Consider the following 144,179-nt stretch of genomic DNA (forward strand, 5'->3'; position numbering starts at 1 on the left):
TCGGGATTAGGCACGGTAGGGCATCAGACATGTCAGAGCTTCACTAGTGGTGTAAATACATTCCACGTGGATTCATTGTATTCATAGTCGCCTTTTAATGAATATCACGCAAATCGTCATGGTGATAGGTACGTACGGTTTGTCCAGCATGTCCTAGGTGTGTCTATAAATATATATTTTTTAAAAAATAATAAAAAACAGTGGCCGGCCCTGGGGATTGAGGTCAAAAAAATATAATTAGGAGACAGGCCCTGGGTCATGGGGTCATCAGGGCCAATAAATTAGAATAAGAAGGGGAACCACACAGCCCCCCTTCTTAAAAAATTAAAATAAATAAAAGACTGGCATCGTGCCGGAGGCCACACCCCCTCCTTGCAGCACTCTGCAAACGCGCCCCCTGGCGAGTTGTAAGTTGGGGAATTAATTCCTCTTCAATACTGAGGGTCCCTGAGGGCCAACTAGCCCAACAGGCACCTCCAGTATGCGCCAGGGAGCTGCGCTGCAGACAGGTGTTCTGAGGCCAAGCCCCTTTTTACAGCTCTCTACAACACAGCTCTGTGGCGCTTACTGGAGGTACCTAGTGGTCTAGTTTGACCCTAGGGACCCTTAGGATTCAAGGGGACTTAATCTCTCAACTTAGAACAGCCACAGGGCGCGTTTACACAGTGGTAAAGGGAGGGGACGGGGCCTGAGGTGACGTGTGCAAACACGCACTATGGCACGTTTTAAATTGGGGATATAATTTCCCTTCAATACTGAGGGCCCCTGGGGGCTAACTAGCCCACCAAGTGCTTCCAGTAAGCGCCACTGAGCTGCATTGCAGAGAGGTGGTCCAGGTCGTGCCACTTTTTACACCTCTCTGCAATGCAGCTCTGTGGCACTTACTGGAGGTACCTAGTGGGCTAGTTGGACCCTAGGGACCCTCAGGATTCAAATGAACTTAATCTCCCAACTAAAAACGGACACAGGGCGTGTTTACACAGTGGTGAAGGGAGGGGACGGGGCCTGAGTTAACGTGTGCAAAAACGCCCTGTGGCCTGTTTTAAGAGGTAGTTTTAATCCCCCTGCCCTATTATATACTAGGGGCTTACAGAGGAGGTTATGCTCATCACAGGGGGACCCCAACGCATAATGTTCCCTAGTGAATGTAGGTGTTTTCACTGTATTCTAAGTGTCTTTTAACATAGCACTGGCTCTAGGACTGGTTAGTCAGACTCAGTTACCACCAGTATCCGTCTGAAAAAGTTGAGGGTACAGGATGATTTTGCAACAAGGCTTCTTTCTGCTCTTCTTTTTGTATTTTCTGCACGTTATCCTTTTTCCTGCACTTTTCTTAATCTTTGAGGACTTCTGTTGCTTCTTTCTTCACTTCTTTTTTTTCTTTCTGTGCATTTTTTCTTCTTTCTTCACATGTCCTATCTCTGTAGGCATAGTTAGAAATTAGCATTTTAAAAACCTTTGAAATTCACAGAAAAAACCATAGGTTTCAGGCACGTTATAGTTAGGAATTAGCATTTAAAAAACCTCAGAAATTCACTGAAAAAACCATAGGTTTCAGGGGTGTTATAGTTAGCTGGACTTTTCACTTGTACAAAACCATTGAAATTCCCCCGTTATAGTTAGTTCAGCTAACTATAACTCGCGCGCCCGCAATGCACTGCTGATGACGTCCCATATTACATCACTCATGACATGGCCAGAGACATCACTCATGACATCACTGATGACATCTCAAATGACATCACTGATGACATCACTGATGACATCATCCTTGTGATAGAGTGGCAGACCTCCTCTCACCCTAATATAACCTTTGATACACACATTCAAAAATAGAGACTAAAATTTTCAAAACAATAGATATACCAATACCAGTTACAACAACCTCTTCAGTAATTCTAAGATCCACATACACATCCACTCATTCACCAACAGTCCTATACAGTCACTCATACATGTACTCACTCATCATATGTACTCATACACCTATACATCCTGTTACACAATGCCACTCATCCATAGAGTTACTCACACACATAGTCACTCGTGCTAATAAAGAATCAAACATACATTTACTTGCATATACAGTTCTACACACACCACCACACTTACTTCTACGGAAACTTACACATACTTAGTCTTTTAAACAATCACTTATAGAAACACATGCTTATTCATACAGGAACTCTTTCAATCTCTCACTCTCACATATACTCACTTATATACACCAATAGTCACATATACTAGTTTAAAACATATGTAGTTACTCATAAAGACACTATTGAGACAGTCATTCACTCACTAACACACCCATACACACACTCATCCACCCATACAGTCCTGCACACATGCTGTCTTCAACACATACAAACAGTGAGTCACTCATTCATGTACCTATGCACTACGTAATACCCCCCACCGAACCATGCAGACACTCAGACTGATACTCAAAAAACCAACTAATGGGGGAGGAGCCTAGCGTGCAACCAAGATGGACGCGTAGGCACAGGGCTCCCCGGTCCCTTGCCGCTCCTCGCAACTTATCCTGACATTATCCTGGATTTGTGAACGGATTCTGGAAGATGAACCTTGGCTGAATCCATAACTCTTTTCAGAACGAAAATCGGACCAGGGAGACCTGAAATATAGCGTCTTGCATTTTGGAGGCCCACCTGGAAGCTGTGCCCGGTGCTTTGGTGAACTGTGGGGCCGGGGAGTAGTTGAACAACAACGGCATCGGAGCCTTGCCAATGACCGCGCCCCCACTTTCGGTTTCGCTTTTGCACTTCTACATGGCCTGATTGAGGAGCTGCTTCGCGCGACTGGGGCGTCCTCCAGCCTTTGTACTGGACTGATTTGTGCCCTTTTTCTCCACTTTTCCGAGCGGGCTCTCGGACAGTCGGAGTCTGATCTGCTGGCACCCCTTTGCTATCGGTCCTGGCGGACTCCTCCGGTGAGCATCGCTTCACATGGCGGGCAAGGGGGATCCCGAGAAACGGAGGACCAAGACATCCCACCGTGGGGGACCAGTCCAGAGTAACATCATGGATCGTTATACCCAGAGTAAAGGATCCCCCGGGCCAGCAAGTGCCGCCGTGGAGGACTCTGGTGGGGGCCCATCCGTGCCCACGGAGTTGTCGCTGCAGGACGTTATGGGTGCCATCAACGGCATAAGGGAGACCATCGCCCTGCAGTACGAGGCTCTGGCCCGTAAAATTGACACGGTTGCCATTGATGTCACGCTAATTCGGGCGGATCTCTCTAAGACTAACGAGAGGGTTCAATCGCTGGACTTGAGGACATCCACTCTTGTCACGGATGTATCAGACCTCCAGGCAACTCTTGGCGGTCTAAAGTCGGCGAACGACACGATGTCCCGCCGGCTGGAGGATTTCGAGGGTCGGGCACGACGCAATAATATCTGCGTCATAGGTGTGCCGGAGACTCTCGACAATCGTCCGGTGGACCTCCTGGTCGAAGATCTAGTCCTCAATCATCTTGCTCCTTCAGGCCTGAGCAAGTTCTTTGCCGTGGAGCGTGCTCATCGTGTCCAGGAGCTCCCCCGAGGCCTAATATTGCAAAACTTTTTCAATACAGAGACCGGGATGCGATCCTGCAGGCCTCGAGGGTACACGGCCCAGTTAACTATGAGAATGCCTCCGTTAACTTCTTTCCGGACTTCACCCAACTCGTTCAGAAACAGAGAATGGGCTTTCAGGGGGTGAAGCGCCGTCTTCGAGATTTGGAACTTAAATATTCTATGCTTTTCCCTGCCAGGCTTCGTGTGGAATATGAAGATCGGACTATCTTTTTTGAACGCCCTGATATTGTGAGTGACTGGTTAGACTCCCTGCCGGACCGGGGCGAACGATCTGGGCGTACTGGCAGTGCTGAGGGCGGAGGGCCTCCGCAGGAATGATTCTTGGTCCTCTACTTTGACATTTCCTTCTGCGCCCAGCCAGGTTCTACTTCAATTGTATATTTTGTCTATTAATGTGCTGTTTGGATGCGGGCGGGGACGGGTCCCTTCCCTCCTCTAGGGTCTTTTTGTAGCATGGGATTGTTAGGGCGACAGGCACACTGCAAGTTGGGGGGGCTGTATAGTCCGCAGGGGTGCAGGGTGGGGGGAGTTGTAATGGCGTGGGGGTGGGAGGGGGACAGGGGTTGTTGGGTTGTGTGTTTTTTCTTTTCAAGGCGGTGTGTTTGTTTCCTTTCAGTTTTAGGTGTCTGGCTGCGTGCCCGGGGACTCCAGCTTCTTGTATTGGGATGGGGGGGACGGGTTGAAACTCATGTCTTGTAACGTCAACGGATTGGGGGACCGTATCAAACGTGGGGTGGTGTTGCAATTTTTGCGCCGATTGGCCCCTGATGTGGTATTCCTTCAAGAGACGCACTTGGTGGGTAATGTATGTCATGAACAGGGGTGGCTACCGATTGGTTGCGCATTCTGGCTTCACCACTGGATCCAGAGGGGTGGGCATCTTACTGCGATCTTCCCTCCCGCTTGAGATTGACAAAGTTACTCTTGATGATAGAGGGCGCTATGCGTCCTTGACTGGACGGTGGGAGGGTCAGACTCTTTCATTGGTCTCGATCTATGTTCCCCCGGGCCTCCAGACCTCCACTTTCTCTGATGTGGGTCGTATGTTACTTGAACTTCCTGATAGTCTCTTGCTTGTGGGTGGGGATTTTAATTCCGTGATTTCTGGCGAGTTGGATCGTTACCCTCCCAGAGCCCTCTCTGCCGCCCAGGCGTGGCTCAGCGGGTTCTTGGACACTTTTGGCCTAGTGGACTGCTGGAGGTTGATACATCCGACACAGAGTCAGTACACATTTCACTCCGGGGCTCACGGGAGTCTCTCCAGACTAGATTACTTTCTTATGCCAGCGGCCCAGACCACCCGGGTCCGGGAGGTTCAGCACCTGGCCCGGGGCATTTCCGATCATTCCCCATTGTGGCTCCTCTTCGATACTGGGATGCGATCCGCCGGGCGAGTCGCCCCCATTAACCCCTGGTACCTGCGTGACCCCAAGATCCGCAAGGGTCTCATTAAGTTGCTTGACCAGTATTTTCTTGAGAATGAGGGGTCCGTCTTGTCCTCTGTGTCCTTGTGGGAGGCTTTCAAAACGGTTCTCCGAGGACACGCCCTATCCCTGATCGTGGAGGCCAAGAAAGCTAAGAACGGGGAGGTGAATGCGTTGGAGGCCGAGATATCGGGGTTGGAGGCTGCCTTGGAGATGGCTGTCACTCAGGACGGGCTCCACGCTCTCAGCCTGAAGCAATTCGAATATAGATCCCTTGTTACAGAGGCTGCTCGAACAATGTATAGGGAACAGCAGGGTAGACTGTATGATGCTGGGGATAAGGCGGGTAAATTGATTGCTTGGCTTGATAAGAAGGAGAGAGTGAATCGAGTGGTCCCCGTGCTTCAGACGTCGGAGGGAGTGAGTGTGACTGACCCTGGTGAGATTGTGGAGTGTTTCGCTGATTACTTCCATGCTGTGTACTCCCCGGTGTCTGATAGGGATGAGGCTGACTCCCGTCACTTGTTGAAGGATATTGCTTTGCCCTGCCTGTCGGTGGATGAGCGTGAGCAGTTAGATGCCCCGTTGTCGGTCGACGAGATTGCTACCGCGATTCGTTCCCTTCGCTCAGGCAAGGCTATGGGCCCCAACGGACTCCCTATTGAACTTTATAAACTGCAACCGGATAAAATTGCGCCATTTCTCCGTCGTATGTTTTCGGAGTCACTTGAACTTGGTTCTCTCCCTGCTGACCAGCGCTTGGCCACTATAGTCGTGATTCCCAAGGACGGTAAGCCTCGGGACCGTTGCACCTCGTACAGGCCTATTTCTCTGTTGAACGCTGAGCCGAAAATCCTTGCCAAGGTTCTTGCTAATCGCCTGCTTACTGTTATCTGTGACCTGGTGCATCCGGACCAATCCGGTTTTATCCCGCACCGGAATACGGCCCTTAACTTGCGGCGCCTACATGGCGTACTTGCAAGGGCGGAATATCTCTCAGAGCCGGCCATCTTGGTTTCCTTGGACGCCACGATGGCCTTTGATACGATAGAATGGCCGTATCTTTGGGCCGCCCTGGCAAAGTTTGGACTCGGGGCGGGATTTATTAGTTGGGTTAAACTCTTATACGCTGCTCCGTTGGCTCAGGTTGTCGTTAAAGGAAGGGTTTCCCGGCCCTTCGTTCTTGGGAGAGGCACTAGGCAGGGGTGTCCGTTGTCTCCCCTGCTCTTCGCTCTGGCTTTGGAACCGCTCGCTGCTTGGCTTCGTTGGGAACCGTCGATAAGAGGGATCCGGTGGGCCCCTGGCTTCGAGGATCGAGTTTCGTTGTACGCGGATGACATTCTTTTGTACCTCACCTCACCAAGTCAGTCACTCAATGTGCTCTTTGACATCCTTACTTCCTTCGGCAAGAACTCTGGTTTGATTATTAACTGGTCCAAATCTTGTGTCTATGCTATATCCGGTGACTTTCCTCTCTTGCCTTCTCGTTTTCCTATTAAGGCGTCCCACTCCGGCTTTACGTACCTGGGGGTGTACGTCTCATTGGTCCCGGCGATCCTCTACGAGCATAATCTCCTCTCTCCACTTCGGAGATTGAGGTTAGACGTGGCCCGTTGGTGTAAGCTTCCCTTGTCAGGAGGAGTGGACTGGTACATCATACTAAATTGAGGGCAGTGGCAGCACATCAGACCATGCATGGCAGGAGGGAGGAGGCTAGTCTATGGATTCACACAACAGAGGATAGGGAGGAGGGGGATGGGGAAGCAAGCTAACTGTTCAGAGAAGGCGGGTATTAGGAACTTTATTGTTTTTAAAACGTGTGTCTGTGCGAACTACTTAAAATATGAATAAGTATGCAGCATAATCTCACTTTTATTCAGGAAGAAGAGGACGTTTGTGACTGTGACTTCGGGCTCACTTGGCAGAAACACCCCCTGACCCTCCACCCCCTATCGCAAAATGTAATGCCCGTGAAAAGGGTAGGTGAACACAGTGTTATATAGAACATAGTCCTGAGAGCACGATTGAAAATGAAAACTAGATATAGTGGATGGTATAAACTATGCACCAAAAAGTGTGATATAAGATGAACCAGGCGTGAAATATAATATGCAATACATTGTGCGCAATGACAGATTCATTGGAGAGCGCGAGATAGCACAGGCACTAGCGCGTGCTATGCGATATGCGCCTTGGAGTGTAATATGCACAGGACAGTGTTGTGTAACCTAGCTAGTCTCTAAAGTTGTAATATAAAATATGTGCTGGGGAGTGTAACGTTGCATATGCACTGTGACAAAGATATGGATCCCAGATTGTAATATGTATGGCATAGCACTGTGCGTTATAACATAGGCATCGAGGAAGGCACGTTAGATGGGGCAATATAACCCGCGCGAAGACAAGTGTGGCATGACATATTCACGGGGTGGTGTTACAGTGCACATGGGCTAGAGAGTGTCATAGCATATGCACTAGCTAGTGGAATACAACAAAGAGGTGTGTGGCACTCAGCAGGCAATGGTGGGTGTTACACAGCATTGGGCTCTGCCAGGAGCGTGCTGTGACTCTCAAGTGATGTTCGTCCCCTTTCCAGAGAGTAAAATAAAAAGTATTACACATCCGGCAGTGGATGTGTGTTTTATTAACCGTGAGGGGGGTTTCTTGCATAGTTTTGGTCGAATTTTTGTCGAATCCCCTTTGAATGGCTTAGTGTGCATGTGTATTAAATGTGCCCGTCAATAGCTACCCATGTTTGTATAAATAAACGACAAGGGTGTCTATCGGGATTAGGCACGGTAGGGCATCAGACATGTCAGAGCTTCACTAGTGGTGTAAATACATTCCACGTGGATTCATTGTATTCATAGTCGCCTTTTAATGAATATCACGCAAATCGTCATGGTGATAGGTACGTACGGTTTGTCCAGCATGTCCTAGGCGTGTCTATAAATATATATTTTTTAAAAAATAATAAAAAACAGTGGCCGGCCCTGGGGATTGGGGTCAAAAAAATATAATTAGGAGACAGGCCCTGGGTCATGGGGTCATCAGGGCCAATAAATTAGAATAAGAAGGGGAACCACACAGCCCCCCTTCTTAAAAAATTAAAATAAATAAAAGACTGGCATCGTGCCGGAGGCCACACCCCCTCCTTGCAGCACTCTGCAAACGCGCCCCCTGGCGAGTTGTAAGTTGGGGAATTAATTCCTCTTCAATACTGAGGGTCCCTGAGGGCCAACTAGCCCAACAGGCACCTCCAGTATGCGCCAGGGAGCTGCGCTGCAGACAGGTGTTCTGAGGCCAAGCCCCTTTTTACAGCTCTCTACAACACAGCTCTGTGGCGCTTACTGGAGGTACCTAGTGGTCTAGTTTGACCCTAGGGACCCTTAGGATTCAAGGGGACTTAATCTCTCAACTTAGAACAGCCACAGGGCGCGTTTACACAGTGGTGAAGGGAGGGGACGGGGCCTGAGGTGACGTGTGCAAACACGCACTATGGCACGTTTTAAATTGGGGATATAATTTCCCTTCAATACTGAGGGCCCCTGGGGGCTAACTAGCCCACCAAGTGCTTCCAGTAAGCGCCACTGAGCTGCATTGCAGAGAGGTGGTCCAGGTCGTGCCACTTTTTACACCTCTCTGCAATGCAGCTCTGTGGCACTTACTGGAGGTACCTAGTGGGCTAGTTGGACCCTAGGGACCCTCAGGATTCAAATGAACTTAATCTCCCAACTAAAAACGGACACAGGGCGTGTTTACACAGTGGTGAAGGGAGGGGACGGGGCCTGAGTTAACGTGTGCAAAAACGCCCTGTGGCCTGTTTTAAGAGGTAGTTTTAATCCCCCTGCCCTATTATATACTAGGGGCTTACAGAGGAGGTCATGCTCATCACAGGGGGACCCCAACGCATAATGTTCCCTAGTGAATGTAGGTGTTTTCACTGTATTCTAAGTGTCTTTTAACATAGCACTGGCTCTAGGACTGGTTAGTCAGACTCAGTTACCACCAGTATCCGTCTGAAAAAGTTGAGGGTACAGGATGATTTTGCAACAAGGCTTCTTTCTGCTCTTCTTTTTGTTCTTTCTGCACGTTATCCTTTTTCCTGCACTTTTCTTCATCTTTGAGGACTTCTGTTGCTTCTTTCTTCACTTCTTTTTTTTCTTTCTGTGCATTTTTTCTTCTTTCTTCACATGTCCTATCTCTGTAGGCATAGTTAGAAATTAGCATTTTAAAAACCTTTGAAATTCACAGAAAAAACCATAGGTTTCAGGCACGTTATAGTTAGGAATTAGCATTTAAAAAACCTCAGAAATTCACTGAAAAAACCATAGGTTTCAGGGGTGTTATAGTTAGCTGGACTTTTCACTTGTACAAAACCATTGAAATTCCCCCGTTATAGTTAGTTCAGCTAACTATAATTCGCGCGTCCGCAATGCACTGCTGATGACGTCCCATATTACATCACTCATGACATGGCCAGAGACATCACTCATGACATCACTGATGACATCTCAAATGACATCACTGATGACATCACTGATGACATCATCCTTGTGATAGAGTGGCAGACCTCCTCTCACCCTAATATAACCTTTGATACAAACATTCAAAAATAGAGACTAAAATTTTCAAAACAATAGACATACCAATACCAGTTACAACAACCTCTTCAGTAATTCTAAGATCCACATACACATCCACTCATTCACCAACAGTCCTATACAGTCACTCATACATGTACTCACTCATCATATGTACTCATACACCTATACATCCTGTTACACAATGCCACTCATCCATAGAGTTACTCACACACATAGTCACTCGTGCTAATAAAGAATCAAACATACATTTACTTGCATATACAGTTCTACACACACCACCACAATTACTTCTACGGAAACTTACACATACTTAGTCTTTTAAACAATCACTTATAGAAACACATGCTTATTCATACAGGAACTCTTTCAATCTCTCACTCTCACATATACTCACTTATATACACCAATAGTCACATATACTAGTTTAAAACATATGTAGTTACTCATAAAGACACTATTGAGACAGTCATTCACTCACTAACACACCCATACACACACTCATCCACCCATACAGTCCTGCACACATGCTGTCTTCAACACATACAAACAGTGAGTCACTCATTCATGTACCTATGCACTACGTAATACCCCCCACCGAACCATGCAGACACTCAGACTGATACTCAAAAAACCAACTAATGGGGGAGGAGCCTAGCGCGCAACCAAGATGGACGCGTAGGCACAGGGCTCCCCGGTCCCTTGCCGCTCCTCGCAACTTATCCTGACATTATCCTGGATTTGTGAACGGATTCTGGAAGATGAACCTTGGCTGAATCCATAACTCTTTTCAGAACGAAAATCGGACCAGGGAGACCTGAAATATAGCGTCTTGCATTTTGGAGGCCCACCTGGAAGCTGTGCCCGGTGCTTTGGTGAACTGTGGGGCCGGGGAGTAGTTGAACAACAACGGCATCGGAGCCTTGCCAATGACCGCGCCCCCACTTTCGGTTTCGCTTTTGCACTTCTACATGGCCTGATTGAGGAGCTGCTTCGCGCGACTGGGGCGTCCTCCGGCCTTTGTACTGGACTGATTTGTGCCCTTTTTCTCCACTTTTCCGAGCGGGCTCTCGGACAGTCGGAGTCTGATCTGCTGGCACCCCTTTGCTATCGGTCCTGGCGGACTCCTCCGGTGAGCATCGCTTCACATGGCGGGCAAGGGGGATCCCGAGAAACGGAGGACCAAGACATCCCACCGTGGGGGACCAGTCCAGAGTAACATCATGGATCGTTATACCCAGAGTAAAGGATCCCCCGGGCCAGCAAGTGCCGCCGTGGAGGACTCTGGTGGGGGCCCATCCGTGCCCACGGAGTTGTCGCTGCAGGACGTTATGGGTGCCATCAACGGCATAAGGGAGACCATCGCCCTGCAGTACGAGGCTCTGGCCCGTAAAATTGACACGGTTGCCATTGATGTCACGCTAATTCGGGCGGATCTCTCTAAGACTAACGAGAGGGTTCAATCGCTGGACTTGAGGACATCCACTCTTGTCATGGATGTATCAGACCTCCAGGCAACTCTTGGCGGTCTAAAGTCGGCGAACGACACGATGTCCCGCCGGCTGGAGGATTTCGAGGGTCGGGCACGACGCAATAATATCCGCGTCATACGTGTGCCGGAGACTCTCAACAATCGTCCGGTGGACCTCCTGGTCGAAGATCTAGTCCTCAATCATCTTGCTCCTTCAGGCCTGAGCAAGTTCTTTGCCGTGGAGCGTGCTCATCGTGTCCAGGAGCTCCCCCGAGGCCTATTATTGCAAAACTTTTTCACTACAGAGACCGGGATGCGATCCTGCAGGCCTCGAGGGTACACGGCCCAGTTAACTATGAGAATGCCTCCGTTAACTTCTTTCCGGACTTCACCCAACTCGTTCAGAAACAGAGAATGGGCTTTCAGGGGGTGAAGCGCCGTCTTCGAGATTTGGAACTTAAATATTCTATGCTTTTCCCTGCCAGGCTTCGTGTGGAATATGAAGATCGGACTATCTTTTTTGAACGCCCTGATATTGTGAGTGACTGGTTAGACTCCCTGCCGGACCGGGGCGAACGATCTGGGCGTACTGGCAGTGCTGAGGGCGGAGGGCCTCCGCAGGAATGATTCTTGGTCCTCTACTTTGACATTTCCTTCTGCGCCCAGCCAGGTTCTACTTCAATTGTATATTTTGTCTATTAATGTGCTGTTTGGATGCGGGCGGGGACGGGTCCCTTCCCTCCTCTAGGGTCTTTTTGTAGCATGGGATTGTTAGGGCGACAGGCACACTGCAAGTTGGGGGGGCTGTATAGTCCGCAGGGGTGCAGGGTGGGGGGAGTTGTAATGGCGTGGGGGTGGGAGGGGGACAGGGGTTGTTGGGTTGTGTGTTTTTTCTTTTCAAGGCGGTGTGTTTGTTTCCTTTCAGTTTTAGGTGTCTGGCTGCGTGCCCGGGGACTCCAGCTTCTTGTATTGGGATGGGGGGGACGGGTTGAAACTCATGTCTTGTAACGTCAACGGATCGGGGGACCGTATCAAACGTGGGGTGGTGTTGCAATTTTTGCGCCGATTGGCCCCTGATGTGGTATTCCTTCAAGAGACGCACTTGGTGGGTAATGTATGTCATGCCATGAACAGGGGTGGCTACCGATTGGTTGCGCATTCTGGCTTCACCACTGGATCCAGAGGGGTGGGCATCTTACTGCGATCTTCCCTCCCGCTTGAGATTGACAAAGTTACTCTTGATGATAGAGGGCGCTATGCGTCCTTGACTGGACGGTGGGAGGGTCAGACTCTTTCATTGGTCTCGGTCTATGTTCCCCCGGGCCTCCAGACCTCCACTTTCTCTGATGTGGGTCGTATGTTACTTGAACTTCCTGATAGTCTCTTGCTTGTGGGTGGGGATTTTAATTCCGTGATTTCTGGCGAGTTGGATCGTTACCCTCCCAGAGCCCTCTCTGCCGCCCAGGCGTGGCTCAGCGGGTTCTTGGACACTTTTGGCCTAGTGGACTGCTGGAGGTTGATACATCCGACACAGAGTCAGTACACATTTCACTCCGGGGCTCACAGGAGTCTCTCCAGACTAGATTACTTTCTTATGCCAGCGGCCCAGACCACCCGGGTCCGGGAGGTTAAGCACCTGGCCCGGGGCATTTCCGATCATTCCCCATTGTGGCTCCTCTTCGATACTGGGATGCGATCCGCCGGGTGAGTCGCCCCCATTAACCCCTGGTACCTGCGTGACCCCAAGATCCGCAAGGGTCTCATTAAGTTGCTTGACCAGTATTTTCTTGAGAATGAGGGGTCCGTCTTGTCCTCTGTGTCCTTGTGGGAGGCTTTCAAAACGGTTCTCCGAGGACACGCCCTATCCCTGATCGTGGAGGCCAAGAAAGCTAAGAACGGGGAGGTGAATGCGTTGGAGGCCGAGATATCGGGGTTGGAGGCTGCCTTGGAGATGGCTGTCACTCAGGACGGGCTCCACGCTCTCAGCCTGAAGCAATTCGAATATAGATCCCTTGTTACGGAGGCTGCTCGAACAATGTATAGGGAACAGCAGGGTAGACTGTATGATGCTGGGAATAAGGCGGGTAAATTGATTGCTTGGCTTGATAAGAAGGAGAGAGTGAATCGAGTGGTCCCCGTGCTTCAGACGTCGGAGGGAGTGAGTGTGACTGACCCTGGTGAGATTGTGGAGTGTTTCGCTGATTACTTCCATGCTGTGTACTCCCCGGTGTCTGATAGGGATGAGGCTGACTCCCGTCACTTGTTGAAGGATATTGCTTTGCCCTGCCTGTCGGTGGATGAGCGTGAGCAGTTAGATGCCCCGTTGTCGGTCGACGAGATTGCTACCGCGATTCGTTCCCTTCGCTCAGGCAAGGCTATGGGCCCCAACGGACTCCCTATTGAACTTTATAAACTGCAACCGGATAAAATTGCGCCATTTCTCCGTCGTATGTTTTCGGAGTCACTTGAACTTGGTTCTCTCCCTGCTGACCAGCGCTTGGCCACTATAGTCGTGATTCCCAAGGACGGTAAGCCTCGGGACCGTTGCACCTCGTACAGGCCTATTTCTCTGTTGAACGCTGAGCCGAAAATCCTTGCCAAGGTTCTTGCTAATCGCCTGCTTACTGTTATCTGTGACCTGGTGCATCCGGACCAATCCGGTTTTATCCCGCACCGGAATACGGCCCTTAACTTGCGGCGCCTACATGGCGTACTTGCAAGGGCGGAATATCTCTCAGAGCCGGCCATCTTGGTTTCCTTGGACGCCACAATGGCCTTTGATACGATAGAATGGCCGTATCTTTGGGCCGCCCTGGCAAAGTTTGGACTCGGGGCGGGATTTATTAGTTGGGTTAAACTCTTATACGCTGCTCCGTTGGCTCAGGTTGTCGTTAATGGAAGGGTTTCCCGGCCCTTCGTTCTTGGGAGAGGCACTAGGCAGGGGTGTCCGTTGTCTCCCCTGCTCTTCGCTCTGGCTTTGGAGCCGCTCGCTGCTTGGCTTCGTTGGGAACCGTCGATAAGAGGGATCCAGTGGGCCCCTGGCTTCGAGGATCGAGTTTCGTTGTACGCGGATGACATTCTTTTGTACCTCACCTCACCAAGTCAGTCACTCAATGTGCTCTTTGACATCCTTACTTCCTTCGGCAAGAACTCTGGTTTGATTATTAACTGGTCCAAATCTTGTGTCTATGCTATATCCGGTGACTTTCCTCTCTTGCCTTCTCGTTTTCCTATTAAGGCGTCCCACTCCGGCTTTACGTACCTGGGGGTGTACGTCTCATTGGTCCCGGCGATCCTCTACGAGCATAATCTCCTCTCTCCACTTCGGAGATTGAGGTTAGACGTGGCCCGTTGGTGTAAGCTTCCCTTGTCTCCCCTCGGTCGTGCGGCACTTTTTAAAATGATGTCTCTTCCCCGATTCCTTTACGCACTTCAGAACTCCTTTGATATTATTCCGGCGGCCTACTTCCGGGAAGTGGAGAGCTTACAGAGGAGGCTTGTTTGGGATGGTCGTGCACGTATTGCTCTTGCAAAACTGACTATCCCCTGGTATGACGGGGCATTGCGCTCCCGGACATCAGGAGGTACTATTGGGCCTCCCAACTATCTGCTATTAACCATGCAACGTACGCACCTGGTCCGAATCCGGCTTTCGAAATGGATAGACTTTTGTTGCCTGGCGGCAACTTTAACAGAGCGCTTTACTCTCGATCGGCTGGGAGGAACTTAACCGGTCCCACTAAGATTGCGGTTCGTGTGTGGAGGGCTGCGAATGTGGCCATGGGCTGGAATGAGCGTTTGACGGGTGCGACCCCTCTGTTTGCGTCTGAAAGATTGGGAAGCCTCTGGACGACGAAGGGCTTCGAGCGTTGGGACACGATTGGCATCAGTAGAGTAGGTGACCTTTGGGTGAAGGGTGCGGTTAAATCCTTTGCTGCGTTGCAGAGTGAGTACGAATTGAGTGAGCGGGAGTTCTTTCGGTACGTCCAGGTTCGGCACGCCTTGCTCTCGGCCTTCGGGGCGGGGACTACAGTCCCTGTGTCTTCGCCACTCGAGGACCGCATACTTGACGGTCACTTGCCCGACAGTACTATTTCCCTTATCTATAAAAAACTAATAAACGTGCGGGCGGATCTCCTCGTGCGCCTTCGGGAGGCGTGGACCGGGGATGGTGTGGAACTGGACGATGAGGACTGGCAGTCTGCGCTGTCCTCCCCTAAGGAAGTGGCCATACCCGCGCGTCTCCGTCTTGTCCAGCTTAAAATTCTCCACCGTGTCTACGTGACGGGCGCGCGAGTTATAGTTAGCTGAACTATCTATAACGGGGGAATTTCAATGGTTTTGTACAAGTGAAAAGTCCAGCTAACTATAACACCCCTGAAACCTATGGTTTTTTCAGTGAATTTCTGAGGTTTTTTAAATGCTAATTCCTAACTATAACGTGCCTGAAACCTATGGTTTTTTCTGTGAATATATATATATTCACTGAAAAAACCATAGGTTTCAGGGGTGTTATAGTTAGCTGGACTTTTCACTTGTACAAAACCATTGAAATTCCCCCGTTATAGATAGTTCAGCTAACTATAACTCGCGCGCCCGCAATGCACTGCTGATGACGTCACATACTACATCACTCATGACATGGTCAGTGACATCACTCATGACACCACTGATGACATCTCAAATTACATCACTGATGACATCACTGATGACATCATCCAGTGAATGTGTGTTTTTCTGAAAATTAAAATATGTTTTATATATGTATATCTCAAGGTCGATGGAAGAATAAATGGGTATATAAGTGTCTAAATGGATGATTTGTTTTTGAAAAATTGATTGTGTAACTGACTGATTAAGTGTATCATAGTGAATACATGGCTTAGTGAGTAATGTTTCAATATGTAAATATCTGTATCAGTCTCTCACTTTGTGTACAAGTGGCTGCATGGGTTGGTGAGTAGCTACATGGGTATCTATATAGGTTATTAGTTGTTTTTTTTTTTTTGTTTTTTTTGCGGAAACCTTTATTGTACATAAAAATCAATACAAACATGGGCCTACAACCACCAGGGCCGGCCGCTAATATGTACATGATCAACAACATCAGGGCAGCAACAGGCCCCCTGGGGCCCAGCCGAATTAACGAGTTACTGAGTACACCACAGAGATTATCAGGATACATAGATTTTAGAAATACAAACAAAGAAAAAGAAAATAACACCAAAAAACAAGGCGGAAACCATCGAAAAAGGGGGCGTCTAACCACATCCGGGGAACTGCACAATACAAACTCCACCCGCAGGTGGACAATGAGGATGAGCAAGAGGGAGGTGGGGGCGACGGGAGAACCACAACCGTCTACAGGTAAAATGTAATAGTCCGGGAACCTCAGGATCAGGGGGACAAGGCAGCATCAGATGTGTTCACGAGGGGGGGCGTGCAGATGTTCCCTCGGTACACGTTCCACTGACCCCAGATTCTACCCCACGCCCCCGGCTTACCCCGAGACACATACACAGTCTTCTCTCTGCACATGCACCAATCCATGCTCTCCTTCCACACCGACACGGTGGGAGGCCGTCGGGAACCCCAACGCTGTGCGATGTCCCTCTTAGCAATCATGTTCCCAAGGGCCGCCCACCGAGCCTGAGCCGCATTATAGTCATTAGGCTCCCACACGTTCAACAAACATCGGCGAGCCTCGGGCAACAAAGCGACCCCAGTGACGCATTCCATGACAGCATGCACCCGGCGCCAATACTCCGCTACCTCACAGCACTCCCAGAGAACATGGAGAAAAGTGGCGCTGAGCCCACAGCCGCGCCTACAGAGCCCGTCTTCAGAAAAACCCATCAAAACTAAACGAGGGCCCGTCACGTAGACACGGTGGAGAATTTTAAGCTGGACAAGACGGAGACGCGCGGGTATGGCCACTTCCTTAGGGGAGGACAGCGCAGACTGCCAGTCCTCATCGTCCAGTTCCACACCATCCCCGGTCCACGCCTCCCGAAGGCGCACGAGGAGATCCGCCCGCACGTTTATTCGTTTTTTATAGATAAGGGAAATAGTACTGTCGGGCAAGTGACCGTCAAGTATGCGGTCCTCGAGTGGCGAAGACACAGGGACTGTAGTCCCCGCCCCGAAGGCCGAGAGCAAGGCGTGCCGAACCTGGACGTACCGAAAGAACTCCCGCTCACTCAATTCGTACTCACTCTGCAACGCAGCAAAGGATTTAACCGCACCCTTCACCCAAAGGTCACCTACTCTACTGATGCCAATCGTGTCCCAACGCTCGAAGCCCTTCGTCGTCCAGAGGCTTCCCAATCTTTCAGACGCAAACGCTCATTCCAGCCCATGGCCACATTCGCAGCCCTCCACACACATTAGCGGCCGGCCCTGGTGGTTGTAGGCCCATGTTTGTATTGATTTTTATGTACAATAAAGGTTTCCGCAAAAAAAACAAAAAAAAAAAAACAACTAATAACCTATATAGATACCCATGTAGCTACTCACCAACCCATGCAGCCACTTGTACACAAAGTGAGAGACTGATACAGATATTTACATATTGAAACATTACTCACTAAGCCATGTATTCACTATGATACACTTAATCAGTCAGTTACACAATCAATTTTTCAAAAACAAATCATCCATTTAGACACTTATATACCCATTTATTCTTCCATCGACCTTGAGATATACATATATAAAACATATTTTAATTTTCAGAAAAACACACATTCACTGGATGATGTCATCAGTGATGTCATCAGTGATGTAATTTGAGATGTCATCAGTGGTGTCATGAGTGATGTCACTGACCATGTCATGAGTGATGTAGTATGTGACGTCATCAGCAGTGCATTGCGGGCGCGCGAGTTATAGTTAGCTGAACTATCTATAACGGGGGAATTTCAATGGTTTTGTACAAGTGAAAAGTCCAGCTAACTATAACACCCCTGAAACCTATGGTTTTTTCAGTGAATATATATATATTCACAGAAAAAACCATAGGTTTCAGGCACGTTATAGTTAGGAATTAGCATTTAAAAAACCTCAGAAATTCACTGAAAAAACCATAGGTTTCAGGGGTGTTATAGTTAGCTGGACTTTTCACTTGTACAAAACCATTGAAATTCCCCCGTTATAGATAGTTCAGCTAACTATAACTCGCGCGCCCGTCACGTAGACACGGTGGAGAATTTTAAGCTGGACAAGACGGAGACGCGCGGGTATGGCCACTTCCTTAGGGGAGGACAGCGCAGACTGCCAGTCCTCATCGTCCAGTTCCACACCATCCCCGGTCCACGCCTCCCGAAGGCGCACGAGGAGATCCGCCCGCACGTTTATTAGTTTTTTATAGATAAGGGAAATAGTACTGTCGGGCAAGTGACCGTCAAGTATGCGGTCCTCGAGTGGCGAAGACACAGGGACTGTAGTCCCCGCCCCGAAGGCCGAGAGCAAGGCGTGCCGAACCTGGACGTACCGAAAGAACTCCCGCTCACTCAATTCGTACTCACTCTGCAACGCAGCAAAGGATTTAACCGCACCCTTCACCCAAAGGTCACCTACTCTACTGATGCCAATCGTGTCCCAACGCTCGAAGCCCTTCGTCGTCCAGAGGCTTCCCAATCTTTCAGACGCAAACAGAGGGGTCGCACCCGTCAAACGCTCATTCCAGCCCATGGCCACATTCGCAGCCCTCCACACACGAACCGCAATCTTAGTGGGACCGGTTAAGTTCCTCCCAGCCGATCGAGAGTAAAGCGCTCTGTTAAAGTTGCCGCCAGGCAACAAAAGTCTATCCATTTCGAAAGCCGGATTCGGACCAGGTGCGTACGTTGCATGGTTAATAGCAGATAGTTGGGAGGCCCAATAGTACCTCCTGATGTCCGGGAGCGCAATGCCCCCGTCATACCAGGGGAGAGTCAGTTTTGCAAGAGCAATACGTGCACGACCATCCCAAACAAGCCTCCTCTGTAAGCTCTCCACTTCCCGGAAGTAGGCCGCCGGAATAATATCAAAGGAGTTCTGAAGTGCGTAAAGGAATCGGGGAAGAGACATCATTTTAAAAAGCGCCGCACGACCGAGGGGAGACAAGGGAAGCTTACACCAACGGGCCACGTCTAACCTCAATCTCCGAAGTGGAGAGAGGAGATTATGCTCGTAGCGGATCACCGGGACCAATGAGACGTACACCCCCAGGTACGTAAAGCCGGAGTGGGACGCCTTAATAGGAAAACGAGAAGGCAAGAGAGGAAAGTCACCGGATATAGCATAGACACAAGATTTGGACCAGTTAATAATCAAACCAGAGTTCTTGCCGAAGGAAGTAAGGATGTCAAAGAGCACATTGAGTGACTGACGTGGTGAGGTGAGGTACAAAAGAATGTCATCCGCGTACAACGAAACTCGATCCTCGAAGCCAGGGGCCCACCGGATCCCTCTTATCGACGGTTCCCAACGAAGCCAAGCAGCGAGCGGCTCCAAAGCCAGAGCGAAGAGCAGGGGAGACAACGGACACCCCTGCCTAGTGCCTCTCCCAAGAACGAAGGGCCGGGAAACCCTTCCATTAACGACAACCTGAGCCAACGGAGCAGCGTATAAGAGTTTAACCCAACTAATAAATCCCGCCCCGAGTCCAAACTTTGCCAGGGCGGCCCAAAGATACGGCCATTCTATCGTATCAAAGGCCATCGTGGCGTCCAAGGAAACCAAGATGGCCGGCTCTGAGAGATATTCCGCCCTTGCAAGTACGCCATGTAGGCGCCGCAAGTTAAGGGCCGTATTCCGGTGCGGGATAAAACCGGATTGGTCCGGATGCACCAGGTCACAGATAACAGTAAGCAGGCGATTAGCAAGAACCTTGGCAAGGATTTTCGGCTCAGCGTTCAACAGAGAAATAGGCCTGTACAAGGTGCAACGGTCCCGAGGCTTACCGTCCTTGGGAATCACGACTATAGTGGCCAAGCGCTGGTCAGCAGGGAGAGAACCAAGTTCAAGTGACTCCGAAAACATACGACGGAGAAATGGCGCAATTTTATCCGGTTGCAGTTTATAAAGTTCAATAGGGAGTCCGTTGGGGCCCATAGCCTTGCCTGAGCGAAGGGAACGAATCGCGGTAGCAATCTCGTCGACCGACAACGGGGCATCTAACTGCTCACGCTCATCCACCGACAGGCAGGGCAAAGCAATATCCTTCAACAAGTGACGGGAGTCAGCCTCATCCCTATCAGACACCGGGGAGTACACAGCACGGAAGTAATCAGCGAAACACTCCACAATCTCACCAGGGTCAGTCACACTCACTCCCTCCGACGTCTGAAGCACGGGGACCACTCGATTCACTCTCTCCTTCTTATCAAGCCAAGCAATCAATTTACCCGCCTTATCCCCAGCATCATACAGTCTACCCTGCTGTTCCCTATACATTGTTCGAGCAGCCTCCGTAACAAGGGATTTATATTCGAATTGCTTCAGGCTGAGAGCGTGGAGCCCGTCCTGAGTGACAGCCATCTCCAAGGCAGCCTCCAACCCCGATATCTCGGCCTCCAACGCATTCACCTCCCCGTTCTTAGCTTTCTTGGCCTCCACGATCAGGGATAGGGCGTGTCCTCGGAGAACCGTTTTGAAAGCCTCCCACAAGGACACAGAGGACAAGACGGACCCCTCATTCTCAAGAAAATACTGGTCAAGCGACTTAATGAGACCCTTGCGGATCTTGGGGTCACGCAGGTACCAGGGGTTAATGGGGGCGACCCGCCCGGCGGATCGCATCCCAGTATCGAAGAGGAGCCACAATGGGGAATGATCGGAAATGCCCCGGGCCAGGTGCTTAACCTCTCGGACCCGGTTGGTCTGGGCCGCTGGCATAAGAAAGTAATCTAGTCTGGAGAGACTCCCGTGAGCCCCGGAGTGAAATGTGTACTGACTCTGTGTCGGATGTATCAACCTCCAGCAGTCCACTAGGCCAAAAGGGTCCAAGAACCAGCTGAGCCACGCCTGGGCGGCAGAGAGGGCTCTGGGAGGGTAACGATCCAACTCGCCAGAAATCACGGAATTAAAATCCCCACCCACAAGCAAGAGACTATCAGGAAGTTCAAGTAACATACGACCCACATCAGAGAAAGTGGAGGTCTGGAGGCCCGGGGGAACATAGACCGAGACCAATGAAAGAGTCTGACCCTCCCACCGTCCAGTCAAGGACGCATAGCGCCCTCTATCATCAAGAGTAACTTTGTCAATCTCAAGCGGGAGGGAAGATCGCAGTAAGATGCCCACCCCTCTGGATCCAGTGGTGAAGCCAGAATGCGCAACCAATCGGTAGCCACCCCTGTTCATGGCATGACATACATTACCCACCAAGTGCGTCTCTTGAAGGAATACCACATCAGGGGCCAATCGGCGCAAAAATTGCAACACCACCCCACGTTTGATACGGTCCCCCAATCCGTTGACGTTCCAAGACATGAGTTTCAACCCGTCCCCCCCATCCCAATACAAGAAGCTGGAGTCCCCGGGCACGCAGCCAGACACCTAAAACTGAAAGGAAACAAACACACCGCCTTGAAAGAAAAAACACACAACCCAACAACCCCTGTCCCCCTCCCACCCCCACGCCATTACAACTCCCCCCACCCTGCACCCCTGCGGACTATACAGCCCCCCCAACTTGCAGTGTGCCTGTCGCCCTAACAATCCCATGCTACAAAAAGACCCTAGAGGAGGGAAGGGACCCGTCCCCGCCCGCATCCAAACAGCACATTAATAGACAAAATATACAATTGAAGTAGAACCTGGCTGGGCGCAGAAGGAAATGTCAAAGTAGAGGACCAAGAATCATTCCTGCGGAGGCCCTCCGCCCTCAGCACTGCCAGTACGCCCAGATCGTTCGCCCCGGTCCGGCAGGGAGTCTAACCAGTCACTCACAATATCAGGGCGTTCAAAAAAGATAGTCCGATCTTCATATTCCACACGAAGCTTGGCAGGGAAAAGCATAGAATATTTAAGTTCCAAATCTCGAAGACGGCGCTTCACCCCCTGAAAGCCCATTCTCTGTTTCTGAACGAGTTGGGTGAAGTCCGGAAAGAAGTTAACGGAGGCATTCTCATAGTTAACTGGGCCGTGTACCCTCGAGGCCTGCAGGATCGCATCCCGGTCTCTGTAGTGAAAAAGTTTTGCAATAATAGGCCTCGGGGGAGCTCCTGGACACGATGAGCACGCTCCACAGCAAAGAACTTGCTCAGGCCTGAAGGAGCAAGATGATTGAGGACTAGATCTTCGACCAGGAGGTCCACCGGACGATTGTCGAGAGTCTCCGGCACACCTATGACGCGGATATTATTGCGTCGTGCCCGACCCTCGAAATCCTCCAGCCGGCGGGACATCGTGTCGTTCGCCGACTTTAGACCGCCAAGAGTTGCCTGGAGGTCTGATACATCCGTGACAAGAGTGGATGTCCTCAAGTCCAGCGATTGAACCCTCTCGTTAGTCTTAGAGAGATCCGCCCGAATTAGCGTGACATCAATGGCAACCGTGTCAATTTTACGGGCCAGAGCCTCGTACTGCAGGGCGATGGTCTCCCTTATGCCGTTGATGGCACCCATAACGTCCTGCAGCGACAACTCCGTGGGCACGGATGGGCCCCCACCAGAGTCCTCCACGGCGGCACTTGCTGGCCCGGGGGATCCTTTACTCTGGGTATAACGATCCATGATGTTACTCTGGACTGGTCCCCCACGGTGGGATGTCTTGGTCCTCCGTTTCTCGGGATCCCCCTTGCCCGCCATGTGAAGCGATGCTCACCGGAGGGGTCCGCCAGGACCGATAGCAAAGGGGTGCCAGCAGATCAGACTCCGACTGACCGAGAGCCCGCTCGGAAAAGTGGAGAAAAAGGGCACAAATCAGTCCAGTACAAAGGCCGGAGGACGCCCCAGTCGCGCGAAGCAGCTCCTCAATCAGGCCATGTAGAAGTGCAAAAGCGAAACCGAAAGTGGGGGCGCGGTCATTGGCAAGGCTCCGATGCCGTTGTTGTTCAACTACTCCCCGGCCCCACAGTTCACCAAAGCACCGAGCACAGCTTCCAGGTGGGCCTCCAAAATGCAAGACGCTATATTTCAGGTCTCCCTGGTCCGATTTTCGTTCTGAAAAGAGTTATGGATTCAGCCAAGGTTCATCTTCCAGAATCCGTTCACAAATCCAGGATAATGTCAGGATAAGTTGCGAGGAGCGGCAAGGGACCGGGGAGCCCTGTGCCTACGCGTCCATCTTGGTTGCGCGCTAGGCTCCTCCCCCATTAGTTGGTTTTTTGAGTATCAGTCTGAGTGTCTGCATGGTTCGGTGGGGGGTATTACGTAGTGCATAGGTGCATGAATGAGTGACTCACTGTTTGTATGTGTTGAAGACAGCATGTGTGCAGGACTGTATGGGTGGATGAGTGTGTGTATGGGTGTGTTAGTGAGTGAATGACTGTCTCAATAGTGTCTTTATGAGTAACTACATATGTTTTAAACTAGTATATGTGACTATTGGTGTATATAAGTGAGTATATGTGAGAGTGAGAGATTGAAAGAGTTCCTGTATGAATAAGCATGTGTTTCTATAAGTGATTGTTTAAAAGACTAAGTATGTGTAAGTTTCCGTAGAAGTAAGTGTGGTGGTGTGTGTAGAACTGTATATGCAAGTAAATGTATGTTTGATTCTTTATTAGCACGAGTGACTATGTGTGTGAGTAACTCTATGGATGAGTGGCATTGTGTAACAGGATGTATAGGTGTATGAGTACATATGATGAGTGAGTACATGTATGAGTGACTGTATAGGACTGTTGGTGAATGAGTGGATGTGTATGTGGATCTTAGAATTACTGAAGAGGTTGTTGTAACTGGTATTGGTATGTCTATTGTTTTGAAAATTTTAGTCTCTATTTTTGAATGTGTGTATCAAAGGTTATATTAGGGTGAGAGGAGGTCTGCCACTCTATCACAAGGATGATGTCATCAGTGATGTCATCAGTGATGTCATTTGAGATGTCATCAGTGATGTCATGAGAATGTCTCTGGCCATGTCATGAGTGATGTAATATGGGACGTCATCAGCAGTGCATTGCGGGCGCGCGAGTTATAGTTAGCTGAACTAACTATAACGGGGGAATTTCAATGGTTTTGTACAAGTGAAAAGTCCAGCTAACTATAACACCCCTGAAACCTTTGGTTTTTTCAGTGAATTTCTGAGGTTTTTTAAATGCTAATTCCTAACTTTAACGTGCCTGAAACCTATGGTTTTTTCTGTGAATTTCAAAGGTTTTTAAAATGCTAATTTCTAACTATGCCTACAGAGATAGGACATGTGAAGAAAGAAGAAAAAATGCACAGAAAGAAAAAAAAGAAGTGAAGAAAGAAGCAACAGAAGTCCTCAAAGATGAAGAAAAGTGCAGGAAAAAGGATAACGTGCAGAAAGAACAAAAAGAAGAGCAGAAAGAAGCCTTGTTGCAAAATCATCCTGTACCCTCAACTTTTTCAGACGGATACTGGTGGTAACTGAGTCTGACTAACCAGTCCTAGAGCCAGTGCTATGTTAAAAGACACTTAGAATACAGTGAAAACACCTACATTCACTAGGGAACATTATACGTTGGGGTCCCCCTGTGATGAGCATGACCTCCTCTGTAAGCCCCTAGTATACAATAGGGCAGGGGGATTAAAACTACCTCTTAAAACAGGCCACAGGGCGTTTTTGCACACGTTAACTCAGGCCCCGTCCCCTCCCTTCACCACTGTGTAAACACGCCCTGTGTCCGTTTTTAGTTGGGAGATTAAGTTCATTTGAATCCTGAGGGTCCCTAGGGTCCAACTAGCCCACTAGGTACCTCCAGTAAGTGCCACAGAGTTGCATTGCAGAGAGGTGAAAAAAGTGGCACGACCTGGACCACCTCTCTGCAATGCAGCTCAGTGGCGCTTACTGGAAGCACTTGGTGGGCTAGTTAGCCCCCAGGGGCCCTCAGTATTGAAGGGAAATTATATCCCCAATTTAAAACGTGCCATAGTGCGTGTTTGCACACGTCACCTCAGGCCCCGTCCCCTCCCTTCACCACTGTGTAAACGCGCCCTGTGGCTGTTCTAAGTTGAGAGATTAAGTCCCCTTGAATCCTAAGGGTCCCTAGGGTCAAACTAGACCACTAGGTACCTCCAGTAAGCGCCACAGAGCTGTGTTGTAGAGAGCTGTAAAAAGGGGCTTGGCCTCAGAACACCTGTCTGCAGCGCAGCTCCCTGGCGCATACTGGAGGTGCCTGTTGGGCTAGTTGGCCCTCAGGGACCCTCAGTATTGAAGAGGAATTAATTCCCCAACTTACAACTCGCCAGGGGGCGCGTTTGCAGAGTGCTGCAAGGAGTGGGTGTGGCCTCCGGCACGATGCCAGTCTTTTATTTATTTTAATTTTTTAAGAAGGGGGGCTGTGTGGTTCCCCTTCTTATTCTAATTTATTGGCCCTGATGACCCCATGACCCAGGGCCTGTCTCCTAATTATATTTTTTTGACCCCAATCCCCAGGGCCGGCCACTGTTTTTTATTATTTTTTAAAAAATATATATTTATAGACACACCTAGGACATGCTGGACAAACCGTACGTACCTATCACCATGACGATTTGCGTGATATTCATTAAAAGGCGACTATGAATACAATGAATCCACGTGGAATGTATTTACACCACTAGTGAAGCTCTGACATGTCTGATGCCCTACCGTGCCTAATCCCGATAGACACCCTTGTCGTTTATTTATACAAACATGGGTAGCTATTGACGGGCACATTTAATACACATGCACACTAAGCCATTCAAAGGGGATTCGACAAAAATTCGACCAAAACTATGCAAGAAACCCCCCTCACGGTTAATAAAACACACATCCACTGCCGGATGTGTAATACTTTTTATTTTACTCTCTGGAAAGGGGACGAACATCACTTGAGAGTCACAGCACGCTCCTGGCAGAGCCCAATGCTGTGTTACACCCACCATTGCCTGCTGAGTGCCACACACCTCTTTGTTGTATTCCACTAGCTAGTGCATATGCTATGACACTCTCTAGCCCATGTGCACTGTAACACCACCCCGTGAATATGTCATGCCACACTTGTCTTCGCGCGGGTTATATTGCCCCATCTAACGTGCCTTCCTCGATGCCTATGTTATAACGCACAGTGCTATGCCATACATATTACAATCTGGGATCCATATCTTTGTCACAGTGCATATGCAACGTTACACTCCCCAGCACATATTTTATATTACAACTTTAGAGACTAGCTAGGTTACACAACACTGTCCTGTGCATATTACACTCCAAGGCGCATATCGCATAGCACGCGCTAGTGCCTGTGCTATCTCGCGCTCTCCAATGAATCTGTCATTGCGCACAATGTATTGCATATTATATTTCACGCCTGGTTCATCTTATATCACACTTTTTGGTGCATAGTTTATACCATCCACTATATCTAGTTTTCATTTTCAATCGTGCTCTCAGGACTATGTTCTATATAACACTGTGTTCACCTACCCTTTTCACGGGCATTACATTTTGCGATAGGGGGTGGAGGGTCAGGGGGTGTTTCTGCCAAGTGAGCCCGAAGTCACAGTCACAAACGTCCTCTTCTTCCTGAATAAAAGTGAGATTATGCTGCATACTTATTCATATTTTAAGTAGTTCGCACAGACACACGTTTTAAAAACAATAAAGTTCCTAATACCCGCCTTCTCTGAACAGTTAGCTTGCTGCCCCATCCCCCTCCTCCCTATCCTCTGTTGTGTGAATCCATAGACTAGCCTCCTCCCTCCTGCCATGCATGGTCTGATGTGCTGCCACTGCCCTCAATTTAGTATGATGTACCAGTCCACTCCTCCTGCCCTCCATTGCCCAATTTTATGCCCCATCATTGACCTCCTGCTTAAACTCTGTGCTTAGCTTGCTGCCCCTATACTCCTTCCCCCTGCCCTCCGATGTCTTTGTGCATGCCCCTGCTCCATCCTTTTTGCCCACCATGTTCCATGGACCTGCCACTCCTATCTACTCTGAGTGTTCTGTTGAGCTGCCACTCCCCTCCCACCTGCCTAGCATTGTCAGATGACTGTAACCTGTCCCTGCCACCTCCACCCTGCCTGTACACATGCCATGCCCCTATCCTCTTCCTCCTGTCCTACATGGTCCATTGTACTGCCACACCCTTCTGCCCTCCCTGGTCTGTTGTGCTGCAACTGCTCCTCCTGCCTGCCCCGTGCGGTCTGTTGTGAGGCCCCTTCCCCTGAACTTTCTTGTCTGTGCACAGGTCCTGACCCTCCCTTCTATCCTCCATCGTCCTTTGTGCATGCCCCTGCACCCCCCTTCTTGCCCATCATAGCCATTGTGCTGCCACTAACCCTCCCACTTGCCATGCATGGTCTTCTGTGCTGCCATGGCCCCTCCCACCTTCCCTGTGTGGTCAGTTAGCTGCCCCTGACCCCCTCCCACCTTCCCTCCATGGTCTGTGTGTATGCCATCACAGTCTCACTGTTGCTCTTCATGGTGTGTCTTGCTTCTAGTGCCCATCCTGCCTGACCTCCATGGCTATCTTGCTGCTCCTGCCCTGCCCCCTTGCCCCCAGCCCTCTGTTTACATGTGCAGACCCCTACTCCCTCCCTCCTGGCTTGTCTGTTCCATTGTAATGCCCCTGATCCGTCCCTCCTGCCCTTTATGGTCGGTTATGCTGCAGCTTTCTCTCCTGTCTGTCCATTATGGTCAGCTAGCTACCATTGCCTCTTGTCCCTCTGTTCTCTGTTGTCCATGTGCATGGTCCTGTCCCCTCCCTCTTGCTTTCTATGGATTGTTGTGCTGCACTCCCGTCCCGCATGCCCTGTGTGGTGTATTGTGCTGCTGCAAACCTTGAAGCCTGCCCTGCAGGGTCAGGTTGGTGCACCTCTCCATGTCCCTCCTGTCCTCTGTTATCCAAGTCCATGTCCCTACCCCATTTCCTTCCATGATCCAATGTACCATACTTGCGAACATTTTGAACTTGGTAAGAGGGAGATTTTGAAAGAAAACTGGGGTATTGATTTTCCCCTTTGAGTTACATTGAAAAAGAGGAGATTGTAGACAGGAGACAGATCAAATAAAGCCCATTTGAGCTTAAAAACATTGGACGTTTCCTGGCTGAATCGGGTCTGTTGGCATGTATAGTTGTACTACCATTGCCTCTTCCTTCTGCCCACAATGGTCTATTACATTGCCACAGCCTCTCTTGCAAGTCCTGTATTGTTGGTTTGTTGCCCCTGCCCCCCTTTCCACTGCCCTCCATAGTCTGATTTGCTGCCACAGCCCTTCCTGCCTGCTCAGTGTGGTTAAATTGTTGCCTTTGCACCCTCCTACCTGCCTTCAATTTTCAGAGTCCGTGCCCCTGGCCTCTGCCTCTCAACAGTATCCTAATGAACAACTAGATTGCTAACATTCTATATTTATTACAAAAGTGTGGAACGCCTGACGTCATCTTGATGTAATCAAAACTGTAATACCTAGAGCATTTCCTTTAGAAATTACATATATGAGAGGGTCTTATTGGCATCAAAATTATGGTTAGTGCTCTAAAAGACTAAAATAAGGACATATTTTCTGAGTTTTCAAATAGCGACAAAGCACTTTTCAATTATTTGTTATCTTTATGTTTTTTTATCCAGTTGACCACTTGATTAAATGTTGCACTTAGGGGAGAGGATGTGGTGTTACTTCCAGAACTGCAGACTTTGCAACTGGGGAACCAGGTTGGAGTTTCTGCTTCAGCTCGACATTCTGTGATTCTGGTCAAATCACTTAGTCTCCCCATGTCTACAACCAAAATGAATTTGTTCTTGTGTGATGTAACCAATGCTCATGTAAAGCACTCCAATACCTGACAAGTCTGCACTATATAACACTGCAAAAACACAAAATAATAAGTGTTTTGCACACTTCTGTCATTGGGCTATATTTGGGCTACATCTGGGTGATTTGGGGCTACATTTGGGCTCTTTTGTCTCAGGTGGCCATCTTGGGAGATTTATTTGTTATGAAGTTTCCTAATTTCCTCATGTACTGCAGTCTCCTCAGTAGGAAATGCTTTCAGTTTTTTACTCTGATTCCATCATGAAGGTATTCAGATATGTCACACATTTGCCATAAATTCTGAATGTTAGCACTCTAGTTGCTCATTAGATCACTGTAGTAAAACTACTGTTCACCATGGAAGTCTGCTCCTGGTATTAAAAGTGCATCTTTCAGTCTGCATGTCAGAATTTTTTAATGAAATAGAGGAGGATTTGAGAAGTCACTCAAAATGTGCCCTCGTTTTCTTTCTTTAGCATTAATCATAGTTTCTATGGCAAAATGCACCCCCTCATTGTGTTCCTTTTTAAATTAAATGTTTTAAGTGTTACCAGTTTATTCCAATCAAGATGGCTTCAGGTGTGCCATACTTTTGTCATAATGAAGACAGTAAGCGCTCTAGTTGTTTTTAAGAACACTCTGGGACATTCTGTCATTGGGCTATACTCGGGCTACATCTGGGTGATATTTGGGCTACATTTGGGCTCTTTTGTCTCTGGTGGCCATCTTGGGAGACTTATTTGTTATGAAGTTTCCTAATTTCCTCATTTACTGCAGTCTCCTCAGTAGGAAATACTTTCAGTTTTTTACTTTGATTCCATCAAGAAGATATTCAGATGTGTCACACATTTGCCATAAATTCAGAATGTTAGCACTCTTTTTGCTCATTAGATCACTGTAGTAAAGCTACTGCTCACCAGGGAAAACTGCTGCTGGTATTGAAAGTGCATGTTTCAGTCTGCATGTCAGAATTTTTTAATGAAATAGAAGAGGATTTGAGAAGTCACTCAAAATGTGCCCTAATTTTTCTTTCTGCAGCACTAATCATACTTTTTATGGAAAAATGAACCCCCTCATTTTGTTCCTTTTTAAATTAAATGTTTTAAGAGTTACCACTTTAATCCAAGCAAGATGGCTTCAGGTGTGCCATACGTTTATCATAAGTAGGACTGTTAGCACTCTAGTTGTTCTTTGGAACACTCTGGGAAGCTGCAGTAGAACACAAAGGAATCAACTGACAGTCTCTGCCCTTGTTGGATGTACATGTTTTACTGAGAATGTCAGACTTCATTCTCACATGACTGAGAAAGATAATGTGAATTTACAGAAAATAAGCTCTCAGTTTAGCTTATAGATCACCTTCCAAACCTCTGTGGGAAAAGCATGAGAAAATATTTTTCTCTCAATCATGATATCCCAGCAGAAGTCTTTTTCACATGGTGAAATCACCTTAGAACATACCACAATTCCTAAAATGAGTATGGTACCATAAACAAATGATTTATAATGTAACTAAAGTCTTAAAACCTTCTATTAACTGCACTGCTTTTTAATGAGGTGCTATCATGTATATTGGTCCCAAGATGGCTGCCAACACTTCTTGGATGAAGTGCTGACAGCCAATCAGATCTCAGGATGAGATGTGTGGTTAGGCTCCGCCCACATATATATATGATTTTACTTTTGATTTGCTCAGGAACTACTGAACAGATTGAAACCAGACCTGCAAAAGGCACATCCCTGACCTGAGGACTACCTCTCTGCCAAATTTCAAGTAATTCTGTTCAGCCGTTCGGGCTGTAGCTTGGACTAAAGGTCCTATGGAAAAATGCATGGGGAAAACGCGTTTTGGGACCCCCCCTTTTTCTCAGCCCCCGCTTGACGAATCCCCCCGAGACTTTCAGGGTAGGAGCGGAGCGGAGCGCCCCACCTATTTAGAAAATTTCGCGAGGATTCGTCAACCGGCGCCAATGTTATTCCAAATAGAATGTTGCGGATTTCCTATGGAAACACGGTCCTAACTATAACTATCTACTGGCGACCGCCAGTAGATAATATATATATATATATATTCACTGAAAAAACCATAGGTTTCAGGGCTGATATAGTTAGGGATTAGCATTTAAAAAACCTTTGAAATTCACAGAAAAAAGATAGGTTTCAGGCCTGATATAGTAAGGAATTAGCATTTAAAAAACCTTAGAAATTCACTGAAAAAACAATAGGTTTTAGGGGTGTTATAGTTAGCTGGACATTTCACTCGAACAAAACCATTGAAATTCATCCGATATAGTTAGTTGTACTAACTACATCTCGCGCGCCCGCAATCCACTGCTGATGATGTCACATATTACATCATTCATGACATGGTCAGTGACATCACTGATGACATCTCAAATGACATCACTGATGACATCGTATAAATATTCCTCTAAAATAATATTTACACCTCTCTGCAACGCAGCCCCCCTGGCTCATACTGGAGGTTCCTGGTGGGCTAGCTGGCCCGGAGGGACCCCCAGTATTCAAGGAGAATTAGTTTCCCCTCTGCAAAGGCGCAGACCCTGGAGACCCCATCCCCCAGGGCCTGCCCCCAATTTTTATTTTTAAAAAAACAATCCAGAAGGGGGCCGCATGGCCCCCCTCCCAAGGCCATAATTTGCCCCGTGGACACCATCCCACAGGGCATGAGCCTTTTTAATTTTCTTTTTTAATTCTTTATGGAGGGGGGCTACGCCCTCATCTCTCCACATTAAGGCCCCGGGGACCCCATCCCCCGGGGCCGGCCATTGTTTTTTTAATGTTTTATTTTTTAATTTTTTAATGGTGGAGGGGGGCCGCGGGACCCCCCTTCCAGGCCACTTATGGCCCTGGCCTCCGTTGGGGGCCGTGGGGGGGTCCCCAATCCCCCCACGGTCCCAGCCGGCTCCCCGCGTCCTGCAGGAGCCGGCATTGCTTTTCCACATGGGGAGCAGTTAACATGCTGCTCCCCATGTGGAAAAGCAATCAGCTTCGCTTCATTGAAGCGAGAGCAGGTTTCCCTGCTCTCGCTTCAATGAAGCAAAGCAGTTTGCAATGTCGCTGCTCTTGCCCTGTCATTGCAAACTACAGTGTCCCGGGGGTGGGCACCCCAGGACATTGCAGTGTCCCTGGGGGGTGGCGGTCCCCAGGGCCTATAAACGGCTCCAGGAGGGGGGGGCCGCGTGGCTCCCTCCCAAATTGACAAGTTGCCCCAGGGGGTAGCAGTCCCTGGGGCTGGGGGGGCCTGAGAGCCCCCCACCCCAAATTATTTGAAGCCCTGGGGGGTGGCAGTCCTCGGGGCTGGGGTGCTGAGAGCCCCCCACCCATGTTGAAGAACCCCGGGGGTGGCGGTCCCCAGGGCTGCAGGGGGGCCGTGAGCCCCCCCGCATATACTATCTTCGAGCCCCGGGTGGTGGCGGTCCCCGGGACACTTTTTTTTAAATTATGCCCCCGGGATTTGGCCCCGGGGGGCAAATTAGCATATTCAGTGCAGGAGCCCGCGCTGATTTATTTTTTTTTTCGGCCGAAATTCGTACTGGCTGCACGAATCTCGCCGATTTAAAAAAAAAAATAATCTTGTTTTGGCCCTGGGGGTCCATGTGGGACCCCCTGAGCAGGCCTAGGGGGTCAGGGTGTTTCTACCCTGCCCCCTTGTCGCATTTCTCGCGTTTGTCTTTTAGGTTTCTTGTGCCTCGGTTCTACCGAGGCACAAGATGGCTGTCAACACTTCCTGATCTGGAGTGTTGACAGCCAATTAGAATACAGCTCGTGCACAGCAGGGTGTGCGCTGGGTGCGCATAGGGTGCGCCGATCCTCCGAGGCCATAGATATATATGTACTTTTAACTCTAATTTTCTCAGGAACTACTGAACGGATTTACACCATTTAAGCAAAAGGCATGAGTCTGAACTGAGGACTACCTCTTTGCCTCTTTGACCCCCCTTTTCTCGGCCCCCGCTTGACGAATCACCGTGAAATGTTCAGGATAGGAGCGGACCGGAGCTGGCCAAAAGTTTGGAAAATTTTGCGAAGATTCGTCAATCGGCGCCAACGTTATTCCAAATAGAATGTTGCGGATTTCCTATGGAAAATAGGTCCTAACTATATCTACCTACTGGCGACCGCCAGTAGGTAACATATATATCTATATATCTATATATATCTATATATATATGTATACAAAAAAGAAGCAGAGAATGCTGGGTAGTTCCCAAGTTTAGGTAGAGAGCAGCTCCTGTATAGAGCACCCTACAACACCAGTGACACTCTGAATTTGCTTACCTCAAATGTCTGCTTTTCTCGCAAATTTTTTAAGCTTAGGATTAGCATAGTGCCATCAACTCCAAGATAGTGGTGATTGGTCATCCCTGAGGGGATTAGCCAACTGCCTTGATTAGGTGATAAGTGGCCTGGCAAGGCAGAGGCTGTCTGATGGAGAGCTCTTTGAGGCACAGGAATGCTAAAGCAGGGGATTGGGCCATCAAGCATCAGCTTAAAGGAAGAACAGGTCAAGCAAGCCTGTCAGCCGTGGCCACCCTTCTTCCTGCCAGATGGAAGGGTCAATGAAGGAATTCAAAGAAGTGAGTGTGGGGAGTTTATGGAAATGAGCCATACTCTGAGTTTGGTTTAGTTAGCTCTTGCTGCTCTACTGAAAGTTTACCATGATGGATTTTGAGAGAATAGTGCTTTCTGGGATGAGACTATGCCACATTTTGGAGGAAGTTGTCATGGTTTGGAGTGTTTCCCCGCACCTCATTGGCCAGGGGTGCACCCCAACTTGTCTCCAGAGAACACTAGATACATATGTGAGAGGTACAGAGCCTCTCAGTTCTGCTGCCAGAAACTACAAGAAGAAGGAAGATTGTCCTGCTAGACCCTGGTCTGCACCCACGGGCCTGCCTGGTGAAGAATGCACTTGCTGCTCTATCTGTGGCTAAGGAGTAGACTCCCTGCAGCTACCTGCCCTATTAGTCCCAGAGCACATAAATGCTGCACAAGTAGATCCGAAAAGAACTGCAACATCAGTGCTCAGAGGAGCAGTAGGGCACTCTCCAACTAATAAAGAACACCCTCAAGACAATTGCAGAAGTTGCATGGACCTGCAATGCCAATGTTTGGGCAAGCTGACCTGGGATGGATTTCAAGTACAATAAATAATCAAAAAAATTGACAATATTGTGATAAATCACCATCAATCAATGCCAATAGTTCACTACGGATATGCTCATGGGACATAAATGGACTTGCCAGCAAAATGTCACATCCAGATTTTGCCATCTATCAAAGGCAATTTGATATCATAGCATTACAGGAAACCTGGATGACAGACCCTCCGCATCTTCAAGGTTATTTGCGCTTTTTTACCCCAGCACTTAGGGGGGCAAAATTCGGTCATCTCCGCTGAGTCCTTGTCACTACAAGTACATCTATAGCCCGCGCAGTCGGCCCAACTTCTCCAGCAACCATTGCAATAAATTTACTAACTCGATCAATAACATCAGGGAAAAGGAGTAACGATATTATATTAATAAACCCTTATCTCCATCCAAAAAGGAAAACCAAGGTTGCAAAGAATCTGCGCGAATTCCTGGAGGCATGTATAAGTGAAGAGGCAACAACAGACTGGGGATTTAAACCTCAATCTAATAGGCTTCTCTACAGGTGACGAAGTATCCATTCAAAACTCAATCTGGAATATTCCTTAACAAGGAAAAACCCTACCAGGTCGCCAAACCAAAACTGGCAAGCGCTTACTTGAGGAACTTGAACACTTCAATCTTAGAGCATTCAATTCAATTCAATTCAATTCAATTCAGCTTTATTCGGTACAAATTAATGTCCATAAAAGCATACACAATCACAGTCACAAATACAAAGTATGAACAACTTATAGCAGACAAAATCACACATCATTAAACAGTATTATTAGTTAAAAAACAATAATTTACACCTTTAAAATTACATGACTACATCTAAAAACACATGCTTTTCCTCAAATTGATGCATTTGTTTAAAAAAGTAGCAGTATAAAAACAAATGTCAGCAGTTTGTAAGTTAAAAATCAGTTTCATAGCTTGCTCAACCGTACGTGTACCGTGTTTAACAAACATGGGTTTTAGCAGGATAATACGGAAGTTAGAGTAGAGCTTGCAAAATAATATAAAGTGCATTGTGCTCTGCTTAGAAATCCCGTCACAACTACAAGGACCTACAGGGTATTTCCTCATTACAGGTTGTGCCACCAGATGATGCACTGTTCCAAATCTCAATCTGGTCAGCACAAATTTATGTGTCGGCCTGGTGACAAGAGTTAAATAGACAGGAAATCCATCCATGGACAAGTATCTGTTATAAAACATAACAGTGGACAAAGTACCAGCAATAACTGTTCTTTTCCTCTCAACAAAGGCTAGAAAAACCCTTTTTAACTCGATCTTAGGGATCAATAAAACAGCATTCGGATCAGTTACAATATTCAGGTTAAAAATATCCGAAAAACACATAATAATGTATTTAATCCAGGGTATTGCTATAGCTTTATCTAGTCGCATACAATCCTGGATAATAGCCCTAGTGAAGGATTTTTCTTCATTCAGCCAAATAGACCGCCAAACCATCAGAGGTCTAAGTGACAAAAGATCGGATAGATAGTTCACATTTAATTCTTGGTGACATAATGCATTAGAGGCCGAGGTGGGTAAACACAAAACTTTTTTAAGGAAAGAATTCTGTTCCAGTTGCAATTCATGTACGCCACTGTAACCCCAAATTCCTGCCCCATATAATGCAATCGAAACACATCTAGCCTGATAAATTTTTGTCATATCTCTGGTCCTACGATCCCCAATTTTCTGGGCAAATCTAAAAATTCCATGTGCATTTCTAGCCATTTTATTGCGTATGTTATTAAATTCGTGTGTCCACTTTTTATCTTCAGAGAAAGTTATACCTAAATAACAGAATTTGTCCACCTGCTGTACTTTTAACTTGTCAATAAAAAACCCTTTTGCTATATGTTTACATTTCTTTGGGCCACAGATCATTGTATATGTTTTGCTTTTATTGATAACTAATTTTTTATCATTAATAAAAGAAGCAAAACTATCCATTAATCGTTGTAACCCTATCGGGGTTCTTGATAACAATACAGCATCATCGGCGTATAATAACACCGGTACTGGGACACCGTTAATCAGGGGAGCATCTGCGGGTACTTCTTTTAAAATTGCATCAATATTATTTATAAATTAAATAAATAAAAGCGGTGCTAAAACATAACCCTGCCTTATACCTCGTTTAACGCTAAAGTTCCGGGTACATTCGCCCTTCCTGCCAAAACGTACACATGTTTTTAATCTCTCATGCATCCTGGCAAGAAAATAAATTATGCCCTTTGGCGCCCCTATTTCCAACAAGGTTGACCACAAAATAGAGTGGTCAACCATGTCGAAAGCGCTGCTTAAATCTGCAAAGCACATATAAATATGGCCAGATTTGGCTTCGCTGTATTTCCCGATCAATAATTCTAAATTAATGCATTGATCGAGTGTACCTCTACCTTTCCTAAAACCATATTGGCTATCTGACAAAATACAATCCTGTTCTACCCATTCTTCCAGTCTAACTAGCATAATCCTGCTCATAACTTTTACCGAAGCATCCAATAATGAAACTGGTCTGTAGTTTTTTGCATCTGACCTGGATCCTTTCTTATATATTGGTACGATTATAGACTCCTCCCATGTTAACGGAGGGTCTGTACAAACCGCGGCGTTAAAAACAACAGCCAACAGTGGACCCCATATTTCTGGGGCATCCTTATATACATCACTAGGGACCCCATCTGGACCTTGGGCCTTCCCTCCCTTGCTTGCCCTAATCCCCATTTCCACTTCTTCCACAGTAATATCGAGTGGTATAATCGGCCAGCTATCTGACCCGACGTTACTGTTTTTATCTGAATCAAAAATACTTGAGAAGTGGGTAATCCAGCCTTCACAGGAGACATTTGATGTTAACTCAGGCATATTTGTCTCCTTAAGGAATGGGGAGTTGACTGTTGCCCAAAATAATACAGAATTAAAAAGTTCTGCCGCCTGGTTAAGAGAGTCCCATGCCTGAAGCTGTAGAACCTTCTTCCTTGCTTTAATAGCACTTTTATATTCTAGCCTCAGAGTAGTTACTAGTTTTTTCTCCCTTGGTCTTATTGCTAGGGCCTGTTTAAGATTGGTCAGGGCAGTGGAACAGGTTTTGTCAAACCAGACCAAACCAGGTTTTTTACTACCCCTACTACCGCTTGTAAACTTAGCGTTAATGGCAGTGTTGATTTCCTTAAAACTAGATAAGACCCGCTCATGATCTAATCTATTTTCTAAAATAAAGACAATGTCTGCTAAATTCTTCATAATAATAGATTCAGTTAATTCAGATGCTTTTGCACCTATCCACCTCAACCTTACCCCATTAACCCAGTGTGCTTCAATATTTCCAACCATAGTCCCTGTCTCTCTATCATTCCCTTCCCACAAAGTCATGGGCACAATAATACAATTGTGGTCACTAGTGCCCATTATCTCCATTTCCAGTGGGGCAAAACAGTCAGCAATACTGGAGGATACCAACACATGATCGATTACAGAATTGGCACGCCAATTCCTAAATGTGGGGATAGGTGAATCATTACTATCCCTGCAACAATCCAAAATTTCCAGGTCAAGGCACCCCATTAATGTATTCAGATTTTCCCCATACATATCATGCCCAAAGTGTGGGACCTCCCATCCAGCATTATTTGTAACCCCACACGCCTTTGTGGATAATAATTCACATAATGAGACATTGAAATCCCCACACCAGATAATATCAAATACTTCGTTGGAGTTCAAACTTAGGTTCTCAATAGCATTGGCCAATTCGGTTACAATTCTGCCCCTGGTGCTATCAAAAATGTTGTTATAATAATTGATCAGAAGGATGTTACGGCTTTTGCCTTCTCGGATCCAAATCATCTGTATTAGATCACCTACCGGCACATACTTTTTCACAATCATCTGGCGGTGGACCGATACAAGGGTGAGTAGACCCCCCTTAGCTCTTCCGGGTCCCTCTCCATATGCTGGTAGGTTATATGAAACAAACCCCTCAAAATCAATATTATCTTTGCACCAGGTTTCCTGAAAACATAGGATATCATACCTATTAATGAAGGAATTCCAACCCGGGTCTCTGCTTTTGGATTTCAAACCAGCTACGTTCCAGCACACCAACCTGGAGCATATACCTGTTCTGGTGGTAATCCCACTAGTGGGACCTCGGGCGTTTCCCTCCGTTGGGCCAGCCTCATAATTTTGACCCAGTTCACCTGTATTCATACTACCCTCTTGTGTGATCTCAGCCTCATTCTGAATAGACACAAATCCAGGGACCAAAGTTGTTATTACAGATATTACAGATGTACACTCCTCTCTACAGTCCTCCAAATTGGGACCTTCTTTCCTTCCTGTACATATCCCCGTCTCTTTTGTGCGTCAATCGTTAGAGTCCAGAGTACTAAGTGCAAGAAATCTATTCTGTGTAGGAATATCAATATAAGGTTTGCAAGTGAGCGGATAAGTAGAACTTCTAGTATTGTCCCTCCGATTTTCATTAAGGTGATTATAAAAGTATCCTAGTGCTCGGGCACATACATTGCCATCTGAGAATGGGAGGGATGCCGCTCTTAGGAGAACTGTAGTAACATGCTGTGGGTATTTAAAGTTAATAATTACACAGTCCCCCTTTAATCTTTTCCTATCGCTCCCAATCCAGTTGGCTCTCCTGGTTGTCAAAATATTATCAGAAAAGTTCAATGGGAAACCACATTGTCTATTTAGCCACGACAGGCATTTGTTTTTTAGGGAATCATGGGTTTCCTGATAACCCCTGTTATCTAGCGGTGGCACATTAGTAAGTACCACCACATAAGGAGCACACTCAGGTGGGAGATCAACAGCGCCCTTAACGTTATTTTCCTTCCACCCATTTATGTTATCTATAGCAGGCGAAGTATTGCTAATTGAACGCGTGCTTGTTTGGGGTGTTACCAAGATAGCACCATCATTCCCTTTATTCCCTGTGGCTTTCTTAGCAGTGTCTCCCTGTGGTTGGCTCTTATCTTGATTGCTAGTGGTGTCAGTTACAGCAGTTGTAACAGTAGTAGCAACAGACACCTCTCCTTGTTTGTGTAAGGCCTTACTCAGCAAACCACCCAATCTGACAACTTCTTTAGTTAACTCCTCTATTTTTAAAACCAGTGGATCTATAATATCCCTAATCTTGATACCAATAATCTCCTCAATGCTAGTAACAATACTATCCTCAGTCCCCCCCTTATTAATTTTCCTCAGGACAATATTTTCCGCATCTTTATCTGATGAGACAGCTGGTTTCTGCCCGTTACGCAGTGTCCTCTTTTTACTCGGAAGTTTCCTACATGTTCTAACTGCCCGTACTTTTGGGGAAGGTGAACATTGCTCCACCGTATCAGGACAGTCATCTATTATTAACTCATTGGGGGTAGTTTGTGCGGTCTCGAGATGTCCCCTCTCTGTTGGCTCTACCACTCCCGAGATACTAGTGTCGGAGTGATTGTTCGCACCCTCCGTGCTAGGGGTTGATAGACCTCTTACAGGGCTCTCTAGATGCGGAGTACTACTTTTCCCCAGCGACTGTCGTCTTTCCGAATTAATCTTATTGACCTTCTGGACCAAATAATTATCCATTGTACGTGGCCCCATAGAGGGTTTAGATTTAGACATATTATGAAGTATAAATCGTCACCCCCCCCGTCAAAAGCTTACTGAATTGATATAACGTTCAATCCGTTAATATTTCAAATAAATTTAAAATTTTAAAATACCTTGGCTACAGCTAGCAGAAAAACTCATATCACCCCCACTGCCTCGTGTAACCCCTATATACCGAACCAGCGTCCCTGGCCCAGTCCAGTCTCCTCAGGCCTCTGAGGGCCACAGAGGGCCCGCCCTTTGCCCGGGCTTAGCCCGGCACCGCCCGCGCGCGTCCCGCGACGCGGAGGGAGCCTGACAGTTTTAAGCGCCTCAGGGCGTGCAGGGAAGCGGAAGCGGGAAATGCCGCTAGGGACTCTGGGGGCTGTAGTCCCCTACGCGGCGTCCAGCGCGGTCAATGGCGGCCCAGATGAAGATCTCAGCGTCCTCGGGCCCCCGGGTGATGCAGAGTGCGCAGCGGAGCGTCCTTCAGCCAGGTAAGCTGCTTCGCAATGTCCCCTTAGAGCATTCAATGGCAGATCTGCCGGTGATAACCCTCCTGCAATCTCTCATTATTCATCAACAGTAAATTCTAATTTAGACTACACTTTCGTCTCCTTATTTCTATTAAACCAAATCTCTTCATTTCAGCTGGGCAATAAGGCTGATAGTGATCATCGCCCTCATGAACTTGAGCTTCAAACAAACATGCCCATATTTGATAGGTCTCGGACCCTCCACGGTTCAGAGTTTACAACGAACTACAGAAGAATCAAATTTGCACAAGCAGCAGATGGGTGCCTGATGCAAAGCACAACACTCTATTTTGAGTCACGGGTCAGATCAAGTGAAACTACGAAGTGGGAGAACTTCACCACAACAATGGCAATTTACGCCGTCACAACCAAATCAAGGGCACCACAGAGTCACGGTAGTATGCAGCAAATGTCAAAACCATATAAAAATGAAATCAAGCTCATCAAAAATTCCATCTATCGCACAATGAGACATCTTCGACACAATCCGACTGACAAAAGGCACTTAGTATTGCTATGACAACAAAAGGTGCAGTTAAAGAGACAAAAATGGGAAGCTAACAGATACACAGAGGACGAATTCTGGGCAACATTACTCACCAATACCAAACAGAATAATGATGTAAGATTATGGGGAACAATAAATCACTTCATCCATCCCTCATATGAGGGAATATCATCCAACATCTCAGAAGAAGACTGGGCATGCCACCTTAGGACCCATTTCCATCAGGAAAACAATTCCCTGGACACAGAATTAGAAACCACATTTACCTTAGGAGATGTGTCCCTGGAGATCCATCGGGCGGAACGCAGAGCTTCAGAACCTGAAATTTTGGGGGGAAACCTGACAATGGTTGTACCCTTAAGAAATAAAATCAGGACAATCAAGTGGCAAATAGAAAAGGGAAGGAGAGAGGTGGCTCGGGTCCGAATGGAATTCCTCCGGTGCTGTACAAGTAGGACGCAGACCTCTGGGCCAAGGCCTTGAACCTCTCTTTGCAGAAATAAGGCTATTGGGCATGCTTCCACGCTCATGGAGAGGCTCGATAATCTTCCCAATCTTTTAGTCAGGAGACAAGTCATTGCCAAAAAACTACCGATTAGTGGCACACCAGAATAACGAGGCAAATATTTTGGGGGGAACTCTATTAGAAGAACTTCAGGCTTGGGCCCCTGAGAAATCAGTTATTCCCCTAAATCTGTCCTGCTACGCAATATCTGTCGCTGCAAAAACAAACATTCTAACAATGGCGATGTTAATTGACAAGGCAGAGTCAAAAAAAATGTACATTACATCTGTGTTTCATTGACTACAGGGCCACCTTCGACTATGTAAAACTGGCAGGCTGAGGTATGCACAGACTTTGTTAAATCTGATAATTATTCTGCATACAGATGCATGAGTTGTTGCATATGGCCCTTTTTGCAGGGTTATCCCTAACATTTTTGCTTCTTCCTTCTTTTTTTTCCTGACCTGCTGCTGTTGGTTTTAGGACTCTAGGCACTTTACCACTGATGATCAGTGCTAAAGTGCATATGCTCTCCATGTAAAATGTGGTATGGATTGGTGTTTCCATGATTGGCCTATTTGTTAAGTGCTCTGCGTGTGCCAGGGCCCATAAATCAAATGCTGTTGGTGGGCTGCAGCCCTGGATTGTGCCACACACGCAAACAGCCAGTAAGGAGTAAATCTGGCCTGCCATTGCAGAGTCTGTGTGCAGCCTGGGGCTGCCATGTCGACATGGCAAGTGCACCCACTTGCCAGTCCCTAAACCTTGCCTTTTTTACATGTTAGTCACCCCTAAGGTAGGCCCCAGGTACCCCTGTGGGCAGGGTGCATTGTATGTGAACTGTAGGACATGCCCTGGTGTGTGTGGCATGTCCTGATAGTGAATTACCGCCTATTTTGTTTTTCACTATTGCAAGACTACCTGTCCCCATAGGCCAGAATGGGCAGTTTGATTATAACATCATATAATCCTAACTGACCCAGGGAACATGGTAGAAATTCGAGTTTAGTATGCCTGAACTCAGAATGATAAAATACATCTTATAGTGAAGTTGGTTTTAACATTCTCTGTTTGAAAATACCACTTTTAGAAAGTAGGTATTTTCTTTTAGTCAGTCAATACTTTATTTCTGCTAACAATAGCCATAAAAGTCAACACATATAACACAATACATAAATCCATGGTAGAAATACACAATACATAAGTCCACGATGAACAGAATACATACAATTTATAATGGTGAGTATTTATCCATGATTAAGCAATACCAGATAAAATATAAATAACACATTAAATTAGCTAAAAGCCAGAAATCTTACAATAAAAATATTAAATGAAGTAGACTTGAGGATAATCTGATATCTAAAGTAATCCAAGGTTCCTCTTCCTATGATTACAGTTTTTGACCACGGCGTTTCCTAATAAGGTATACATTAAATAAATATCGACTTATACCATATACCATTGCTTGGGAGGAATTAAATTTTAGTATGCGCTCAGCTACTTTATATGACTCAGTCCCCATATTCCTACAGAGGGGTTTAATCCAAGAGGACCTTGGTTTCTTGTAGGCCGGACAAACAAAGAGAATGTGGGGGTTGTCTTCCCTAGCCCCAAGGGGACACATAGTACACAAATCCAATCCATTTTCTCCAGCCCACCTACATGTATAGGAGTTTAACAATAGAACCCCATACCTAAATTGCAGATAGAGAGATTTTGCTAAGGGGGGGAGCAATCTCATCCATAAATTCCTCAAAGTTTGGTGAATCTTTTGCATTTAAAAAATTCTGGGTTAAAGTACCAATACAAGAACCCAGCGTTAGTTCACTATTAACGTGGGACCAAAAGGTTACCTTGAGGAGTTTTTTGGAAAGCTGAGTCAAATTATGGGGCTCCTCCCAAAAGGTAAAAAGCCCCAATCTCTTAAACGATGTACGAATATATTTCAGCCATGGGGTTTTCAGAAACACGTCCAATTTAATTAATTCGATCAACCCATCCTTATAATCTATCAGCTCAGGGGTTGACCATATCCTGACCCAGTACAATAATGGTCTTAATAAAGCCAAGTGCTCTGTTCTTTTGAGATTGATGTCTAAAAACAGGGGCACAACTGGGGTACGAGTCGGTATTTTGAGTAGACTACGCACAAATGTATTTTCTATCACCCCAAATTTAGAGGAATTACTATATCCCCATATCTCGGCACCATAAAGAGCTGCTGATTGAGCCTTGGCTTTAAAGACCTCCAGTGCTGGAGTAATGGCTTTAGAGCTACTTGCTCCATGCACCTTAAGGATAGGGAAAGAGTTCTGCTTAAGAGACAGTGAGCTTTTGTTTAGCTGGCCTTGCCAGGACAGCTTATTATCTAATATCAAGCCCAAATAATTGAAACTTTCTACCTTTTCCAGTGTGCGGTTCTCTAAGAGCAAGTTTTTCCTAAACGTTTTAGTTGGGTTTATGGCCATGTACTTTGTTTTCATTGGGTTAATTTCTAGCCCCTTTCCCACGCAATAATTATAAAAAGTATTAACCAGATTTTGCAAGCCTCTCGGGGTCTGAGAAATAAGGATAGTATCGTCGGCAAAAAGTAAGGAAGTAATTGGTTCACCGACTAATTTTGGGGAGTCATGAGCACAATTCCTCAGGTATGTTGGAATATCATTAACGTACAGTGAGAACAATGTGGGTGCTAATACGCATCCTTGACGCACCCCTCTATCTACAGGAATCGCTTTAGATAGTTCTCCTGCTTTTCCCCATCTAATTTTTGCATAGTTCCCTGTATGGAGTTTGATGAGTTCATTAAGTAACTCACCAGGGATGTCTAACTTCTTTAGTGTAGACCACAGCAACTTCCGGGGGACAAGATCAAAAGCAGCCCTTAAATCTATAAATGCAACATAAAGACTACCCTGTCTGATCTTTATGTATTTCCAACAGATACACATAAATCTGAATACCTGGTCGACAGTACTTACTTTAGATCTAAAGCCAGCTTGGAATTTTGACAGTAGTTTCGTCTCCTCAATCCAAATTAAAATCCTATTTAAAATATGTCTGGCAAAAATCTTTTGTAAAACATCAATTAAACTAATAGGGCGGTAATTGCTAGAATCATGGCGATCACCTTTTTTAAAAATTGTTATAATTTCTGCCCCTTTCCATGATTCTGGAATAGGTAAACCGGCCACAATTGAGTTACTTAAAAAGTTAATATACGGCCCCCACACATTGACATCGTGTTTCAACAAATCACCAGGAATTTTGTCAGGGCCAGGGGCCTTGCCAGTTTTTATAGCTGATAATGCCTGGACTGTTTCTTCTAAGGTAAAATGTAATGGTACAGTACTACTAACTGGAATAACGTCTACATTCACTAGGGACAAATCATCCTTACTAATCGTGTAAAGTTTAGAAAAGTGATCACACCAGGTCTGTTCATCCAGAAAAATATCCTTGGGTGATCTACCCTTTTTGTTTCCCTTAGCGATTAGATTCCAGAACGTACTTTGATCATGTAGTTTAGCTGCACTCAGTAAGTCATCCCAAAAATTAGCATCCCATGTGTTTTTAGCTTGACTCAGGGTTTTTTTATAGATCAGTCTAGCATTTTTTATATCACATTGGCTCCCATTTTTTACTACGTGAATCAGTTGTGATTTAGCAGCCCTACAATCATGGTTATACCATTGTTTTCCAGGTTCGACCTGATCCATAGTTTTATTCCCTTCTTTTTTATAAACCTTACTCAGAAGGGGTGATAATGCGTCGACCAACTTCAAATGTAAGTCGAGAACTCCCTGGGTGCCTAAAGATGGCATTTGGGGAGACCCTATAATTTCACAGAATTTGTTATAAATGTTGGCCAGCGCTTCTTTGTTACCCGCAATATACGACCATTTTATGGCTCGTCTATTATTAGAAATCTGTATATCTCCAATTTGGAGATTCAACGGCCCTTCTGCAGGTAATCTTTGAAGGAAAAGGGCAGGGTCTAACCATAATTGGAGGGGGAAATGATCACTCTCTATTCTGGAGTCAACCTTAAAATCAATTAATGAACTCCATAATTTTCGAGAGGCCATTACGAAGTCAATATGTGATCTGATACTTCCCTTAAAATAAGTGGGAGCTGACGGAGTGTCTGATGAAAACCGACCATTACATGATCTTAGATCGTGCGAAACAGTCATCTGTAGAATCTGTGTGGCGGCTATTGTGCTTTTGGCATAACTTATGGCCTCCAGGGGCATGATACCACTAGCAGTATCTTGTTCGACAAACAAACTATCAAGAACCTGTATTGGTTCGTATTTACAATTAAAATCTCCACAGATTAAAACACGGGCATTAACTCCCAATCCTTCTAGGGTGGAGTCCAGGGTATCTATCAACCTAGATTCTCTATTTGATGGATAAGGTCTATTATATATATTTAATAAGTAAATAACACTTTTGTTACTAGTCACAATTTTTAGTCCTAGCAAGTCCGGGCCGGGAGTGGACAGCTGACTAACCTCTATTTCTAGGGAAACTTTGACCCAGATAACCAGCCCCCCGGATGCCCTTCCCCTATTGGATGGCATCGCTTTAGAGCAAAAGGTTTTATATCCTACTCTATGGGGGGGTTCTACCATCCAGGTTTCCTGAAGGGCAATTATGTCATGTTTCTCAAAGAAAGAGCATACTCCCACATCCACCAGGTTCCTAGAGAGGCCAGCAATGTTCCAAGACAATAGGCTGGTTTTAAGTTCCTCAACTATCTTTGGAGATGTTCCCCTTAATCCAATATCGTCACTAGTATTATTAGATGCTGGCGAGTTATCTAATACCATTGTATATTTGTCAATGACTAATTCATTGCCTAATGTCTTTTCCTGTGCTATAGTTATCTTTGGAGCAACATCAAGCCCAGCTTCTACTTGTATTCCCTGCTTACTTCCAAGGGACCCATTTGTCTTTGACTGCTCATCTAATGGGTTAGAAGGAAACCCCAATGCCACCGTACTTTTAAAACCAGGGGTTCCACAACCATTAAAAATCTCTATAGGGTGAGTAACCAGCGATGAGGCTAGGCTCTTGTTTATATCGGCCTCTGAGAGTCAATCATTCTCATCTAGGTCCCTCAATACTGCATATCTATTTGCCATAGGGATTTCAAATTGTAATGGTTTATTAACTATGCAAATAGGGCTAACCTCGATTGTTCTTTGGAATGCTCTATCTGGGTGTCTGTAAAAGTAACCCAAGGGGTGTACACGTATGCCATTTCCTTCTGATGCAAGGGAAGCTGCCCTTAGGAGTGTAGTTGCCACATGCTGGGGATGTCTGAAGTTTATTATAACACAATCCCCCTTGCATGTTTTCCTCGAATTACCTAGCCAGGCAACTCTTCTAGTGGACAATATTTGGTTTGAGAGGTTCGTGGGGAAACCACAGTTTTTGTTTAGCCAAGCCACTGATTTTCTCTTGAGTGAATCATGAGATTCATCCGAGGCTTTAAGGGAACCAGGAACGACTGGGGGAACATTAGACAAAATAACCACATATGGTTCACAAGCTGGTGGAAGGTTGGCACAAATTGGTTTTTGGGCTATAGCTATAGGACCCTTGTTACTAGATGGGTCTGTATTAGTTCGAATACCACCACCAGCTGGTTGTAATGTTGTCATGCAGCCAGTTAAGATTAAATTTCCCTCCTCTAGGGCGGGAACCTGGGCAGTATGAACAGGTTGTAGTGGTACCTTAGGCGGTATACTAAGCGGTGTAATATGCTGTTTCAATCCCTCCACAAGACAGCCCAACCTTGATACCTCTAATGCCAGGGTTTCAATTTTGTCTGCAAAAGGTTTAATCATAAGCACCAGTTTTTCCTCCACAATTTTAGCTATCGTCTCAGCGAGAGTAAAACTCTCAGCTTCATTACGGGTCTGTGTTTTAACATGAGCCACAGCGGGCTTCCGAGGTTGATCTAACAATGATTTATGGTACACACTACCCTTCTTAAATTGAGACTTTCTACATTTCCTAACTGCTCTTTTCGGAGGAGAAGGAGGGGCTTCAAGCTCGCTCTGGGACTCTAATATTTCTTGACTTGCAGTAATGACCTCGTTGTCCACAATGCAATCAGATTGGTTCCCCACTAGGATTGCTTCAGTTAAAGAGTTCCCTATAGTTAACCCATGAGCACCATCATCTATACAAAGCTCAGGATTATCTTCCAGAGTCGCCTTCCCAAGGGACTTCCGTCTTTCATTATTTATCATGCTGACCCTTTTAACTAAGTAATTGTCCATCGTTACTTTAGCTTTTGCCATCTCAAGCACTTATTAAATCATAAACAATTACAGTGTGGTTGGTATCGTAAATAATCCCAAGAGCAGGATTAATACTAGTACACTATAACAAGAAGTCCAACTTTTATACCAGCAAGGTAGGACTTTTTAGAAAACAGGACAGCAACAAATAATAATACACTTAAATATATGACCAAAAAAATACACAACACTAACGATCAGGAAATGCTCATGACTGACTGAGTCTATTAAAAGAAATACTTGCAAAAAGCGTGTCCACAACGTTGTCAAGGGGGGTGGCCCAACCCGACCGCCTACGACCTCCTAACGGCCTCACAACGGCCCGCCCTTTGCCCGGGCTTAGCCCGGCGCCGACCCGCGCGCGATCCCGCGACGCGGAGGGTAGGCTTGAATTTATGGCGCCTCCAGGTGCTGTTGGCGGGTGGTAGGCGGGACTTCCTCCCCAGGAAGCCGAGGATGCCGGGAAATGTAGTCCCCTTCCAACCGCGGCCGCAGGAGAGTCAGACGCGGCGGCGGGAGGGGGACGCAACGGAGGCAAGCCCACAACAGAGTCCGCTCGAACTAGGGAGCATACACAGGTCTCCTCCAGCAGGACAGGTAATTGTCAGACCCCCAAAGGCAAAGGAAGATGCACTAAAGGCTTTTTTAATGGAACGAAAATAGATTGCTGCCGAGAGATACCCAATCCGTAGCACTATATCATCTTGACCCACAGCCAATTCTTCAATTCAATCCTTATTTGTTAACAGGTGCGTTTAAATGATAAACAGTAAAAGAAAGGCTTTATTCATTAGGTTCCACTAGATACAAATGAACTAATTAAGCGCATACACGATGTAACTCGAAGAAAACGCGTGCAAGTAGCGGTAATTTTTTATAATGCAAACACTTTTTGCAGTTTCCGTTGGAGAAGTAGATTAGTGAGGCAAAGTGGGACATTTGTAGCTCTGGTAATCTGTACTAGGTTTCTCAAGATAACCGTGCGGAATATGCGTGTACCGTAGAAGGAAACATTAAATCATCACTTTAGAAATTCGGTTTATATTAGTCATGGTGGCTCATTATGGTCCCATTCAAATTCTCTGCTTCTATTTTCTTACCTAATCATCCAGCCTGCCTCTGCTAGCTTGTGTATTGGCTGTCTGGTTTGCGAGTGACAGGGGCTGGGGAGAGTCCAGGAGACAGGGTGAGTCAGCACAGGGCTGAATAGACCTGTCTACATGTAGATGGGTGGGAGGAGTAGCACCTGGGTCAGAATAGGGCTGTGCCTGCCTTCCACAATGCTGGCTCCACCTCCTGTGGTGCGTCTGAGGACCCTGGCCCACACTGACAAAGGAAGAAGGTGCACACTGGCAGAATGCACCCAGAACTGGTTTAAACTAGGTACAGGACCCTCTGCCTGCAGAAGACAAAGGATTTGGATCAAGAAGACTGCCAAGAAGAAGAGCTAGAGAAGCTGTGAGGAGGAACTACCACTTTGCTGGTGTGGTGTCTGTTTGTAGTGCTTACACTGTATTACTGTTGGTTATGTGCAAATGCTTTGCACACTGCCTCTAAGATAAGCCTGACTGCTCGTGCCAAGCTACCAAGGGGGTGATCAGGCGATATTTTAGGAGTGTAACTCCCCTATCCTGACTAGGAAGAAGAGTCCCTATTTAGACAAAGGTACAAGCCCTTGCCAACTAGAAACCCCCATTTCTAGCATTGGTTGTCAGCGGTGAGGATAGGACTTGTGTTTGCACTTGACTTACAGTGATTGGTGTGCACTACTACCATATCGCAGACCATTACGTACCACATACTGGTTTTTTGGGGTCTATTTTTGTCTTTCCATTGGTTTTGAACTTGAACTTTCCAGTACAACATGCCTGAATCAATTGCATCATCTGTTGCATCCTTGGAAGTGGCCTTTGAGAGGAGAGGTTAAAAACCTTCACTGTGAAGGAAATGAAGGCGAGCTGCAAAAACCTCAAAATCCGAATCAGGGGCCTCACCAGAAAAGAGGAGCTACAAAAGGCGCTGAGGGCCTGGGTAGCAGCCAGACAGGCTAGTGAGCTGTCTGGGGATCTTGGCATGGAGGCAGGGGAGCCTATTCCAAGGGTGGATGTGCTTTTGGGAGGGGGGCACCCTCTACACCGGGCAGCAGTGCCTTGTCCACAGAGGAGCTGGAGGACAGGTGGGAAGCAAGGAGAGCTGCTGCGGAACTGGAGAAGCTTAGGTTAGTCATGGAGGAGAAAAGGGTGATGTTAGACCATAACGTTAAGATGAGAGAGCTGGACTGGGAAGCCAGTAGGGCTAGGCCCAGCTCAGATGTTGGCAGCAAAAATGAAGTGTATAGTACTGAGGGTGAGGTACACGCACACACAGATTTAGGGCCCAGCTTCAAGAAGGGGGTTGACATATACCAGGGGGTTCAGGATTGTGAGGTTACTCCAGTAGTGCGCAGTGTCCCTGAGGTGAATTGGGGAACTGGCACAGGGGATCATATTCCTGGTACTGGGAGGGACACTCTACTGACTCTAGATGAGAGGTGCAGGGAGAGGGGTTCCCTCATGACTGAAGCCCTGGTAAGTGAGTATGGAGACCAGTCAGAAGAGTATGGGTTGAGAGACAGCAACAGTCAGACACTGTCTCACCAGTCTTGTGAGAATGAAGTGGGGGTACTTTTCTGAGGCACAGGATGGTTGGGTGAAGGGTAGTTTGGTTAACACCTGTGTGGGGCTGTGTGATTCAATTGTTAGAGAGCATATTTTAAATCCCTGTTTTCCAGAGATATGCCAATACCTGGTGGAGCTTGCACTGGAGGCAGACATTTTGGTGGATTCCAGAGGGTCTTGAAAAGCATCTGGGGTGACCCTGAAGGAAGTGGCTTAGGTGTTTCCCAACCAAGGATGGTGGGAAAGGTTTGCGGTAACCCAGATAGATCCTGGTGTCATGGGAAGGGTGTAGGGACTCACGTCTTGTCCCCGTGGCGAAGGAGTGGGAATGGGCTGCGGCCCAAGGTGCCCGAAACCCGGTCCCAGAGCCTGGGTGGTTCCAGGAGGGGACACCATGGGGGAGCCTAGCCTGTACTGGAAGGCCACCCATTGAGGGGGATCCCCTAGTGTCTGGGGAACTGGGGGGGACTGCTGTAACAAGCATCCCACCGGTTCTGGTGTCTGGCAGCACAGCTCCAGTTGGGAGGGTGCATAAGTCCAGACAAAAGGGTGAGGGGAGGACGCTGTCCCCAGTGGAAGGACCAGTGGGTTATGTGTTGCCAGCTCTGAGGTCAGAGCACCCCAGGACTGACCCTGTTGAGGACACTTCTGGCCTGGGGGGTCTTCATGCTCTGTCAGCTCTGTCAGGTGGACAGGAGGCTGGAGACCTGCGCCAGGCAGACTCTCACACAACTCATGGGGAGTGTGTTTCGCTTGGGGGGGTTGGTGTACTCCCCCAGAAGTCCTGGGTTGCCAGTCACAGGTCCAGCCTAAGGGTACAGACCCTGGGTTGGAGGACCAGGTTCAGGGAGTCCCCCCTAACCTGGAGGAAGGGGTTACTGCTAACAGTGCCCCTACCAGTTTGTCTTTTGGGGGTGCTGCTCCAGGTGGGAGGGTACAGAGCCCCAGGGAGGAGGACCGGGTGTGGGAGAGTCCACCCCAGTCCCTTGTTCAGCCTCAGGGTACAGACCCTGGGCTGGTGTACCAGTTGCAGGATAGCACCCCTGAACTGGTGGGTGAATTGAGCAGGACACCTGCCACAGGTGCCCTGACAATTTTGGAAGGGGGTGCCGCTCCAGGTGGGAGGGTACAGAGCCCCAGGGAGAAGGATGGGTGGTAGGAAAGCCTTCCCCAGTTTCCTGTCCAGCCGCCGGGTACAGACCCTAGGCTGGTGGGTCAGTGCCAGGATGTGATCCCTGACCTGACAAGAGGGAGAGTGGACAAAGTGTGGCAGACAACTGGGGCTACCGCCCCCCACTCTCTGACGCCACAGAGTTTAGAGAGCCCTGAGAGGGATAAGGTCTGGGTCCCCCCACTGACAACTGATGGTAGCCACTGTGGCTTGCTGTCCTGGTGGACAGAGTTGCCCCTGGGAGGGTGACAGGAGTCACACCCCGGGGGTGGACTGGACCCCATAACTGTTTTGGCCATGTAGGTACTGTCGGCCTGTTGGAACACATCTGTGAGCAAAGTAAGTTTAGGCGCTGCACAGATGGTGTTCACAGGTGAGGAGAAGGGTTCCCCATGGGTCAGCTTAGTGGGCCCTGAGAGCAAGGATAGAGGGATCAAACTGGGTTCAGGGAGGGATAGAACGGGAATGAAACCCTGCTGTTGCGGGCCAGGTTCCATGTTCTATCGCCCCAAGCAGGGAAGTCCATCGAGTTATGGATTGGTCTACCCTGGCTTTAGGCCGGAAGGGGGTTGTGTTGGAGATGGCCCTTTTTGCAGGGTTATCCCTACATTTTTTGATTCTTCCTCCTATTTTTTCCTGACCTGCTTTTGTTGGTTTTAGGACTCTGGGCACATTACCACTGCTGATCAGTGCTAAAGTGCATATGCTGTCAGTGTAAAATGTGTTATGGATTGGTGTTTCCATGATTGGCCTATTTGGTTTATGTGTCAGTCCCTAGTAAAGTGCTCTGCGCATGCCAGGGCCCATAAATCAAATGCTGTTGGTGGGCTGCAGCACTGGATTGTGCCACACACGCAAACAGCCCATAAAGAGTAACTCTGGCCTTCCATTGCAGAGCCTGTGTGCAGTCTGGGGCTGCCATGTCGACTTGGCAAGTGCACCCACTTGCAAGTCCCTAAACCTTCCCTTTTTTACATGTTAGTCACCCCTAAGGTAGGCCTAAGGTACCCCTGTGGGCAGAGTGCATTGTGTGTGAAAGGTAGGATATGCCCTGGTGTGTGTGGCATGTCCTGATAGTGAATTACCGCCTATTTTGTTTTTCACTATTGCAAGACTACCTGTCCCCATAGGCCAGAATGGGCAGCTTGATTATAACATCTTATAATCCTAACTGACCCAGGGACCATGGTAGAAATTCGAGTTTCGTATGCCTGAACTCAGAATGAGAAAATACATCTTTTAGTGAAGTTGGTTTTAACATTCTGTGTTTGAAAATACCACTTTTAGAAAGTAGGTATTTTTCTTACCTAATCATTCAGCCTGCCTCTGCTAGCTTGTGTATTGTCTGTCTGGTTTGCGAGTGACAGGGGCTGGGGAGACTCCAGGAGACAGGGTGAGTCAGCACAGGGCTGAATAGACCTATCTACATGTAGATGGGCGGGATGAGTAGCATCTGGGTCTGAATAGGGCTGTGCCTGCCTTCCACAATGCTGGCTCCACCTCCTGTGGTGAGTCTGAGGACCCTGGCCCACACTAACAAAGGAAGAAGGTGCACACTGGCAGAATGCACCAAGAACTGGTTTGAACTAGGTACAGGACCCTCTGCCTACAGAGGACAAAGGATTTGCTAGTATAAATATTGGGGCCCAGACCCCAAGACTTTAGAACTCTTTTGGATCAGGAATACTGCCAAGAAGAAGAGCTGGAGAAGCTGTGAGGAGGAACTACCACTTTGCCGTGTTGGCGTGCAGTGGCTGCTTCTGTCTTAGGCAGTGAAAGGACTGGACTGAACTTTCTGCAATCTACTTTTGTGAGTTTCTCCAAGGGCTTGAGGTAGAAATTGCCCCCTGTTCAAGAAGTCTCAGGAACCGCAAAGACTTCAAGCTCGATGCCGTCTACGACTCTGCTGCCGACTCCGTGTCCTGAAGGCACTGCAGAGGGCACCACCGCACCGCGACCCTGGTCTCACCGACGATGCCTGCTGATGCCGCCACCGAGCCGCTGCTTGCACCGCGACCCGTTGGCACTGCACTCCGCACCGCCTCGCTTCGTGATGAGGCCTTGGTATCCCCGATGACACTGCTCCACGCCGGAATCGACGCCGCTGCTTGCACCATGGTTCGAGGACACCACTCATAAAGTTACACAAGGCACCGCCCTCATTCCGCACCGCAGCCTTGGCCTACCGACGTCGGTGCCATCAACTCCAGTTCATCAGCCGACGACAGCGCTCCAGCCACGACGACGCCGCTGCTTGCACTGTGACCTGCCAGCACAGCAACTCACACTGTGACCCTGGTCTCACCGACGGTGCCATCGAACGCCGCCACCGAGCCGCTGCTCGCACCGTGACGCCGCACTGCTGCACTTCGCACCGCAGCACCCGACGCCTGCCGACGCTCCTGACTTCAGCAATAAGGAGTTCGACCTGCAACGCGTGTGACTTCGAGGGCCCCGACGACTCTTGCACCGACCTCCAGAACCGACTCCTGCGGACGCCGTCTGTTCGGAAGCTCAACGAAAGGACATCGACACCCTGTATTTCTGAAAGGTACTGTTTGCGGGTCTTCCCGACACCGTAGCTGGTCCGCGACGCCGCGGTCAGCCAGAACTGTTTGAATTTGTTTGCTCACGGTGCCGTGATAGCCCAGGAAGGAGCTATCGACATCAAGGAACTGTTTTGCAAGGTTATTTTGATAACTGAAGATTTTTAAGTACTGTATTGTGGATTTTGATCATTTTGGTCTTGTCTTAAGTATATAAAAATATTGGATATTTTTCTAAACTGGTGTGTTGTCCGTTTGTAGTGCTTACTGTTGGCTATGTGCAAATGCTTTACAGACTGCCTCTAAGATAAGCCTGACTGCTCGTGCCAAGCTACCAAGGGGGTGAGCAGGGGTTATTTTAGGAGTGTAACTCCCTTACCCTGACTAGGAAGAAGGGTCCCTATTTGGCCAAAGGTGCAAGCCCTTGCCAACTAGAGACCCCCATTTCTAACATGAGTCCATCCAGATAAAGCTAGGTGATGGATTTTTTTCTGTCAATGTGCATACCGACAGAGAAGGGGCTCAAATAGGTATGCGTTTTAGCCCCGACCCTGTTCAACCTATTCCTAGCAGATCTCATTCCGGCATTAAACTCCTGTAACTCACATGCACCAAGGTTAGGTGGCTTAGTACTACCATGCCTCCTCTACGCAGACAACATAGTCCTGATCAGTCATACACAGGTGGGTCTAAAACATCTCACCACCACGCAGAAATACTCCAAAGCCAATGGCATCATTATCAACCTGGAGAAAACAAGGACTATGATGATCAAGACAAATCTAAAGAAACCCCCAACCTGGTTCTGGGACAGTACGCATATTGAATCAGAACTGGAATATAAATATCTAGGCGTGATTATTGATAAAGGAAGCCAGTTTACTGCCCAGAAAAACTGCATCAGACACAAAGGACTCACCCTGGTAGTCTCATTAAAGGACCTTAATTACAAACTCAGCGGTCCTCTCGATATTGCCATTGGCTCAGGTGATACGTGCCAAACTCCTTCCAACAGTTGCCTACGGCTGCGAAGCACAGAGGGGCAGGGACTCAAAAGTATTGGACAACATGGTCACAACAGCATACAGGATTATTTTCGGCCTGCCCAAATACACCTCGCCTGCACAGATCAGGCTAGAATTTGGCCTACAGAAACAGACCCTGGCCAGACAAGGGGCATATATCATTGCGTGGGACAAAATCCGGAATGCCACATCAAGAACTCTCAATCAATATCTGTGGAAAGAGCTTCAACTACAAGCAGCATCACCCGCTTCAAAGTATCTCAACAATAGCCTGATCAACACAGGGTTAACTCTGGTATGGAAAACGGTTAAGCATCTCTCTTGGATCGAGGACAAGGCTTTCCTCTCTAAAAGGGCTCACGGTTGGATGACTCTAAGCAGTTACATAGTCCCAGCTGCTTAGAATTATTTTGATTTGGGGTACGCTAAAGCCACTACCGTTAAGTTTTTAAAGTATTAACTAAGCCTTTTTCTGTGCATACAGCACCTCCCTCACTGGCTCAGGGAAAAAGCTGGCTTCACCTGCCGCTTATGTGGCTTGGTACCAGAAGATCTGCAGCATCTCCTATGCTCATGTAAAGAACTTTTGGAAGAAAAGAAAAGTCTACAAAAACTTCATTTTAACCAATGAGGGATACGCACTAGGAGACAACCAGTGCTGGCTTTGTTTGCACCTGGAGATCCACAGTTGAACTGTTGTCCAGTGAAGTTTCTGAGACTGGTGGAAAAAAATGCCAGATTGATGGATGAGCTTATGACCAAAGGAATTCTCTTGGAACACCTCTGAATCTCCTTTGCAGTGAACAATAGGCCTTACAATCCACAACTTCCACCTAGCTATATTTTAAAGGGGGGGGGGAGTTTTAAACATCATACTGAGCCCCAAACAACTTTATTTATTTAGCTCGAGTAAATCATGCTGGGACAAAATACGAGATTAGCACTTTAAATACTTTGAGCAGTTTTTTTTGTACCAAGAGCAGTTTGTAATTGTCCTGGCATTAGGCTGGATGTGGAGAGAGGGGTGGAAATAGACAGCATAGCTCTAACGGCACTGAAGTATCAATAGAATGTTTTATGGAGAGTTATCTTTTAGTTGTCTAGAGTCTACAAATGACTTTATTTTTTTAGCATACATGAAAGTGCAGATGATATTTTATCATTATGTGTATTAACGATTTTATTAATTGATTTTCTTTGTAGCTGCAATGGTTTTTGGTAACTATGCAAATTAAAAATAAACCTATACCTAAAACCCTGCAGCTAGAGGTTAACAGAGCATTACTGATGCTTCTTCAGCCAGAGTCCCACTGCTGGAGTGTGTCCAGTGGAGTTCTATGGGGTTGGCCAAATGCATTGTGGGAATTGAAGTCCTGGCCTGCCAAGGACCCTCTAGGAGATTCTGGACCCTTGGATTTGTATTTTGAACACTTGGAACCCACAAGGAGGCCTTCTTGAAGGACCTCCAGAACTTTGGGAAACTTTTTAGAAAAAGACCCAGATTCCAGGTTTGTCCCACCGACGACCTCCTGAGGTCCAACTTTCAGGGCTTGACCGAGAGCTTGTGGAAAGTCAAGCTGGCAAACTCTCACCAAATGCAGACTGGTGGAGAGACCCCGGCAGAAAGATTTCCAGAAAACCTTCTAAGTGCGAAGGTAATATTTTAGCCAAGGTCTCCCGCATGGAGTATATGAGCAGGGCTCCATCCCAGTTGGCCTCAAACTTTGACTTTGTCCCGCTCAAGCGTGACCAGATGTCCCAGAGTGGCACTAAAGGTTTCTAAGTGCTATAAAGTATTTGATAATTAAAAAATCATATCACCAGTTCCCTACATCAGCTTTTTGTCATTTTGGTGTAGTTTTAAAGATAAAAATATTTCCTATTTTTATAAATTGGTGTGGGATTTTTATTGTGTCTTTTGTCTTACTTATTCACTATATTGGTGTTTTTAAATTCTTTACATGCCTGTTTCCTAAGTTAGGTCTTGTTGCTCGGTGCCAGCTACCAATAGTTGAGCAAGGGACTAATATATAGAGACCGTATTTAGGACCTTGTTGCTGGTGTTAGGAGCCCACCTACCACCCATATAACCCACCTTCCAACATACATTTTATATGAAAGTAGGTTTCTCTACATTGCAAAAGCACTTTCCTTGCCATGTAACACTGCTGTGCTTTCAAACTGCAGTAAAACCTGACTACAGTGGTGCTTTGTTTTATTTTGCTATGCGTTCCGCTGCCTGCATATGACATTTAATTTCCACGTCACTGCTGCATTTTCTACACTATCTACCCAAGCAATTCCTTAGAGTTAAAAAAATTGTCTAGGTGAAATAAATGCTCAGTATATGTTCTATTGGAAAAGTGCATATACATGGCAATGTATAGCAGTGTAATACCGCACAGAGTCTTAAAGCAAGCAAAACCAACCAGGAAATAGCAATGGGACCACTACAAATACAATGTTCTTTGTTACAGAAGGAGGATGCATGCTCCTTAAAACAACTAGCTTTCTAAGAATATTTGTTTTTAAAATTAAAAATAAATGATTTTTAAAAGCCATAGACTGGAAAATCAGTAAACACTAAGTAATGTGACCCAGATTAACAAATCAGTTAAGCCTAGTGAAGTTACTGATCCTGATGGCATTTAGAACTTAGTTAATAAAGTTGATCCAGATTTTTAGGCTGTGATTTATCAGTCCATGTTCAAACACATAACTTGAACTGGGGAATCTCCCACTTCCTGGAAGGGATCTTATGTCAAGCCACTCTATAGAGAGGGGACTTATGAGATTCTAGGTCCTAAAGATTAATCGCTAGGGTCTGCCTCTAAAATATTGGCAAAATGGAAGAAATTGAAGTATTGGTGAAGGGGATAGTTACCTGCCTCAAGTAATAATCAAAATCTTTCTGAGGGTAAATCACTAAAGCCACTAAATAAACCTGAGCTCAACAATCTGGATGCTATAGCACACAGCAGACAGGCTTAATGTAGAGGCAATGTGTAAAGCATTTTGCCAATACCAAAACAGTAATAAAGTCAAAACAAGGAAAATCCCAAACCAATGTTGAAAAATAGAGTATATTGTGATTAATAAAATGGGATATTAATGACAAAAATCCAACCACGGAGAAAAGAAGATATGAATTTTTATATTTTAAAATAAAAATAGCATCATAAGCATTACACGCCAACCGCTGTCAAGTGTTTACTGTAGGCTAGTACTTAGATGTAATTTAAGACCATCCGTGACGAAGCGCGGGTCAGATACAGAGACAGAGTTTGGCCAGGCCAGAAGCTAAATCTGAGGTTTGAAGGGGATTCTGGGTAAGAAAACGTTGGGAGATCTACACAAGCCGGACCTCCCTGTACTCCCCCGGGTGACTAGTTTTCAGAACTGTCTGGGTTTGGTAGGTTTCCCTAGATGGCCGCCGACACCGGGACAAAAAACGCAGGTGACTCCCTTAGAAAACCAGTTTGTTTTCTGATAAGTAATTTTGATGTCTCCACAATATGTTTTGGGCCCTTCCCTGTCACGGGCACTTGGCCCACCCACAAAAGTGAGGAACCATTTTTATTGAGATACCTAGGGGTATGCTGGGTGGTAGGAAATGTGTGTCGGCCTCGTGATCCCACAACTTTCCCACACAGAAATGTGAGGAAAATGTGATTTGTTTAGTTACATTTAAGGTTTGCTGGAGATTCTGGGTATGAAAGCATGGGCGATCCATGCAAGCCATGACTCCCTGGACTCCCCTTGGTGTCTAGTTTTTAGAAATGTCTGGGTTTGGTAGGTTTCCCTAGATGGCCACCAAGCCCGAGACCAAAAATGCAGGTTACTCTCTAGCAAAACCAGGTCATTTTATGATAAATATTTTGATGTCTCCACAGTGCGCTTTGGGCCCTTCCATGTCAAAGGCACTAGGCATACTCACACAAGTGAGGTACCATTTATCAGGAGACTTGGGGGAATGCTAGGTGAGTGGAAGTTTGTGGTTCTCTGCAGATTCCAGAACTTTCCATCACAGAAATGTCAAGAAACTGTATTTATTTTTCTTACAAAGGCAGAGGTATGCAAGGGATTCTGGGTAACAGCACCTGCTGGGAGACACACAAGTCACCCCATCCTGGATTCCCCTTTTTGTCTAGTTTTTATCAATCTACAGGCTTTCTAGGTTTCCATAAGTGCCGACTGAGCTAGGCCCAAAATCCACAGCTGGGCACATTGCAAAAATGGTCAATTTTAGTGGAAAAATGTGGTGTCCACATTGAGTTTTGGGCAGTTTCCTGTCACGGGCACTGGGCCTACCCACACAAGTGGGGTACAATTTTTATCGGGCGACTTAGAGAAACACAGGATAGTAGAACAAGTGGTATTACCAGTTGTTTTTCTCTGCATTTCTGCCTTCCAAATGTAAGACAGTGTGTAAAAAAGAAGTAATTTTAAAACATGCCCTCGAATTTACATGCTAGTATAGGTACCCACAAAGCCAGAGATGTGCAAATAACCACAGCTTCTAAAAGCCATACCTTGTTCCCATTTCAGAAATACATATGTTTCCTTGATACCTATTTTTTACTCTTTATATTTTACCAAATAAAGTGCTTTATACCCAGTACACATTGAAAACCCATTACAAGGTGCAGCTCAGTTAATGGTTCTTGGTACCTCAGGTTCTTGGTGAACCTGCAAGTTCTGTATATCCTCACAACCAGAAGTGTCCAGTGGACGTAATGGTATATATTGTTTTTAAAAATTTGGCATAGTTAGAAGTTACAGGTGAAGACTCAAGTTCAAACTTGTTTTGTATTTCAACTGTTACTTTCTATAGAAACACCTAGAAGGATCTACACAAATGCCCCATGTCTGCTTTTCAGAAATCTATAGCTTTCCAAGATCCATTATTGATTTCACACCCATTTCTACCACTAACTTGAAGGAGATTGAAAGCTAAAAAAAATAGAAAAAATAGGCTATGTCCCAATAAAGTGACAAAACCATGTAGAAAAATATGCTTTTCTGACAAACGTCTGCCTGTTCCTCAAAGCTGGGAAGATGGGGATTGTAGCACCACAAACCCTTACATTGATAAGTGTAAGAAAGTGAGATCTGCTTCTATGGTTACCCCCACTTTTTGCTTGATGTAATGCTGTTTCTGACCAGTCTGATTGAGATCCTGCTACTCAGGACCACAGTCTCTCTGCTTTCTCCTCTAAATAGTTATGGTAATTACTTAGGTACATCCCAGATTGGATACTGGGGTACCCTTATCAGTCCCTAGTATATGGTACTAAGGTTCCCAGGGCATAGGTACCCCAGAGGTCCCCCATAGGCTGAAGGCTGCATTATACCACCTATGGGAGACCATTCAAACTACCTCTACAGGCCCGCCATAGTAGCCTGTGTAAGCTTGTGCTAGCACCACTTATGAAAGATATAGGTTTCCCTGCACTTAAAACCTATAAGTCACCCCTATAGCAGGCCTTTTTAATCCTTAGGGCAGGGTGCTTGGTTCTAAATGTGAGGGTGCCCCTGCATGAGCAAGACACCCATGCAGCCTTCGTAGTCCATTCTCCTGGGTTGTAAGTGAGACAACCATATAACATATAAAGGGGCACTGCATCATTACGCGATGACCATCTCAAAACTGGCTGTAATGAACCCTGTTTTGTTTGGTATCAAACATGTTGGAACAATACCCCCCACACCGTAAACAGTGTGGGAGGTATGATTCCAAGCACTGTAAAGGCCCTCAGTGCTCCCGTACCAGTCTTCTTGACCCGGACAGCACAACATGGCTGATGCTGACCAGAGACAAGATTCTACCCTCCTGCTGCTTAGCCAAGCTCGAGCAGGGGAAGGCAGAACAATAGGCATCCTGTCACCGGGAGGTGTGACCAGCTCCCAGACAGGGTTTAGTGTATTGGGGCTGAGTGGCAGCGCTTGCCAGTGCCACATAGCCTGCAGGCAGGGTACATTTGGTGCCCTCCATGAATAGTCCAGCTCAAACCAGTTCAGGGAGCTGTTGGCTCATGCTCTGGCACAAAACTGGAAAAAGGACAAGGGAGTATCCTCCCCCTTGTCCAGCCCCTCTTTAGGGAGGGGACCCCTGTATCGTCCCAACCCTTTCCTTGGGGTATTTAAGGGCTTACCTGTGGATGGGTCCCCAGATTCGTCGTGGAACACGATACAATTCAGACACCACTTCAACTTCGACCGTCTGGGCACTCTGGACTTCGCTGGACTTTGCTCTGGACATCAAGGCTGCAACCTGGAAGACACCTGCTGCTCCTGATCTCTTCGCCCTTCTTGTCTGCTGCAACGACTGTGCCTGTGCTCCACACAGAACCTATCCAGGGCCTGTGGACATCCAAGGCACCTGAAGGAATCTTCCTTGGGGTGAAGGAGCCACTTCCCTGCATCTGCAGGCACCACAACTAAGCTGCCGGTGTGCTGATCCTGGGCTCCAACGGACTCCGGAAGGCTCATGCAACACAGGTGGTGGTTTTTCACATCCCACCAGGCCTGCCCTATCCACTCACCAAGTTTAAGGCCAGTATCCCTCGTCGGAGCCGCAGGAACTGAACCCCTGTGCATCGCATTGACTTGCAGTTGCATAGGCTTGCTGGCTTCCTTCCACCAAGATCTTCGGGCTCCAAGTAGCCCCAACCTCAAGCATCTCCAGTAACCTGCATCTTTGACCACACCAAATTGCTTGCCCTATGGGCCTGCTTCTTTCGTAGCTGCTTGAGGTCCTCGTGTGACTCCAGTGCCACTGGCCTGTGGGTCCAGTCAAGGGTCATATTTGAATTATTTTGGGCTCCTCTGATTGCTCAGTCCTGCCCTAACTTCCCTGCTTGTGGTGAGTCTCCTGGACCTTGCTGGTCCCGACATGGCACCTTCTTCTACTCCTTAGTTGATTGCAGTTGACAAGGCTTGTTGGTGCTCCCGCCAGACACCGACCCCTCAACTCTCGACATCTGACATGGAATAGCTTGTGTATGGCACCTGGTCTTCCACAGCATCGCCTGGTCCACACAGCTGCATTTTCAAGGTCACCGTCCGATCTCCTGCAACATCGGACATCAGTGGGCATTCGTCTTCTGTGCCTCCTGGTCACTCCTGAGTGGCATAGACTCTGTCCCCTCTGCTTGCAGGTTCTTCACATCTTGAATACACCTTTGGGTTCCCTGGACACTTTCACCTTCTCCAGCAGCGGCATCTTTCTGAAGTTTCCCATTGAGTTTGACAACGGTTTCCGACGCCACTTCACACTTATGAACCTGGCTCCACTGGTGCAGGTATCCTGGTTCCTAAGTAATCCACCAGTGGGGTGGATCTCCAACCTCTTGTCTTCCACAGGGTTTCTTCAGGGTCCTCTGGGAATGGTCCTCTTCCTTTAAAATTGCAACCGCGGCGTACCCATTGACTTGCATTGATCCCACAGTTGTGTTCCTACCCTGCACACAGCCTCCGTGGGGCCCCTGCTTACTTACCTTGGGTGGTTCCTTGGGTCCCCAACACTTCTACGTCTTCTGGGTCTTGACTCAAGTCATGGTTTCGTGATGAGTAAAAGAGTTGGCATCTGTGTTTCCCTCTTATGACATTACCTTCCCCCTAGCTACTGAAAACCAACATATTGCTACTTTGCAAGGTTGGCTGTGGATATGCAGAAATGTGTAAGTGTTCATGGCTCCTGTTGGATCCAGATAACAGGTTAGTGTATTCTGATAAGTTATTAGATATGATCTGCGTATGTTTTAAAGGACTAGCTACTTTCAATTAAATTGTTTAGGAATTGTGAAAGCAATGAACTGCACCATTTCACAGCAATATGTTTTTATTATTCCCTTTCATTTTATATGCTTTTATTCTGTAGAAAGGGAAAAAGAATATTGAATATTGGCAGTAACTGTGAACGTGCCTACAAATGCTTAACACAAATGTAAAGATTATTGAACAAATACTTTCTTTAAAATAGATGTCAACAACTTACCTAGATAAGGAAATAGTGCATGATAATGATTTATTTTACTTATTTTTCAAAAGTTTTATATAGCGCTATCTAGAACCGGGGGTATCAGAGCGCTTTAAATAATCAGGAGCCAGGCAATAATCAAGACACTTAGTAGCTGATGTACAAACAATCTTAGGTACAAACAGCAATAAATACACTTGGAAAAATTAGGCAATGCGGGTGGAATACACTATGTACACAGACAGCTGCCAGGCCCTGATGGCAGTTAATGCTTAATGGCAAGTCGCCACTTAAGAGTCAAGTGAGAGAACGAACATTCAAGGTAAAAAGAGGCAAAACAGAAGTAACCAGCCATCTGTTTAACGGGTCAGATGGAGAGACTGATAGGACCATGGTTAAGAATTGTTCAAGTGTTCCAGTATTTCTTGAGGAGAAGGCATTTAAGGTTTCTTTTGAAGCCAGTAAAGGAAGGGTTGCATCGTAAGTCCTTCAGTAGAGAGTTCCATATGCTGATAGCGTTACCCGAGAACGAGCGAGCTTGGGTAGATTTATTTTTTAGTTTGGGAGGAACAAGAAGAAGTATGTTGGAGCTTCTCAGTGCTCTGGTTCTGCCCGATTTAATGAGTTTGTTGTCTAAGTATTCAGGGGTGTGTGAGTGAATGGCTTTGTGGGTGATACAGGTGGTCTTGAAATTGCATCTTCCTTCTATAGGAAGCCATTTGAGGGTCTTGAGTGCAGGCGTGATGTGCTCAAATCGTTTAATATCTGTTATGAGCCTTGCTGCCATGTTTAGTACAGATCTGAGGGGCGCAAGGTGCGATTTTGGGGTCCCTGTGATGATAACATTATCATAGTCAAGTTTGGAGAGGACCAGTGATTGAATGACCCATTTGAAGTCATCCGAGGGAATGAATGGTTTGGTTTTTTTAAGGTGTTTAAGTGTGTACATCGCTCCTTTGACTGAGTTTCTGATGTGTTCCTGCATTGACAAGTCTTTATCCAGCGTGAATACTAAGGATTTAGCCGAAAGAGTGAGAGTACAGTTTAGAGCCGTCAGGTCATTGATCCAGACATTGATAGGAAGGTGGTTACTTTTGGGGGAGAACAGGATCATTTCTATTTTGGTGAGATTTAATTTTAGATGTTTAGATTGAAACCACGATTGGGTATTACACAGTGTGACATTAAGATGACGGATGTCACTGGGGGATTCAATTTTGTAGTAGAGTTGTGCGTCATCTGCATAGAGGTGGAATTTGATTCCAGCTTGCTTGAGGATGATAGAAAGGGGCTCCATGAAAAGATGGAACAGTGACAGGGAGAGGATTGAACCCTGGGGGACTCCAAGAGAGACCGGTGTGGGTTTCGAGAGGCAAGACTTGATTTTGATTTGTTGTGATCGGTGTTGAAGGTAAGAAGTGAACCATTTTAAGACAATGCCATTAATACCGGCACGGATCCTCAAGGATTCCAGTAAGGCTGCGTGGTTTACAGTATCAAAGGCCCCTGATAAGTCAAGTAGGATAAGTATGCATGCATCATTATCATCTAAGGATCTATGTATGTCCTCTGTGATATTAAGCATGGCAGTTTCAGTGCTACATCCTTTCCTGAAACCTGATTGGAAGGAGTCACGTAGGTTGGAAACCTCGATATGTTGGTTGAGTTGTTGTAAGACACATATTTCCATAGTTTTGGCTAGGAATGGGAGGTTGGAGATAGGTCTGAGGTTGTTGAGATCATTCGGGTCAGCCCTGGGATTCTTGGAAATGGGTGTGATTTGACCTAGTTGAAGGGAATCCGCTACACAGCCCGAGGCTAGAGAAGAGTTAATGATTTTTGTCCAATGCAATAATGTGGTTACGGTTGTGTACTATTTTAGCAGGGAGGGGATCCATGGTGTGAGAAGTGGGTTTTAGTTTTTCAATGATATTAAAAACCTCAAGTTCGGTTATGGGTTGGAAGACCGACCAATTTGCGTTGTTTTTCAATTGGATGTTGAAAGGGTTGCCGCTAGTACCATTAGGAGCCATTTTTTCTTTGTGGAGGTCCAGGGGAGAGACTGAGGTAGTGTGTGGAGTGTCAGAGCAGATTGGTTGGAAGGGGAGTGGGGTTGTGACTGGAAGGAAAGATTGATCAATTTTCATTATTTTGTCTGTGAAGAAACTGGCAATTTCTTCACAGCGTTCCTTAGAGGCTACGATTTCTTGTGAGGAGGAAGAGGTGGTTTGTCGTTTGACAATGTTAAATAGTTCTCTGGGCCTATTTTTTGCGTGGTCAAGTTGTTTGTGGAAGAAGGTGGCTTTTTCTCTGAAGATGTGCTTCTTGTATGTCCTCCTTGCAGTTCTGAGTAGCGTAAGATGTATTGACGAGGGGTTTTGTATCCAGGTCCTTTCAGCTTGCCTAAGATGTCTTCTATCGTTGTTGATATCCGAGTTAAACCCAGATTTTTATTAAATTGATCCTTGTTGTTTTAATTTGAGAGGTGCGACTAGGTCCAGAACTTTAGTTACATCAGTGTTGAAGTGTGTGGTCAGGTCATTTACGTTATGCGAGGAAAGGTGATGTTGAAGTTGTTCACAGATCTTGGCTTCAAGGTCCGTAAGAGGGACTTGTTTGATGTTTCTGGTCCATTGCTTAGGTTTCACTGAAGAGTTTAGGAGTGCTTCAATGGAGGTATCAATGTTGAACAGTATGAGAAGGTGGTCTGACCAGTCTATAGGTAAGATGGCCCTAAGGGAGACCAGTTCATTTTTGTTGATAATCGCGTCAAGTGTAGCGCCTTTGATATGAGTTGGTTTATTGCAAAGTTGATTAAGGTCATTCATTTATAGAAGGTTCATTAGGCGCCTGACTGTGGAATCCACAGCATTCTTCCAGTGCAAGTTAAAGTCTCCCAGGAATACGTCCTTTGTGTCGGTTAAGGAGAAACGAGTTAGTAAGTCTGATAACTCATCGGCAAAAATGGTGCGATTTACAGGGGGGTGGTAGATGGTGTGGAATTTGTTAGGTGTGGAGCCATTACCTTTAACTTCAACGCCGAGGTATTCGAAGGTCTAGTATTCAGAATTATTTAGTAAGGATAGATGGATTTCAGCTTTGTCGATTATGGCTAGACCTCCAACAGTTTTTCCAGTCTGTCCTGTCTTATGATGGAGTAACCAGGCGGGGTAAGTAGATTAAGTATGGCATTTGAGTGGTCATTGAGCCAGGTTTCCGTGAGGAAGGCAATATCAATTTCCTCACTGAGTAGGGTTTCAGCGATATCAGTAGCGTGTTGAGCTGCTGATCTGCAGTTGACGAGCATGCAAGATAAAGAGGAAGAGGTGTTTTTAGCCAGTTGTAACGTCTGGATGGTGGTGAATTCAGCAGGTGGTCTGGGTGAGTCAGTAGTAACGTGGGATCTGTTTATGCCCACTATAACTGGGATGGTGGAGGGATTGAGTGCCACTGTCGGAGACTTTGCAGCCGGTCTGCAGATGGTGAGCAAACAAGCTAGTAGGCAGGGATTGTCTGTTACAAATTGTAAGGGCTGGATGGTAGTGAGTTGAGAAGGGGGTCTGGGTGAGTCTGTAATATCAGGGGTTCTGTTAGTGCCCATTATTACTAGAATGAAGAGGGGAGGGGTGAGAATAGTAGTCTATAGCTTGGGGAGGTAAGAGTCACTGAGAGCCACAGCTTTCCGAGTAGATAGGGGCAGTGAGAACAACGGGGCCTATGAGCCAGCCGGCCTAGTGGAGTGGAAGGCCAAGGGGTTTCTTGTAAGGCCTTCATTGAATCTGGGTGATGCGGCCACTTCAGGCTCTCGTTGGTGGGAGAGAGGGTATGGATGGCCTGAATTCATAGGTCCTGTCTAAGATGTGCTAGGTCCATTGTGAGAGAGTCGATTTTGCACTCCATACGGTGAAGAATCTGAGTGAGAGTGTAATTGATAAATCCCACATAGGTATTGGGGGAAGAGTTGGCAAGTCCAGTGCATATGGGAGTAGGGGTCGCTGAGTTGTTGGGGTGTTCTAATTTGTTGAGGCAAGCATCCCAACACACGCTGTGGACCTCAACAGGCTTATTTGTAGTGTGATTGTGTGTAGTTGAGGAAGCATGTGGGGACCTGCTGGCGGGCAATTAACTGTTGTGAGAATTGGAGGGGGTGTCAGGGATGACTATTGAGTCCAGGAGAATCCCAGCATTGGATATATTGGTAATGTGAGGGAACATGTTCATACCAGTGTGTAGGGTAGCAGGGAGGTCAAGTCTACACTGGAGGACAGTGTCATTGGGTCTGTCATTGACGATCGCCTCTGAAGCTGGGTAGGGCTTGCATTAAGAGTAATGGGGACAACTGTAGCCAGATTGGTAGAAGACGGGCTGGGACTAGGGTCCAAGCTTTGTATGGTGAGAGAGTCATCTGGGAAAGTCATTGTGAGATGGCTGGTTAGAGATGTCATTGTATGGGGCATTGGTCGACGGTGTGTGTTGGAGGGTGTGAAGGTAGTGTCAGGAGTAGGGCCGCGCGGGGTATTAAGTCCAGTTGAGGGAGAGGGAGGGTCAGTTCAGGATTAGCGGATTGTGGTAAAGGGGAGAGAGAAGTTGAGGGTATTTGGCCCCATTGTGTGAGTGCAGTGGTCAGGGAAAGAAAATGTCTATCAAAGATGGAGAGGTCAGGGTCAGTGGCTCGGATGAGGATATTCCCTGTTCTGAAAATTGATATGTCAATTTTTCCTCTAAAAGATGGGGAGGAGGACATCGTCCTTTTTATTCCATAGTGTATTTTGGTTGATTTGGTGATTTGTAGGAGGCGGATGAAGATGCTTATCCATTTAGCCAGGCATTTAGAGTAGAAGATAAAGTCCGTTTTCTTGGTGCCATTGAGCACGCTGAGGTAGGGTTCGGCTATTAGTGTTTCCTGGTGCAGCTTCAGTAGCTTATGTTTGAGACTCTTTTTTGCGTACTTGGAAATATTTTTAGGATATACGATGCTCCATGAGTTTGGCCCATATCTGGTCAGGGCGGAGTCCAGGGGCTTGTGTAGGTCCATTGCTAAGGAAGGTCCTTGATAGATTTATGAGGAATCATTATAATAGTGTTTGCAGAGTTGTGAGGTAAATGATAACTGTATGTAGATATGAACATTACCACAAGACTAGTTAGCAGTGTTATTTCAAGATGGGCTTGGGGAAGAATGTAAAACAACGAACAATAAATACTAATGGATGAAAAACAAATTATTTTTATTGGTAACAAAGGGCTTCTCATAAAAATGGGCAACGTAAGACTTATTATTTAACTTGCCTTCTTGAAGTCGTCCACCATTTTAGAATAAATATTTTTCCTTTGAGTATTGAACTCCACATTGCTTCCATAGTTAGCTTCTTTGTGACAGTCATGGAGTTATAAAGCATTATTTTCTTCACTTGAATCGAAGTAAATTAATGGCACCACTCGCATCATCTTAATATCTCTACAAATTTGTATTTTTGTCTGAATTGCTGGTGTGTATGCCTCCCTGAGTTCAGCTGCCATAATAAGCCTTGAGCTCGACCAATCAAAGGATGAGTCACTAGTAGTTTATTGAGGCCTTTGGGAAACGTCTCCGGGGGTTTTCTGACAAGTGTATTTTATAAGCGTGTATAAAGGAGGCATAGATGTCTCAATGGTTGCTCACTCATACCTTTATTATTTACTCATTTTATTTACGGTATTTGTCTCGCGTAGGCCTAGCCATGAGGGTTGAAGAATGATTCACAAAGAACAGGAATAACTTAACAAGAGAGTAACACCAATATCACCTCTGTGCTTCACTTCATGCTGTTGAATCATTTACACTTTACTAATGAACCAGGCGTTTGCTTGTATTTTAATTCTGGGGTAAAACCATCTGTTACTCACAGGCTGATCCAGGGTGCACAGGCCGCGCTGATCCCGCCATCATTTCCAGCATGCAGCTTCGAGAAATAATAATAAAAAAATGTAATTATTGGATACCTCGACACGCGCAATTATGCAGGTGTTTGCTAAAATACATTATTATCGTTTAGACGTCATATACAGCTTAGAATATGTCCTTCTTATGGATTCTGATGTATGCAAGTTCTCCGATAATGTCTCCATTCAGTTTGGAAGGAATAATGCCTATATTTGAATTGCAAGCTTGAGGCTACGTTATATCATGTAGCATGCACTTCCTACATTGGCCGCTAGATGTCACCCGAGATAGCGGAGAAACTGTTCATTCGCCAATCTTTCTATAAAGGGGGGCAAACAAACTCACTAACCTTACTAGACCGCAATAATGGGCCTAAAAAGTATCCACTAACAAGCACAGTACAAACGAAGTGACAAGGGCGATGCATTTGTTTGTTTTCTTCTGCTTCGAACACAAACCGGGAAAAAGATGGGTAGTTTGGGGCCGGACTGCCTGTTCCATCTCCAAGGCTGATTGATGTCTGCCTGAAGTGGCACGGTGGGCATACACTCGATGGACTGGAATGCCCTGCTGCCCACCGCTTTTCGTTTTTCCCTCGTTTTCAAGAAAGCAGAAGGACAGCCCTTTTCAGAGACAAGGCTTTCGGAGGGCTGGGACAGCTGATAGCTGCTAAGTCTTAAACTCCTGTGGCTCGGAGGAGTGAGAAGGGGCTGCGGGTTCTTTCATCCTGCCGGTGACGCGACGATGCACGCACCATTCAACCAGCCCACTGCATTTACCTGTGTTCGCAGCTCTCCGGCGAACCACTCATAAAAACAGCCTTTCATCTAATTATTTTATGTGCAAAAACTTTAGCGACACAGCGAACTGGCAGCTGGGATAGAACTTTGCCGCCTGAGATGCGTAGCCGTAGTCAACGGGGAGCCTCAAACAGCGGGAATTCAAAGGGAACGGGGGTGTCAAAGCGACAACAATTGTCATTGTGAGCAGAGCCGCAGCAAAGCAGATTGCTAGTCACTCACTGCTCCCTGGGACAGCAAGTCAGGCTTCAAACAGCTTTCACAGGAAGTCAACATTTAACAATAAATAAAAAAGAATGCATTAGCAAACATCTATCGGATGTGTCAAAACAGTTTCTAAACACACACCTGAAAAATAAAGTTAAAGTACTGTAGCTTCTGGTGAAATAGAGGGTATTTTACTGTGCAGTTGGAGATTGCAGGGGGCTTGTTTGGAGTCAATTAAGTGTCTGTTAAAAGGAAAGTGAGCACTTCGAATCCCCTGGTCCCCGTGAGATGGAATCTAGGAATCTCGAATGGCTGCGGATCGCACACAAAAGGGTAGACCTACCCACATAATCCGATATTAATAATTCGGTTCAATCCTAATTTAACCTGACTCAGAAGATAAGCGACTGGCATTGTGTTTGTGATTCAAGACCTCTCCTAGAATGCTTAACATTATGTAGGACCAAAAGCCAAAAGCAGCCCGGGCACCCCAAAAAGTGGTGGACATTTGTAAATAAATGACTTCTCCCATTCTGGTTTGAAGATTCGATAGACAGAGAGATGGGTTCTCGGGGGTGCTGGCCTGTGCTTTCTGTCTCAGTCCTGCACTCCTCCTGGACAAGGCAGGGAAACTGGCTGTGGACTTAGCGATTCCACCCCCAGTCCTTCTGTCATCTGACATGTCTACACACTTACTTTCGTGACAAAATACAGTTGCGTCACCAACAAAAACAGACCACACGCTGTTAGTGGGAAAAACTGTCCCAAGTGTATTCATATTCGCAGGATTTAGCTCAAGAAACAGCTGCATGAAAGAAATTGTGAAGAGTCTGGCAGTGCTTTTATCGGGAATCTGATAAAGCCCACTATATAATAGCCTGAAAAACCTATCATAAAAACCTCAAGAAGAGGTGCAGCACCTTTTATACGCATTGCATTAAGGAGGCGGAGAACGAGGGGAAGGAGATTTTTTAAATTGTCGCCAACTTTACGGATCCTAAATTCACGTCTGCCCGCTGGTACCCAGTCAGTCCCTATGTTCTGACTTAGCGATTTCTTTGAGGAGAAAATCCTCAGAATTCAGTCTAATTTGTCGGGGGTAAATAATGCTTCCCTCCAGGCAGCTGTTTTACCAGATGACTGGAAAAGAGCCAACATGATTCCTCGACTTAAAAAGGCTAATGCCAGTCCTGAATCCTTAGCTAATTTTAGACCAGTCTTGCTGCTTCCAGTAGCCTCAAAGGTGTTGAGGAAGTTGGTAAACTCACCACCTTTCTGACTGACAACAACCTACTGCACCCCTCTCAATTGGGGTTCAGAATACGCCACATACCGCTCAGAGACCACATTAGTAGAGTTTTCTGAGTCTATTAAGTTTAGTTTGGATTCTGGCCTTTTTGCGGCTCTGGTGCTGTTGAACCTGTCAGAAGCATTTGATACTGTTGATCATAACATCCTTCTGCACAGTTTACAACACCTGGGAATAACAGGCTCTTCACTAAGCTGGCTGGGCTCCTTCCTTGAGGAACGTGAGCAGGTGGTTTGGATGAAGCTGTATGCCTCAGGAGCAAAACAGTTGAAGTGGGGAGTGCCACAAGGTTCCTCACGGAGTCCCACACTCTTCCAACATTTACACGTCTCCTCTGGATTATTTGGTTGAATCCTTTAACATCAAGATCATCTCATATGTAGATGATAACCACCTCCTGGTCATGCATGATGGAATCCTACAAAGGCAAGAGTTGCGCTCACCAGCTATAGGTTGGCACTGGTCGATTGGCTAAAGGCCAGTAGATTACAGTGCAACCCAGACAAGACGGAAGTCTTGCTGTTTGGGCAGGTTCCCCTTCCATGCTGAGTTGGTGCCTGGCTCAACTGTGCTCCCCTGCCACCCCCTCCGACGACGGTGGCTAGAAATCTGGGTGTGCTGTTTGACGCCCAGCTCTTGTTTGGGGCACGTGTCAGCAGTGGTGAAAGCCTGTTTCTGTACTCTTTGCATACTGAAGAAGTTTCTTCACTTGCTTCCTCATGAGGCCCATGTTATAGTGGTCAGAACACTGATTTTAACTAGGCTGGATTATGCCACTGTCCTGTATTTAGGTCTCTTGCAATACCTGACCAAGCGGCTACAAGTTATGCAGGACGTGGCAGTCCATTAACTAAATAAAATTCCGAAATGTACCTCAGTATTGCTATTTTGGGAAAGATTTTATTGGTTGCCAGTTCGACAACGCATTAATGTATAAGGTTCTGACCCTAACACACCAAGCCCTCCATTATAGGAGGTCTTTGTACCTTAATGAACGCATTAAGGATTCCAGACCTGGTAGGACCTTGCATTCTAGCACCACTGGACCTATTGTGGTTCCCCGTTTTCAAAGACAGCGGAGGGAAGGTTCTTCCTTCACTGTCAAAGCAGAAGGTGTGTCGAGCAACCTGACTGAAGGCCTCAGACTCATCCCAGACGAAGCTAAATATAAAAAGAGCTGAAAATATTCCTATTCAGACTTTAGTGGTGATTGAGGGCTGGCGGTTCCCTGCTCTACTCCCCATGGGCACCTAAAAGCGCTGGAAGAATCCTTCATTCATTCATTCTGTTATGCAGTGCACATGTAGGGTTAACTTGTGGGTGATCAAACAAGTGCAGCGTACTTTAAGAAGGGACATCATCCACCACGTGCAAAATGGGGAGGACGTAATCTTACGCTGGCCGTGGCTACCTTCCTAAGCCAGGTGGCCATTGACAAAATACTTCTCGTTTGAGAAATGTAAACCCAGGATCCTACATATTTCACCCTTTTTTCACTCTTGGTCTACTTCAGCTTGCTGTGCAGGATCTAATTTTTACACATCAAGGGCATCTTCTGCCCTTCTACTGTGTCCAGACGTAGCCAGAATCTTACTGTATCGGCAAATCCTAAGTAAATCCAGGATGACATTCCTGGTTCCATTCTGATGCCTGGTTCATTGCTGACAGCAATCTTTTTCTGCATTTTCCCTCTTTATATTGAAGGGCATTTTGCATCTTCTACATAGTAATTCAGCACTGTATTGGAATTGCGGGCAAACCATTGCCTTGTAAGTGGTCAACAGCAATCATAAAGACATGTCTCCATAATATCTGTTACACTTTTTTGGTCGCTTATTGATGCTAAGGTTCTCCCTTTGAGGGACTTAAATATTCTTTTCATGTCAGACTCTTTTCGAACCAAAACCCTAAGTACTTCTATTTATTGACAGTTTCTAATTTTGTAGGCACCAAAAACCATGCACTTTTTACAGATTTTTTACCAAATGTCAGCACCACGGTCTTATCCATGTTTATCACAAGTTTTTTCTTATTACAGTAATCTATTTGCTTTGCAGGCCTCTTTCCCTCATATCCAGTATGACCAGTTCATCGGCATATAGGAGGCATGTTATATGGGTACCATCTATTTTTGGGCTGAGGCCTTTTGCTTCAGCTAATACAGCTGGTAGGTCGGCGTTAAACAGCGAGAAGAGCAAGGGGGCTAACACATATCCCTGACATGGTCATTCCCAATTGAAATGTTTTGGCTCAATGTGCCATCTATGTTAATAATTACCTGGGCCTAATTTTGTGAATTCAGACCCTGTATAATAGTTATAAGACTTAGAGGGATTTTCATTTTAATCAGCATTTCCCATAGGCATATCCGATCAACTGAATAGAATACTGCACAGAAGTCAACAAAGCAACAGAACAAATTGCCCCTTTGTTACCTTCCTTGTGCATGACCACAGACTGAAACAGTGATCAGATGTTAAGTTAAGTGGACCCCCATTGTTCTGGTGGGACAATCTTATGGAGTTCAGCCTAATACTGAAGAATTCCTAAAATGATATTTGCAAAAAAATGTCACCCACATCAAGGAGGTTGATGAGTCTATAGTTGTGATTTTTTGTGTTATCTTTCTTTTAAAAAAAAAAAATATTTGTATTAGTTTTAGCACTTAATACCAATAGACCCCCCCTCCCTACCACCTCCCCAAGCAGACATTTTCCCTAGACATAATTCATTTCATTCACCCAATATCAAGAAACCAAGTTTAAATAAAAATATATATATAAAAATATATACATATACATCTAAATTTAAGTGCCATAACGATAAACAGAGAACCATAAAGAGGAGAAAAGAAATCATCAGCTAGTTTCTAAGTTACATTAAAGAGACCATACTCTTACATTTTTCTTCCTTGTCTTCTTGTTTTTGAGGGAGTAGATAGCCCTTTCCAGATGGTAAGTTGACAATAGGCAAGCATACCATTGCTGGAAAACCAGGGGAAAGGGATCCAACCATGCTGTGGTTAAGCAAATCCAATAGACAGCCATAGCCACAAACATAAAGGCAGTGGCGGATGGTAGAATTTTAAACTGGGGAGGCATATGCAGAGGAAATCAATGTACGGTAGCCAGCGAGCCCGACGGTAATAAGCGGGGTTCTCCCCCGTAAAGACTTCTTTTTTAAAATTGTCATTTTTTGGTGCAATTTTCAGCACTATTTCTGTGATAAATGGACTGAAAAAACTGTTCTTTTAGGCATTCATGAAAGAAAACTCATACATTATTTCAGAGAATTTCTGTGTTGGCAAGCAAGTCTGACTTCTGAAGAGGGCTAGGGTACTAAGCAAGACTGCTTTGTCTCTACCCATTCCAATATAAAACACATAACATAGGTGCATAAACATCCACAAAGAAATGCACTTGTAATTTTGTTCCTACCAGAAATGAAGGCTGGCAACCTCCTTTTCTGCATCAGCTATTCAATGTTGAATGCCCAGTTATCTTCATGACATATTAAATAGCTACAAGTATAAGAAATATCCATTCGAAACAAACATTTAATTTTTAGGAAGTCAGCAAAAGCTTTGCATTTTTGAGCAAGGCAATTTTGCAAATTAAAAAATGAAGTAAATATTGTACTTAAAATAGTTCATTTAGCGCTCTGAAGCCCTTGGGTCCATCAGTATTTTAGAAAACCACTAATTAAAAATAAGTTATGCAATGAGTGTAATATGCATTGCTTAAAATATAAGAAATATCCATTAGAAATCTTTCATTTATTTTAGAAAGAAACAAAAACAACTTTATATGTATCAGCAGGCTAGGTAAAAACCTTTTACTTTATTTTTAAATACTTTGCATGCCACTCTCAGGCCCTTGTGCCTGTCAGTACAGTAGACAATGGCTACATAAAAATAAAATATGAATGTAAATAAATGTATATTTTAAGAAATATCCCTTCAAAACCAATATGATATTTGTAAACACAAACAAAATTATTTTTAATAATACTATGTAAATACTTTGCATGCTACTCTCAGGTCCTTGTGCCCTTCAGCCAGCACACCAGAAAAAGTTAAATAAAAATAAATTATGAAAATAAATAAATGTACATTTTAAGAACTTTAAAAAACAATTTTAATATTTTTAAACACAATTTAAAAAATAAAAATAATATTTAAATACTTTGCATGTCAAGCTCAGGTAGAAGGGTTCTTGTCCCTGTCAGTATAGTAAAAAACTGTTAAATAAAAATAAAGTATGAAAATAACTAAATGTTGTACATATAAAGACATATACCCTCAAAACCAACATATTTGTAAACACTAACAACAAAAATATTTTAAATAATAAAATATGAAAACAAATATATATAAATTCACAGATACATAAACACACATATATAAATACATATCAACTGTACAGGAGTTGTATGAATATTAAATGGAATGAGTACATTTCCAACAGAACTTTCTAATGTTATCAAACAAAACAAACCAAGCTATAAACACCTGAAACTATGATCACACATCAGATTCATATTTTCTATTTATATAGAAAGTGTGCACGTCGATCTTTGATATGAACAAACTTTTCGATTGTTCTTTTGTTGAATTATAGTATTCCCTTTATTAGCTCTTTTTCCATTGACAGCATAGCCAATGCATTAAGTCTAGCTTGAGACATAGTGTTTCGCAAAAACGTTTTTACCCTCTTTAGTGTGGAAAAACATTGCTCAAACTCTGCTGTTGTCATGGGTGTAGTAATGACAACTCTTAAAAGCTTTATGGTCTCAGAAAAAGTTTTCTCTAAGTTGTTTTCACACAAAAAACTAAATAAAGCCATGGCACCACCAGTAGTTTGACGGAAGTCACGTCTTCCATACAGGACCGAAAGTTCTGTACGCAATCTGGCTTTATCTAACGTCTAATGTGTGTGTGTGGTTTTTTTTTTAAATCAGAGTCAGTAACGTTATTACAATAATGCTGGAAATCATTATTGTAATAACAAAAAAAAAAAACCCTACCTTTCCCAACTCGTCATAGCGATGGGTGGGGTCAGTTATGCTTGAACCCACCCCATCCAGTGATGACTGGTGAAAGGGAGGGGTGAGGCAGGGCAGTGTGGTAGAGTAATGCAGCCTCTGGCTTATACAGTACTCGCCCTAGGTTGCTCTGGAATTTTGACGCTGCCTGGTGTCATTAGTGGGCGGGCCCTAACAGAGCTTTCAACATAACTACCGGGCTGACACCATGTCCGCACGATAGATCTAATGCTTCATTTTGTGACAACATGCGCAAAGCGCATGTGTCACAAACGTGATCCCAAACTTGCAAAGCGCATGTGTCACAAACGTGCCCCCAAACTGCCTTGATCTGTGCCTGCCCTGCCTGGCCTGCGTGATGCAATGACGCTGGAGTCTGACTCCGAGCATCGCAGGCAGGCAGCAGGACTTGTCAGCACTTGTGACTCGGGCTGAGCAAGTGAGCAGGCTAGGCACTGCAGTCCTGCACAGCACGCATGCACCGTTCCGCTTTCGATTTAAAATGATAAGTAACATTGCTGTTACTTATCATTTTAAATCCAAATGATGTGCTGGGTATGTATGCGGGCGAGCGAGCAGCAGCGGTCAGGAAAGGGAGGGCGCCACCCGCCCGCCCATTGAAGAAAACCGTCGCTGCATAAAGGGCTGAACATTAACTCTAGAAATGTCATCGTCCACCCCCAACTGAATCCACTGAGAGGTTAAAGAAATATCAATCCCCAATTTTACAACCAAAAAATCATTAATCTCAGCTTTCATGTTCCTTAGCCTAGGGCAAGTGGCCAACATATGAACTAACTCCACTGCAGCATCTTTATACCTGGGGTATCTTGTCCTATTAGCCCTCCCACTCCACTTGGCTATCTTCCCAGGAGTTGTATATAGATTAAAATAAAGTTTTATAATGTTGGGCCTGTAAATTGGCTGAGATAAAAACCCATGAGCATCCGCCAAAGACTTTAGTAAATCCTCTGGTTGGGCTTGAATCTTATCCTCTCATCTCTTTGAATCTTTCATCAGATCATCCTGCATTGTTTTATCTAGGGCTTTAAAAAAGGCCCCTATCTGGTATCCTCTTTCTTAGCCAGTTATATAACTTCTATCTTTTCAAATGTCCTCGTCCCACCACCCTTCTTCATTAGAAAATCTCTAATCTGCAAAAATGTAAAGAAATTTTTATGACCCAGATTGATTTTTTTTTATGTCATCAAAAGACTTAAACGATTCAGGTGCAAAAATATCCCCCAGTGTTCGAACTCCATGTATCACCTATCTACCCATAGCTGGGTCTCGGAAAATTTCCGGAAGTAACAGATTATTCCGAATAGGGGTATAAGAAATAAATCTCCCAAGGCCTATTCTTTTTCCCACTGCCCCTCACATTTGATAGGCTGCTATTAAAACCTTAAATCATACTTTTTTATAATATCCCAATTCGATTTGTCAAAGGAGGCAACCCATGCCTTTTCCCCCCAATATAAGCTCATATATAGATATATATAGACGTGGTGCCCTCCCTCTGTTCTGTGTCTTCCCCCTTCATATCCAGGAGAAAAGCCACTTGCTCTAAGGCAGCAGCCCAGAAATACAATTTAAAATTGGGCACAGCCATTCCTCCTCGTTCTCTTGAGAGAGTCAAGAATCTTAACGCTCTCCTTGGGCTGGCATATGCCCATAGGAACTGAGTCACTATCTGATCGATTAATTTAAACCTATTATTACCTATTTCAAGCGGAATGGCCAGAAAGAGATGTAAAACCTTAGGTAAAAATATAATTTTAATAAGGTTAGTCCGCCCGAACAACGATAATCTCAGATTCTTCCACCTAGAAAAATCTAGTTTTGCTTTAGAAATTTGGGTGGGGGGGGGTCAAGTTAGCTTGCACATTTTTCCCCACCTCTGCTTTAATGACCACCCCTAGATATACAGCTTCTTTCATAACCATCCCATCAGTCAAAAATGCATCTTTATTGATAATTACATGCATTTTTTCACTATTTAGGAGGTAGCCAGAAAATTGGCCAAATATCCTGGCTTTCTTTTCAATCTCGACTATAGCACCACTAGGATTTGGGGTAATGATAGCAAGATCATCAGCATACGCCAATGTCTTTGCCCCCCCACCCCCCGGTGATAAGATCGGTTGAATTGCCTGATTGCATTGTATTTGTCTTATCAGGGTATCAATATAAATGTCAAACAGGAGTGGGGAGCAAGGGCATCCTTGCCCAGTGCCTCGTTCTATAATTATTTCATCTGATAGCCCATCCATGATAGAAATCCTAGCCCTAGGTTTATAATGAAGAGCTTTTACTGATTTAATAAATCCTTGTCCAATCCCCTTCCGAGCCATCACCTCCCAAAGATATGGCCATGAGACCCAATCAAACGCTTTTTCGGCGTCTAGCAAAATTAGCGCCATGGGATCTTTTGTAACTCCAGCCGCATCTAAGAGGGTGATGACTCATCAGATATGATCGGTCGTCCCCTTACCCGAAATAAAACCATGCTGGACAGGGGCTGTAATATGGTTGATAACCATAGCAAGACTCTGGGCTAATATTTGTGCATAGATCTTGGAGTCAGTATTAATAAGCGTAATAGAGTAATATGAACCTAAATCTTTAGCTGGCTTATTCTTTTTTAGAAAGACTGCAATCCTTGCTGTTGCCCAGATATACGGGGGGAGGGGGTATTCCCTTCCTGCACTTCCCGCATCAGTTCTACTAAATGGCCTTTAAGTATCCCTGCAAATATTTTATAAAATTCTCCAGGGATGAAGTCCATACCAGTGGCTTTCCCATATTTTAGGCTCTTGATAGCTGCTTCTATCTCTTCCACTAAGATAGGTTGATCCATTCCCTGTCTATTGGATTCTTCGAGACTCGCCTCACAGGAAGCTGAGAGATATTCCCCCATGATGTTAGGAGTTTCACCAGCCTTAGAGTATAGTTGCTGGTAAAACCATTGAAATGCTGCTCTGATCTCAACCGGTTCAGATTTCTCCCCAAGCAATGGGTCTCTTATCTCCCTAATTTGTCCACCCATAGTTATTTTGGTGCTGGAATTTAGATATGTGAGCGTGCTTAATCAAGCTTTTCGAGATAAAAAAATAATCAAGTCTGGCATGCACCTTATGGGGAGCTGAGAACTATGTATAGCCAGAATCAGCCTTCATTGTCTCCTTCCACACATCCGCCAAACCATGACTATTTTATAAATCAGCTAGCGCATGAGATACTGTAGGTTTCCTACCCACATAATTCCTGGGCCCAGATCCAGCTACAGTGCAGGGTAAATTATTATTAAAGTCCCCGCAAACTATAAGGGGTAAAGGCCACAAAGCCAACTCACTATTCAGCCATCTTAACAATGCTGGATCATCTAAAACAGGGCTGTAAATAGAGCACAATGTAAATAAGTCTAAGCCAAGGCGGCATTCTATAATAGCCCAACGACCCAAAGCATCAGCATGAACTCAGGGGAAATCACAGATGTCCTCTTTAGAGAGAATTGAGACAAAGTGCTGAACAAATTAATGTGGCCCAGAGACCCCACAATGGACTTAATATATAATATTTTGAAACAAGTACAAGGAGAAGCCAGAGTGGAGACTCGGAAAGCTCACCCAAACTGCCAAGAAAATTCAGGGAGCGATCCAAAAAGTCAATAAATGTTGTATGGATATGGCCTAAAGGATGTCGACAATTGAAGCCCTGACTGTCACTATTGAGGAGACTGTTGATGCTTTGCAAATGAGAGTGGATAGTCATGATGCTGAGCTTATAGATGTCTAGTGGAAGCTTGAGGAAACCAGAGAATGTCAAAGGCAATGATGCACGGAGCTCCTTCTCTCCGCCGGTCACGAGTATTGTGATCCTGCGGCCCATTTATGTTCACGCCCCTTACGCCTTCTGTTCGACGCGGCGCTAGACTGGGCGCCATCTTTAAATGGGATAATATTTCTATAACTCCAAATAAGCGTTTAAATTGCCCGGACCTCGGAATTAGTATCTTTATCCCGGTCTCACACTACCATTAAAATCTCACCCTGATATGTCAATACAGGCCTCGAAGGAGTTAATGTGCTGTGAACCCACAATTACTATGGACCTCCTCGTAACGAGGCAAAAGTAAGCGCCATGATGGATTGGGGGCACTCGTGTGTACCTAAAGTTCAACTTATGTGACATCAAATTTCTTTGATTTAATACAGATTGCTCAGGGGTAGTGTCCTAGTGTAATCTCCAACCCCCATACAGGATATTGTGACCTCAGTGAATTTAGGTAAGGGAGGGGTTAGAAGGCATATCCCCTGCTAGGACCCTCCTCTTCACGCTGTGAATGCAGTCGCCATCTTGGAGTGGCCGGACTCGTATGTGTCTAAAGAGTTACTATGTGTATTTACGTCTCTCGGATTGAGTTTAGGATACTCAGGGGTGGTATCTTAGTGTTATCTCCAGCCCACCACTAATGATATTAATACCAACATCAGCGAGTCTCAACAAGGGGGGAAAGAAGGGAATTAAGCCCACATCTCCCTTCCTCTTGTGAGTAAACCCAATAGCACCGTGGTGGATGCCGCATCGATTTACTAGTTTGCGGGATGTTATCACTTGATACGTTTAACATTATGTCCAGGCAAGGACCTAGTCCAGCAAGGTATTGCTGCACGGACCCCGAAGGAGTTCCACAGAGGTCCGGGGCCCACTCAGGGTGCTTCTAACAGAACACATAGAGGGAAATACAAACGTCTCTTTCACATTTTTTCACATTTATGTGTTCTTTTCACGGTTTACTCATTAGCTTACTGTATTGAGAAACCCTAGGTGTACCACATTTAAGTTTAGACACCTTTACGATCATTGGTGAGACTGCTGAGAGTAAAACCATCTATCTTTTTTCTGGTTTTTAAAAAAGTGAAGGTAGCCAACTAGTTGGCAACTACCCCATAAAAGATCTTCTGACCCGGGGCGTTACCAAAGACCCACAAGGTTTGGACCAACCTGTATGGCTCAAAATACCTTCTGACACCCAGGTCTTTGTTGTGATAGACTATTTGAGTGGAGGGCGACCTGGGCTATTTTCCCTCTAGAGCTCCTTATTGTATACAAGTAAACGTTTCAGACCTGTGCACTTTTAACCACAATGCAATCCTATGGGCTGAAAAGTCAAAGATGCAAAATGGTAGGTACAGTAGGTTTCAGGGGTTCACCTTTTGGGATCAGAATAGTAGTGGGCCAAATTACAAAATACTACTAGCAGGTCTTCAGAAACTGCTTGGGTTCTACTTGGAGCAGGGTGCTGGTGAGGCTGGTTGCGGGCACTCTTTGGAGAAGGAGGGCAACTTAGAAAGAGGCAGCACAGGGGGACCTATAGGCAAGTCTGAGGGCTTCAAAGTGGGGGCTCGGGTCACAAGGGGTCTTAAAGCATGGGAGCACAGCCACTTCATCAGGACCCATGACAGAGGGTTCAGGAGGAAATTGGTGAGGTGGGCTGGGCTGGTGAGCAAAGACGCACCTCGCGGTCAGGGACAAACAGCTGCAAGAGGAGAAATCAAGGCAGCTGGGCTACTCTCGAAGCGGGTCCTAGTGATGCTGATGTCCCTTGATGTCTGCTTGGTCCTGGTGCAGTGAAAATCCGGACTGAACACTCACGGTCGGTGTTTGGTGCAGGGTATCCGGTACCCCGGGGGTTGGTATGGCACGGCTCCGATTGGTCCTGGTATCTTCACACTCGGTGGGGAGACAGATCTGATCTTTCAAAGCACGAGTACCTTCTCCTGGTCATATGTGGCGTCAGTCAGGCCGGGGTGCTGCAAGGTGGTGGACCAGACTCTGCTTGTCAGTGCCTGCGGACTGCAGGGGATTAGCTCCTCTACTCCAAGAGAGACTTTTGGTGTTTGTGTAAGTGCTTGCAGACTACCCAAGGCTTTGGTAGTTCTCCAGCTTGCGGGGCGAGTCACTCTTTCCCGGCCATCAAGAGAGGGCTGAGGACGGCAGGGTTTTGCGCAAAAATCCAAGTTCTGCTGCAGTTCTCATCAAGCAGAGACTCTTAGTCACCCTTCTTCTGTTGATTGGTCGATTCTGATTTCTTGGGTTCAGGGTGCCACCTAAATACTCAATTTAGGGACATTTATGGGTAGTGACAAATAGCAGCCAATGGGTGTCTACACCCTCTATATGACCACTTCCTGTGGGAAGTGGGCATAATCCTGACCCTAGAATGCTAATTCCTGCCAAAAAAGTGGAGGAATCTGAAAAGTAGGGTCCACATCAGCTGGCCCACCTTAGGGGTGGAGCTTGCTAAATGTGGGAACCCCCTTCTAATCTGACTAATTTTCCCAGCTATCTTGCCACCAAAAAGTGGGGTCAGGATAGCTCCACTATCTAGAGAGGCCTGGAGTCGCATAACAAAGGCAGCAGGGCCTTTGAAGCTTTCCAATCTCGCAGGTCAATCCTGCATGGGGGAAATCTGAACACCTCCACCCAGAGCAGGCTTTGTTCCCAACCTCCATGAGTGAAGGCTCTCACACCAGGAGGCCAGAGACATGTCTATGGTGATTGGCTGGTCAAGACCAGTCATTTAACACACTAGTAGTTGGTAGGTTTTCAGGGGGCACCTCTAAGGTGCCCTCTCTTTGCATTTATTAATAAATTCAGCACTGGCATTAGTGTAGGTTTATTAAGATGAGGTGTTTGGTACCAAACAGCTTGGTTACAATGAAGCAATCATGTAGCTAAGGAACTCGTAATCACGAGTGACCAGCTCCTGTACTCGTCATGGCTTCCCTGTGCACTTGTGATATCCAAGGGTAAACTTCGATACTACGGGGACACATCCACTCAGGCAGATATGTTCACACATGGGTATGGTGTACACTTCCTTCAGGCTGTAAGGCCTGCCGTAGGAGTGACTTATATATACCACATTCAATGTTTTACTGGCATGGCACACAGGGATGTGTGCTATGTCAACTCTTCGGTTTTCTCTGCAACAAGACATGCAGGATGCAGTGGCAGTTTGCATGAGCTTGGTGATGTGTCCTCAAAGATGGCACAATTCATGCTGCAGCCCTTAGGGACCCTCTCTAGATCCAATGCGTTAGGTAATAGGGGCACCACTTACTAGGGACTTACAAGGAATACTAAAGGGGTGCCGATTGTGGAACAATCGTACAGTTTATGGAAAGAACACTGGCGCTGGAGAACTGGTTAGTAGGAACCCAGCACACCCTCAGTGAAAGTTGCACCAGATACCAGGCAAAAAGTAGGGGGTAACCATAGAAGCGTTCTCCTACAATAACCAACCCCCTTATCCCTTGACAACAATGAATCATCCCCCATACATAACTTTGTTTCTTTATTTTCCATTGAATTTTTGATGGGACCCCCAGGAGTGCACCTTTGTGGTACCTTTTAGAAAAGTTTTGCAGAATACTTTCTTGTCCCTACTACGTTTATGCTTCCTTTCTTCTTCTTCCCCTACGGTAAGCCTCTGCTTTGCCCTTTTTTGTCCCCTTTACATGAGGTATTTATTGTCTATACATCGTGGTCTGTCCCCTTTTTTTTTATCAACATAAGGTACCTGGAGGTGTATACTGCTATATCCCTTTCCTCCACGTACATAGATGTGCCAGCATGCTCATCTGCATCATCCATCATAGGTTTCCTACTTTCCTCTATAGGTTTAACTATATTAGACATATGCTCTTTTATTTGCATTAGCTCTGTGGCAATAGACTCAAGTTGGGTTTTCTGGGATTATAAAATATTGTTATTGAACACTGTCACTTCAATGATCATTATATCTAGCACTGAGACTGAAAGTAAAGCTGTGACTTCTGGATTTAGGGTAGAGTGTTGTTTATGCCCCCCACTTCTACATATATCAGGCCCTAGTTCTCTCCCAGTGTATCGCTGGTTGCCTCCGTCTAGTTGCCTGGTCCCTTGTCCTTTGAATGCTTTGAACATTTAATATGAACTCTTCTAAGACTGTGGGGTTGTCACGTTTCACTTAAGGATGTTCCTGTGATAAAACAGGAATGATTCTCTGACGTCAGGACTATATTTTCATGTTATGTATAAATGTCGAAGCATAAGGCTTTAGAGATCCAGGATGTTAACAGGAATTGCTAATGTATGGAAAAGTAAAATAATAATGTTTGTTAAATAGCTTGCAGTATTACATAAGCCAAATAGAAATTATGACTCATCCTAGACAAAAAGTGCACAGTGACAACGTTTGATCTACCTCTTCTATTCACATTATCAGTAAACATATGTTTAAGGAAATCTTTTCTTGTATGTTTAGTTTCAGAAGTTAAAAGTTTCACATAAATGTGGGTGCTTATCTCAAACACCCCAGCAGAACGGGCGAGATATGGCTGTAAATTGGAGATGCCTCTTTTCCAATGGTACATCTATTGGTGATCTCTGCTCAGTGATCGCTGCAGGAGAGCAACCCCCGAACAGGGATCCACCGACTAAACACAAGGGAAACTGTAAGGTGGGAAGACAGACGCCACAGGCATGAGGATTGCTGCTCAATCAGAAAAAGGCATATTCAGTCTTTCTGCCTCACTAAGAATTCAGAAAGCCAACTAGACCCTGGGATGCAAAAATCGGGAAGGACTGACCCCCCTTATATTGAGCCTTATCCACAACCTTTATGGATCCACCTGTCTTTCAGTTACCACTTTTATCAGGCAAAGTGTGGGAATGACGGGTGGTAGAAATTTATGGATCCCTGTAGATTCTGGAAATTTCCTTTACCAAAATGTCAGCCAATGTTTGATTTTGCAAGGAATTCTGGGTAGGAAATGTAGAGATATCCGTGCAAGTCACACTACCATGGAAATGTCTGAGTTTGGCAGATTTTAGCCAGACCTAAAAAGCAATCCATAATAAATCAAGAAATATGTAGTTCTAGACTTGGATGTGCAATTTCATTCCAGTAAAGCATATTGGATAAAGATGCAGGTAGCAGAGTTCAATCAGCTTCTAAAAGATGTTAACTTCACTGGGATTTGTATATGTGTCAGAAAAGCCCCATACCGAGATGCGGGAAAATAAATATATTTAAGAGTTAACATAACCAGTTAAAGAAAAAGAGGATTGATAAAAGTACTTAAGGTAAACACAGTGAACATACAAGATCTAGGTATAGTGTTAAAAGAGAAGCATGTTCCTGGGACTATCAGTTCAGAGCCTGGTGAAGTTCCACAGTCTCTACCTGACAGGGTCAACAACTCTTACCATCAAATACGTCTGGCTTTGTTGACTTATTTGCAGTATCTCACAAAATAGGGTCTATTGGAGTATTTAACATCACCCACCACACTACTCCAAACAAATTATCTCACATAAAGTATGGGGTAGGTGATACAAATCACCAAATAGGACACAAAGTCAAATGAAAACGAGAACGGTGCAGAATTTTTTTAAACGAGAACCCTCACTCACCCTGGGGTGACATGCTTCATCATTGGGTCCCCTCTTCACACTGGGATTGCAAGGTACCCAGTGTGGTGTACAACTCACCCTAAGGAGAGGAGCGGGAGGGTTGTTTTTACCAAATCATCCCTATATAGAAGTCTATAGGGGAGAGAGGGCAATGTGCATAAAAAATTAAATAGTGATTGTGAGTTAAAACTAGCTCTTGGTGGGTAAGGTCAACTTAATTCTGGCACCCCCAATGGATAGGTTTAAAACCAAGCTAAGTGAAACAGGGACATAGAAAGTCTCCTATTTCATATTTCTGCGTAAATCTGCTCAACAGGTGCATGGCATTCGTCAGGACCAAGATTATGAGTCACTCTGCTTGTAAAAATGTGAAAATTATGCTTTCGATAGTTAGGTCACTATACTGTGGTACTGACTGACATCTAGTGGGATCCACAGGGTGCTGAAAATACACAAAGATCAATATTAAAATCAGTTATTTATCTCCTTGTCACACCCATTTAGTGTCCATCACCAACACTGCAAACCGTGGGGTAAAACCTAAAATAGTATCCTTACCATAAGTTCCTAAGCAACTAGCCCACCTTCCACAGTCCCTTCATGGCGAGTCAGAGCTGTAAGGGCATATAAACATGATAACAGAGTTAACTGTGTGGACATCTCTCGTGTCCTCATAAATTAACACACACACTCCCTCTCTAAATGGCCACAACATTATCCATAGTATCTTAGAAAATTGGATGGACTTCTTACTGATAACCCCCTAACCCTCCATATTTCAATTAACCTCCAAGATTTTTGCTCCTTTGATATGTCTTGACACATAGACACCAGTTTGGAGTATAGGAATTCATGATATAGAAAAATGTCAATATTTTGAATATCATGTAGCACCATAAGGTACTAATCTAAAAGAGAGATGCCTTAATCTGAATGTAGTCCACTGAGGACGAAATGCCAAGCGGAAACACCACACAACAAGATAAAAACTATATTAGTCTGGAAAGGCGTAGCTTAATCTCATTCTTGTCAGGAGTAGTCTTATGTGAGCAGCGAGGGGACGCATTCTACCTAGTTCCTCTCGACCGCAGCATATACGAAGGGCTGGTAGAGATGGAACACCGGCAGACGCTGCGCTTTCAATGCGGCTACACGGAAATGACGTCCGCGTGCCGGTCGCTTTCAACAGGAATCATGGGAGTTGTAATATTAACTCCCAACTAGTGTGAATGACAGTTTTTGACATGCACAGGATATAGAAATAAGCTAGTCATATGCAGAAGGTGTAAAGGTAGTTGTAGTGCCACCTATCAGCCCTCAAAGAATCCTTCGAGAATTAGAGATAAGAGAATAGAGAATAGATTTGACCTGCCGGTCGCTTTCACTGGGAATCATGGGAGTTATAGTATTAATTCCTTACTGGTGTGAGTGACAGTCTTTGAAATGCATGGAATATTGATGTAGGTTTTAACAAAAAGTATAATTGTATTGAGTTTCTTTTAAACTTACGTTTTTTTAAAGTTGAGTGGGACACAAGGCACCACCAATTTACCAAAGTTAAAAGGACGTGCTACCCATTAAGAGGTAGTTTTAACAAACAATCACTATATAATTTTTGTATGCACTCTGCCGCTCTCTCCCCTATAGACTTCAATATAGGGATAATTTTCCTCTCCTTAGGGTGAGTTGTAGCCCACACTGGGTATCTTGCGGTCCCAGTGTGAAGAGGGAACCAATGATGAAGCATGTCACCCTAGGGTGAGTGAGGGTTTTCGTCTTTAAAAAGCAATGCTGCCTCACCCGTTCTCATTTTCATTTGGCTTTGTGTCCTATTTCATGATTTGCATCACCTGCCCCATACTTTATTTGAGATAATTTGTTGATTTATTTACAGTGTTTGAGTTACTGAGCTGATTACTCCACATATTCCAAAATAATCAATCTGTAACACATTGCAAGAATTCAAACATGCATGTCAGTCTTATTACCAGATGTGCATCATGCAGACATAACTTATTTTTCCCATTAACTGCTTTGGAAAATGTTGTATTCTCCGTTTCAAAAACACAATGAAAATTGGATAGAGTTCAAAGCCAGCATAAGCTTAGCCAGTGCTGTATTGGAGAATGTGTTAAATATCTAAAATTACAATATGTTTAAGCAAACCTTTGCCAGGAGGACAGGCCCAGAACCAGAAGCAATTGCATAGTTAATGCTTAACAACTTTTGTTATTATCTTAGCTCACAAAGATAGAAGAGAAAATAAAAGAGATGCATCTAAAGTTGGATTCTCAGGGCCCGATTCTCAAAGGGCCCCCGCGCTCGTGGTGGCCCCACAGTTGTAGCGAGGAAGCCCGCAGTCATGGTGGGGGACCTGCAATGGGTAACTGCAGTACGGGGTCCTGCCAGGACTGCAGGGCCTCTGCCATGTGTGTGGAGGCCCGTTGTGAATCTGGCCCTCACTGTCAAACTTCATTAAATAAACACATGGAGGCAATTTTCAGTGAAGACCCGGCTTCTCCTCAGGGATTAAACATCCGCAACTTCTTTATCCGGAATACTCTCATTTAGGTAGGACAGTGTCTATGCAATGTCACGTTTCTTTCCCCTAATATTTCCAGGAACATTGCTTTTTCTCTCTCTGCTGCTTTATGCTACTGTTGGATCACGAGGTAGAATGTTGATCATTTACCTCACCTGAGACCTTCAGCAGCCCAAGTGCCGCGCCTAACTAGTGGGCTGGGAACAAACACGCCTCTTAAAGATCGATCTCCTCTATTTGAGGTGACCGCCTCGTTATCCACCGAGATCCCCACAGGGGTAGCACAAAATTCAAATAGATCTCTAACATTCCTCAAGTAATTTCCAAAGCTAAACAGCAGACTAACAATTAATGTATGTTTTTAGGAATGCAGTATGATCCCCATTATATACCCTAGGCTGCGAGCATGACATATTTCATTGTCATTCTGATCTCCAATCTAAAAGACATATTTTTTACAAAACCCACTAATGTGTTTTAGAACTTTTCAAAATGTTTATTTTGAAATCCTATTTTGACTAGAAACTCTGAATTAACACTGTGTCATGCAAAAATATAAACAGTTGACCGGGTGACGCCAAAATCAATTTTCATTGGTCTGCTATATTGTTAACAAAACGGAAAGATATGGACAATTCTAATGCTTTAGGGACTTCTTAATTTTAAATTCTTTTTACAGAAGGAGGATAGGAAGTTGTGTAATCTTTACAGCATATTTGCCAGTGGGTCCTCTCAATACCTGGAGTGTAGTAAATCTTCCAAAATGATTAATGAATGCCAGCATAAAATGCTATTAGTCTTCAAAAGAATTTATAAACCACCATTCATTCAGGAAATAAGGAAATGTACAATCAGCTGGTTTAGCCTTCTATTCCTGCTCTGTGTCTGCTAATTCAGGCTGGACCTTTCCTATTGGTGTATGACCAAAGCTGATTTGCATAAAGTTAATGCCTTTCTGTAGTGGCGAAGACAAGATAAACAAGCAATGAAAATGCAATAGGTCTCGCCTTTGATTAAGTTAAAGCCAATTCCTTTGCTAATGTAGAGCAAAGCAAATAGCTTTAACTTAATGAAAGGCGAGACCTATTGCATTTTGTATGCTTGTTTTGTTTTGCTGCCTGCATTCCACGTATTGCACAATAGCACATGCTGTGGCACACGTAAGATTTTATTGTATTGTAATTGTATTTTTTTAGCGCTTACTACCCCTAACAGACACTGTTGGGGTTGCAAAGACAGACATTAACAATTGTAAGAAGGTGGTTCTGGCATTTTCCAAATGGGAAATGAACAATGAGACGAGTGATGTTGTTCCGCTAGTATACCTGAATCGACATCCATCTGGGTCAAGCTGATAGTGCTAACGAAAATTAAGAGTCTTGGAGCCATGCGGACACCATTCATCTTTGAAAATGCGTCACTAATGCATCGCTCGCCGCGCTTGGAACTTATAGCGCCAACATGAGGTCGCATGGGGCGGGCACCATGGTGGTTGCGATAACCTGAGGATAACGTCTGTGTCGCTCCCCCCTCTGGTGTTTTTGCAATGCAGACTGTAAGATAGGGAGGGAATCCGGAGTCTCAGACCTATGAACTTACACACTGCACTCTGCAAATCAGTTGCTGTAATATACCCAATAATGTGGCCATGAGTTTAAACCAGGCAGAACACTACCACAGGCTGCAAGACCTTCGCATGCAATGAGCCCTTGCAGTCCGATTACATGGGGGGGGGCAGATGGCTCAAGCCAGCTCCGCAGCTCAGTGCAATGGCCTGGAGGATGCTATAAACTATGTTGAGGCAGAGAATGCACTGTCACTGCCCTGTCTGTCCTGGACAAGGGCAGGCAGTGAAAGACATGCATGCCCCCTGTGTCCTGTACAATAGTAAGAATGGGCAATCATTGAAAAATTACAGAGTTACGCAAACTATGCGCAGTCCTTGCATGACCCTGCAGAAAGCATGCAGTAAGCGGCGGAAAAGCAGGGGCAGGTTTATCATACTCAATGGCATGGCCGCTTGCTCACTGCACTGAGACAGGCTTTGCTTCTAGTTCGCATCGTCTCCAGGACTTCTGAAGTTCTGGTGCCACGCAGTAACCTACCGTTTAACCTGCAACCTTTCCTGATACATCTGAAATCAATGAGAGCAAAGATAGCAACTTTGCCACGTTCACGCTGGAATGATGGTACATGGCATTATTTACATTTGAACGTTTTTCTTCCCACCACCCCCATTATCTATTTACAGCCCCACCTCTTTTTTACGTCTGGCATTGCTATATATACTTTGGGTGTTGTTATGCAGAGCGCACTTAGGCGCTGTGTGTGGCTAAGAATCATACTATTTTAATAGCTGAAAATGTGAAATACAATAAAACCGGGCAGCCTGGGGGCGTTGGAACCCCGACCTGACCATTTTCAATTAAAAAAAAGCTTACTGGAAGTGATTCTCTTATCTACGGGGGTTAATGGGCTAAACATGCATTTCTATGTTAAATGCTAGCAGCTTCCTTGTTTTTGTCGGAACGAAATTTCATGAGTTGTCTCACGCCGTGTGTTTTTCTATGTATCCTCGGCGCCCCTGAAATGGATACAGAGCTGGCAGGCCGGCAGGGAGCCTGACGGGCCCGCAGGCGAAGAAGACACTGGGAGCTCTCCCTCTCTGAGGCCCTTACCCTGGCCCAACCACAGATCAGGTCCCCGGTGTCTGGCTGGGGCTATTTTTAACGCTAGCTGGCAGGGTGCATTTCACCACACAAGGTTACCCACAGGGCAGGGCGCACAGAATAGGCAACACCGAGCGAGCTGCATCAACTTTGTAACAGAAAATAACCGGGTACTCAGGAGGCAAAACTGAGGCTAGGTCCGATGACAGCACACGGGCCGCTGCAGGGAGAGGCAGGTAGGAGGGAGTGGGAGTGGGAGTAAGGAGGGCTGCAAGGAGGCAGGGTGGGGAGAGGGGCGCTGTACGCGTAGCAGTGTTTATATGAGATCAAAACAGAGCCAAGCCCCTCAGCGGCCAAGGAAGATGGTGACTACTGGCGCGGGGCTCCCTCCTGACGCACTGGCAGTGACTTCCCTAAGTCCCCTGCCGCCGGGAGGGACTAACAACAGAGAGGATGGGGGCTGACTGATATGTCTACGGTAACCTTCCTCAAAAGTACACTGATGACCCCGAGCTTGCGTTCACACCCATCTGACTCCCATGTCTTGACAGCCACTTGGCAACACAATCCATTGGCTCCTAGTTATATGACACCACCCGTCAGACCTGGCTGTTCTGTCAAATAGCTGCAGTGTGGGGCACGTAGTTGTGCGTTTAAAGGTCGTAGGTAGAGAACCAGAAATCCGAACATGCAAAGTGCTGCTGTTTAAAAGCCAGGATCTGCTGAAAGTCTCACGCGTGCCATGCAAATGCTTGGAAGCGATGTAGCCAGACCTTGTGCATTATATATGCACCTCGAACACATATCGATGGAAATATTAGGAACATCTCAAGTCCACCTTACAAGATTGCTGATCTGAGCTCCGAAATGCCACTAGGAGTTTACATTGGTACGCAACAAGTAAACCAGTCACATTTTTTTCTTTTACCCTCAGCAAAAATTCAAGGAAGTTTTACCTGTTGTTGGGGGACCTTCTGCCCATCATAGATGCTTTGTTTTTCTTTCCAGAGTAATCACTGTCAAAGGGCAGAACTGAAGCATAGCAATGTTCTGCTTCTAGAGGAAGGAGCAGAGAACAACCATCACCAACCACATACTTTTTGAAGTTTTACCCTACTCTCTGATGCACTCTTCTTGCCTTGGCATTTACTGCCCTGGAACCTTTCTGGTTTGTAGTAAGCAGAGGCCACGAGGGCCTTTGGGACAGTACGGGGGCATCTGCTTCAAACATTTTCAGACTGAGATGCCACCAAGTGCTGATGCACACGTCTAGAGTGTATGTCATTGGTGTGGCTAGTGCTTACATGCAAGCCATAGTAGTAAATACATCAAGATTAAAAACAGCATGTTTATCACGCCTCGCAGCAGATGTTCCATGGTTTCCCTGCCACGCAAGCAGACTGTGTAGATGTTGATTTCTAAGCAGTTCGTCCTCAAAATACCGTCGCCACATGCCGAGCCAAAAAATAAAGTCCTCAGTGTGTCACACCACCAGTTAAGCATCCAGTCCTCACGTGCACATCTTCTGTCCATCCGCGTGCACGCTTTGGAATCTGTATTGATTCCAAAAGGCCCTCGCATGGCGTTAGCAGTGCATGCGCGCTGCTAACGCCAGGCGAGACCTAAAAACGAAGTTGTGGAGTATCCTGAGTAATTACTAGTGACTGAGGTTAATTAAAGAATTCTACATATCACTTTTTTGCTTCTATTATTCCAACATTCTGCACAACCATTAATATCCTGAAAATATTTTTATGCCAAAATGCAAGGAAATATTGTAATCCAGACATATGTTGTCAATGGCACAAATCCCAATGTAGTGCGACAACCAGAATCCTGCAGAGTATCTAAAAGTTGTATTATACTGAGTGATGTCTTTGTGTAAACAAAATACAGCAATAAGCATGTACTTAAAAAAGATCATCATGCTCGATCAGTCGAGTTAAACCATGTAGTGGTTTAACTCGATTGTTAGTATATTTTATGTTGCCAGGTCATGAAGAAGGCCCAATTATTTTGTGAACCATAGATAGTTCCAAAAATATTGATCTCATTAGAAGGTGAGTAACATGTAATCTTTATAATTTTAAACAAAACACTAATATTCTTCTCAAAGGTTTCCATACTGTATTAATGTTCCTTGACACCCCATTTATTCTCTGTGCACCCTTGAGCACATCCTCGTCACCATGAGGGTGCTGCTGGGAAATCATGATGATCATGCTTGCCTTCAGCCCTGTGTGGTATTAGGAGTTAAAAAGTGCTCTCTCCACACCGAAGCCTCTTCATGTTGATAACTCCTCCCCCTTCACCTCACGCTGGGAGAATACTTCCTGTTGTGATACACAGAAATTCAAATTAGTCTTTGGTCCTGCCACTACCAAAGCACAAGGGGTCATATTCTCAAGGACTTATCGCAGCCAAAGTGGCAATAGATTTATCGCCCTACTCACAAGCTGGTGCTAACAGCCAATATCGCCAGTTTTCCTGCGATAGCAGCCGCCAAAACCATCGCCACGGATGACAACGGCAACTAACACTAATGAGATGCAGAGTAGGCGTTCCCGTGCAAAAAGCCGTGACAACACCACTTCGCAACATTCTCAATGACCAGCCAGATCGGCGATAAGATCACAAAACATGTGATAAGGCGCATTAGCAGCAGGGAATAAACACCTGCTCTTTCCTGGTATTAAGTCGGACGATAAACTGCACCCAGCCCACAGCCACACCAGAAGAACAACAGATGTCATGCAGCTCGGACACCCAAGGGGGCCACAACACCCTCTCCGCCACCACCCCCAGGACTCCCCCCCGGGCCCTACCCCTGGACCCACCCCGCCAAAGATATTTTACATCAACTTCAGGAAATCATGAACAAAACAATTCGCCTGATGTCGCACAAGAACAATAATTAACATTCATTTTTGGTCAGAAAAAGGAGAATCATTCATTCATCTTTGAATTTCTAAACAAATTATTTTATTCAAATTTAACTCAAAACAACTATTCGGAAGAGTCATGGCGGGTCTTCTCTGGACAATCTGTAAGTCACAGCCTGCAAGACAAAATTCAAGATAAGAAGGTGTGTCATGCGCTTATCAAAGGACAGAGAGAGAGAGAACGAGAGAGAGAATGAAAGGGAGAGAGAGGTAGAGTGAAGGAGAGGGAGAGAGAGAAAGAGAGAGAGAAAGGGGGGGAGAGGGAGAAGGAGAGAGAGAGAGAAACAGAGGAAGAGAGAGAGAGACATTTAAAGGAAGAGAGGGAGAGGGAGAGGGAGAGAGAGTGCCAACACTGTGGACCCAGGCCTCACTGCTCACCTGCTGCCACCAGTGTGTCTCCAACCACGTGCCGGTATCCACTGCAGTCTACCAGGTCCCTTATCTGAAACAGAGTCCAGATTTATGAATGGCAGAGTTCATATCATTGCACACGCCATCATCGCTTGGCCGCCCCTGTGCACACAGGCTGCTGCACCCCAGCCCTTCCCGCCGCCCAGGGGTGCTTGCCCGTGCCTGCGCACCCAGGCCTCACTGCTCACCTTCTGCCACCAGCGTGTCTCTAAGAGGACCAACCACTTGCCGGTGCCAGCTCCAAGCCCAGGGCCTGCGACCTTGGCAGCCTCCACATCATGCAGCCCCGCACCGCGGGCCACCAGGTCACACACATGATTCTGGGTCTTGATTTTGCAATAGCAGAGATCATATCAGTGCACATGGCATCATCGCATGCTGCACACCCGCTCAGCTCTATAGGTGCCACTAGCTCTGAACCGCGAGGCAACGCCACGCGGCGGTAGGCCCCTTGCTGCCCTCTGGCTCAGGCCTACACTGCAGTCCAGCAGGGCTCACACAAATCCTTACCAGTCCAGACCGCCAGGACGGCGCATCATCGCAGGCTGCACACCTGCTCAGCACTTAAGGTGCCCCTACCTCAGTGCACCAAAAGTCACGGTCCCATGGAGGTAGGCCCGTGCAAGCCGCAGTGTATCCGGTGCCACCAACTCTGTGCAACGTAAGTAATGGACCCTTTCTGATTGAGTCTCGTGATATGCCAGGCGGACGCAGCCATGTCACCTCCGGCAGTGGGGAAGAACTGGGGTAGCGTCGTCACCCCCCCTTATACGTAAGACGAGTGGGCTGGGTCGGCGTACGCCAGGCCAGCGTAGGGTGTGAATAATTATCCCTGGGATCTGGGCGTGGTTCATTTCTGGGCTGGACAGGAAACCAACTGATGGGTGTGTCTCTTTTGCAGTGTCTGTGCCACACGGCCCGCAATCGACAATGCACCCGGAGGGCGGCCGCGCACGTAGGGATTGTACAAGGAGCGCATGACCGCTCGGGCTCTTGGCTCATACATGCCAACTGTTGTGTGTGTATCGCTATTGGTGCACCATAAGCCTAAGGCCTAGCCTCAATTGCAGCATGAAAGCCACATCACATTTCCAGAATGCAAGCAGTAGTCAGACTAAAATTAGGGATGAAAGCGACTTCGACTCAATACATAAGGCGGAAGGACATCTGCACCTCCGACCTTGGTCTTGCATGCAGCAGGCACCCCCTGAAGAGAGATACCATAGCAGAAGATGACGACTCCCACACTACACACAGCACTGATGAAAGACCAACGTATCCACACCCCACACACAGAAGTCCTTGCTCGAGGTACTTTTGCATGGAATGCCCTTGACACTTCCGTACACAACAACCCATACATCCAAACATTGCACACACATACGACTCATTGCTCCGAGCTGTGGCATATCATCCACATAACTACCACAGGTCCGAAGAGTCCCGGTTCTACGAGAGCCACCAACGCAATGGCAAAACATCCCGGGCACATGCACAACGCCTTTCATGTGTAACTGTACCGTGACCGAATGCTGCCTGTTAGTGTCTGATGAATTGGTCTGCATGTTGTGGCCCTTGTCTTGCCCGCACTGACAGGTACATGCTAATAAAGTCTACGCAACTTAACTAGTGTTCAACTGTGATGAGTGTTGATTAGAATGACAAATCGTGTGCCTCAATGAGCATTGTCCATACACAGGGAGGGACTGACTGACGCATTTCACTTAGGGGTGAGTGCCTATTGCTAGCTCCACCTCTGTGAGCCAGACATTGTGGTTGGGATAGTTGCTGATAGACCTGTGCTCCTACATGTCTTCTGATTGGCTGATCTATCCTGGAAATTGAGCTTGTCGGTCCTGAGGAGAACCCCGCTAACATTGTTTGGGTGTCTGAATTGCGTCGACCTGTTGTTTGACCTATTGAGTGTTTACATTTGTGCGAATTGTTTTCAATTTTTGCATTGTATTTCAAATTAATTCACCTGGGGTCTCTAGTAATTCATGTCATTTGGAAAGTGCCTTTGTGTTTTAGTGAGTGTGAGTGTGAGGCTGCTGAAATGAGTGTGGCGACAAACTTAAGCAGTGAGTTGTAAAAGGAGTGGTAGGTGGTGTGAGTTATATGTTGATATGTGGTGTTTTGGAATATTGTTGTATGCTGAAAATTTTAATGATTTTGAATAATCCATACAAATGACTATGTGGCTAAATAAATTTTGATTTATTCAAACAGAGACAAAAGGTCTTATGGTCACATTGTTTGGTCTCAATGTGGTGCGTATAAAAAGGAAAATTGTGTATCAGTATTGGCATTCAGTTGTTTATTGCTTACGTGTCTTCAGCAATGTGAGTAAGGTGTCCAACTTCTTGCAATGTGGATCAATGTGATCCATCACTACAGGCTGTGTCCACCCAGTTGAGTGTGAGTAGGTGAGTAGGTATGCAAAGAGATGTTCTGTTGTCAAATGTGATGGGGGACCCTACTTTAGGCCTGCCAATGACTTTGACATTTCATATCCAGCCTTATTTCTAAAATTGCGTGGGGCAAAGTTGTGAAATTGCACGATTGTTGTTTCAGAGCAATGAGGCCACAGCTAGTGCACACATTCCCAGTCATCTCACTGCCTATGTGAGTCACGGTCAAAAATGCGCATTGCTTTAATTTCCCAGGGTGTACCTTCCTGTGCAATCAATGTCCTTACATTCATCCATACTTTCATACTTGATTGATTATGGACATGACACATCTGTGTGAATTTGAATGATTTATTCACATTCGATGGAGTGTCAGAGCTGGAGCAGTACATGGCCATGCAAACCCCACATTACATTGTAGCCCAGTGGAGGGCCAGCCAGAGTCATTTAGGGATTGACAAGTACATTGGAAGAGGAAGAGTACAGTCCGCAGTCTGATTGCTGTGTCATTGGTAAGCAAACAAAATATGGCAGTCCATGTCGAGGTCCAAGGTGAGTGTCGCAGAGTGTTTAGGGGAACATTGGGAGGTGTTGTTACAGGGCATGATGCTGAGGGCAGAACCAAGCTGAAACAGGGCATATGGCGGAGAAGAATGCTATTGTCTCCTTCTTAATACAAAGGTAGAATCACCCGCATCTTCGTCCTCTATGTCATCTGTCTGACATGTGGGTGCTGATGTTTGGTCTGCAGCACTGTGTGCCACTGACATATCAGGGGCCGGAGATGTGTGTGTAGAAGTACCAGCAGCATTCATTAGCAACTGCCTTAGTGGCAGCAATGCGATGATGAGGATCTGCAGGACAAGGAAGATCCCAACAACTTTTTGCTGGTGTGCATCCGTGGCAGCCATTCTTTCCGCATGCATCCGCTCCATGTTCTCTATTATCCTCAGCATCTGTGCCAACTCTCGGCTGACATCGCTGAGGCCACTGTGATTAGACAGTTGTTCTCCTCTCAGAGTCATGACTCCCGCGATTTCTGGCATGGATTGTTGGACATCATGGAGTGAACTGTGGGTGTCCGTTAGGGAGTGTAAGTGGTCCCTGATGGGACTTAGACAGCCACGTATGTCATCTAGTTTGGCTGCTATGAGGTTGAACCCGACCCGCACCTGTTCAGCCACCTCCTTCTGGCAATCTACCACCTGGCCTTGGAATGCGATGGGTTCTACGGTGAGGTGCTGGGAGCCAGAAGTGGTGGTGGGTGCTTCCTGCTGTGTGGTCTGTGCAGGGGGTGGGGTCTCCTCGATGCAGCTGCGCTGCTCTGCTCCTGGAGGTGGGTTGCCCTAGCTGTCCCTGAGCTGTTGTAGGGTGTCTCTGTCGAAGGTGTGAAGGTCCTCTTCATCATCACTGGTGAGTTATTTGGTCTGCTCTGCAGGAGGTGTTGATTGTCCCTCTGCATTGTGAAGAGGCGATGAATTTTAACATTGTGTTGACATGTATGTTGACCAATTGTTCCAGTTTACATACAGACTGCATGACAATGTACATTGTGACTGTTTGGGAGGAGCTGACTATTTGATGCGGGACAGTGGATATTTGAACTACATCAAGGATGTGAGGTTGTACACGTACATTATCATCTCACAGTTTCCTGCTATGCCAGATGTGATTGGCCAGTTTCTACGGACAAGCGGAACCAGTTGTGTCCTCTCAGAACCAGTTGTGTCCTCTGTTCTGTCGTGAAAGTGTTGCACTTTGTACCACATTGTCGTCAATGATGATGTGCTGTTATTGCTATGTGTGTGTGCTGCATTGTGGGAGAGTCACCCCTGCAGCTGTGATTTTGCTGCCCCTCATCCCTTTGAGGCGGTGTGCCTTTGACTTCTGTGCTTCTACAGTCTGAGATGTTGCAGACTTGGCTAATTTTGGCTCTTGTTCGGATTTTGGACTCTTGGGCATGGTTTATCCGCAGATGTGTTGTTGACGTCAGGGGTTGTTTGTGCACGTGAATGTGTCAGAGTTTGACCTGCTCCTTTATGGATGTGTTCCACACTCAGCCACCTCAGTGTCGTGGCGTGCACCATGTCATGATAATTGGACTGCAGCCATGCTATTCGTCATGCAGTTTCACTTGCATTGTCAGTGTGGCTCACAGACACACAACTTTGCTGGTTTTCACATGTGTGCATGGGTTGGTTGTGAGATTGGTGCTGTGTGGGGAGGGACCCCTTTGTGCCCATAGTGGACGGGGGCCTACTTGCTGTTTGTATGTGTGCTGCAGTATGCCAAGGGGATGAGGGACATGATCCAGAGTCAGTGTGGGTGTGCAGTGTACTCTACTTAATTGTGCATGTGTGCCATTGTGCCCATTCCCCCCTGGCCCCCCAGTCCCTGTTCGGTACTCACCCTGGTGCTGTTGTGTCAGGTCATGTGAAGCAGTGTCCGGACCCCCAACTCCTGCCACCGTCTCCCCACTGATGACTGTGGACACCATTTCCTCCATCTCATCCAGCTCCTGGTGTTCCGCTGGACTGCCACCTCCAGTCTGCATTGCTGCCTGATGGTTGTCAGAGAGTTTCTTCATGGTTTTGCGCTTCGCATCATTCCAGCGCCTCTTGACCTCTCCAATTGTCCTCCTCCTCACTCCGACTGCATTCACCTTGTCCAGGATGGACTGCCATATTGCATTTTTATATGCCAATGACACATTGGAGGTGACAAACAGTTGTTGGTGGTGTTCTATCACCTCCGTGATGATGATCCTGTTTTCCTGCGGACTGAACCTCATCCTCCTTGTCTTCTTCTCCTTGCCCTTCCATGACCCCGAGATCCCAGGCTGGTCCTCCTTGGGGCTTTTGAGGTTCTGGTCGTCTTCTGTACTTGCTCCGGCTTCCTCCATGGTGCTACGCAGTTAAAATTATTTTGTTTGTGTTTTTCGGTGCTTTTATAGTGCATTTTCACGCATGACGCGTGGGAATTGCAGGCCTGTCGCTGGTTATCGCTGATTTCTTTATCGCGGTTGACCACATCGCAACTTTTTTTTTGCGTTCGTGTTTTGCGTTTTTTTGCCGTCACGGTAATTTTATCGCGGTCATTTGATGCGTTAGCGTGAGTCTATCGCATGGTACTGCCGTGTTGAGAATACAACATTGACACAGCGTTATTTTCCCGCGATAGACTGCGATGTGCAAAGTTGCGTTAAGCTAATTTTGCGAAAATTATCACACGTTCTTGAGAATATCCCCCAAGGGGTGATACTGCAGCAGCTCCACCTTTCCATCTTGGGCCCCTTCCATGCCTGCAAGTGCTCTTAAGTGAGGGTAAAGTGACACCACTGTTACACAATATTCCAAATATCATTAAATAATTCAAAAAGAGCCTGCACTTCGCCATTTATTGAAAGTTTCGGAGTATCCCTGACTTAAACACAATTCATTTTTCAGAATTTCACTCCTGTTCGTGCATTTGCTTTTGAAACAGGATTGTTGATTTTAGAAAAGGAAAAAAAAGCAACTTGTGCTCCTGTTGCGGTTTCATGACCAAGCAGAAATCTTAATATTTAGGAAACATATTTTATATGACTTAAAAACCACAATGTGTAACAAAACGTACAGCGTGACAGCGGTCACCTGCGAGAAAACAAATTATATTAAAAATGTGCGAGAGGATGGGCTGCAGGAGCTGTGATTGGACCCTCCCAAATCGCCCAAGCATTCTACATGAATAAAGCAGAAAAGGAAAAATAATTATGAGAAGCAATCAGTTGTGATAAAAGCAGCCCTTCAAAGGCCCGCGCTTCTTTTTAATTTGTACTACGCGCGCTGAGCTCGCAGTCCTGCTGTAATGTGTGCCCAGGTTATCCTTGAACCGGCGGGACTCCCGATGTGCCTTTTCTCTAGTTCAATCGCTTGCTGACAGCATGAGGGCAAAGGTTTGTTTTTTGGAAACCGTTTGGAATTCTCTTCTCTTCATCATCTTCCGTCCTGCGCCTGGAACAGCCGAGTGCTGTCGTGTCTTCAAAGGAAGCCTTCCTCTTTTCCCATCTTGTACCAGGTTAATAAACGAGCAGGCCACACCGTATGTCTAATTAGACGATTAATGGCGGCGCTTGCACTAAACAAATGCTCCGATGACAGAAATATTTTACTATGAATAATAGAAGGAGCACATTAAGGACTCGTGAAAAATATTTTATTTTGCTCAAATAACAGCGACCGAAACAAATACTTTTAATAATAAAAATCAAGGGCAATAGACGTATGGCGAGTTCTGGTGTTGCTTTTTTGGGAACACGGAACGGAACGTATGCCTGCTTTTTTCATGTGCAGCTTGGCCTCGTATTCTTTCGCTCCTTCGAATGTCAGTGCATTGTGATGGGCTCTGCAGTCTGTGTTGACCGCATTAGTTTCGGATGACTTAAGGTAAACACTGAATGAACAAGAAGAGGCTAAAAGGAGTTGCTAACTGTTTCGGTGTCCGTCTAGGAACAGCTTTTAGAGCAATCACTTACCAGCTTCTCCCAGCAGATGGCGCTCTTTTCTTGCGTGACGCTAATTGATGTCTCTAGGTGATATTGTGTCCTTTATATAAATACACTGTCTTCGTGCAATGAGACACAACCACAAGCCTGATTCAGCATAAAAGGCCACTGTGGTAATCTAGTGTTGTCTGTGATGCCCAGGATTGCTCACCGGGGATTCCATGTTTTAAGATGGAATGTGTATCCTTGAGTTAGTGACCGTTAATTCCTGGGGCTGCTATTAAGATACATGAATAAACGTCTCCCCCTGAAGGTATACAACATTGTCTGGGTTGTATTTTTGTTACTAGGGGTGGGAGGAACTTGTGGCGTTTCACCACGCTGAATTCCGCAGAGTTATATAAAAACTCAGCGAGATTCCATGGAGTTCCAGCCACCAAAACACGCATCTCGGTGAAACCTCTGGTCGCCTCTCAGCAGCCTTTCACCTCTTTGAGAGCCCGGGCTGCACAAGGGAAAAACATAGCATTTCCACAGAGCCATAGTGCCTTTAACCCCGGATAAGGAGTGTTTTTAGGCAGCAGCGTTAATTTAAATGTTACTAATTTACCCAAGTCATTGAAAAAGAACCAAAACAAGGAGTTATGGAAGCAAGGCTTGTAGGTATTTGAGAGCACAGTTGCATGGGGCACAGATTGAAATATGTAAGCGGGTTGATACACCATTTTTATAACCCATTCTTGTGATCACTGCACGATGGGTAGGCACGTGCACTGTGGGGACCGCACTCAGATCAACACATTAGGTTCCCCTTGTGCGCCATACTGCTCCCCTCCCCAGGCTAGAGCACATGAGTGGAGAGCGCCCTGCTTGATTTGTAAAATAATAAGTGCCAGGGCCCTGCTAAGTGTTGCATACGCGGGGGGGGGGGGGACCCGCCCGCCCTGGGATGCGCGCAGTGGACCCTCTCTGGCACGCTAATAAATATACACACACACAGTGTATGTGTTAGGCGCGGACTGCCTGCACAGCTCCACCCATATTTATTCATCCTGGCGTTCATGCCGTCCGGCGTGAACGCGGGGCGGGGACCATCCGGCACGCGCCAGCGGTAATCACTAGCCCACTGACCGCCACATCCCATCTCAACTCAGTCCTTGACTGGATCTTATGAGTCCAGCAGTTCACTTACTTGACAGGTGAAGTCTCTCTGGTGGGTGCTCGGCCGGGGGTTCTCCCTCAGGGCATACCTGGATGGGCCCTGGCGGGGGCCAAATGCAGCAACCGGGGTGCCAGGCGCCAAAGGCGGTCCAGGGGCTTCTGGGGTTGCATCCGGACCAGTCGGCGAGGGAGTCAGTTCCAGATGTTGATCTTCTGCCCCTTGGGGTTCTTCCTGGCTGGCGCTCTGCTCTTCAGGGTTGCCTGCGATGTCGGCATGAGGGGCGGGGTTGTCTACCTGTTTAAACTATGAGATGTTGCAGGTCACGGTTTCTCCTCCTTTCTCAACTGTTACCATAATCCCTTTCATATCGATTACTGTCCAGTAGCCGTGCTCATACCAAGTCCGGAACTTTCCTCCGGGTCTACTGTCTCTCATGATGACAGTGTCTCCTCGCTGTGGCTGACGGGACACTGCTCTTCGGGCTTGGCTGGTGGTGTTGAGGCACCTCTCTATCCGCCTGAGGGCACTCTCTTCGTCAAATGGGGGGGTGACCACCCCGGAGCGATGGGGAGACCATCTCGGCGATTGCCGTTGAACATTAGCGGCCAGGGTGTTTGGCGCGTTGAGCAGTGAGGAGTGTCCGATACTCCTGCAGGAACCTCTGCAGTTGCTGTTCTGGGTCGTTTTGCTCCACTACTGCAATGCAAAGAGTCTTGTTTATTGTCCGCATAAAACGTTCAATCTGGCTTGGGGCCATTGCGGGTTGATGTGCCTATGCCGAATGCCGTGGTGGTGTAAGAACTCGTGCCTCTGGAAGGGGGTTCCATTGTCGCTACCGACCTCACCCGGACATCCAAACATGGCGAACATCTTTTCTAAAGCGGGGCCCACATGCAGGAAGGCTATTGAGTTCACGACCTCTACCACTGGGTACTTCGAGTAGCTGTTGATGAGAGCTAACGTGACACGGCCATCAGGGAAGTTTTCAAAGTCCACGGTCACCTTCCAGGGGTTTTGTTAATGTTCCTCTGTGTGAATGGGTGCAGGCCTCTCGGGCCCACTCATCACTTGGCAGGATGGACATTTCCGGACTGTCCCTTCTACCCAGGCGTCCATCCCTGGGAACCAGACCTTCTCCCGCATGCGGGCCTTCATCTTTTCCACTCCATGGTACCCTCCATGGGCGAGTTGTGTTGCTTGTAGTTGAAGGGATGCAGGGATGACGATGCGGGGTTCTCTGAGAAGAATGGCTCCTTGGGTGAGACTCACCTCGTTCCTGAGTCTCCACATGTGCATCAGGCTGTCTTTTTCCAGGCTCGACCAAGGGTTTGCGGAGTATAGGAATTGACGCCACTGTCCACCTTGGACAGCGTCCCGGACTTTGGTCATGACTGGGTCCTTTTCAGCTGCTATCGCCACTTCTTCGAGGGTCAACGCTCGAGGGCATGTGAGTGCTGAGATCATGTTTATGTGTGCCTCAGTGGTGTCGGTGCTTGGTTCTTCACTTCCTTCTCCGTCGTATCAGGGTGCCTCGACAGGAAGTCAGCTGGGTTCTTGGCACTGGGCCGGTAGGCTACATCCATGTCGTAGTGTTTGAGCCCAATGGCCCACCTTACGATGCATGGCGGTGGGTGGGGTGCTGAGCCTTTGAACAGCGGCACCAGGGGTTGGTGATCCGTGATGACTGTAAATTGGTGTCCGCATATGTATAAGTGGAAGTGTCTGCAGGCCCAGCGTATTGCTAGGGCTTCCCTTTCAATTTGCACATATCGCTTCTCCGTCAGGAATAGCACCTTGCTGGCATACGCTAGGGCGGGGCATCATCCGGGTTCTTGTTCCTGAGTGAGGACGGCCCCTAAGCCCACCGGGCTGGTGTCCACGAGTCTTTCTGTCCTTTTCGCTGGGTTGAAATACACCAGCGTAGTGTGGTCGAGAAGGGCATTTTTGAAGGCTTGAAACGCAGTCTCTTCGGCTGACCCCCACTGCCACATGGCATCTGCCCGGATGAGGTTTCGGAGGGGTTCTGCAATGGTGGCTAGATCTGGAATGAAGCGGCCACAGTACGTAACCATCCTCAAGAAACTGCAGACTTCCGCTATGGTGAGTGGGGCAGATGCGTTCTTGATGGCTTGGAACTTTCGAGGATCTACCTGCATGCCTTTTTGTGTGAATGTGTAGCCGAAGAACTCTATTTTCTGTTGGAACAGCAGACACTTCTCTTTGTGTAGGGTGACCCCGTGGTCCTGGAGTCTCTTCAGTATGGCTCTCACATGCTGGTAATGTTCCTCCGCCGTTTGCGAGTGGATGAGGATATCATCACTCACGTTCAGTACCCCAGGTAGCCCAACCAGGATCTCCTTGACCGCATTCTGGAATATTTTGGTGGCAGAGGATATGCCGAAGTTCAGTCGTTTGTATCTTTGGAGTCCGAGGTGCGTGCTGAACGAGGTTATACAGCGACTGTCTTTGGCAAGGGCTAGCTGGTGATAACCCGCATTCAGGTCCAATTTGAAAACCACCTGGATCCGTTCAAATCGGCCACTATATCATCCATGGTTGGCTTGCTGTGGCGTTCGCGTCGAATGGCCTTGTTTGGGAGGCGCATGTCAATGCAAAGCCTGATCTTCCCCGGTTGGGGAGGCTTTTCCGCGATTACCATGGGTGACACTCATGGTGTGGGCTCGGACCCCTTCTCAATGACTCCTTGATCTTTGAGCTTCTGCAGCTCTTCTTCCACTAGCGGTCGGAGGTGAAAAGGGATGCTCCTGTGCCTTAGCGCTGTTGGTGGAACGGTTGGGTCTATGTGTAGTCGGATGGGGGCTCTCTTTATCCACCCTAGCCCCTTAAACAGATCTTCAAACTGGTTGAGTAATTCTTTTGTCTAGTCCAACTGCATGCTCCTGGTGAACATCACCAGACCCAGGTCTTCAGCGGTGTGACTGCTCAGCAGTGTGTCTGCCTCCTGGTTGATGACATGGATATTGATGGTGATCTCAGTGTTGTCGAACTTCATTGGAACAGTTATTTTGCCTCGGAGGGGTAGTGGCGAGCTGCCTTCATACACAAAGATTTTTGTCTTTGACAGTCTAAGTTCAGGTCGGGGCCTCAACTTGTTGTATTGCTGGATCCCCATGACTCTCACAGAGGCTTCGGTATCAATTACTGCGTTGACTTCCGATCCTGCAATCTGTATCGTGCATCGGGGCTGGGGTCATCTTCGACTTTTCAGGGCTTGGGTGAATGATACTAGGTACGTCTCCTCTTCATCTTCTGATGTCGAATCATTTCCCTGGTAGACTGCTTGTTCTTTTCTCTTTCCTCCTGGAGGGGGTGCCAGCCAGCGGCATAGCTGGGGGGTCGTTGGGGGCGGTCTGCCCCAGGTGGCACTATTTTGAGGGCGGCGGCCGCGCGGCACTGGCCCGTTGCGGCGGCCTTTATAAATTATTTGGGGACACTCACTGACACTACTGTCAGTCAGTGTACCCAAATTATAAAGTCCACAAAGGACCAGTGCCGCGCGGCCATCGTTTGAAGTGCAAGCGCTGCCTGTGCAGTGCACACCTGCTTGCAAAAACTAAAAGCAAAAAATGCTGCCGGCAGCGCACTGCGCACGCACCACGGTGCGCAGCGCGCGACGTGCCTCAGCGTTTGTGGTGCGTTTGTGATTCTTTCAGAACCACATGACAGTCATGAAACAGGGTCTGAGCTCAACTTCTCAAGGGGCTGTGCCATGCTGTCTGTCATGTGTCAGACACAAAATAATCCGTGCCGAAATTACGTCCACCGGGGGGTATTTAAACTCAAAGCTGCTGGGCGCGAAGTTTGTTTTTACTCTCCCATTACACTTGCGGGCAGAGAGACCTTGACACACGTTTTTCACTTGTTCGCTCTAGTCATCCGCCGTGTGTTCTAGAGGTAGTCTTTGAAAGCTATAAAGAGCGCTGTTAGGTGTGCTAATACGGTAATTTGGCCTACATCTAGTAATGGCGCAGCATTGCTTCAGAACGGTGCCCGCGCTCTGAGGGGCGCTGTTCTGGCTGGCAGCCTTCGGGCTTGTGCTCGTGCACGCCCAGTTTCCCCGGGCATGCATGACGGTGAAATCGCTGGCGTCTAAGCAGTGCTGCCCGCCGCTGGGGCCGGAGCCTTCCAACGTGTGCGGTTCTCTGCAGGTGCGCGCCGGTGAGCGTGTACCAGTGGCCATGGAGCGGCCCCTACATCCTGCGGAACATGGACGGCCGGGATAGGTGGCCGGTCAAGTTCTTCAACCAGACCTGCCAGTGTACAGGTAAGAGGCGCGCAAATTGCAGCGAGCCGACGACTTCGAGCCTGAGGTGCGGCACGCGTTACTTAATTCTTTATTTGTACAGCGCTTTCAAGCTTCCCAGGTCCATGAGAGGAGCTCAGCGTCTTTGCTTTCTAGGTCTGGTCGCGCCTTTATTAAATCAGGACTACAAGTCCCAGAATGCCGTTAATTGGATTTTGTCAAGTAGTTATTACTGGGTGGTTATGGCTGTAACTTGAGTAACCGTGGCCAAGTCTCTTGCCTCGTTTCTCTTAGCTTGTGGTACTGTAAATTTCGGAACCATGTCGGTGGCATGGTCCCACCATGCCGATTTTGGTATCAGCGAACCGCAAATGACTAGCGCGGTATGTATGAGTGTTTTCGTCATGTTTTACCGATGAATTCACCGTGTATACGATACTATATATCGTACCCTCGGGTTCCATTTTAGAGCGGTAGCCATTTTGTGGTTGCCCTCACATAGGCTGTGCACTAAGGCCATGCCTAGGCCTAAAGGACACGTACACCCTCTGATGACTTCTTTGTGACCTGTGCAAACTGACTCCAATGCCCGAGGTCATTCATGTCCGGCCGGTTCCTTTTACTGCGGCCAAATGGGATTAGTATCAGGGCTTGACACACCATAAAGTCGTTCTTCCCACACGAACCCTGACTAATCTCTTTTCACACCTGACTCTGTTTCCTACTTTATGGCTTACTTTACGAGGAGGAGGTGTCCGTTTTATTGGGGTCTGCTGATATCTGATGAGGGTTCTGAGCCTCGCTGTGTAAAAAAATTGTGGGCTGACCGAGCTGAAATGTGGGATTGTCATCATGACTTTGCTGTTTCTTTGAAGCGAAAATATGTGAATGCCCACTTGTAAAATGGGGGTGGTGTTGCCCAGAGCCTAATATTTTGTATATAAGAAAAGACTGGTTTTTGGTTTGGGCAGTCTCCTGAGAACATACACCGTGTTGTACTTCTCGGATACCTGTTATTGGTCTGCAGCCAATAAATACGATCTTTGACTTCATCTAGAAGACTCTGTGTTTCTGTAGTCTGAAACAGGAAGAACTCGAAGTCTTCGGGTGTGTCCCCTGGCACCGCTGGGTTGGTTCTGAAAAACCCAGTACTTCAGTTGGCGCCCAATGTGGGGCGATTTCAGCGGTGCCGGTCCAAGCCAGAGGTTCGTGAGGAGCTTCGTGTGAAAATTTTGGAGGAAGGCCGCCACTTCATCGACCCCTGCATGTCGACGTGGTCCGAAAGTCTTTACTGCGAGGTTCTCCGCGTCCCGACGGCTACCAAGGACTGCTGCCCTGACTATCGCCCTGTTTTGGACCCTTGATGATTTGGTAAAGCGAAACTATTTAACGAGTCGTCTGGTGACGTCATCGATACCTCAGTTAAGTATAAGTGGAGCGTCTCCCAGTTCTTAGTTTGGTTCTTAGTTTGGTATCCCTTCGGGATCGTTTTGATTTGGAACTTGCAAGCGCCAAAGCCGAAGGACTCGTGTATTCACGAGACTATCGTATTCGATAATCCTTTGAAGTTTGAAACTAGACTAGTGAGCGACGATGCCTGGTTCTAGTATATTTGGAAATTTGTTTTGTTTGGGTTGTAATAGGGACTCCCGACTGGAGGATTCGTGTCCGGTTCCTCCAATTGGAACTCCAACTTATGAGCTTTATGTGAAACATGGTGTGGGCCCCATTGCGTATAATGAAGTATGGATCCGGTACACCAGGAAGGATGGTGTTTTAAAATGGCCACAAAATGGTAGTTTCGACACAGAAATCCTAGATAACTTAGAAGTTAAATTATTTAAAAAGAAAGCCCGGCCGGCGATGTTTGATTCTTTCCGCCTATGGCGAAAGGAAGCCAAACAGAAAGAAATTAAATTAGCAAAGAACAATAAAAGAGAGAAAGGTATGTCGATAATGCAAGCAGCTTTGCAGTTTAAAGATAATGAGGATGAGCAAATGAATGAGCAGTTGCGCAGGCAACATGAACTAGTAATTGATAAATGTTACCCAGTTTTGCTGCCCCTTCAGCAAGATGCGTCAAAAGAAAAGGAGAAAGATCCCCTAATGTCACATTTGCTGAGTTCACCACCCCCGTATGTGCAGAGTGCTACAGCACCTCCGCAACCCTTAAATGTACAGCCTCCAGTTAATTTCCCGCAAGCTTTCCCGCAGCTGCCAGCTCCTCCTCAGCCGGCTCCTATGCCTACGGCGCAGTCCTCTCAAGGGCCGCCGGTTTCGCTCTGTATCACTTCTGTGCTTCCTGCGACTTTACCTAGTACATCAGCTGCCTCCCTCAGCGCTCTTCCTGATACGACCCCTGTACCTGTATCTGCACCTGTTTTTCTTCCCTCTATCTTTCCCCCTGTTCTTGCCTCAACTTCTCCTTCTACACGACAACAAATAGCTAGTGCGGTCACTAGCTTTATATCGCCTCTCTTTGGGTCACCTAGTACGACCCCTGGTTCCCAACGTAAGCAGTTGCGTAGTCAGCTGCCTGATTCTGGAGAGAAAGAAGTTTTAGACCGCATGGCACGTAGATGGATTGTTTTTCCTTCAAGATATGATGTGGAGTCTGTTGTAAGTGTTTTTCATCAATGGGAAGCACCAAAACAGAGGTACGTGTTTGAGAAAATGTGTGAATTCCTCTGTGAGGAATTGGAAGATCATGGTCTAGATTCAAGCCCACAGGAGTTGTGTCATGTGCGGTTTGAATTTGGAAAAGGCACGATTGTGGGCACCGATGTCGAGAAAGCAGTCACGACATTGTTGTCCTTCAGGAAGGGGGATTGTCATCAGTCGTTGTTCGACCAAGAGCTCCCTGTGGGGAAACAGGTGAAAGCGCGCCAATATCCAATGCGGGAGGTTTCCCCAGTTTCGAGACCTGGTGATTTAAATGCTAACCCACCTGTTCAGCCTTATTTTCAGCGTGTTTGGGTACATGTTCCTTGGAAGCGATCAGAAGTTTTAGCCCTTAAGCAGACATTGCCTGACCCCCGTAAAAACCCCGCAGGGTATTATAAGGAGTTATCACAGACTGTAGAATCGTATGTCATGAACCTAGCTGACATAAATATGTTGTTCGGGAATGTTGTTCCGCAGCCTTTGTGGGGGTTGATTCGTAAAGCAGATCATGTTGCAGAACTAGGTGGCACATGGGCTAATATCATTGCTACAGACACTGCACAAGTTGGTGGTGCAAAACCTGAGCCCTTAGTAGCAGAACTCCCTGGTAGAATTATTAACTACATGAAGACTTTAATGCCGGCGATGCGTGTAAATTGGGATAAATTATCCGCATGCAAGCAAAAGAAAGACGAAACAGTGTCTGATTTCTTCACCAGGTTTGAAGAAACATTTATCGACCACAGTGGTCAAGACATGAGTACAGAAGGTGGTCAACGGTTATTTGTTGATAAATTTGTGCATAATTTGCTTCCCGAGTTGTGTAAAAAATTAAAAGATTCAGAGAGTTCTTGGGCTGTTTCCTCATCAGCGCAAATAGTGGCTACTGCACAGTATTACGAAAATAGGGATAAAGATGAGAAGGATAGAGCAGACAAGAAAACAAAAGAGTTAAAGACGAAGGTTCTTTTACAGCAGGCGTACCCGCCACGTGGAGATCAGAATAACTATAAGCAAGGTCAGAGTAACTATCAAGAACCCCAACAGTTTCAGAGTAACTCGCAAAGGTTCGGGTATCCCCAACCGCGTGTTCCCGTGGGTCCCAATCAGTGTTCGTATTGCAAACAAGAAGGTCACTTTAAGTATAGTTGTCCTATATTGTTGCAGCGCACGAATAATGCTTATGGCGCGAGAGGTAGAGGTAGTCAGCAAGCTCCTAGAGGTAGAGGGCGTGGGAAAGTTCCCCAGAATGCGCGTCCTCTTCTGCCTCAAAATACGATGAACAGTTTTGATCAGCAGGCCAATGTAACTGGTGGGACAGCCCAGTACTATAATAATGACTATTATGCAGAAGATGGAAATGCGGAAGGTAATGATTACTAGGACAGCCGTAGACAAAGAGAGGGAGTTGTTTCAGTGCCAGTGGATCAGAGTGGACCGTATGTTAAAGTGACTACAGCGGGTGTGTCAGAGCCTTTTTTGTTGGATACTGGTGCTGCAAAAAGTTCAATTATGCACTCAAAACTCCCTGGCACGCCTTTGTCTGGCGAAATGAATGTTTCAGTAGGTTTTTCTGGCGCCCCGGTTAGGAACCCGATCTCTAGTCCTATGTCCCTTTCTGTTGGACCTTGTGAGCTGAAAGCACCCCTTATCCTAACAACAGGATGTGGTGAAAACCTGTTAGGATTGGATTTGTTAAAGAGATTACATGCGACATTATATTGTTCCCCCTCGGGAGTACAACTTACACTGGGTAGGGAAGTGATTTCTCCCATGTATTTGTCAAAGAATAAACTGCCAGCTGAATTGTCGTCTCTTCCGGATGTCCTTTGGGCTACTGGTCCTAACGATGTAGGTCTCTTGGAAATACCGCTATATGTGGTCACTTTGAAAGCCAACGTTAAATTGCCACGCATTCCCCAGTACAAGATCTCTAATGAAGGTGAGAAAGCGCTGTTAGCGATCATCTATGATTTGATTGAAAAGGATGTAATTGAAGAGACAGGAGGCAACTTTTGCAATAGTCCAGTTCTGCCTGTTTTAAAACGTACCGACCCTTCTCAGCCACCTGTTTACAGGTTTGTGATCGATCTTAGAGAGGTAAATAAGATAGTTGTGCCACAGTTTCCAGTTGTCCCTGATATAACTGCCTTGTTAACTATGATCCCAGCGTCCGCTGCTTGGTTCTCGGTGATTGATTTAAAGAATGCTTTCTTTAGCATTCCGATTGCAGAGGAAAGCAGGGATATTTTTGGTTTTAGTTTAGGAGGTCGCAGCTTCCGCTTTAAACGCGCTCCACAGGGATACTGTGAAAGCCCATCAATATACAGTCAGGCTTTAAAAGCGCAGCTTGATGCAATTGTTTTACCTAGTGATGCTACCCTTATTCAGTATGTTGACGATTTACTAATCGCCGCGGATACTGAGGAGATTTGTAAGGAAGCTACATTGTCATTGTTGCGTCATTTGTCTGCCTTTCATCACAAAGTGTCTCTCTCAAAACTGCAATATTGTCGACAAGAAGTGACCTACTTAGGTCATCTCTTATCGAAGGAGGGAAGGAAACTGACCCCAGAAAGAATTCAGGCTATTGCACAATTGAGCGTGCCAAGAACACAGAGATAAGTGCGTGCTTTCTTGGGTATTACTTCATACTGTAGGCAGTGGATCCCGAGTTTTTCTTTGCTGGCAAAACCTTTGATAGCATTAACATGTAAAGATACCCCGAATCCCGTCCCATGGTCTGAAGAGTGTCAGAAAAGTTTTTTCGGAATTACGTAAGGCATTATGTTCGGCCCCTGTGTTGGGTACCCCCGACTACAGTAAACCTTTTACATTGTATGTTCACGAGAAAGAAGGTTGTGCGTTGTCAGTGCTGACACAGTCTTTTGGAGACAGACAGCGTCCATGCGCGTATTTTTCGTCGACTTTGGATCCAGTAGCTAAGGCATTGCCAAGTTGTTTGAGAGCCACAGCGGCAGCAGCTGTGTCTATTCGATAGTCTGCTGGGTTAGTAATGAATAACACGTTGATTGTAATGGTTCCACATGCAGTGGACACATTGTTAAACAGGACCAAGACACAGCACTTAACTAGTGCTCGATTGTCAGGTTACGAGTTGACGCTGCTAGCGAGTCATGTGCACATAAAGAGGTGCAATACGTTGAATCCAGCTACATTATTACCGATTTCAGCAGACACAGATGAGATTGAACAACATGATTGTCTGTTCAGAACAGAAGAAGAAACAAAAGGGAGAGTGGATCTTAAAGATACTCCCCTGGTTGAGTGTGATGGTACCTTATGGGTGGATGGCTCGTGCTTCAAGCTTCCGAATGGTGATACGACTGCTGCATATGCTATCACGACTTCGCACACGATTGTTGAAACTGCACGTATACCACATAATTCGGCTCAAGCAGCAGAATTAATTGCACTTACAAGAGCATGCGTGTTGTCGAAAGGAATGAAAGTGAACATATATACTGACAGTCAGTACGCCTTTGGCGTGGCCCACAGTTTTGGGCGCTTGTGGAAAGAACGTGGGTTCCTGACGTCGCATGGAACTAAGATTCAGAATGGTCCACGATACTCTGCCTCAGGCCTCTGAAGCTCCAGGACATCCTATCAGTCCTGGATCGTGGGTGCTGGTCAGAAATTTCCAAAGGACGAAAAATGATGAGCCCCGTTGGACCGGCCCCCATCTCGTCCTCCTTTCAACAAGATCAGCTGTTCGAGTGAAAGGGAAAAAAAAACTGGATTCACGGCGTACATTGTAAAAGAGTTCCTTTGCCTCAGCCGTATGACCGGTGGGTCCAGGAGGATATCGCTGATTCTGAGACTGACACTGTGCCCCATTTCGTGCCATTTACCGATGCACGTGTAAAAGGAGCAATTTCAGAACAAGGGAACAACGACATTCTGCAGGAAGCTGTGCCGCCATCAAATCGATTGGACACCACAGAGCCTGAACTCTTGTTTCAAGACCAAACAGTACCTACAAGAAGTCGCTACAATCTGAGGCCGAGAACTATGGACAAATAAAAATTCTTTTACTTTGATATTTTTTAGAAGTGCAGCTCTCTCTTCCATTTGAAAAACTTTCTTATTTTTGCTTTTTCGAACCACCATCCGGGTTCAGCTGTAGGGTCGCGGTGCCAAGACTTTGGGGTACAAGCCGGAGATGCTAGGTCAACGGTTCTGGTTGGTCTAGGGCATTCCCTGGACTGACAAGTGTACTCCTGAGCAGAAGACACTCATCCGCCGCGAACAGCACGATTAGAGGATGGAGTTTTTCAAGATGAAGAGACCCGCTGAGGAAATCAATTTTAAGAGCAGAATATGTAAAGTAATTAATAGCAAACGTTTTGTAAGATTATGTCTGTTTGTCCTATTTAGCATGATGATGTTTTCTGTAGGTTATGTATTATTGTCTTTTCAAGTGCCGTTTGCACCCACTATACAGCCCATACCTCCTCCTACTGTTTCCTCACACTCTTTCCACCCTCTGCCTGAACACGAACAAGCTAGACGTTCTGAGTTCGTAAACAATTTGTTTATTCAACTTCTGCACCAACATCAACTAGTTATGAATACAACAAATTGCTGGGTGTGTGGTTTGATGCCGCATACCATTAATAAGGGTATCCCATATCTAGTGCTGCCGTTTAGCTATAATGGGTCATCATGGGCATTCCAGACTATGTTTCTTTTTGCGCTTGAAACCTACTCCCCGCGACCACCGCGTTCCACTAGACCTAGCACGAACAATAAGGCCTTGATGAAAGGAGTTGCTGATATGAGCAGAGATATCGATGCATATTCATCTATTCCCAAGGATGAGTTGCGAGCTTATGTAGGTTGGAACATGACGGGTTATAGCATTAGTCTGGGCGAGAAACAGCGTAAAAGTTCATCCCCACTTTGGGTCGTACCCCACATAGGTCGGTTCTGTTTACAAGGCAATGGTCAGAATCCAAGAGCTCAACTAGAGAAGAGTGACTGTACTGAAACGTACACTTTTCCATCACAGTTTTCCCCTGCGTTTTTGGCTGCCAAGGGTACATACTTTGTTTGTAATGATCGAGCATATACATGGTTGCCCCCTGATTTCTCGGGCACATGTTATGTTGCAAATTTGCTGCCGCCGACATTTACTGCGGCCTCTGATTATCACAAGACCAGAGTTGTGAGAGGCGTTGTTAATAAGGAGGATACTGTCGGTCAGGAAGCGGGAGATTTTTTCTTGGGTTTCCTGCCGTTTTGGGTACCAATGGTCAATAGTAGGAACCTGAGACAACTGACTCGTGTAGTTGAATCCACTGTTAATGTAACGGCCGGTGCCAAATGGGATTAGCATCAGGGCTTGACACACCATAAAGTCGTTCTTCCCACACGAACCCTGACTAATCTCTTTTCACACCTGACTCTGTTTCCTACTTTATGGCTTACTTTACGAGGAGGAGGTGTCCGTTTTATTGGGGTCTGCTGATATCTGATGAGGGTTCTGAGCCTCGCTGGGTAAAAAAATTGTGGGCTGACCGAGCTGAAATGTGGGATTGTCATCATGACTTTGCTGTTTCTTTGAAGCGAAAATATGTGAATGACCACTTGTAAAATGGGGGCGGTGTTGCCCAGAGCGTAATATTTTGTATATAAGAAAAGACTGGTTTTTGGTATGGGCAGTCTCCTGAGAACATACACCGTGTTGTACTTCTCGGATACCTGTTATTGGTCTGCAGCCAATAAATACGATCTTTGACTTCACCTAGAAGACTCTGTGTTTCTGTAGTCTGAAACAAGAAGAACTTGAAGTCTTCGGGTGTGTCCCCTGGCACCGCTGGGTTGGTTCTGAAAAACCCAGTACTTCAAGCTGCCAAAAGCGGAATCCCTTTTAAAGCAGTGGGCGGCTATTCAGCACAAAAAGGATTGAGATCTCAGATATAACGCAAATCACCCTGACATGGCACGCGCACCCCTCTTCATGTTGAATCTCCTGTGAGCGCCTGCATGAATGTTTTTTGCCCAAGTTCATTTTCTCTATGGGCACACGTCTTTCCCCTGTGCCCTAGCTACGCTGCTGGGTTGACTACATTATGCGGCTAGAAAGTCAAATTATGCAGCATATTATTGCACATTTTTTGATAGTATTACGTCATTGTTTTGTCACTTGTAGATGTTGCCACTCTGTGAACAAAGGTTTCAACTCCTTAGCACTGGCGTAATACCCAAATATAGCAATAGGCAGCTGAAAAGTGACCGGTCAACCTTTGAGAAGGGCTTTCCACTGCGCAGCAACACATTGCTGCATTTTTAGTAACCGTTGATCCATTTTAGAAGAAGAAAACTTGTTTTTGTTGTTGAAACCTGTAGAGTGTGCAGAAGATTATGGGTTATGTGACAAATGTTCCTAACCCTTCAAAAAACGCACCAGCCGTAGAATTGCTTAATTCCAGCGGTAATGCTGTTAAATTGCCCACCAAGGCAGGGGTTGTGCCAAATGAAGTCAGCTGTGCAGATCTGTTGATTAAAATAATTTTCCCAGTTTTGTTAATGTGCTTAATTCATATTTTTCACTTGTGTACACATTATGACCTGTTAGCTTTGGACACATTTCTACTATATCCACAATTATGCACACAATCCTCTAATGCCTTCATCATTCGTCTTTGTTTCCTACCTAATAATAATCCACTCCTTCTTGTGTTTGTCACTACTGTACACAATCCAGTTATTCTTGCCACTAAAGCACACTGAATAACACACTACTGTAAGTATTTCCCATTATCCACATGTCCCTCATGTTTTTCAACACTGAACCTGTTCCTTTTGTATGTTCCATATGCATTTATCTCATGACACTAATGTAGCCCTTGAGCAGCTGTGGGCCTCTTTGTTGCACTTGTACCTGGAGTCTGCTACCCCAGTGACGGTCTGTTAATTAAGATTAAATGTTTCATCATGTTTCTTAACTCTGCGACCCAACCGAAGCAAGGTCAGTTTGAGAAAAACTTCTATAGCTGACATTCCTGTCTCTTACTGCCTGTTATTCAGAGTAGCTTGAGTTAATCTGAAGACACGTTTGATTAACAAGCCAGATCATGGACTTCATTGATGGATTCTAAGATTTCCTCACCACCTCTTCCATCTGACATGCTTAATCCTCCCTCTTGGGTGACTTCAACCTCCAAGATAACTCAAGATAAGCAAAGAAAAATTAAACTGACTCTTCAACCAAATCTATACACTTAACTTGGTACAGTATTTTTCACAACCGACACACTTCAAAGGCCACAACCTCAACCATGTCTTCTGAATGTAACCATCAATCAATGTACACCACCCTTACCCATGGTCTGGACCAACCACTTTGCCATCCCAGTCTCCCTGCTCGGGATCCTACCACCAAACCAAGCTCAACACAAAAGAGAAGATCAAACCTTCAGATCCTTCAAAGGCTTCTCTGTAGGCAACCAATACTTCAACTCAGCTCTCACCCTATCAAATCCACATCAGATGGGCAATCAATACTTCAACTCAGCTCTCACCCTATCAAATCCACATCAGATGCTAGCACCCCTTTAAAAAGAAATTGGGTAAGCTATGTGAATATCCATGCCCCAATTGCAACACCCAAGTGCAGGCCAAAACCTTCAGCTCCTTAGTACTCTAAACACCTTGCTTGAAAATAAAAGGGACAACAGCTACTCCACAAACAGCAGAATAAAACCATGTCAGGCTTATAAGGCGTCTCCCACTCCTCCCCACTTAGGGTAGACTAACAAAGCAGCTGAGCTGCTATTCGATGGATAGTGAAGACTAAAGTAGACCTGAGTGTACCCACTTTGCTTCGCACTTGTGTTTTAGGAAGGCATTAGTGCTTTAAATGGACAGGTACTGAGTACCGGAACTTTTTTATTTTGAGACGGAGAGTACATGCACTTCTCAAGAGTGACGTAATACGTTTAATTGGAGAGTACCGGCACTTCTCAAGAGTGACGTAATAAGTTTAATTGGAGAGTACCGGCACTTCTCAAGAGTGACGTAGAACGCTTAATTACAAAGTACCTGTACTTCTCAGAAACAAGCAGGTACTCTGGTACATGGTGCCTGCTCTTCAATTTTTCCATTTCTAGCTTTGGAAGGCAATGGTAGGTAACATGCCTCAAGCTACTGTACATTTTTCAAGGACGAGCACAGGAAGTGATTCGTTTTTGCTTGTTTTGTCCTAAGTAAGTTCTGTCACACCCAATTCCAGAGCTCAGCTTAGCAGCAGGCTGGCTGTGGAGGAGAAGTTGTGAGCTTCACCTGACTATTAGCGGTGATACTATGCATTTCTCAGACCTCTTTCAGGTGCTCGCCGTCCTTTTTCCCCAGCACTCCCCCCAGGGGGCGGCAATCTGAAGGATAGCCCTGGGCACAACAAGTTCTAGCTACGCCTCTGGAGTGAGCAAGACACGTGATAGCTGGCGGACCAGCTTCCTCATCTGTTTGGGTTGGTTCACCTCTTTACACTGCATCCTCTTTCTGCATTCTGTGGCAAAGTGGTTTGCGATGCCGCAGTTAGTGCATATCTTTCCTTGCGCCGGGCATGAGTATGAGGGGTGTTCTTTGTACCCACAGTATCCGCATTGATTCTTTGTGGTATGCGACTGGCGGTCTCGTGGTCTGTGGGTCTTGTCCCTCGTCCTGAGTGCATCAGCACGTTCAGTTTTGACAATGGCGCCTTTCTCTGTGCTGCTTACTAGTGCCATGTCCATCTCTTCTGCTTGCGCTGCCGAAAGGTCATGTGAGCGTGCCAGCACCAGGATATCATTCATGGGTATTTTCGGCTGTCTGAGTATGAGGCCTCGCAGGACTTTGCTGCGTATACCTAGGAACAGTTGGGCCCTGATCTCTTCTGCGGCTCTGTCTCCCACGAGGTGAGTGCCTCCAGTTCCCTTAACCGCGCATGAAAGGCGTCGACGGATTCACCCTCTCTTTGTTTGGCTTGTCTCAGCTTGAAATGCTCGAAGTTTGGGTTCATCTGGGGGTCAAAATGAGCATTCAGGGCAGTGACAGCCGCTGCGTAGTCCTCGGGGGCCCTGTGTTGGGAAGATGCTAGAAAAGAAGGTAGATCTCTTCCCCCGCATAATGGAGCAGCAATGAGCGTTTCACCACACCGTTTTTCTCCCTGGTGGCGATGAAGTAGTTCTCCAGGCGACCGAGCCAGGTCTGCCACCTTGGAGCCGCTGTGGCAAGGTCTGCTGACTCGCTAAATTGAGGTAGGACTCCCGTGAGGGAGGGGTGCGCGGTTGCTGGGGCCTGAGCGGCATTATCCTGGTCCCCCATGGCGTCAACAGGCGAGTGTCACTAAGTGGCCCAGTCGCAGGTAGCCTTGGTGCGCCAGCTGTGGTGGCACGGAGTCTGGCCATGTATGGTCCGCTTGTGGGCACGGCCTTGGAGTGTGTGGGCAGGCTGACTTGGGGTGGGCGCTCTCTTATGGCCTTCACTGGGGTGTGCGTGATTCACCCGTGGCGGTGTGGGCACTGAACTCCTTGATGTGCAGGGATAACTGTAGTGCTTTGCCTCCCTCGTCGTGCTTTCTCATTTGTGAGGGCACTGGCCCTTGTGCAGCGTGGACTGAGGTGCACGTCGATGTCTTGGTGCACAGCGGCACTGCAGCGCCACTCCACAGGGGCACATACGAGCGTGCGTTGCACCGCCCTCGTCGCCAGTGTTGCATCCGCAGGGGGGGGCACCCACCGACCCTGGGATGCGAGCAGTGGATCCTCGCTGGTGCACTATTAAATATACAAAGCCAGTGTACAGAAAATCAAATCAAGGGGCACTGTAGTCAAAACAACACTGTAGTCAAAAGAGCACAGGTCCACAAATTCCATGTAAACCGGTATGTTCACGGAAAGAAAGTAGACCTCTATGGAACAATACCCAGTTGGTATAAAAAGCCCTCACTCGCCAACCTGGTTGGTGACATGCTTCATCATTGGGCTTCCACTGGGACGACCGAATGTCATCCCAGTGTGCTGCAACGCCAGGTTACTGCGGAGCGGGGTTTTTTTGTGTGGGGATAGTGAATTTAAAATCTCCAATTTGAGTCAAAAATAAAACTTTAATAATTTTGCTTAATTGGAAAAGAATAAAAGGGAGTGAGGGTCAAAAAAATAAAAGACCTGGTTCACTCCGCGGCGGTCAACATGTTTCTGCCTCTATGAGTGTTAATCGGGCATTCTTCAGGACCAGAGTGGATGTGCGGAGCCCCGGTGGTGTGAACTCTCTAAGGTCCACCCTACCGTGGGCTACTTATGTGAAAAGCAAAAAAACTAGATAGTGAAAACTCCGCCAGTTAATGTTATTTGTTAAGGGGAGAGGAACGAGTTTACTAGAGAGGCCAGTCCGTTAAATGCCTCATGGATCCCGGGAGGGGGGTGGGAGCAAATTGGCACACCGCCCTTGCTGCTCAGCACCCGTGAAAAACCTACACAGCCTCTTGCTGCCGGGTCCCCTTAACAAATAACATTAACTGGCGGAGTTTTCACTATCTAGTTTTTTTGCTTTTCACATAAGTAGCCCACGGTAGGGTGGACCTTAGAGAGTTCACACCACCGGGGCTCCGCACATCCACTCTGGTCCTGAAGAATGCCCGATTAACACTCATAGAGGCAGAAACATGTTGACCGCCGCGGAGTGAACCAGGTCTTTTATTTTTTTGACCCTCACTCCCTTTTATTCTTTTCCAATTAAGCAAAATTATTAAAGTTTTATTTTTGACTCAAATTGGAGATTTTAAATTCACTATCCCCACACAAAAAAACCCCGCTCCGCAGTAACCTGGCGTTGCAGCACACTGGGATGACATTCGGTCGTCCCAGTGGAAGCCCAATGATGAAGCATGTCACCAACCAGGTTGGCGAGTGAGGGCTTTTTATACCAACTAGGTATTGTTCCATAGAGGTCTACTTTCTTTCCGTGAACATACCGGTTTACATGGAATTTGTGGACCTGTGCTCTTTTGACTACAGTGTTGTTTTGACTACAGTGCCCCTAGATTTGATTTTCTGTACACTGGCTTTGTTGATTTTGGATAATCTACTGAGGGGACTAGCCGTGTAGATCCCTTCCTCTCTTGTTGATTTTTGGCACTATTAAATATACACACACACACAGTGTACGTGTTAGGCACGGACTGCCTGCGCAGCTCTGCCCATATTTATGTATCGTGACGTTCACTCCGTCCGGCGTGAACGCGGGGCGGGGACCATCCGGCACACGCCGGCGGTAATCACTAGCCCGCTGACCGCCACATCAAGGAGGCCACTGCAGCTTGCACCACCCATTGCCCCTGACATCACTGTAATTGGCAGTACCAAACCAACTACTAACCATCTCTCTCACTTGCAAGTGCAACAATTAAGATTATTCCAGGTCCCCAAATATAAATGAATGGCTGGGGAGGCAGGTATTAGTAACTTTTATGTATATTGTATTCATAAACAACCGTTGTTCTGCTCCTCTCTAAATTAGATGAGCAGCACCACCAAGTGGCAGACTGTCATAAGTGTGTTGTTGACAATTAAGTGTGGGTGCCCAGCCCCAGAAACCAATTAAGTGCTGGAGCTGAGCACCGCAAACCACCGGCTTAAGGTAAGCACTGAGAGAGGCACCTACAATTGTTGAGATAGAAAAAACGCTTGCCCGGCAAAATGGCCATAAGAAGCATTTTACGATAGCAATCAAAGTGTGACGGTTACCTGAAGCTAAGAGATAGAAAAACATACAGGCGGCTGGGGGATCTTTGTACTGGTATTTGTTAGAAGACTTAATGTGTGGTAAACTTCATGTCTGGGAGGCGGGGACTCCTCACAGGGTAAACCCTGTCAGGCGCACTGGGGTATTTTTTGGTTGTGCCGAGTCAGCTAGGCTCAACGGCCAGCCCTACCATCGTCTTCAGTGTGCCACCATGCTTGCCGTTGTGTGGCCCTGGTGAACGTCCCTCCTGCATGCCATGGCACCTCTTGAGCTGTCTGGCACTTTCAATGAGCACCTGCAAAGTTAACACAGCCACGACACACAGATTCACTGAAGGCTCAGATCATAGCCCAGGGCATGGGTAGGTGGCAAAGGTAGCACCATTGTCTCTTAGAGGCCTGCTGTAACGAGGACATCTTGCTCCTGCTGGTGGCCCTTCTGGGGGAAGAAGGCAGGGGAGGATCACAGATTATATCTGTGCTCTTGTGTCTTCTCTAGCCCTTGTCAGTGAACCCTGACAGGTTGTGCCGCTGGAGGTGAGCTTCCGTTCCTGATGCTCCGTCCCACTGTTCCTCTTCTCTCAGGGCATTGCCAGTGCCTCAGAATCACAAGCCTGTCTGTTTCAGGAGAAACTTGCACAACTTTGCCGCAAGGCCTTCTGGGAGAAGTAGCCCATCGCTGCAGGGAGGGGTCACTTAAAGTTAAAGGGGCCACATTCTCATTTATGTTTTAGGGCCATACTACAGCAACCTTACTTCCACTCTTTGTTACTAATGCCACTGATTATGAATTCCGCCAGCGGAGCAGAGTGGCAGAATTTATTCGTAATTCCGCGTTACAAGAGTAATGCAGAATTACTAAAGTCCTCCAATCCCACAGGCAGAATTAAAAATTCTGCCCACCCCTAGTTTTTATGCTCATTTGACTTCCACAGCCACTTTATTAGGACAGGGTTGTAAATTGTCAGCATTCAATTATTTACAAATTACAAAACATTCGCTAATCTCCCCTCTCTCACACAACCCAAACAAATATCTCCAAAGAAATCACCTTTGTCTTGCTCCACCTCATCAAACCTACTCTTCTCTTCCCCTGTGTCCCCCCACCCGGAGTTGTGGATATGCCCACACCTGGCTCTCCATTCCCCCCAAAATTGCACCAACCAGGAAAACACTGGAAATGGGTTTTCCTGCCCCACCCAGCTGCAGAGAGTCACAGCACATGAATGTCAACCACACCATGGTTTCTCCTTCCCCATACTTGCTAACATTCCCGCAGCTCCAAAAGAAACAACGCATGACCAAATCTTGACAATAGAAACCCCATCAGACCGAAAAAGTTACCCATCTTCCTCTTTGATGTTGTTATGAGCCAGAACTGTAACCCTAATAGACGGACAGAAAACTCTCAACACCATATTCAGTTTACGCCTGGCTTTATCTATGGCTTCTACTTCAAAGCACTCCTTCAATGCCTCCATGGCACAAATTCCATCCAACTCACGCTGGTACCCAATCACACACTCTTAATCCGTTGTAAATCATCTTTCATCTGCTTCAGAAAAGTAAAAAAAGATGAATGCACTAGATCATTTTTACTCAGGTGAATAATAAGCATGTCAGGACAACCTCTCTTCATAAAGAGTTCAGCAACGAATGGTAACAACCCTCCCTCCACCGCACCCACTACTTCCCCACCTAAATACTTCACCGTGACTGCTGGGAAGAACAAGGCATCTGCTATAACACTGTTGATCTGCAGTGTCCATCTTATAAATGAATTTAGCTGTAATTCAGGCCACCATTTTCACAACAGAGGGTCCACAAAGACATCGAACAGAGCAATATAAGAAAAATCAGCAATCAAATACAACATGTTGGGTAAGGATTAAGAGCTAACCATCACCCCCTTACTTCCTGACATACTTCTCACAGCACTCTGAGCTCCATCTCCCAATTCTTCATATTTCACACCATGCATAATTCTGCCCTCATGGACAAAGTAATCTGTACCCTTTGATTTGGCAAAGCCGCACCAGACATTGCAAAATCCAGCTGCCTGCAAAAAGCCCTACCTGCCCTGATGACTCTGCAGGCAAAATTCAGATAACCCAGCAGATTCTGAACATCCTCAAAAACAACTTCCCCCTGGCAATAGATCAGTTAAAAAACCCAACAATCTCATGCACCTTGTCCTCTGGCAGCTTGTCAATCATATCTATACAGTGTCCAATTTGATTCCCAGAAATGTTAGAGACAGAACTGGTCCCTCCATTTTCGCAGGTGCCAAAGGTACTCCCAAATCACTGATCACATGCTCAAAAGACTCCAAAGTGATGCCACATTCAACTGCCCCCTCCTATCCACTAAGAAAAAAGTCTTCCTAATAGTGGCACACTAGTTGGAGTCCACTAAACTTCATGAAAGCCCACTGTAAGTATGTGCTAAACATCTTAAACAGGGAAAATGGAATGGCACATCCTATGGGCAAAAAACGTGATCCACAAAAAATTGCTCCATCAAATGGCATGCCCAACAGGCAAACGTACTGTGGATGGGCTGGTAAAATCTGAAAAGATGATTAAATGTCACTTTTCGACAACTCAGATCCCTCCCTCCTTCCACCAATGCATAGGTCACTGACACATCTTCCTCCCCAATGTAGTCATTAACAGAAGCTCTCTCAGGCCATGAAAGATGGGGAATCAAATGAGACTCCCCTTTACCCTTTTTTTGGAACATTAACCAAAAGGTGAGATCATCAAATTAGGAAAAGATCAGTCCCAAAAAGGCTGTGCAATCTGTCCCTCATTCCATTCTTTAGACATTTTTTCCTTAACAATTTGCAGAAAATTCCTGGCTGATTTCAGATTATCAGCCTATCCCTGAACCCTCGGACCCTGTTACCTCAAAAGAAAACCCTTCTTAAAAGCCCATTCCAGCTTCACAGCTGCCTCCCTGACCAGATAGAGCTGCAGCAACAAAGTCAAATTCTCCACATTAAGCGGAGTAAACGCCCTTTGGTAAAGGTTGAGCCTTGTCCTCTGCCTATATCTGTGCTCCATTGTTCCCCAGAGTTAACCATGGCAAAACATTGTGTGTGCGTGTCTTCTTCCACACTTTAGACACTCATGTTTATAGCAGCAAAATTACTGGGGACAAAATCCCTTGTTAAAACCCCACCACACTCCCATATTAGATATCTGACCTCTATATCCTGAAACTGACCCTGATGGGGTGGGCCTGTGTAGAAATGGCCAATGCCTAATGGGGAGCCCACTTGCCATGTGTGTTGTAGCTGGGTGAATTACATCCATTGCAGCCATAACTCGGAATCTGCACCCCACCCCCATGGTTTGCCATGATTGAGAATTAGTCTAGCCCCAAATTCCTCATCTTACCTCAACCATGCGTAACCTCCAAAATGCATTTGTGCTTTGCAGATTATATCCATGTATTTAAACATCTTAGTTGCTCTCTCATCATGCTTCTCACACTGTATACTAGCATATATTAAAAAGACAGTTGTCCAATTATCAACTGTGATAGGTACTCTCGGTCTGCATTCTAGTTCCCATTCTTCCTTCTTGACCCTTCCTTTGATTGAAGATCTCTATGCAACAACTTAAAATCATCCAGATATTCATCTTCCGCACTTTATTTTTGGTCTTTTTAGATAAATGTGACCCCAACGGCATGCCTCTTCCCATGTATGGCATTTTCTTTCTGTTCTGTGTAGTTGTGGACTCATCCTCATCTTTTGTAGTATCCTTATTCTTGTCTTTCTTACCTTCACATTGCATCTCCTTGTCACACATTATCTTTACTTCATTTGCTGTACTTTTACCTTTATTCTTTGCCCCTGCAGGTGTTTTGCACTACTTAATTGTCCCTATCCCTCTCCGAAATTGGACTGTCACTGAACTCCACTGATTTAGTATGCTTCTGAATCTCAAAATTATTCTGTACATCCCAAACGGACCACCACGGCTCTGTGCCTACAATCTCGGTCTACCACCACAAGGAACACTTCTGCCCTTGAACGAGCTTCCCTGTGGTTGTCCAACGCTTTTGACGTTGCTTCTTTTGTCCGCACGTAACCTCTGAAAGGCACCAAAAAGCTTCCATTCTGCTGTTAACCCCTCCATCTTGTTCAACACTAATTTAGTGCTGCTTTCACAGGACCTCCCATCACCGTCACACACGTCTCCCTCCTCCAGGTCATCGCTCTCATCACTGTAATCCAACTCCAACACATCAGCTTCATTCGCCTCACCCATACCACTAACACCTGGACATTCACTGCCACACACACCACCATTGCATTATCTCCAAGCCCCAGCTGTGCGAGACAATGAGTTTGGAACTGGATCCCTCATTGAGGGAAAAGCCGCCAGTGACCCTTCCATGCCTTCAGACTGACCTTCAGGTGCCGTATTGTGTTTTGTTGGCATCTGCATGCTGCAGACAGCCCTTTGGGCTGGGAAGACGCTTGCTGCCCCTTCAATTGCTCCAAACTGATGAGAATATTCCACATAATGTGCCACGAGCTGCTCTAGGTCTTCTATCTGCCTCCTCAACCTCATCACTAGTAATCCAAATCCTTCAACCCTTAACACTCTGCACTTGTTCTGTATTAATCACACTGTTACCAGCCTCTAAACTGTGACCAGATTCCACAGTTCCAGACACTTTGCTACAGGTGATGCGTTTAGTACCTCACTGTCTGTATTGGGCCTTGCTGAGGAGCTGGGCCCTATTGCTTTGTGATATATGTTTTATGGATGTGCAGCCTTTTGTGTTAATTGTTTCTTATGCATGTTTCGCTTATTTGTTTTATTTGTGTATGTTTAATATGTTTTACAACACTGGAGAACACAGGTACTCACAGCAGGAATGAACGATTATAAGCTTAATTTAATTGTTAAAATAAACTTGCAGAAATCATGCAGAAATTGCCAGTGATTAATTAGTGTAATCATTGGACAACCAACAATATACAAATTAATTCCTGCATTACACCCCTTCTCCGTTTACATTTGCCGGGGAGCCTTCAGCACACTTAAATGCCCTTCGGACTCCTGCCAAATCATCAATATGCTTCTCCTGCAATATTAATAATGAGATCCGAAGTAGCGTTCTACTCACCGAAAAAAGCGCTTCAACAACCAATCAGGGATACCAAGTGCTATATAAATGCAAACCTGTTTCCCTTCTCTATCCCTACACTATCCTTCTCAATCTAAATAACATATCCACCACTCAAATTACTTTCATATTTTCACTATACTAATTCACCACTAATCCTTTTTGGGTTCTGAAGTAGCCTGCTCCTCGCCGAAAAAGCGCTTCATCACCCCATCAAGGGTAGCAAGCGCTATATGAATGCACACCCTTTACCGTCTTCTATCCCTCGACTAACCTTCTCAATCCAAATAACTGAGTAATATATCCACCACTCATGTTTTCACTATACTACTTCACCGCTAATCCTTTATGGGTTCCAGAGTAACGTGCTACTCGCTGAAAAAACACTTTGACGCCTCGTCAGGGGTAGAAAGCGCTATATAAATGCAATTACAATACAATACTATAAAATGTGTATTTGTAAGAAGGGCTTGCTTGCCAGCTTCGCCCGAAATGGGCTCATCTGCTGCACACGGAGGAACTACATCCCCCATGAAACCTTGGGGCATGACATCTTCATGCCTTACTCCCGAAACATGCTGAACCTGAAGCGCCTCCGAGCAATGTCCCACCAACAACGTGCCTCCTCTTTTGCCACTCACAGAGCGCTTCCTCTCCTCAGTTAACCCAGCCCGGCTAAAGTTCCTAAGTGGATATATAAGCCTGGATGCTCCAGCACCGTCCCCACCGGTTCAACACAACCACTCCCCCAGACCACCTCCAAGACACCAAATGCAAGTGCCGTACCACCAACCCCATGCAACAGGTATCAGATTTTCTGTCTTATGAGGAACGCCAACCATGCTGCCCACTTCGTTTGCACTTGCAGACTGGCTGGGACCCACCAAAACCCAGAGGAGAACATGCAGCAACAGCAGCTGCTACTCCCCCAGCAGCCCCCTGTTTAGGCCATGCCATTCCAACCCATGCCCGCTCCAGGACCCCAGGCCTATTGAGGTCATCCATTCCTGCATGGCAAAGCGTGTACAAGATTTCCCGGGACAAAGAACTAGAATCGGACACAATACCCGCTAATGACAAAAACAGTGAACCACTACCTGCTACCTGCTTAGCATTCCCAAAAGATGGCAGCAACAAGAGGCTGAGACACCACTTCCACCATTCCTATGTGCCCTATGCATATAAAACCCAGCCCCCTAGTGTCCACAGCCTATCATTGTCACCATGCAATGTGGGCTGTGACACTTGCACAAAGTCACCTAAGGAGAGACCAGCTAAACCCATGCTAACCCCCACACCCCCCACCATGTACCCACATGAAAAAGAGCTTTCCAGGAGCTACAGAATATGAATCCGAGGACATCTCTTTAGTTACTGCTTAGTTGATATTATTGCAATCTACATCGATGTTTTGTGAAATTCAATTTTGCCTGTTAATGAAAGTGTCCACCATATTTGCCAAGCACACCGCTGGGCTAACAGCTCTCTGTGTTGATCCTTCACTGTTATGGGTGTGTTCATACATTGGAACCATATAGACAAATCATTTTCATATCAGCCATTTGAAATGTTGAAACATTGGTGATATTATGAGATTTTGTTTAACCTGTGGGGGTAGGGAGTGCCTCATGTTGTTAAGCACTGGGAAAAGGACAGATTTGTGGATATGAAATTTACCGGTAAGTAATGGTTCCATCACCTGCTCATATGCTACCCTTCTCTCAGCCCTCATCAATAAGAGCATACCAAGCAATAGGAACCTCGCACATTTAATAAAAACCAACATAGAAGTCAGAAGAAATGCATGGTGCACCCCTGTTACACAAGAGAAGCCTGGTGACAGCTTCAGCCTTTCTGAAAAAGCATTCAGGGACCGGGAAAAGAGAGTTCTGAAGTACATATATGAATTTAGGGAGGCATATCATTTTGTATAGGGATGCACCGCTCAGTAGGGATATAGATAACCTACTTCTTTGGTTCACATCCCCCTTTTATTCTTCCATGATTCTGCCTAGGTTTGAATAAAAGAAAAACTGCTGATTCCTAGTGATGCGGATCCCCAGAAAACTGAACCCCCCTCCTCTATGGGTATCAGATATCTCCATCCCTCCCGCGGTCTCCATCCTGCTGGCAGGAAGAGGCTCGACTTCTCCCAATTGATGCGTAATCCAGAAAAATGACCAAAGACCGCAAAGATCTTCAGGATCCTATTGATTGATTATTCGGGTTCTGCGAGGTACAAGAGCACATTGTCTGCATATAGCGAGACCACGTCCTCTCAGTGGAGGTCTCAGCCCAGTCCCCTGAGAAGTGCACCTCCCCAGATTTAGTTGGACAGTGGTACCAGTGCTTTCACACAGAGAAGGAGAGAAAGGAGGACTCCCTGTCTTGCCCCCCTCCCCAGTGCAAACTAATCTAACAGCGTGCCATTACCCCCACTCCTGCAGTGGGCAGGGTGTACAGAAGTTGCACCTAACATCGAAAGAAGGGACCAAAACCCATTCACTCCAAGAGTTCCAGTATGTAGGGCCATTCGAGGGAGTCAAACACCTTGGTGCTGTATAATGCCAGGATTGTGGCCGGCTCTTGTATATGCCCCTGATGCGCGAGGCAGCCAAATAGGCACTGCAGGTTCTGACTGGTGAATCTGTAAATACAAGGAGATGATGGACGGAGTGCTGAAACTTTTCAAACACTCACCCCCAGTCACAGATTTGGGTTGAATTCATCATCGTTCTTTAGCTCACTCTGCCATCCCAGTTCAGACACAGCTATATGCAAATCAGACTTGACCCTGTGCCTCATGGGAGCCGTCCATCCCTAACTGCCAAGCCATGTCTTTCCTTGACCAAAAATAAAGCATACTGGGACCGGTTTCAGGGTAACACCCCTTATCAGCCAGGCTAGCTTGAGTCCAGTGGCAAAGTGAGCAAGGGAACCACATCTGGGCATACCCTGCCAACGTAGGGCGAACAAAGCAAACACAAGGAGATGATGGACGGTGTGCTGAAACTTTTCAAACACTCACCCCCAGTCACAGATCTGGGTTGAATCCATCATAGTTCTTTAGCTCACTCTTCCACCCCAATTCAGATACAGCTATATGCAAATCAGACTTGACCCTTTGTCTCATAGGAACAGTCCAGCCTGAACTGCCAAGGCATATCTTCACTTCACTTCGCCTGGTTAGCGGTCTAGTGTTCCAAGGGGGTCTATAAATGAGCTCGCTGTCGCACCCGTGCAGCACTGATCACCGAGTGAAGCTGCGTTCAACGCTCGCTGGTGACATTGCTTGAGCTACGATCTTCTGGGGTGATTATTTTAAATATTTTATAAAGAATCTTGGTTTTTAACATTTTATAAATATCAGAAAGGCAGTTATTCAATTGAGAATCAGGGAGTGAGCTACTATTTGCACTGATTGTGCACTTGCACTTTTGCCGGAGCACTGCTCTGGGATCGGACGATACCACTTCCGCCTGGTTAGCGGTCTAGTGTTCCAGGGGGGTCTATTTAATGAGCTCGCTGTCGCGCCCGCGCAGCACTGATCACCGAGCGAAGCTACGTTCAACACTCGCTGGTGACATCGCATGAACTACGATCTTCTGGGGTGATTATTTTAAATATTTTATAAAGAATCTTGGTTTTTTACATTTTATAAATATCAGAAAGGCAGTTATTCAATTGAGAATTAGGGAGTGAGCTACTATTTGCACTGATTGGGCACTTGCACTTTAGTCGGAGCACTGCTCTGGGATCGGGCAATACCACTTCCGCCTGGTTAGCGGTCTAGTGTTCCAGGGGGGTCTATTTAATGAGCTCACTGTCGCGCCCGCGCAGCACTGATCACCGAGCGAAGCTGCGTTCAACGCTCGCTGGTGACATCGCTTGAGCTACGATCTTCTGGGGTGATTGTTTTAAACATTTTATAAAGAATCTTTGTTTTTAACATTTTATAAATATCAGAAAGGCAGTTATTCAATTGAGAATGAGGGAGTGAGCTACTATTTGCACTGATTGGGCACTTGCACTTTGGCCGGAGCACTGCTCTGGGATCGGGTGATACCACTTCCACCTGGTTAGCGGTCTAGTGTTCCAGGGGGGTCTATTTATTGAGTTCGCTGTCGCGCCCGTGCAGCGGACGCGCGAAGCGGACGCGCACAGCGGGTGCGCCGTTGGTGCGCCGAAGGCGCGCACAAGGCAAGCCCGTCTGCTCCCGTCCGCACTCGGGCCGGGCACAGGGCCAGTCCCCCTGGCCGTACTACTACCGATAGGCAGCATTATACTACCAATGAATTACATCTGTTGAATCAGGTCGATAATTGTTCTCAATGTCCTAAAATGTTTCCGGCCAACTATTATGACAGCAATAAATACTATGACACAGAAAGTGGGGGTTTAGTGTGCAACAGTTGTCAGCTACCGCTTCCTGTAGTGTTAAACCTACCAATTAACTGTCGGGAAATCACTCCGGGTTTGGAAAGAGGCAGTGGAAGGGAGACTCCATTGAACTGTATATTATTCAATGCCAGATCACTGGTAAAACATTCTATGGAATGTGCCCTTCTACTGGAGGACAATAATGTAAAATTGGCATTTATCACAGAGACATGGTTAGATAGCACCTCGGGCCCGGACCTGGTTAAAGCCACACCATTTGGCTTTCACTGCTATACGCTTGATCGAACGCAGAAAAAAGGGGGGGGGGCTTGCGGTGATCTATCATAAGTCACTCACCCCAAACTTCGTGCCAGTTTACAACCAGGGGTGTGAAGCTCTTTCTTTTAATATATATTCAGCACTACATAAACCTTTTAAGGGTATTTTGATTTATCACCCACCTGGTGCGAAAAGTGGTTTCTTAGACTCTTTGATTCTGTTGTTAAAAGAAGGGTTGAGTCAACAATCCTTCACAATGCTTGGAGATTTCAATTTTCACTTGGAAAAACCTAATGATCCTGACACATCCAGACTAGAACGCATTATGGCTATAGGAGGCCTTGAACAAATGGTCTCTCTTCCCACTCATGTGAAAGGTCATACCTTAGATGGGATATATTCTAATAATAGTGATCTAGTCAATATTTCAGTCCTTCCTATTACATGGTCTGATCACTCTGTGGTCAAGTTTGAACTAAATAGTTCTTTGAGGCATCCTGTTGGCCCTAAACAGAATAAGGAGATTGTTACTAGGGCATGGGGCAAACTGGATGCCAAAAAATTGGAATCCTCCCTCATAGATTCAATGTATACGCCTTCGCGGGACATTGAAGAGGCTATGACTCTGTATAACAGATGGTTAGTCAATGCATGTGAACAATTAGCGCCCTCTAAAAAATGGATACCTAAACGAACCTCTCCCACCGCACCTTGGTATTCTGGAGAACTCAAGGCAAAAAAATTAATTTGCAAACACGCTGAAAGGAAATGGCGTAAAAATGATTTAGAGTCAGACAAAATAGAATTTAAAACAGCCATTTCCAAATATAAGCAATCTCTCATGCTAGCTAAGAAAGAGTATTTTTCCTTACAAATAACCAAGGACCAATCTGATTCTAAGGAACTGTTTAAAACGGTTATTAAATTGTCCAGTCCCAACTTGCCAAAAGATCATGCTGCTCCTGATTTCTGCAACGTAGTCGCGGCGTTTTTTAAGTCTAAAGTTGAGACGATTTTTTTATCTTTGTCGGGACTGATTATTAAAAATCAGACTGATTTGAATTTAAAAAAAACGGAAAACCCACATCCCCCTGACTTGATATTGGATCACTTCTCCCCTTTGGAAAGGGGTGACACTCTGAAACTGTTGAACAGTATCAAATCTGGTGCCCCGAGTGATCCCAGTCCAGTGTGGATCATCATGCAGACTGCTGACATTGTTTGCATGGTATTGACACCTCTGCTTAATGATGTACTTTCATCTGGAATCGTTCCAAACTTATGGAAAAAAACCTCAGTGCTTCCGTTATTGAAAAAACAGTCTCTCGATCCTAAGGACCCAATTAACTATTGTCCTATTTCTAGAGTTCCTCTGCCAGCCAAAATACTAGAAAAAGCAATAAATAGACAACTCAGCGATTTTCTTTACCTTAATAACTCCCTGGACTCTTCACAATACGGGTTCAGAGCCTTCCATAGCACTGAGCTGGCGCTATTAAAATCAACGGAGGAAATCAGAGAGGCCGTGGATAAGGGAGGGAATGCATTGTTGATCTTATTAGACTTATCCGCGGCCTTTGACACGGTTCACCATAAGGTATTACTTAACCGGTTATCTGAGATTGGGATATGTGGCCGGGCCTGGAAACTGTTAAACTCTTTTCTGACTAATAGGTCACAAACAGTTGAACTAGACGGTAACATTTCTGAACCATTTTCTTTGCCATGTGGGGTGCCGCAGGGCTCAGCTCTTAGCCCTACATTTTTTAACATCTATGTGGCACCCCTGGCTGGCATTATTAGATCTTTTGGGTTCCAGCTCACCTCCTACGCTGATGACACACAAATTGTGTTGTCAGTGACGGAGGGAGCTGAAATGGAAACAGGTGCACGCTTTCACGACTGTATGGGATCCATTTCTACTTGGATGTCTGCCAACTGTCTAAAACTCAACTCAGCTAAAACAGAGGTGCTGAGATTTGGTAACAATCCTCGGATGTGGACACCAGAATGGTGGCCTGAGAATCTTGGTCTCTGTCCTATACCTTCCAGGAAAGCCAAAAACCTGGGCATGGTGATAGATGATAAACTCACCATGGGGGACCAGGTGAGCAAGGTGACGTCTGCATGCTCAATGGTTCTCAGACTGATTAGGAAAATTAGGTTCTTCCTGTCTGAATGGAGTCTGAGGACGGTGGTGACTGCATTAATAATGTGACGTCTTGATTATTGCAATAGTTTATATCTCAATATGCAAAAACAACATCAGAACAGGTTGCAGGTCGTTCAGAATGCAGCAGCTAGACTGTTGACCGGGACATCTAGGTTTGCTTCAGTCAGAGGAGAACTAAAGAAACTGCATTGGCTCCCAACTCATTTGAGATCTCGTTTTAAGGCACTGTGTATTGTTTTTAGGGCCTTGAATGGAACAGGTCCTGAGTCCCTCAAAAATAAGTTTTCATGGTATATCCCCAACAGAACTCTTAGGTCTACAGGTGCCAAGCTAGTGAAAACTCCCTCTTTTAAGAAAGTAAACTGGGGAGGTAGAAGCTTTGTGTATTGAGCCTCCAAGGCCTGGAATGAACTCCCCCTTATTTTGAGAAATGCTTCTGATTTTATCTATTTTAGGAAAAATCTTAAGACATGGTTCTTTTCCCAGTTTTAGATATTTTGCCATCTCAAGTAATCAGTGTCTAGCGCCAGGACACCTTAGGGTAATCGTGCGCTCTAGAAGTATTAATAACATAACATAACATCTTCCCTGGACCGGGAACAAGCATTCTGGGAACGGTTCTGGGGTAACACCCCTCATCAGCCAGGCTAGCTTGAGTCCAGTGGCAAAGCGATCAAGGGACCCATGTCTGGGCATACCCTGACAACGTAGGGCGAACAAAGCAAACACAAGGAGATGATGGCTGGAGTGCTGAAACTTTTCAAACACTCACCCCAAGTCACAGATCTGGGATGAATCCTTCATCGTTCTTTAGCTCACTCTGCCACCCCAGTCCAGACACAGCTATATGCAAATCAGACTTGAACCTGTGCCTCATGGGAACAGTCCAGCCTGAACTGCCAAGCCATGCCTTCCCTGGACCGGGAACTAGCATCCTGGGACTGGTTTCGGGGTAACACACCTCATCAGCCAGGCTAGCTTGAATCCAGTGGCAAAGTGAGCAAGGGACCCACGTCTGGGCATACCCTGCCAACTTAGGTCGAACAAAGCAAACACAAGGAGAGGCTGGATGGAATGCTGAAACTTTGCAAACACTCACCCCAAGTCACAGATCTGGGTTGAATCCTTCATCGTTCTTTAGCTCACTCTGCCACCCCAGTTCAGACACAGGTATATGCAAATCAGACTTGACCCCGTGCCTCATGGGAACCGTCCAGCCCGAACTTCCAAGCCATGTCTTCCCTGGACCAGAAACTAGCATCCTGGGAACGGTTTCGGGGTAACACCCCTCATCAGCCAGGCTAGCTTGAATCCAGTAGCAAAGTGAGCAAGGGACCCATGGCTGGGCATACCCTGCCAACTTAGGGTGAACAAAGCAAACACAAGAGATGATGGACGGAATGCTGAAACTTTTCAAACACTCACCCCAAGTCACAGATCTGGGATGAATCCTTCATCGTTCTTTAGCTCACTCTGCCACCCCAGTCCAGACACAGCTATATGCAAATCAGACTTGAACCTGTGCCTCATGGGAACAGTCCAGCCTGAACTGCCAAGCCATGCCTTCCCTGGACCGGGAACTAGCATCCTGGGACTGGTTTCGGGGTAACACCCCTCCTCAGCCAGGCTAGCTTGAGTCCAGTGGCAAAGCGATCAAGGGACCCATGTCTGGGCATACCCTGACAACGTAGGGCGAACAAAGCAAACACAAGGAGATGATGGATGGAGTGCTGAAACTTTTCAAACACTCACCCCAAGTCACAGATCTGGGATGAATCCTTCATCGTTCTTTAGCTCACTCTGCCACCCCAGTCCAGACACAGCTATATGCAAATCAGACTTGAACCTGTGCCTCATGGGAACAGTCCAGCCTGAACTGCCAAGCCATGCCTTCCCTGGACCGGGAACTAGCATCCTGGGACTGGTTTCGGGGTAACACACCTCATCAGCCAGGCTAGCTTGAATCCAGTGGCAAAGTGAGCAAGGGACCCACGTCTGGGCATACCCTGCCAACTTAGGTCGAACAAAGCAAACACAAGGAGAGGCTGAATGGAATGCTGAAACTTTGCAAACACTCACCCCAAGTCACAGATCTGGGTTGAATCCTTCATCGTTCTTTAGCTCACACTGCCACCCCAGTTCAGACACAGCTATATGCAAATCAGACTTGACCCCGTGCCTCATGGGAACCATCCAGCCCGAACTTCCAAGCCATGTCTTCCCTGGACCAGAAACTAGCATCCTGGGAACGGTTTCGGGGTAACACCCCTCATCAGCCAGGCTAGCTTGAATCCAGTAGCAAAGTGAGCAAGGGACCCATGGCTGGGCATACCCTGCCAACTTAGGGTGAACAAAGCAAACACAAGAGATGATGGACGGAATGCTGAAACTTTTCAAACACTCACCCCAAGTCACAGATCTGGGATGAATCCTTCATCGTTCTTTAGCTCACTCTGCCACCCCAGTCCAGACACAGCTATATGCAAATCAGACTTGAACCTGTGCCTCATGGGAACAGTCCAGCCTGAACTGCCAAGCCATGCCTTCCCTGGACCGGGAACTAGCATCCTGGGACTGGTTTCGGGGTAACACACCTCATCAGCCAGGCTAGCTTGAATCCAGTGGCAAAGCGATCAAGTGACCCATGTCTGGGCATACCCTGACAACGTAGGGCGAACAAAGCAAACACAAGGAGATGATGGATGGAGTGCTGAAACTTTGCAAACACTCACCCCAAGTCACAGATCTGGGTTGAATCCTTCATCGTTCTTTAGCTCACTCTGCCACCCCAGTTCAGACACAGCTATATGCAAATCAGACTTGACCTCGTGCCTCATGGGAACCGTCCAGCCCGAACTTCCAAGCCATGTCTTCCCTGGACCAGAAACTAGCATCCTGGGAACGGTTTCGGGGTAACATCCCTCATCAGCCAGGCTAGCTTGAATCCAGTAGCAAAGTGAGCAAGGGACCCATGGCTGGGCATACCCTGCCAACTTAGGGTGAACAAAGCAAACACAAGAGATGACGGACGGAATGCTGAAACTTTTCAAACACTCACCCCAAGTCACAGATCTGGGATGAATCCTTCATCGTTCTTTAGCTCACTCTGCCACCCCAGTCCAGACACAGCTATATGCAAATCAGACTTGAACCTGTGCCTCATGGGAACAGTCCAGCCTGAACTGCCAAGCCATGCCTTCCCTGGACCGGGAACTAGCATCCTGGGACTGGTTTTGGGGTAACACCCCTCATCAGCCAGGCTAGCTTGAGTCCAGTGGCAAAGCGATCAAGGGACCCATGTCTGGGCATACCCTGACAACGTAGGGCGAACAAAGCAAACACAAGGAGATGATGGATGGAGTGCTGAAACTTTTCAAACACTCACCCCAAGTCACAGATCTGGGATGAATCCTTCATCGTTCTTTAGCTCACTCTGCCACCCCAGTCCAGACACAGCTATATGCAAATCAGACTTGAACCTGTGCCTCATGGGAACAGTCCAGCCTGAACTGCCAAGCCATGCCTTCCCTGGACCGGGAACTAGCATCCTGGGACTGGTTTCGGGGTAACACACCTCATCAGCCAGGCTAGCTTGAATCCAGTGGCAAAGTGAGCAAGGGACCCACGTCTGGGCATACCCTGCCAACTTAGGTCAAACAAAGCAAACACAAGGAGAGGCTGAATGGAATGCTGAAACTTTGCAAACACTCACCCCAAGTCACAGATCTGGGTTGAATCCTTCATCGTTCTTTAGCTCACTCTGCCACCCCAGTTCAGACTCAGCTATATGCAAATCAGACTTGACCCCGTGCCTCATGGGAACCGTCCAGCCCGAACTTCCAAGCCATGTCTTCCCTGGACCAGAAACTAGCATCCTGGGAACGGTTTCGGGGTAACACCCCTCATCAGCCAGGCTAGCTTGAATCCAGTAGCAAAGTGAGCAAGGGACCCATGGCTGGGCATACCCTGCCAACTTAGGGTGAACAAAGCAAACACAAGAGATGATGGACGGAATGCTGAAACTTTTCAAACACTCACCCCAAGTCACAGATCTGGGATGAATCCTTCATCGTTCTTTAGCTCACTCTGCCACCCCAGTCCAGACACAGCTATATGCAAATCAGACTTGAACCTGTGCCTCATGGGAACAGTCCAGCCTGAACTGCCAAGCCATGCCTTCCCTGGACCGGGAACTAGCATCCTGGGACTGGTTTCGGGGTAACACACCTCATCAGCCAGGCTAGCTTGAATCCAGTGGCAAAGTGAGCAAGGGACCCACGTCTGGGCATACCCTGCCAACTTAGGTCGAACAAAGCAAACACAAGGAGAGGCTGGATGGAAAGCTGAAACTTTGCAAACACTCACCCCAAGTCACAGATCTGGGTTGAATCCTTCATCGTTCTTTAGCTCACTCTGCCACCCCAGTTCAGACACAGCTATATGCAAATCAGACTTGACCCCGTGCCTCATGGGAACCGTCCAGCTCGAACTGCCAAGCCATGTCTTCCCTGGACCAGAAACTAGCATCCTGGGAACGGTTTCGCGGTAACACCCCTCATCAGCCAGGCTAGCTTGAATCCAGTAGCAAAGTGATCAAGGGACCCATGGCTGGGCATACCCTGCCAACTTAGGGTGAACAAAGCAAACACAAGAGATGATGGACGGAATGCTGAAACTTTTCAAACACTCACCCCCAGTCACAGACCTGGACCGGTTCCTCCATGATAATTCTGTCCCATGACTAGACAGGGAGATTGCTGGGTCCCTCGAGGGAGACATTCAAGAGTGTGAGATTGCCGACACCCTGACCCAACTGAAATAAGGGAAGACACCGGGCCTGAATGGGCTAACCCCTACATTTTTTAAATGTGTCCAACGCCAAGTGTTGAAACCGATCTGGGATATTCTATACAATACCCAATCAGTAGGGGAACTTCCCTGTGACCTTTAATCCACAAACCTGGGAAACTGCCTGAGTGTTGCTCTTTGTACAGGCAAATCTCACTCCTTAATATAGAGACAAAAATACTTGCTTAGGTATTGGGGACCAGGCTATTGAAGGAAATTCACATGATTGTAGCACCATACCAATCTAAATGTAAGCCCCACAGATCCACCAATGCAAACACAAGGAGATGATGGACTGAGTCCATTTGTGAGGTGTACAGGTCTTCCGAAAAATCAGCAGAAAGTGCAGCTATTTCAGCTGTCATAATTGCTTTGTGGCCTTCTTCCATGTGGATTTTGTGAATCCATCTCTGCTCCTTCAAGTGCCAGCCATGCCAGTAACTTCCCTGCCTTGTTCCCCAGCTTGTGCTGTTTAGATTGGTAAAGTGCCAGCCCCTGGTGTTGTAGTCGTATTCGTCTCTAGTGTTTTCTAATTGAGAGGCTAAGTGGGCATCTGGCTGCTGCGTGTATTGGGCCTCCAAGGTTTCCTGTTTCAGCTCCAGCTCCTTTCTCTGTCTGCCCCGGTCTTTTCTTTTCCCTGTTACATGGGCAATGTGGTTATTACCATTTTGTACGTCTCCCACAGGCAGACCAAGATGCCACAGAGCCCTCATTATCGTGAAAGTATAATTGCAATGCCTCATGTGTGAACCTTTTGGTTGACCAATCTGTCAGCACGCAAGGGTTCGATCTCCAACCCACTGCACTGCAGGGAGTGGGCTGAGTCAACCGCAGACTCAGCGACATATAGTCTGAGAAGCCCCTTGGGAGATACTTGATCTCACCCTTTCGCCCCATTAGAAGTGTCAGGAGTAAGACGTAGTCCAGGCCCAACATTGATTGCATGACATTGGCCACAAATTAATTCTGTCGCACACCTGGATGCAACACCTGCTAGCAATATGTCAGGCCCATGGCTGTCAGAAATGTGGCCAGTCAGGCATCTTATTTAGGAGGCACAGTACTTCTGGTCACCCTGTTGAGTGGACTATGGAGGGTCAAGTTCAAGCATCCACCTACAACCAGAAGTGCCTTCGGGACCTTTGTGATCCTTTCAGCCATAGACTCAAGACCCAGCGTCTGCTGGCCCAGGGGGAGTACCATAAGGGGACCTAAAGTACTTCCCCGCCATGTACTAGAAATTTCATCACAAATACCGCTTTTCAGTATTCCCCCAAACCCCTTAAAGTTCCATGTATGGATTATGAGTCAGTGTGCACCATCTGTGTGTAGGCCATGTCATAATTTGGTGTAGTGTGTCCAGAGACTTACCCTCCGAGTGATCCTATGATTGCCTGCTCATCTGCTCCCCTCCCAAACATGCCCCTAGAGTGCCCCCACCTCTCCACCCTCCGAGCCCCCTCGTAATGCGAGTTGCAAACTACCCTCCACCTTAATCCCCGAGGTACCTATTGCACCCTCCTTTAACATTCTGTGGTCAAGTCAACAATAGACGCCAAATATAGCACAAATACATGTGTAGGGGTCTGGACACGCATGTCTGACAGTCAACTTATGCACCTTGAATGGTCACAGGAAAACTCTCTGCATCAATCGACCCCAGTTCAGTAGCTTCAAATAATTACATCTGCCATCATTGGTGTCACCTTCAGTAGTTTGGCATCTCCCCCTTTTGCCTCTGAGTCATCTTTGCTGGCCCCTAGTCAGAGGAGACCCTGGGGCACTGAGCATCTGGTCGCCACCATCCAGGGATTGCCTTCTTTCACTTCTTGCACCACCCTCAACCGCTCCTGCCACTCCTGATCTGTGGTAGAGGTTGACTGCTTCTTCTGTTGCTGCGCCATTTTGAGCTGTGCTGTTGCCAGATCGCAGGGGCTGTCAGTAAAGTGCCTGGGGCATCTGGTAGCCTCTTTATTCCAACTATTCCCAGACTTCCTGTGTAGAGGCTGTGACCCTCAATTTGGCAGGGAACAGTAAGGTGTATATCAAGTTGACGGCCCACAGATGTCGTTTAACTGGCAAGAAAGTCTCCCTTTGTGCTTGTTCGGCCATTGTATAATCCAGACTGTCCTTAATTTCCAACCAGTCATGCAATTGCGCCACCTGCAGAATGCGGTCACTGGTTATGTAAGTGAGCAGCCTGGCTATCATTGGCCGTGGGGGGAGGGGCTGGAGGTGGGTCTCTTCCTGGTACCCTGTGGGCATGCTCTACTGTGCACATCTTGAAGACCCGTCCTCCCAGCACTGTCTCCAGTAGCCATTGTTTAAGAAATTATTCAACACTTGGGCACAGAGCCCTATGTTGGAGCTGGCCGTACTGATTTAAGGTTCTTGGGCTGCACCATTACTTTGCCCAGACTCCCACACCTCCCGAGACTGAGGGGAAGCCCAGTTTCCTCAGGAAAGCCTCCTTTGTTGGGTCCACCTGTGTGCTGCAGGTGCAATTCCTAGGATGTGTGCAGGCTTGATATCAATGTGAGGTGCAAATTCTGGTATTCAAGCCCCAATGTGCTATACCCACCAGGTCCTATCTAGAGTATCCTATATGCCTAATTGAGGGCATGCACCAGGGCCCGCTCGTTTGAGGACGGGTCCTACACCACAGCAGGATGCATTCAGCAGGCCTTAGAAGTCCACTGCACTCGGGGGGCGCAGTGCCCATCTCCTCTGGTGCGGTTTGAAAGGTGGGTCTGCTCTCTGGCCGCTGTCCCGATGCCAACAGCATCTCCACCTCTTACTGCCACATATGCAAGCCATTCTTGATCTTCAGGGCCCCTAGGGCCGGGACTGCCTCCTCTGCCTCAGGGCCTGCATCAGTCTGCCAGTTCCCATGTTAGAAATTGGGTTTCTGGATGGCAAAGATATGCACTCTGTACAAGTAGGACCCACACTCCTGGTTAGGGTAAGTCAGATACACACCACATATTAGCCTGTGCCCACTCTCTGGTTGCTTGGCACAGAGCAGTCAAGCTTAACTTAAGAGGCAATGTATAAAATATTTGTTCAGCACTTCAAACAGTAACACAGTGAAAACATCACAAAAAGACACCACACAAGTTTAGAAAAGAAGATTATGAATTTATAAATAAGACCCAAATGACAAAACTCCAATAAGTAGAAGTAAGCATATGAATTTTCTAAAGATTAAATGTAAAAATAGCCTTTAAAAGTGATAAGTACCTCTGGGAGTTATCTGGTCATGCTGGACTGGGGCAAACTCAAGAGTTCAGCTCGACTGCGATGGAGCAGTGGCCAAGTATAGGAGCCGTGCGAGGCCCGCTGAACAAAATACCTTGATCCTGGTTAGAACAGCGAGATGCAGAGTGCAGCCGAGCGATGCATAGGTGTCGATCCCTGCAGTTGAGGTTATGCATCGACTTTCTCCACGCTAGTGCTGAAGAAGAAGCACCAAAGCCGATATAAGTTGGTTCCAAAGCTGATGCGTCGGGTTTCTCCACGCAGTCGGGGAGCTATGTTGATCTTCTCAAACTACAATGGCGTCGATGAGGCGGTTCCGATACATTGGTTCTGAAGGCATTGCGCTGGTTCCGAGTGTGATGCAAGGGTTCTTGTTCCTGCAACAGCGTGGATGCGTCGAATTTGGTTTACGCAGCAGTGGATTTGTCAGTTCCACTGGAGCAAGCATCTGCATCCACTTCCAATGCATAGGATCAGGAGGTGAGACATGATATCTCTGGGTCTCAAAACAGGATGCAAGTTAGAATGGCCATGGAGATCACTCTGGGTTCAAACATGAGTCTAGTTCTTCCTCAGCAGGGGCAGAGGGTAGCAGGCAGCAGGGCAGCAAAGCAGAAAAGCAGTACTTCCAGAGCAGCAGTTCAGCAGAGCGAAAGTCCTTGTAGCAGCACAGCAGTCGTTCTTCCTGGCAGAGTTTCTTTACAGGTGAAACCAGAGGTGTCTGATTGGTGGGATCAGAGACCCAGTTCTTATACCATTTGTTCCTTTGAAGTGGGGGTGACTTCAAAGAGAGGCTTGGAAGTGTACAGACGTCCTCCTTGCCCAGCCCTGTCTCCAGTCTCACTACAAGGGTGAAATTAACCATTTGTGTGGAAGCAGAACATTGCCCATTCAGGCGTGTCAGCTCCTCCCTTCCATCCTGCCAGGATGAGCCATCAGGATGCAGAAGGGTACTCAGTCACACCTACCCTTCCTTTGTTAGTAGCTGTCTAGAGGGAATGCACAAAGTCCAGCTGTCCCCCACTCCAGTCATGTATTGGAGACAGACTGCAGGCACACATAACTTTAAGTGCAGAGAAATGCCAGCTTCCTAAATTTGAAAGAGATACTCTACATGGAATAGGCACCATTGAAAGGAAAAAGAAATCCACTAAACATAACTTGTCTAAAGAAGAACATCAAGCCCTGCTGAGACTAAAATCCAACTAGGAGATCATAATTAAGGCAGTGGATAAGGGTGGTGGAATAGTGGTTCAGTGGATAAGAGTGGTGGAATAGTGGTTATGGACAGGTAAAAAAATGAATCAGAGATTCAACTATAACTACTAAATGAAGAACACTGTACAAATATTCAGGAGAATCCAAACCGTATCATCAATACAAAAATCACTCAAGTAAGTAATGAAGGGAAACAAGAAGGATGGATCTTCAACAAGGAATAAAAATTAGGCCTGGGCAAAGCACTACGCTACGCTCGCGTAGTTTGCGAAGTTTGCGCAACTTCGCACTACGCGAACTGCACGTAGCACAGTGCGAACACGCGTAGCGTAGTGTTGCAGTCATTTTTTGCTTGCTCGCGGTCCTCAACGTCAAGTTGGCGACCGCGAGCAAGCAAAATGACATCCCGGCGAGACTTTTTCCTTGTTCGCGATCAGCAACATCAAGTTGGCGATCGCGAGCCTGGAAAATAAACCTCCCGGCGAGATTCCCAACGCGAGGAGGTCAGGTTTCTCATTGCGAGGGGTCGCGTATGCTCGCGACCGCTCGCGATGAGAAACTACCAGTTCGCATTGAGAAAGCTGCCGCTCGAGTAAAAATCTACTCGAGCAGCAGAAAACTACAGCTCGCACTGTGCAAGATGCCATTTTCAATGATTGCACAGTGCCGGTTGCTTGTCCACACTGTGCAATCATTGAAAACAACATCTTGCACAGTGCGAACATGTTACTTCGCAGTTCGCGAAGTGCTACGCGTAGCTCGCGTAGTGCGAACTTCACTTTGCGTAGCTTCGCGAAGTGATACTTCGCGAACTACGCCCACCCTTAATAAAAATATCTACACAACAAAAACCCTAGGATACCTCTCATCTATATCCTCCCAAAAATATACAAGGACTCACTAAATCCACCAGGAAGGCCAATAATTTCAGTGGTAAACTCGATTCTGGAACATCCAGCTAAATATGTTGATGTATTTCTCAAACCCCTCATTTTGGATATACCAAGATATCTGAGAGTCACAATGCATGCCATTAACAAACTTGGCACTTGAAGGTATGCCACTGAATGAGCGGAAGATACTGTTGTAAAACTTGATATTGTAAGTCTCTACATCAATATTCCCTAGTAAAGTGGATTAAAAGCTATGGAATACTTCCTCAACAAAAGACCTCTACCGCATGAGGTTCCAACAAAGCACAGACTACAATTTGGACAAATTTGCCTTAAATGTAACTTTTTTCAATTTAATAGGCAGTTGTATGTAAAAAGCAATGGGACTGCATTGGGATATCCCTTTGTATCGGAAACAGTCACAATGTTTATAGCATTGTATGAGGAAAAGAGAATCTATAATAACAACCCTTTCATAGACCACATCCAAATGTGGAGAAGATTTATAGATGATGTATTGATGTTATAGAAGGGATCAGAAGAACTGATCAAGAATTTCACTCAATGACTGAGCACACAAAGCCCAGATATCCAGTTCTTAATGACAATGAACAACAAGGACATTAGTTTCTTAGATATAACCTTGAGACATGAGAATATTGAGATCTACACGACTCTCTATACGAAAGACAGACAGAAACACACTCCTACACTACTCCAGTTTCCACCAAAGAAATCTTAAGGATAACTTACCCTACTGCCAGTTTCTGAGAGTAAGGCGGAATTGCTTGAAATGAGGAGATTACTTTACCAATGTTGGGACATTAATTATCAAATTACATCAACGTAATTACCTAAAAAAACTGCTCAAACGAGCAACGGAGCGAGCCTGGTATACTCCAAGGA

The sequence above is a fragment of the Triturus cristatus genome, chromosome 5_2 (assembly GCF_964204655.1).
Source record: "Triturus cristatus chromosome 5_2, aTriCri1.1, whole genome shotgun sequence".
NCBI lineage: Eukaryota > Metazoa > Chordata > Amphibia > Caudata > Salamandridae > Triturus > Triturus cristatus.